Source organism: Eublepharis macularius, chromosome 15 (assembly GCF_028583425.1).
Source record: "Eublepharis macularius isolate TG4126 chromosome 15, MPM_Emac_v1.0, whole genome shotgun sequence".
NCBI lineage: Eukaryota > Metazoa > Chordata > Lepidosauria > Squamata > Eublepharidae > Eublepharis > Eublepharis macularius.
In genome coordinates, this window is record NC_072804.1 from 53,262,915 (window position 1) to 53,368,054 (window position 105,140).

The following is a 105,140-nucleotide window of genomic DNA, read 5'->3' on the forward strand; positions in this document are numbered from 1 at the left end:
CTTACCTCTTGCAGGTTGGGGCAGAGCTTGAGAAGAGTATCTTAACTGACAAAATCAGATTCCTGAAGTGGCCAGCTTACCCGCCCTTGGTAGGGCTACTTTGGGAGAGGGAGCGGTTCATCTTCAGTCATTACTAGATGGAGACGGGAGGGGATGCAATATAAAAATAAAGCCTTTTATACAATTACTTCCAAAAGTTAACATTTAGACAATTTGTCATCGTAATTACAGGAAAGCCTAAGCAAGCCTGATCTCATCAGATCTTGGAAGCTAAGCAGGGTCAGCCTTGGCTAGTAATTGGATGGGAGACCTCCAAGGAAGACCAGGGTTGCAAAGGCAAGCTATGGCAAACCACCTCTGTTAGCCTCTTGCCATGAAAACCCCACCAGGAGTCTCCATAAGTCACCTATGACTTTATGGCATCCCTCCACCAATCATAATTATAATAATGTTATTATAGGGTTTCCAGGTCCCATTACCCTCCCAGCAGGAGTGGGGGAGACCTGGTTCTTACCTCCTTGCATTCTTTATTCCTTACTCTTCCAGTGACATCATGGCACAGCCACAGAGGGTGCACCCGCTTCACAGCAGGCCGATTTGGGCCTCAAACGGGACAATTTGGCCCATTTGGGGGCCAAATTGTCCCACAGCGAAGCGCAGGAGTGCTCTCAGGGCAGCATGGTGACATTAGTGATGTCGTCGCACTGCCCTGGGAGCACACCTCCGAGGCCCATTTTTGTGCCTTCCTGCCCTGCCGGCCAGGTAAGTAGAGGCAGGGGTTGGAGGGTGAAAATGGGGGATCCCTAGTTATTTATAAAGCTATTAACTCACAAAGCAGTGTTCAATCTGACCACTTCTGCCTGCAAGTTTATAGTCTAGAAGGGCAACATCAGAAGAGAGAAAGGAAAGGACAGGAGGAGAGGGAGAAATCACACAAACATGAACAAAGAGGTATGTCCCCCCCCCACACACACACACACAAAGACTGTTTAAACCTGCAAAGAGGGAGAGATTAAATGTGGGGAGGGAGAGTGAGGGCCAAATAAAAGGATCGGCATGAGATAAAAGACAGAGGCAACATATAAGAAATTCAATGCTTCCTAAAGCCAAAAATATCAGCAGGGCAAAAATGAGGCACTAAAGAGAAATAGGAAATTTGGGGGGAAGCATGGAGAGACCTGAAATGAAAACCTGGAGTTTCTGCTGAATTGGCTAAGGAAATGAAAACCAGTAAAGAGCAAGTGATCAAGAGCAAATGAGAGCAAAGCAAAGTACAGAGCCAAAAATCGGGGTGAGGGAGAAGGTGAAGCTTCTTTGGAAAGAGACAGACTAAGGAGAACAGGATTACAACAGTGAAGAAACAGGATTTTTAAAAACAGTTATCGAGTTTGGAAACAGTACGCTTTCGCAGGAAGAGTCGATTCTAATTTGAGGAGAAGGAAGAAGCCAAGCATTTCCTAGAAACAGAGGAAAAGGAAGCAGGAAGATGCAAAAGGCCTCCAGCACCGTTGGCCAGGTCACAAGATTCGTAGCATCTGATAGCACCCATCTGAACTCTCTCACCCAAATCCATTACGCACCCTCCAGGCAGCAGGGCGTTTCAGTAGCTCCCTTCCGCAGCCTGAGCAGCTAAGCATTTTAAGTGTGTTTGCTGCAGTGCCAACTGTTAACACAATGAGGCAAGGAGAGGCCATCAAACTGCAGGCATAAACAAAGAAAATCATAGACTCGCAACTGAACATCATGAAGATCTGCCACGGTTGGAAGTTCCTCAGTTTCTGCTTTAAAGAGAATTTATATCCTGCCCTTCAACACTCCAAGTACCTTCAACGATTTTTAAAAATGGAGATAGGGCTAGACCTCACCCCACGTCTGCATTGCCATCACTACATTATAAAGTCCTGGCCTAAATAAAGCAGTGATCAGACGCAGCTTGAGGGACAGCCTCAACATTTTTTTCTACAGGAGATACCTGGGCACATGTTCTTCAAGTGTAGGGAGACGCAATGTTATCCAGGAAGCGTAATTTAAAAAGACAGCCGGCAGAGATCGCTTCTCAGAGGGTTTGTTAATTTCATCGCCTTCCTGGAAGGCTCTGTCAATTTCACCTCTCCAGTCTAAAACTGTGTGGGATCACACAACCAGAGGGCAGGGAGGAATGGAAACGGGCTGGAGCTGCCTTCCAGAGCTGGGCTTGGACCTGGAGAGGTTATAATGGGCGGAAGTTTCCCTTCCGGCATTTCTCAGCCCCTTCACACAGCTCCCGTGTATAGCAAAGCCTTCGCCCTGCCGCTGCATCTGTCTTTTTAAACTACCCTTCCCAGCTACCATTGCTTCTCCCGATACGTGGTGTTCACGTGTCAGATGTCTCGTGTAGAGAGATTCTTTATGAGAAGCCACTGTTGGACACTGTAGTGAAGAGTGGAGAGTGGGAAGGAAAGGGAGAAGTTAAAGATACAACCTATATAGAAAAGAGTCCAGTAGCACCTTTAAGACTAACCAACTTTAGTGTAGCATAAGCTTTCAAGAACCACAGCTCTCTTTGTCAGATGCAAACCTATATAGGTTTCCTTTACAAGCAACTGGCACAGAAAAAAGGCTGGAGGGAAAGGGATACCCCTCCTCATCCACTCAGCCCCCTTCCTGTTTTCCTCCAGTGGTCAAAATTAAGGGGCGGTTCCCTTGATTTCCATGCAATGTGCAATTTTACCCCGAAACCATTTTGTATGCTCTTGCATCATTCAAGTACCCCCACCTGGGTTACAAGAAAGCATTGTAGACAAGTGCCCCCCCCCAAAAGTTCAGCAGGATTTGAGTTCAGTGGCACCTTTGAGACCCATAAGGTTTTCAGAAGGTAAGCTTTCAAGAGTCATAGCTCTCTTCTTCAGACACCTCTGAGAGCCAAACTACAAGTGACGCCTTACACAGGTTGGACACTTGTCAGCTTCCCTCAAGTTTTGATGGGAAATGTAGGCGTCCTGGTTTTACAGCTTGGCTCTCCATTACAGCTGCAAGACCAGGATGCCTACATTTCCCATCAAAACTTGAGGGAAGCCGACTAGTGTCCGACCTATGTAAGACGTCACTTGTAGTTTGGCTCTGACTCTCAATAGCTTACACTCTGAAAATCTTGTTGGTCTCTAAGGTGCCACTGGACTCAAATCCTGCTGTTCTACTGCAGGCCAACCTGGTGACTCACCAAAAAAACGTCTGTCACCTGCCTGCCCACAACTGCCTTACGTTAAGTCATTTGTGGCATTCAGTGACGACGGGTGGGGCAGGGGGGCACCAGCTTGCAAGATGGTAGGCATCCTAACACACATGCCCCAATCCACAGGCAACCAAGTGGTCCATAGGCTATAGTTGTTTCCTGCCCTGCATGCAAATAATTCATGCCATTTCTTTAACAGTATGGACCATCTCACAGCATGTATAGAAACCTAGCCCCCCCCTCCCCACGCAATATCCTTTAGTTGCTACCCTTCTCATACTTGTTTGGGAGTAAGTTCCCATGAAATTAATGATGGAGCCAGCTAACCCCAATACCCCTCTGGGTTACTTTCTTAATAGAAGTTTAATTTAAATGGATGTTTAGTTTTTAAAAAAACAAAAAACAAAGCCAGGACTTCCTACCATCCCTACCTCCAGCTGCCACCACATCCGCCTCCTACTTTGGGGCATTTTCCTGGTTACCCTGTGAGTCAAAATCTGTGGCTTTCCTGGTTGCCTTCGTTGGACAGTTCTCAAAAGACAGCGAACGTAAGCTGTTAGGCGAGGTCCAGAAGCAGCCTTGTTACTAAATGAGAGTGGGGAAAGAGGAGGCATCTCAAATGGGGAGGCCGACTTTAGGCATGTGCCATCTACTTGTTTCCTTATTAGAACTCTGGGACCCACTTCGCTCATCTGAACAGGGTCTCTCTCCTGCAGGTGCCAACCTGCACATGGGCGAAATCGACAGCAGCCCGTACACGGGCTTTCTCTGTGGTGGCCCCTATTCTGTGGAATGACCTGCCTGAGGAGGTCAGGAGAGCCCCCACTCTCCTGGCTTTCCACAAACGATTCAAAATCGAATTATTCGAAAAGGCTTTTTACTCAGATAGGAGGGCAGTATTGTAGAGAGGGGGGCGGTCTCAGATGCTTCATCAATGAGTTAGGGACCATAGACTTCACCACTATGTTGCCTTGCATATGATCTGTTGCTTTAAATTTGTGTTCCTATATACCACCTATGCTTCATGTTGTCTAATGTCAGTCCTAGAATTGATTATGTTCTGTTTCAGCAATTCTTCAACTCTGTATTGGATCTTTGCTAATGCTATGTCTTTGTAAACTTGTATTTATTTATCCTATGGCATTGTCTACGGAAATGTCCTTGATATTGATTGTACTAATCTCACACTATGTAATCCGCCTTGAGTCTCAGCGAGAAAGGTGGACGATAGATAGATAGATAGATAGATAGATAGATAGCATCTATTAATACTCACACTCTTACTAATTTATCAGGGGCAGATCAGGACATCAGAAACGAACAACCCAGGAGCCAACTAAGCGGGCTTTGTGGTGCCAGCAAAGTGGTTAAGTGGTTGGGTTGTGAATCAGCACTCTGCTGGTTCGAATCCCACTTCTGCCATGAGCTCAGCAGGTGGCCTTGGGCAAGCCACTCCTCTCAGCTCAGCTCCCCAGCTGCATTGTGAGGATAATAATGCCAACTTTGTTCAGCACTCTTGAGTGGGGCACTGATCTGTCCAGAAGGGCTCTATACTATAGCACAGAGGTTAAGGGTTCAGGCTGTAAACCAATACTCTGCTGGTTCGACTCCCACTCCTGCCATGAGCTCAGCGGGTGGCCTTGCGTCAGCCACTCCTCTCAGCCCCAGCTGTATTGTGGGGATAATAATGACACTTTGCTTATTGCTTTGACAAATCTGTCCTGAAGGGTGGTATATAAACACACAGTTGTTGTCATTATTAATTTATTTACTTAAGGCATTTTTGGCTTGCCATACTCCTAAAAAGGGCTTGAGTGGACTATTTAACCAGTGTCCGCTGGTTGCCAGGATGTTCACAAAGCATTCTGGGCCGGAGCTAGGTGAATTGTGGTCTGCCTTAGCGAAGAGCTTGTTGCGCTCAGGAACAGCGCGTCCTCGGGATCACTTAACCCAGATTGGGGGGAGGCAGGATTGGCTCTTTAATTTCACCGGTGACCGGGGTCAAAGTCAGCTGAGCCCCAGGGGAACAAGGCTGTCTCCTGAATGGGATGCTCAGCTTGTTCCTGGGCGATTATTGTGTACGTGTGAAGCTGCCCCGTTCAAGTCAGGCCATCGGTCTAAGCAAGCTCCCGTCAACTCTGCCAGGCAGAAGTTCTCCAGGGTCTTCAGTCAAGGTCTTTCCCTTTATCCACTTCCTGATCATTTTGGCTGGAAATCCTGCCAAGGATCAAACCAGGAACGTTTGGCAAGCCAAGTGGATGTTCTACTACTAAGCCACCCTAAATGTCCCAGTCCACCCCTGCTCCTAATTTCCAAGGAAATGCTCTCGGTTATTTTAAGACTTCTTGCACCTGTGCCCAGCATTAGAGGGGTAGGAGTGTTGTTCTCATTGAGACTGGAAGAAAAAAAGAACGTGAGTTTAGTTAGCTCGAGCCTCTGAATCAGTGAAAGAAATTTCTTCTCCCTGACTCACATGCCAAGAACGGAGGAGGATTTTCTCTGTCTCAAAGTACCTAAACTCTGCCCCTTGCATAGCTTGAATTTCTACTTGACAACAACTAATAATTGTTTTGTTGGTAGCAGGTTGCACTTTTAATGCAACTCTAGATGTTAGTCATAGCGTTCCACCCCCCCTCCAAACTCTTATTCCTCCAAGGTAAATAAGGAGAGTGCACAAGGGATTAAAAGAAAGAGCCTGCACGTGTGCGTCTGACAGGCAACAAGGAGGGTTCCCAGGGCCAGAGAAGACTATACATGAGGACAGAAGACAGAGAACGAGAGCGCCCAAAAAAGAAAACAACAGAAGGGGGGCCAAATGAATCCTGAAGTGGAGGAAGATCTAACGGAGGCAGAGACCAAGGTAGGAATGCAGGCAGCTGGCCCTCTTTTTAGCCTTTATCAGGAGAGATCTCAAACTGTGTGCCGTGAAACGGGTTGCAGCGTGCCGTGAAAAATTAAGCCACCTCAAAGGGGCCACTTGCAGGAAAGCTATGTAGAGTACTGATCTCTTTCTCTGCTGATCCCTTCTGGTCCGTGCGGGAGATGGACAGATGTAACAGGATTCCCTAACGCCGTTGGACTGGGGCTGTGTGTCTTAAGACCATCACTGTTGCCCCCAAAGCATATGCCCCATCTCCGAGTGCTGACTGAGCACAGTGGAGGAAATATTAGGTGGGCAATTCACAGCTTTCTGTTGTTTTGGGAGCTCACCAAGAATGTTAGTCCTAGCTTGATGTGTGTGTGTTATGCGCTGTCAAGTCGCCTCCAACCTACGGCGACCCTATGAATGAAAGACCTCCAAAATGTCCCATCATTAACAGTCTTGCTCAGATCCTGCAAACCGTAGGACGTAGCTTCTTTTATTGAGTCCAGCCATCTCGTTTTCGGTCTTCCTCTTTTCCTCCTTCCACTTTTCCTAGCATTATTGACTTTTCCAGAGAATCTTGTCTTCTCATGATGTGACCAAAGTACGATAGCCTCCGTTTTGTTGTTTTAGCTTCTAGGGACAATTCAAGCTTGATTTGATTGAGATAGCATGATATACATTTACCTTCTTAGCACAGTTTGAAATGTGCTCCCGCAGCTTCAATCCGGGGGAGGGGGGATTGTCCCAAATATCAAACGTTCAAGGAATATTATCTGAAAACCCGACTGAACAAGAGATAAATACCGAGGACTCAATTTAACAATTGGTAATCTTGGGACTTTAGAGTACACTGCATGGGCAACCTGGTGGTATCCAGTACCAGGCATGGAATCTGAAGGGTAATTAATTTTTAATTCCCATCTCTGCCACTGACTCCCTATTGAGCCTCTAACAAGTCCCTTAATGAGCAATTGGTATACTGCCTTAGTTGAGGACCTTTACTTGGAAAGTTCTTCCTATATTCCAAGTCATCATAACCCCCTTAGAACATTGGGAATCACATATTACAGAAACTGAAAGTCTAGGAAGTATTACATAGTATTTCGTGACATAATGAATTCGTGCATTGCTCTCAGCTACAGGATATTGCACATGGCTACAAGGTATTACAGGTGGGAAAGGTGGCATGGTATTGCCTGATCTCATCAGATTTTGGAAACTGAGAGCAGAACTACAAGTGACAAAAGGCACAGGTTGGACACTTGTCAGCTTCCCTCAAGTTTTGATGGGAAATGTAGGCATCCTGGTTTTGCAGCTTGGCTCTCCGACTGCTGTCCAATGGACTTTTCAACTGTCACTTGTCCAACACTCCGCCAAGCTGCCTACATTTCCCATCAAAACTTGAGGGAAGCTGACAAGTGTCCAATCTGTGCCTTTTGTCACTTGTAGTTCCGCTCTAAGTAAGGTTTGTGCTTGGATGGGAGACCACCAAATGAGACTGGGCGCGCTCTGTAGAGGAAGATGCAATGGCAGAGCATCTCTGCTCCTCACTTGCCTTAAAAAAAACCCTTGATGGGATCACCATAAGTCAGTTGCAACTTGGTGGCACACACTTACATACGGGGTATTATAAACGATGCTTTTATGAAAAGTTTGCATAGATGTACCAAAAGCTCACAACCTGAGTTTGATCCTGGCGGAAGCTGGGTTCAGGAAGCCAGCTCAAGGTTGACTCAGCCTTCCATCCTCCCAAGGTCAGTAAAATGAGTACCCAGTTTCCTGGGGGTAAAGTGTAGATGACTGGGGAAGGCAATGGCAAACCACCCCTTAACAAAAAGTCTGCCAAGAAAATGTCGTGATGCGATGTCCCCCGATGGGTCAGTAATGACTCAGTGCTTGCACAGGGGACTACCTTTGCCTACCCAAAGTAACAGAAAAGTCCTGTTTTGTCAGCTATACTGGACACAACTGTGGCTGATTCTGCACACGTTGGATAATGCACTTTCAATGCACATTATCAATCGTTCCAGGTGGATTTTTTGTTCCACACACAAAAAAATCCGTTCCAAATGATCTATAAAGAGGATTGGAAGTGCATTATCCAACGTATGCGGAATCACTCTGTGTTTTCTGGAATGGTGTTGAGGCCACAAAAAGCCAGAGCTACAACAAATTTGTTAGTCTAACGCACCACAGGACTCTTGCTTTTGCTGCCACAGACTAACGCTGCAGCCCCACTCAAACAGATGTACGAAGGAATCCGCCAGGGGCGAATGGCCATAATATGCAAGAATTTGTCCAGATAAGGGAGCTATGCCAATTATGGCCAACTAACTGAGAATCAGTGTCCCGTGGTGATCAACAGCACTGGTGAACAACTGGGAAGACCCCTGGTTCAGATCCGCAATACGTTATGAAACTCACTGTGTGACCTTGAGCCAGGCAACTGCCTTACAGTGTTATTGTGAAAATAAAACAAGTGTGTTTTGCATGATCAGGCGTGACGCTCAAAACTTCTCGGAAGAACAGTGAGATAAAAATCTAATCATATATATCTAAAGCAGATGAGCGACTCCACCAAATGGATTTTAAAAATCTGCAGAGGGAAGTCCACCCGGGGCTGGGATATGTCTTTCTGCAAACCCCCAAAGTTAAATAACTATGTCACGGGGTGTGTGTGGGTGTGTGTTAAACTGTGCCCCCCAACTGAAAAAAATCCAGCAAAATCCACAAAAAGAGTAGAAACCAAAAGTGGGGGTTAGCTAGAGGAAGTGATGGATGGATGGACAGGCAAGGGGAGGCCAAGTTATTAGGCAGGATGGGGAGGGCAGGAAAGGATGGACAAGCCCGAGGGGGTAGAGGGAAGAAACCAAAATAAGAGATCCAGGGCTGTGGGATTTACACACACACACACACACCAGTCCTTGCAGGTCTCCTGCTTGTAAATAAACAGAATAGAATTAACCCTTTGTGTTTAGAGGTGTTTCACCTCTAACTAGGATACTTGGTGGATCTTTGATTTCGTACAGGAAGACTATCCACGTGCCTGCAGCATTTATTTTAATTGATCAATTAAACCTGAATAACATTTGCATAAGAATAAAATGGCAGTTCTGAAGGAAAGAGGCATACTTTCTTTGTTATTAGATGATGCATGTTTGTGTTGCAGCAACACAATGCTTTCTCAGAGGAGGCATTCCCTCCAATGTGTGAGAGAAGGAAGAATGCCTATTATTAGATGTAACGCTTACCTACTGCAGTTATGCCTAAAACAATTAACATTCTGGAAAACTAGGTTGCTGGGTTTCTTGGGGGAGCCTTTTTAGTTGCTCAAAAGTCTTTGCATTAAATTGCTTTTAATACATGAACTTATAAAGTTGCAGGTAGCTTGTACCGTCATAGACTAATTCCCTCCTTTATGGGCCTTTAAGTATGCACAAATTTGCATCTGAACAACGATTCTGCAGAGATAGTTTCAGGTGGGTAGCCATGTTGATCTGCAGTATAAGAACAAGGTTTGGGTCCAGTAGCACCTTAAAGAGCTAAAACATTTCCAGGGTATACAATTTTGAGATTCAAAGCTATCTGACAATGGAATCTTTGGCTTTTGAAAATATACTGTGGAAATCTTGTTGGTCTTTAAATTGCTACTGGATACAAAACTTGCCATTATGGGAGGAAAGGTACACTTTTCTCTTTTATTAGACTATGTATGTGTTGCAGGATAAAGTAGCAATTCTAATATACTTGAGATGTTGTGAGAATGTCGAGTACTTGAGGCAGCTTCCTGTGTACCAGTTTGCATGCTTTAGTACACAACTGATTATGCATAGAATGTGGGAAGGAAGGAGTATTTCCTCTGGGACAACCTGTGTTTACAATGACAGGTCGGCCATAGGGACAACACATTCCTTGCTGTTCCTTATCAGCCACATCAACGTCAAAACCAGAAGTCTCCCCCCTCCCTAGCCATAGTTCTATCTTAACGTGCCCTGCAGGAACAGATAAAGTGAGAAAAAGAATTTCTTACACTGCAAAGCACAGGAAAGCTCCGAAGACCTCCCTGCCCTCCTTGTGGTAGGGATTTTTAAGTTGGAATCTCAGTTCTACTCCAGTGGTGACCCCTGTTGTAATGGTAAAGCTAAAGGTAGTCCCCTGTGCAAGCTCTGAGTCATTACTGACCCACGGGGGACGTTGCATCACGAGGTTTTCTTGGCAGACTTTTGTTACAGGGTGGTTTGCCATTGCCTTCCCCAGTCCTCTACACTTTACCCCCAGGAAACTGGGTACTCATTTTACCGTCCTCGGAAGGAAGGAAGGCTGAGTCAACCTTGAGCCGGCTACCTGAACTCGGCTTCCACCGCGATCGAACTCAGGTCGTGAGCAGAGTTTGGACGGCAGTGCTGCAGCTTACCACTCTGCGCCACGGTGCTCTTGTTATAATGGTAATATAGAGCAAAGTATTTAATGAGGAAATCCCACTACATTATCAGCTACTGCTACATTATATTCCAAATACCTTAGCACCTGCTTAATCTTGGCTGTTTCAAGCTCGTGAAAGGAAGTGGAGTCTATGACAATTCAGGACAATGCTGAGATTTGGAATTTAGCAAGACTCCAGCGGAGAGAGAACCCTTCCTCAAAAGGCTGGAATGAAACATGAGCGAGGTGGCAGTCTGTGCATAATCTCAGAGGAGCTTATACGCTGGAGAAGGCTGGCTCTAGTGTGTGGGGGTACTTGGGCATTTTCACGGCAGCTGTCCAATGGGATGGAGGAACACCAGATTCTGGGAAGAGATGCGTAACTACGGGATCAACCCAAACTCCCCTGGTCCTGTCACAAATGCACTCTCTTGTCTCGTGTCACTTGGCAAAGCCAGAGAACTTGTCTGCTGCTTCCGAACTGCCCAGACCCTGTGCCTGAGTGGCCTTCAGCCCAGACTCACTTTTCCCTGATCCAAGGGGCACGCTTTTACATGGCATCAAGAGAGTAATCAGTGACCGATTTATGGGAAGGTAGAGGGGTGGCTCTTAGTGAATCATGTTCCAAACTCATGACCCGTCCGTAACTTTCTAGGGATCTCCTTCCCATCGATTCTCTGGTAACTTAAAGATTCGGAAGCACACACCTCTACCTCATTGTCCTTACATGGTGCGCCCCATGACAAGCTAGTGTGCACCATGGAGACCCAAAGGTTTCAGACTACGTGCAAGTATTCTTTTAGTTTTTGTCTGGTTATTAGAAGGTGTTAAAAGTAACCACAATAAAGGCTGTTAAGAGTCGCTGGAAGTGTTTGGTTTGATTTAAAATTCAATATTGAATATATCTAATTTATACATAGTGCGAATCTTGCTGTGAAATCTGACCCTTCTTACCACTCTGGAGTTTCTCTGCTGCCTTCCCACAACCAAATCTATAAGGGCATTCATGCTTGGCATGCATGGGGCCAGGCGGGCCAGTATCGACACGCTCGTGCTAAGTGAGAATCACCCACATCCATTCTGTTGTTTGGAGCGTGTTGTATAAATATGTCTAAACTGTACACTTCATGCATTTGATGAAGTGTTGCTAACTCTGGGTCAGGAAATTCCTGGAGATTTGATGGGCAGCACCTAGGGAGGGGTGGGCTTCCAGCAGAGTATAATGCCCTAGAGTCCATCTTCCAAAGCAGCCATTACCTCCAGAGGAAGTGATCTCTACGGCCTAGAAATTAGTTGTAATACCAGATCTCTAGGGCCCAACTTGAGGTTGGCAACTCTGGATGAAGTGAGTTCTGATTCATGGAAACTTGTACCAGAATAAAGATGCCACTGGACTCCTGTTTTATTTTACTGCTATAGCTTACCATGGCTACCCACTTGGAATTACTGGCCCCTTATGTGGTTTCAGTGGGCTTCCTCTAAACACAGCTCCCCTAAGAAAATCTTGGGCCTGCTTGTATAGTCAAGCCAGAACACAACAGCCTTTAGGGTTAAGGAAGGACTTCTTTCATCAATCAAACCTCCAAATTCGCCAGGGAGCAACAAAAGTCTGCCAAGAAAACGTGATGCGACGTCCCACCATGGGTCAGTAATGACTCGATGCTTGCACAGGGGGACTACCTTTACCTCAAGACATGGAATCTGTCTTCTTGTACTTGGTAGAGCATCAGGCACATTAATGGCACTATGTAAACAAGAATTTTCTGAGCAAGCCCCTCCCCAAAATGAATTCATACCTGAGGGACTGTCTCTTCCCATATACTCCCTGGAGGGTGCTGAGATCAGCCGGTAAACATCTACTGGTGGTCCGTGGCCCCAGGGAGGCTCGATTGGCCTCGACCAGGGCCAGGGCCTTTTCGGTCCTGGCCCCCACCTGGTGGAACTCTCTGTCTGAGGACACCCAGGCCCGCCAAGATCTTGTCTCCTTCAGGTGGGCCTGTAAGACAGAGACGTTCCACCAGGCATATGGTTGAGGCCATCAGGGTTTCCACCAAATGAGCCTCTCTCCGGGTCTCCTCTATGTCTGTAGGGGGTATTGACCATCTACCCCCCCATATATGAACGACCACGCATGGTTAAGCCGCACCTCCACCTCCGTCAGATGTTATATGGTTTTTATACGGTACGCAGGTGTTTTATTAGAAAGCTGTGTTAATTTATTGTGATTCTATCTTGTATATTTTATCTTCTGTTGTAACCTGCCTTGAGCCCACTTGTGGGGACGGCGGGATATAAATATAATAATAATAATAATAATAATAATAATAATAATAATAATAATAATAATAATAATAATGTTATTTTTCTTTTGTAAAAAAAACATTAACCAAAAAACCCTCAAACATGAAGACATATAATTTATGCTCATATTTTCCTTTACATTCATTTTTTTTCCTTTTTAGGAAAGTGCATTGTAGCATTTTATATATTTGAGCATCATAATCTTGAGGAATCTGAAATTAAAGAGTCTAATCGTGAGCTGGCTGTTGTTGTGGGTCCCTCCATTTGCATAACAACTGGCAATCCAGAGGACTGATACACATAGAAAGATGCATCCAGTAAGCCCAATCCATTCCAGGAGACTCAGAAGTTCAGTGCGTATGTGGATTGTGTACACTCACATCACATGGCTCACACCCACATTGCTCACCTGCGGCTCTCTCTTGAGAAAAGCATGTCTGTCAAATTTTAGAAAGGCCAGTGAAAACAAAAAATTATGAGAAAAAAGGATAATGCTGAAATTAATTGCAACATTTTGGCAAGGGGCGAGTGTTTTGCCTCTTGGCATCACGGCACTAAGAAACCTTGTGCTTCTTATCTGGCCCAAACAGCAAATTAAATCCGCCCCCACATCATCCCCTGTTCACAACTCAGACCAAGCAAACAGGTTGGGGGAGGTTTTAAAGTTACTGTAACCCTAAGCACCTAGCCTAGGGGTGGAGGCGGTGAAGAAGGAATGTTCCCCAACCGCCAGCCTCCCTGGGAAGAGCAAGAAAAGACGGTGGCAGGAAAAAGCATTATCAGTTCCCTCTCGGAGTTTTAAATTCATCAAGGACAGGCAGAGACCTCGGTTTGCACTGATGCTGTGATGGGTAGATAAGGAACTGAGACGCTGAGAAATCACGGCTCAGGTAGCCCGAGGAGGCCTCATGTGAGACCGCAGGTAAGTCTGTTTACCTTTCTGGCCAGTAAGATGGAGGCTTGGTCGGATCTCAGATGCTCTAGCCAAACATGCCCTTTGAGGGCAGATGGACAGCCCTTTATCACAGGTCAGTTGACCTCTCTGTATGTGTGCGCGTTGAGAGAGAGTATGTGAGTGTTAGAGGGGCTAACTTACAAACCGACTGTCCCTCAGTTCAGAGCTGACCTGGTCATCATGATGTCCACCAATGGCAGATCTGAGGACACTTTAAAAGGGTGGCAAATTGTTAATTATTTGGATTAGTATGGTTTTATGCATGTTGGGGCATCATGAGATGTCAGGCTTGACATCAAAAGGGTCTCGAGCCATCTTTGGATAAATTGTTTGCCTGTATCATCCTAGCGGGCAGAGAGTTTTGTTTTTTTTTTTAAGATCAGAAATGTGAGGAAACAGGGAAGCGGTAAAATTTTCCTCAATCCTTAGCACGTTAATGACAACACTCTAAGCAGCATGGTAAATTACCCCTTTGTCAACCGTCATTTGTAATCCCCCTTATGCAGCTGTTCAGAACGTGGCTAAGGGCAGAATCGCTTTTTGGCATGGCCAAGATGGTGGCATTCGTGACAAGTCGTAGAAGATCCCAGACTGGGTATCCCAACATCTTTAATTTTTCCGGGGCTGCAGTGTTCGGAGCAGGTGAAAGGGTTAACCCCAGATCCCCCTACGCTGTTTTCTGAATCCAAATGGTCCAGGCCCCTCCATAGTGGTGGTTAACTCCAACGGAGAAAAAAGACGGGCTGTCCTTTCCTTCCTCTATGGCAGCTATCAGCCAATCAGCAGGCGGATAATTTCTATCTTGAAAACAGCAGGGGGTTAGAAAGGTTCAATCCCCTCACCCTGGAACAGGGCAGCCCTGAGCACAGTTGGGTGCTCCCTTGCGACTGCTTCCTGAGGAAATCAAAGGTGTAGTGAGACTCATTCAGTTTCTGGCTGTGGTGTTTGGGGCTTGGGACGCAGAGGGCTAGGAAGAGACGAGGCATCAGAGGAATTGGGGATGGGGGAAAATTCCCCTTCCCACTTCGCACCAACTTCTGAACTCCGGGGCCTGAACTTCAGCACTGCAATGTGCTCGCGCTACATCACTGACTGCTGAGGGTCAGGGATGGAGGAGCAGCAAGTTGAATGGATATGCTGCAGTCGAAAAGAGGTCTTTTAAAAACCTTTCCCTCCCTGAACTGTATGGTACAGTGCCGACGTGTGCCTCATAGAATATCCCTCCTGACCCTAATTTCACTCTCCATTCTAGGATTCCACGAATTGCTTCTTCCCTTATCAGCTTAGAGTGCACCCAGGGGAAAGTTGCGTGGAGGAAGCACTTTTCCTTGTGTTACCAAACTCAAGGTGGTGCTTGGAGTTCCCCTGGAATTACAACTGATCTCCACACTTCAGAGATCAGGTCCCCTGGAGAAAATGGCAGCTTTAGAGGGTGGACTCTATGGCATTATACCCCCACTCCCTCCCCAAACTCCATCCTCCCGAATCTCAACACCCAAATCTTTAGGAATTTCTCACTCTGAAATTGGCAACCTTAACTTTTCCTCTGGTCTTAAACAGTCCCCCTGTGATCAAAGCCCTTCAAAGCTTCTCACACCCAAGAAATTGGGTTGGGGGGATATGTGCCTTGAGACACACTTCCCTCAGCCTTAATTCCTACCTTCAATATACTATAAAGGGTTAAGGGCACAAACAGGTCAGTTTTTCCTTCCCCTTTCCCTTTTCTCCCCTTCCAACATTCAATTGCCCTCAACATTTTGTTATAGATCCAGAGGAGTTAACTGTGTTAGTCTGTAGTTGCAAAGTAGTAAAAAGTCCAGTAGCATCTTTAAGACTAACCGACTTGATTGTAGCATAAGCTTTCAAGAACCTCAGCTCTCTTCGTCAGATGCATCTGACGAAGAGAGCTGCGGTTCTTGAAAGCTTATGCTACAATCAAGTTGGTTAGTCTTAGAGGTGCTTCTGGACTCTTTACCATTCCTCAACATTTTGGATCTCATTCAATGAACATGATTGGTATGTGTTGAGTGAGAGGGAGTAATTTTTTTTTCTTTTTTTATGTATAAAATAACATTTTTCCTCATTGGATTCCCAACATGTTAGGTGCCAGGCCAGCTGTAGGAAGTGTGTGACAGCCAGGCTCTAATGGGAAAATGGCATTTTCTAACCCTCTCCTAGCTGGACTTGGTGGATGAGTTTGTGGGACTACAGTGGCGGTGAGGTGGAAATTCATGCTAAAAAATAAAACTTGAATACCCGTCACCCCACTGTGTGGCTCCTCTGGTCCATCCGTATGTCACAGCTACGTACAACAACCTCCACACATTCACACACTATACAGATGTCTGATGCCTGGGTACCTGGGAACAGGTGGCAAGACCAGAAGGAGAGAACTTTTAGAAGGGAAGAAACACTTGGGTTCAAAATGCTGGAGAGAGACTTAGCTTTACTAGACTGGAGATCACTAGAGACCGAATAAATCGGGAAGACCGAGACCAAGCTGAGGAAAAAAGAATTCTGTCCCTGGGCTTGGCTGGTGCATTTCACCAAATGCTAGCTTTCTTTGGGATGGTGGGGAGTAGAAATATTCCTACACCATCTAGCCTTAGGGAGAAGGCCAAGCAAGACCTTTTCTCACTCATTTTCATATGTGGTGTATGGAGGGTAGGGTTGCCAGCCTCCAGGTAGTGGCTGGAGATCTCCTGGAATGACAACTGGTCTCCAGGCCACAGAGATGTTCACCTGGAGAAAATGGCTACTTTTGGGGGTGGACTCTATGGAATTATGCCATGCCAAGGTCCTTTCTCTCCCCAAACCCCACTTTCTCCAGGTTTCACCCCCCAGATCTCCAGGAATTTCCCAACTTGGAGCTGGCAACCCTAGTGGAGGGAGTTTGTGCAGCCATAGAATGATCAAGTGAGACCGGATCAGCAAGGCAAAGAAGCAAAAGCTCAGGCAGAATTTACCACTGTTGTAGCCATGGGGCTGAAGTCACCTGTGGACCAGTGAGCCCCTTCAAGGTGCACTGTTACTGTGAGGGGGCAGGGAGCAATTGCTTGCCACCTCCAGGGCCAACATCCAGGGCAGACAGTTTTCATTTCTCTGTGCTACTGCAGGACTTTTACACGCAACATCCTGTAGAAATTATTCGCGGGTGGGGGGCTGTGGCATTGAAGCAGCAACTTAGGCCTGCCCCCACCAGTGTTTGTCCATTTATCACTTACAAGCATGGCCAGTGTCCCACACACACATACATCTGCAATGTGGTCCCTTCTCCACACAATAGAGAAACCCTGGAAGAGATGTGTTTTGGATCACAGGGAGAGAGTCGAGCAAGGTAATCTTATAAGACCTTTGCATCCTTTCAAGTAAGAACGTGCATGCTATGGACAGAGCTTGCTATCACGATGTAGAAGTGGGATGTTAAAAACATCTCTGGAGAAAGCAGAGCCCAGGCAACGCCGGCAACAGCACAGGGTCCGGTTTGCTTGGATCCAGCCCATGGAGACGATGAAAACTGTCTACCCATTGTCATTGCTGGCACTGTAGCTGCATCCAAGCTGAGCAGATTCTGAACCACTGCCAGCACCGTGGAGGCTGCCTCCTTTAGCTTGTTCCCAGTTGCACCTGCAAGTGGCCCTGGGGGCATTCCTGGTGAGTTAAAGGGACAGCTTCGCCTGCCACAATATCACTCCCCCTCCTTGCCCCACCACACATGCATTCAGCCCCGCAGAACGTTGTGCGGAAGGGGCTTATGATACCTTGATTTAATGAAACCAGGTTTTCGTCCTGCCTCTCTCCAGTGATACGCTCCGTGAGAATGTCCCTTAAATCAAAAAATCCACCCAGAACCACCCTGCCTAGAATCTCACCATGCCTTGCCATCACATTCTCTGCCACTGGCCACAATCAAACATCTCCTGAAAAAGAGCGTTCCCTACCCCGGCCCTCTTCCTGAAGGCTGCTGCTTTGAGAACAATTTAGATTGCAACGCAGCATTAGAAACGGTGCGAAGCAGCACTGGCATCTGATCTCCCTCTGTTATGGAACAATTACTTTTTAAGGTTCCTGATTGCTGGAGATGTGCCTACACCCGCACACTTGAAGGTGTGTAGAATCTTTACACACCTTCAAGTGACGTACATCGGGACTAGAACTTGCTGCCACTCTGCTACTTCCTGGCCCCTTGTAATGTGTTGCGTTGTGGTGTCTCATGAAGTTCAGAAAGCAATTAGCTATCTTTAACTCACTTGATAAACATCATACCTATGAGTAGAATTCATTATCTGGATTCTTGAGTCCTACCGCTATCCCCTTACTTAATAGTGGGGAATGGCTTGAGAGAGGCGGGGTGGCAAGAGGGATAGTTTTGCAATTGGTTTTGATCGAAGAGGGTTCAGTTCTTGGAAAGCCTTACGTCAGATATGAGCAGAAGACTACTGCCTGCAAGACATATACGTGTGCCATCAGGCATGGATAATGTAATCTCATGGAATGATCACAAACATTCTAACTTCGGAAAAGAAAACTGTAAGGAATAAAATGTTCACAAAAAGGGTGGCCACTATAGGGTAAGTGAAAGACTGCTAAGGCTAGGTAGGAGAAAGATAGAGACAACCTAGGGAAATGTGAAGCCGCGTACTGTGGGAAGAGAAGAAACAAGTTGTTGAGCATTTGTTCCATTTCTTTAATAGATGCAGTGGGCAGAGAGTACCTGGCTGTTGTTACTGTCTTGTCTGATATCCAGGAAAGGATTCATACCATTGCAGGCATTTCTTATACTGTAAGAAAACTATTTGGGCCATCTCACACTCCCTTTCAAACTTGATTTCAATAAAAAAAATATCCTGCAGCTGCCCTCCCTCAGAACAAACAAATTAGCACACCTGGAGCCAAGCTGTAGCTACAGACTTTTACTTCTTCTTCACACATGCACACACGCCATGAGCAGGCAGAAATTCTCCTGGTGAATTTTGCCCAGCAGAGAGAGAGTTCATTTTTTTTTTTAATGTAGGCAATTGCCGCCTCTCTGGGCCTGCTCAAGACAGCTCACCTCTAAAACAATACTAGACAAGACAATATAACGAGCCAAGCCAGTAGGATAAATAAATAAGAACAGAGCAATGAAAACATATTAATCCAAATAATCAAAACATGTCAATCACAACGAGCCAAGCCGATTTTCAAAGCCAGGGCGTAAAAGCACGTAAAACCAAGCAGTTTCGAACGAAATGCATTCTGGAGATGGAATGATGGGGGAATAATCTACCCTTTTTTGGTTTCTCTGCCTGCCCACAGAGGAAGGTCTGCCGGATCACATGAAGTCTGATATGCAAAGGATCCAGTACGCTAGCAGTAGTTTGCCATTTGGGACAGGAGGAGTAAATAACAGCAGGAAGTGCCTCCTTAATCAATAACTATAATCTTCAGTAATTAATATTTTGGTCTCTCATGCTGACCCTGAAATGGGGTTAACTGCTAAGCTCTGAGTCATGCCTCGTTCTTCAAGGCTTCCTGCTTTGACGGTAGGAGCTTGCCCTCGGAGCGTGGCTACATGAGTACTACAAGTGTTCAACCACAAGTTGTAGCAATTCCAGCTGGCGTAATTAACATTTTCAGAGCTGGCACCCATTTATATCACAAGAAGCTGCTCAAGCCAGCCCCAAGCACTTGCTTAAAATAGTATTTAAGGCGAGTTCTGCTACCTCCGGTGACTGTTCTTTCTGTTTAAGCTCTTTGTTTCTAGCAAAGGCCATCTAGAGGCCACCAAGGCACAACCAGGGCACAAAGGCAGCAGCCCTGCCTTTTCACACAGGCTCTTTATGCCCCAACGTCCAGGATCCACTGCCTCTGAACATCTAGGGTTGGCAACTCCAGCTTGGGAAACTCCTGGAGATTTGCCAAGGGGGGAGACAGCTTGAGGAAGGGGAAGAGTTTGGCACTAATGTGGTGCCGCACTCGCCAAAGCTGCCATTTCCTCCAGGGGAACGGATCTCTGTAGTCAGAAGATAACTTGTAATTCCAGGAGAATGTGGGGCCCCACCGGGAGACTGGCAGCCCTGTTGGCTCTTGTGACTAAGGGCCAAGCTACAAGTGACAAATTACATTTGAATGGCAAGTGAACAGACTCACGTGTATTCCTCCCTGTTCACTTGCACGCCACTTGCACTCCACTCGATCACTACGGGCCAAGCTACAAGTGACGAATGACACAGGTTGGACACTTGTCAGCTTCCCTCAAGTTTTGATGGGAAATGTAGGCATCCTGGTCTTGCAGCTGGGCTCTCCGACTGCTGTGCAATGGACTTTTCAACTGTCACTTTTCCAACATTCTGCCAAGCTGCCTACATTTCCCATCAAAACTTGAGGGAGGCTGACAAGTGTCCAACCTGTGTCATTCATCACTTGTAGTTTGGCCCTACGTGATCGAGTGGAGTGCAAGTGAACAGGGAGGAATGCACGTAAGCCTGTTCACTTGCCATTCAAGTGTAATTTGTCACTTGTAGCTTGGCCCTAATAGCCACCGATTGATATCCCCACCGCAAGTTTCTCAAATACCTCTTGGAATTCCATGTACATTAGTAGCCTTCATTGCATTTCATGGGTAGATTTGCGACATCAGCACAATCCTAAGCAGAGCCACTCCAGTGTATACCTATTGAAATGAATGGGCTTAGACTGGAGCAACTTTGCTTAGGATTGCGTTGCGTGTCTGCTTAGCCAGACTGAACCAGGCAAAATCCAAAACCAGGAACAACAACTGCTCAATGCCTTTTATCAGGACTGACCAAAATGGCACATAACATTGTGCAAGTTTTCAGCCCCGTCAGAGCTCTTTGGCTAGCGGTTACAAAATTTTAAAAAGAGAGAAGAGTAGAAGGCAGAATTCTCGGGCCGCTATTCTTTTATCTTTTTAAATTTTAAATCCAGCCTGATGAAGAGCTGTCATCAGCTTGAAATCTCGCACAATGTTTCACATCCATTTCATTGGTGCACATAAAAGGTACTATACGGATCTTGGTTTTTTGGGATTTCCCTTTATATTTGCAGATCCAAAGGAGTTAGCCATGTTAGTCCGTAGTAGCAAAACAGTAAAGAGTCCAGTAGCGCCTTTAAGACTAACCAACTTCATTATAGCATAAGCTTTCGAGAGCTGACAATGCATCTGATGAAGATAGCTGTGGCTCTCGAAAGCTGACAATGCATCTGATGAAGAGAGCTGTGGCTCTTGAAAGCTGACGATGCATCTGACAGAGAGCTGATGCTACAATAAAGTTGGTTAGTCTTAAAGGTGCTACTGGACTCTGTTATTTTGCTCCCTTATATTTGCTTTTCCAAACTGTGAAACAGGCAGAAATCTAACAGGAGGAGGAACCAAGACCCATTGGACAGAGAATAGGCCACTGTCCCAAGCTTCCTTGCCAGAGTGGCAAGAAAAACAGCCACTCCCTGATTCTGTAGAAGCCTGTGGGCACCAACACGTTAGCCCTGCGCTTCCAGCATTTTAAAGCCAATAATTTAACAGCTGTGTAATCTGTAGAAATCAGCAGGTGAACTTCTTCACAACATAGAGACAGGAATAATCATTTGTTAATGTCAGAAAATCACAGTTGCTAAAGCTCAGAATTGGTGTCAGGGGGCATAAAAAGCCCCTGCCTATTAAAAACTTTTATTATTCCATATGGCCAACAGTTATTAAAAGGCCCTGTCAATCCAGTGGGGCACAGCACCCTGCTTAGCCCTTTCTGAACTAGTGCAGTTATTAATAGCCTACCCTTCTGATATAAAGTGTATCTTCCAGGGCAGCTCACAATTAAATCCTGAAACAGTCAATGCCAATCAATTCACAATTTAAAAAAAATCACTGAAGGCATCAATGCAACAAAAACTAAAAAGAGATAAAAACAGCAAGACAATTAAAATTACATTAAAAAGTCATAAAAACCACATATATAAGATTGTTTCAGAAATAAAGCCCCCAAACAAAAGATCCAAGAGTAAAATCAAGCTAAACCAGTCACTGGTTTAAAGAGAACAATTCTGAAGTGGCTTCTAACACACAAGGAGGAGGAGGAGACAGAGGGTACATGGCGGTGGAGGGAGTTCTAAAATTATAGTGCCACCACTGAAAATGCCCTGCCATCCAGTGCCTACCCATCAAACTTTGAATAGTGTTGGTGGTGCACAAAGAAGGACTTTTCCAGTTAATTGCAAATGGGATAAAGGTGGTGAGGAACCAAATGGGGGAAAATCCTGATAATCTTTCTATCTGTGATGGCCATGAGCTAAATTTGAGACAAGAAGGGACACACAAAGGGTATTTATCCAGAGGAGTTAGCCGTGTTAGTCTGTAATAGCAAAATAGTCTGTAGTCGAGACGGGCACAAACCGGGGAGAAAAGAACCGTGCAGTTCATGGTTCGTCGCGTTTCACGAACCACGAACTTTCAAGAACCTGCCCTGGTTCATGAACCGGTTCGTGAAAACGTCACTTCCAGGTCAGCAAATCGTCACTTCCGGGTCAGCAGAAAGCCCATCCCCTGTTGCCTAGGAAACTGATTGATTGGCGTCAGGATGTCTGCAGTGACAAACAAAAAAAATGAAACACACAAACCAGCCTAAAGTTTATGGTGGTTCGTCAGATATAGGCTCTGACGAACCGCCGTTTTGTGAACCGTGAACCATGAACCAAAGTTCGGTTTGTGCCGAACTTTGATTCGTATTTTGGTTTGTGCTCATCTCTAGCCTGTAGTAGCATCTGACGAAGAGAGCTGTGGCTCTCAAAAGCTTATGCTACAATAAAGTTGGTTAGTCTTAAAGGTGCTACTGAACTATGGTTGTTGGGGGTTTTCCGGGCTGTATTGCCGTGGTCTTGGCATTGTAGTTCCTGACGTTTCGCCAGCAGCTGTGGCTGGCATCTTCAGAGGTGTAGCACCTCTGAAGATGCCAGCCACAGCTGCTGGCGAAATGTCAGGAACTACAATGCCAAGACCACGGCAATACAGCCCGGAAAACCCCCAACAACCATCGTTCTCCGGCCGTGAAAGCCTTCGACAATACATTGCTACTGAACTCTTTACATAGGTCATTTAGATCTTTTCTCATGGAAACATAAAAGTTTTTTTCTTTTTTTTTTAAACCTGAGGTTAGCTCCTCATGCAGCACTTCATTGACCAAAGCAGGGAAGTTTTTATCCCTATGGAAGACCCATCTGTGCAGTTTCCTATTTGTCCCAGTGGGGTTTGCACAGGAGAGCTTCCCAGGGACAGCGCTCAAATGGGTTACGTCTGTCTGCCTCTCAATCTGCCATTCTTAATGATGCCAATATCTGCCCTGGAGGCTGCTGCCTCACTTGCCTCGGGGCAGGGCTAGCCCAACTCCTTTGCCCCACGTGCTGTGCAAACGAAAACAACATCAGTTGGAAAGGCCTCTCTGCCATTGTCTTCTCAGAGCCTTAACTTATTACTGCATCCTGTCTGTATTTCTCCTCAACATGTATGCATTTGTAAACAAACAGATCTCTGCAAAACTCCGGGGTCTGGGAAGGAAGCCAATCCTTGGAAGAAGAACCTCATTTGGGGAAGAGGGAGCAAGAAATTCCCGCGAGTTCACAGACCTGTTCATAAATAGGCCAGGTTTGGGTGAACTTTGCCAGCCGCTCTTTATGAAGTACATTATCAAATGCTTTCCTGAAGTCCAGGTATATCGCACCTTGTATATCGCACCTTATGAGCCGATCACGTTGTGTGTATATATATTATCCAAGTTGCTGTTGAGGTTGCTGGTATTTTTACCACTTTGGTTGCTGTTCAAGATTTACCTAAGAATCTATGCAGAATGCGGTGAAAAACAAATGGAAGGAATTAATTTTCGCTTGAGAGTTAATGTTTTCATAGCTGGAACTAATATACTAGAGGAATATTTCCTAATCTCTCTAAATGTTTTTTTGGTATAATTATTTCCGTTAGCGCTTCAGGGAAAAGGAGGGAAGCTTTTAAATGTGCTTTCTACATGGCAAATACATTTGGACCCAAGGTATTTGACCCTGAAATCAGAACTATGTTTCAGGGATACCAAAATATAAGAAAATACCATTTGCCACACTCGCTTGTACCCAAAGCGTCCTGCAGTGTCACAATACGGCAGGATTTGAGTCCGGTGGCACCTGAGAGACCAACAAGGTTTTCAGAGGGTAAGCTTTTGTAGTCAAAGCTCCCTCCTTCAGACACGAGTAAGAATGGAGATCCCTGAGTTTTTATATCCCAGCCAAAAGGTGGGTCACCTACCTTTTCCATTTCTACTTGTGTCTGAAGAAGGGAGCTGTGATTCTCGAAAGCTTACACCTTGAAAATCTTGTTGGTCTCTAAGGTGCCACTGGACTCAAATCTTGCTGTTCTACTGCAGACCAACATGGCTACCCACTGAACTAAACTAGCTAGCATTTTCACATCAGGGAAAGAATCCCATTGCAACCTGCTTGATGTTTACAGATCAAACAACAATTTGGAAGTCTTCCTGCTTTGGAAGTCTTCCTGCCATATCTCTAGTGAAACAATCACCACTACTTTGCAACATTGGGGTAGGGGTGCCTCATTAAAACTGTGTGAGTTGCTAGTCTTGTATTCTTGGAAGGTTCTGCTTCTTACGTAAAGTATCTAGAAATTAGAATGGGGAATGGAGTGTCATTCTTTAGCACATAACCCTGCCTGCTCATGAACTCCAAATGCCTGCGCATGAACACCAAAGCATCAAGCCATGTGTGGCCTGCCTGTTTTGCAAACCACAGCATCAGAGGTTTTGAACTCAATAACATATTGCAATACAACATTGTTGTGCTTTTTAAAAAGAAAAAGAAAAAAACAACCTATTTTTCACCAAAGGACCCATCGCTTTCTGGGGTTTTTAATCTACGGGGCTATCACAGAGTATGACACAAAGGAAGTGAAGGAGAGTCTCCGACAACGCTAACAGTGGGGTTTGCAAAGTGGATCCTTGGTATGGGGGATATTACAAGCATGCATCTGTTTTCATTCATGAAATGCTGGAGAAGGGCTCAGTGAAGGAAGGTGTGGGTGGTGTTTAATTGCCGAAAGAGTGATGCAGAGATTCTCCAGCCCATGTGAGAATCCTGCTATTTGACCTGAACCTTAATTTTAATGCAGAACAGGTGCTTCCTGGTGATGGAAAAAGTACAGGTGCCTCCCCTTCCAATCTGATTATTATTTCTCATATCTTGGGGTTTTTTTTGAAAGGGGCACGGCAAAAATGAAATGGATGTGGCTAAAGGAGGGAGCTGAGGGGACTACAAGGCCAAGACCAACAGTATCCACAAGAGGTTTATTGCTTAGTTGTGCCACAGTGCCAAATTCTGCCAGGCTGCGCCCATAACTGGAGAGGTTTCCTGCGGGCTCTGCCCCTGGCCCACTAGGTCCCATTCTGTCACTTATCCTTTGGATTCTTTGCTAGCTGTTCTTTCACCTCCTGCTCAGAGTTTTTTAATGTCAAAGCTGATAGGCCTTGCTGTCACTCTTGAAGGGTTATGGCCCACCAGTTGACATTAAGTCTTGTTGCCACTGCAATCACTTTAATAATAATAATAATATTCAATTTATATACCGCCCTTCAGGACAACTTAATGCCCACTCAGAGTGGTTTCTATTATTCATGACATTATTATCCCCACAACAAAACACCCTGTGAGGTGGGTGGGGCTGAGAGAGCTCCAGAGAACTGTGACTATCCCAAGGTCACCCAGCTGGCTGCCAAGTGGAGGAGTGAGGAATCAAACCTGGCTCTCCATATTAGAGTCCTGCTGCTCTAAGTGACTGACCCAAGGTCACCCAGCTGGCTTCAAGTGGAGGAGTGGGGAATCAAACCTGGCTCCCCAGATTAGAGTCCCGCACTCTTAACCACTACACCAAACTGGCTCTTTGCCACAATTTTCTCCCACTCGTCGGCCAACAAGCTCAGTATGGTTCCCTTTTCTCATATTAGCCTCCCCACTACCCCATGAGATGTGCAACTTCAAGTCCAAGGTCACCCATTGAGTTTCGTGGCATAGCAAGGATTTTAACCCAATTCTTACTGGTCAAAAGGTGGTAACTATGCCACACTGACGCTGCTTTCCTAATCATTTGTCCTCGAGTTTGACATTTTCAATTAAAATAATATCAGTTTACTAATTTCTATCCGTTTCTGGTAACAGAGGGGGATTCTCTGAGCTGGCAACTGGGTGGGCCAGATGTGACTTTTCATGGAGGGGGGGGGATGAGATTTGTTCTTATTTATTTATAAAATTTATACTTCCCCTACCCCTTTCTGCCCAGACTCAGGGCCACAATCACCAGGCCACCGTATGTTCCAGTGCCTGGGTTACATCCTACTGATCTGTTCCTGATACAAGTAAACTTCCTCACATGCAAGCGGTTTGTGCATCAGGGAGCAGCTTAATGCACAGTTGAATAGAACTGGGAGATTCAGCTCACGGGTTTCTACTTTACCTAGACTGGAGTTTTTTGAGCAGAACAGAATTCAGCCGTCAAGAATTCTCCAGGCACTTTTGTCCAGGTTGGGATGAAAAGAGAGAGTGTTAAAGCTCATGAAGGAATCCCTCGATTTGGATTAAACTTGGTGCATATAAAAAAGCTTAAACGGCACACAGATACGGGATGTTTTCTGCCTTTTAACACATCTCTCTGCTGTCCAGAGCTCAGCCTACACCCATTCCGCATGCTGTGGAGTCACTGCTTTTCTTAAGTGACTGACACATTTGCCTTCTTAATTACTTTGGTTGGTATGCAAGGCCAGAGCAAATTAAAATGCATTTGAATCTACCACACCTTCTGGATTTTATCTTCTTTTTTTTTTTTAAACTTCAAGTGGAACTTTGGAACTGTTGAGGAAGTTTTGTGTCACAGACAGAAACAGCGTTAGCAAAAGGCAGCGTTTCTCTTGACTGCTTTTTCTGCTTCTTTGGTAACAAACTTCTAAAACGAAGCGCCGGGAAAACAGTTTCACCTGTGGCAGGATTCTCACCCACAACTTGACATTTTTAAAAAAAATTTCCAAGGGAAGTTTAGCAAACTTGTCCGGTGAGTCCCGTCTTCTCTTTCTCTCTCCCACAGGGTCCTGCCTACCTTGGAACTCTGGTGGGAGAGCCGCCGGCTCAAGTACTCATGAGTTCCAGCGATGAAGAAGTCACCAGGTTACGACACGAGGAACCTCACGAGGGGTCCCACTTCGCAAACGCCGACTGTCTCGCCAAGAAAGGTAGGACTGCGGGCAGACTTACAACAGCCGCATTTGGGTGAATGGGAGGAAGTTATGACAACATTGTTCATCATGACCTCGTTCAGAAAAATTGGATTGAAAAAGAGAGCGATGATTTGAAATGCAGAAATTCAGACGTTACAAATCTGTACTTTAAAACTATGCGTAAATCACATACACACACAAATACGCTTCCAAGCCGTCGATTTTAAAAGAACACTAGAGGTTAGAAAGCTGATGGAGAGTACCAGGAACACCTCTGCTGTTATCAACTTCAGTTTTAGCCGGGAAGTTAATTAATTTTTCCTTTCTAAGCTAATTTGAATGTCATTATGTTATCGACTGTGGAGAATTACAGACACATGGGTATGTCTTTTCAGAAATATTATATTCACTCAGTGAATTTCATGGCAGAGTGGAGGAAAAAGCCCTTCATGCACATATGAAATTATATATATTTGAAAGGCTTTTCTTTCTCCACACTTCCATGAAATTCACTGGGTGGTGTTAGGCCAGTCACGCTCTCTTGGACTAGCCTACCTCCTAGGGCTGTTGTGAAGGTAAAACAGGAGCAAGCCACCATGTCCTTTGCTCTGAACTTCTTGGAGGTATGGCCAGATAACGATCTAATAAGTAATAATATAATTCATAGTTGTAACTAAATGTTAAAACTTGATCGGATCTCTCGTAATTTGAAAACTCCTTTGAACCCCAGAGATCAGATTCTTACATTGCAAATACTGATAGGAAGGTATATCTGAAATCTGTTTTGCGTTAGCTAAAGCTGGAAATGTCTGTCTTTCAGAAAAGCCAACCAATTTTACTGTGGTCAAATCTTACTATGAGTATCTCTACACAAGACATCTTCCACGGGGACGTTTAAGTGTAGGGATACACGACGTTAGTTGGGAAGCATAGAATTGCCAGCTCTCTCTTGGGAAATTCCTGGAGATTGGGGGGCGGGAGGTGGCTGGGTAGGGTAGAATTTGGAGAAGGGAGGGAGCTCAGTGGGCATGTAATGTCCCTCTAGAACTTCCATTTCTCCTACACTCTATTGTAAATCCACCCTCTGAAGTTGCCGTTCCCACCAGGAGAACCAAATCTCAGTAACATGAAAATGAGTTGTAATTTCGGGAGATCTCCGGTCACTACCTGGAGATTGGACTGGAAAAACCACGGGCGGCCCTGGAACAACTGTTGCAAAGAGACCACACAATACCAGGAAACCACTGTAGCAAATGTAAATATATTCCTATCCACATATAAAAGTGTGAAGTGCAAAGTGCGATGTGTTCAAATATACAATACAGGAATACACAGTACAATTATATACAGCACATATATCATTCAACCAAGTCTTTGCAGTCCGTTAACACCACCTTCTTCTCAAGCCCCCAGAGAATGAGTTTGGTTCTTACAATTTTTTTGTATCCAGTCTGAATTTTTTAATGCCCAAGATGAAGTGAGCTTTCTCTCACGAAACGGGTTAATGACAATTGCCTGCACATCCCCGTCAGCGTTGTTGGACAAATCTTGAATTTTGGGACTGGGAATGTTAGAACATCTTCCACGATTCTCTCCATTGGCTTCCGTATAAAAATTTTTTGCATGTTGCACTTTAAATGAAAGCAAGGAACTATATGGACTGTAAAGACTTGGTTGAATGATATATGTGCTGTATATAATTGTACTGTGTATTCCTGTATTGTATATTTGAACACATCGCACTTTGCACTTCGCACTTTTATATGTGGATAGGAATATATTTACATTTGCTACAGTGGTTTCCTGGTATTGTGTGGTCACTACCTGGAGATTGGCAACCTGGAACATGGAAGAAACTTGATGAATAACTTCTGTTCAGAATTTAGTAGAGGATTGTTTAATGCAGGACAATGTGATGGAACTTGCTTGAAATACTTTTGTTATCTCAGACAAAATGGATTAAATCAAAATACATCACACACAAAAAAAAGAACTAGGTTTCAGCCACTCTGTTCACATTTAAAGCTACTAGACGTTTTAGCAACAAAATCCTGTCTCCAAAATGTAGAAACAGAAGGAATTGGAGTTCAATCTATATTGGCCCCAAACTTATAATGTAGACTTGAGTCTATTCTCCCCGCCATTCTTTAAGGGATGCGAATACTAATGGCTTTGAATGGTCAGAGTTAAGGCAACAGAGAAAGGACAGTTTTAAAATTTAAAGTTCATGAATCACGTTTGTTTAAACTCCTTTTCCTGCAAGAGGAGAAAGGTCAAAAAACATGGGGGTAATTCTGTTTTGTCCTCACAACAACCTTGCGAGGTAGGTTAGGATCGAAGATGATGACTAGTTCAAAGTAATTCAGTGAGTTGCGTGGTTGGGAGGAAATCTGAACTTGGGTCTTTCTGTTCTAAGTCCACATCTCCAACCACCGCATTACTCTGGTTCTACAAAATATATTTTTATATAGATTAATATTCGGTACAGGTTTTAAAATTTCATAATTGCTGGGGGGGGGGGGTGTTTCGTTTTAGCATTACCCAGCTACTGTACTGTAATATACAGTGTATATTACTGTTATATACTGTTGCCTAGTCTCAGAATTTGAGGGGAACTGGCAAGAAATCTAAACATTTTATGCTGTGATCATTATTAATTTAAAAATAATGATGGGTGATAGGAAGGGAAGGGCAGGGCCTAGACATAATTGGAAGGCTTTTCTTGGAATGCAAGTTACCTGTCTGCACTGACACACATTTCAACAGCGTGCCCTGTGAGAGGAAGACACACTAGTTCTTAAGGGTGTGGGTAAAGCCAGAAAAAAATAAACGTTCAAAATAAACTGTTGATGCTCTTTTGTGGCTTCTGTTTGCTTCCTTCTGTGCTAGGAAAGGTCAGGAGGATCAGCCTTGAAAAGCCTGGCTTCCTTGTCAAGAGGAAGTCTTTCTTCCTCTAACGTAGTGGAAAAGAGCAAGAGTCCAGGAGCACCTATAAGACTAACAAAATAGTGGTAGGGTATGAGCTTACAGGTATCTGAAGAAGTGAGCTGTGGCTTACCAAAGTTCATACCCTACCACTATTTTGTTAGTCTTATAGGTGCTCCTGGACTCTTCCTCTTTTCCACTGCTGCCGACAGACTAACACAGCTACCAATCTTGATCTACCTCCTCTAATGTCTGTAAATAAATAGATAAGGTGGAGGAAAAACCGCACCAAGGCAGGCACACATCTTTAAAGCAGCACATGTTGTCCCAAACACACTTGGAGCGATTCTGCCATTACCCCATCACCACTGTGAAACCGCATCCTTCTCTTGCCTTCATTGCAAAGTTCCAAACTGTTCTTTTTAGCCTCCACCTTCCAGAGAAGAAAAGGTTCTCTTCTTTCCGCAGCCAGGAGCCACCAGCCATCAAAGGCTTTTCAGTAAACACCTTAGGTTAACAAAGGAGGTATCTGCACATCCAAAGAGGATGCTGACAACCATTTACAGGTGCGTTTTTTGGAACTAGGACTCCCAGAACACTCGGCTACCAAACCAGCCTCAGGCCTCTGTTTACTTACTTGCCGATGCATTTGGAACCCCACCCTTCGTAACCCAACTAATTACCAGGTTATTTGGCAACAGGCTCTTTTCCCCAGAGATGAAATGATGCTGAATCACGAGCCTGTAATGATCCAGGGACTCGTTTCCTCCTTGGAAGCTCTCCTCAGATTCAAACTCACTGCTGGAATTTGTAAACAAAAAGACAGAAAGGTGGATCTCCCTGTCATGACTGTAGACCAAGGCCAGGGTTATTTAGTTACACCCCAATTTTCTCCCCAGCATGAACCCAAAAAGCATTGTTCTTCCCCTCTGATTTATCGTTAACAACTACCCTGTAAGGTAAGTTGGGCTGAGAGTGACAGGTCCCAAAATCACCTGCTGAGCAGCGCAGGGATTTGAACCTGGGTCTAGTCTGAACTGCGAAGGCCCTCCTGAATTATCTAGCAAATGTACAAAGCAACTCCCGGTGGCAACGTATACAGGGCTGCAGTCCAACGTGGTCAGCACTGGAAAGCCACTGCTCCACATTATGACCCTCTTTATTTTTCCGATTTTTTAGATTTTGCCTTTAACCCTCTTCTTATACCCTCTGGGTGGATTGCTGCCACCAAGAATTATATTCCAAAATTTAATTTAAATTTCCCCTTTAATAACGTGCCCAAGCGTCAGGCTCCTTTGTGGGACTATGTCACCCTGAGAAAAGGAATGGGATATAGGAATAACATATACTCTCGGATGAGAAAAAACCAAAACCAAAATAAACGTTTATTTTTGACAAGCAGCATATCGGTTTCACACTAGTATTTAAGCTTGATGGTTTCAAAGATAGTTCTCAGTTCTTAAAGTTTCTTTACATAGGCTCAGTCAAACAGATACACATAAACTTTTTTTCTCTCAGGCACGCACAGAGTTTGCCTGTCTTAAACCAGAATCATTATTTCTCTCTCTCTCTCTCTCTCTCTCACACACACACACACGAAATCATCACACTCCATTACATTTTGACACCCCCCTCATCCCATGAAGTTCAAGGTGGCATAATCGGCCTTCTTCCTCACAACATCCCCGTGAAGTAGGTTAGGTTGAGAGAGAGCAAATCACCCAAAGCCGCCTAGTAAGACTCGTTGTCAGAGGGGGGTTTCAGCCAGGATGCCCCAGCCTTACTCTGGCATGCTAATGACCTCACAGAGGGTCTCGAACGCTTGCCATCTTGTTCCATTTACACCTCAGCAGGGACAGTGGTGCTACAGGGGTGTGTGGAGAGAGCCACTTTGGTGTAGTGGTTAAGAGCGGCAGGACTCAAATCTGGAGAGCCGGGTTTGATTCCCCGCTCCTCCACCTGAAGCCAGCTGGGTGACCTTGGCCAGTCACAGCTTCTAGGAGCTCTCTCAGCCCCACCCACCTCACAGGGTGATTGTTGTTGTGGGGATAATAACAACATGCTTTGTAAAACTGTTTTGACTGTGGCATTAAGATGCCCTGAAGGGCAGTATATAAATCAAATGTCGTTGTAGTTATTGGAGGTGCACATGTTGGATTTCTGGTGCTTCTGATAAAAGATATGGAGATTCTTCCTGGGAGAACGAACATGGCAGGCAGTGCTTCCTGTCTCATGTGCCTTTTCTAACCCAGTGCAGCGTTGGCATCGGCTGCCTGCCAAGGCAACAGTAGAAAACACAATTAATAATGTAATAATAACAATAACATTCCATTTATATACTGCCCTTCAAGACAGTTTAACACCCACTCAGAGCGGTTTACAAAGTAGGTTATTATTATCCCCACAAAATTCACCCTGTGAGGTGGGTGGGGCTGAGAGAGCTCTGAGAGAGCTGTGCTGACCCAAGGTCACCCAGCTGGCTTCAAGTGGAGGAGCGGGGAATCAAACTCGGTTCTCCAGGTAAGAGTCCTGCCGCTCTTAACCACTACACCAAAATGCCTCCAGAGGCTCCTAAGCCAGTTTTTAAAACAAAAACACAAGGAAGATATAGGAGGCTAAACTCTTTGAGGACAACGGCATCAACAAATAAATTCTACCTTAAAAAAAAAAGTCCTGTTATGGGTAACAAAAAGTATTCATTTGCAGGTGGCCAGTTGACATTTTCCCCACCTACATAGGTCAGCACGCTGTGAGTATATGATAGCTGTGAGTTCTGCAAGCTAATTATCCAAGTTATGTTTACATTTTACATTCTCACGTGTCCCTTCCCATCAAAAATATTGGACTTGGAAAATTGGTACAGGTAGGACGGAGTGTACCCAATGTTCCCAGGACAAATATATGTAATCACCGTCCCACATCATTTAGCCAGGAGGCAGAGGACTGCACAAGCCGCTTCGGAGAATTAGATGGCCAAGAAATTAGGGGTGTTCTTTTCCTGGGCAGGAGGCCTGCAACCGACTACCTTCACTCAGGGGCTCTTGCGATGAACATAAAAGTTTGGCCTGTTGGGGAGTTTCCTGCCTGGGTTTTAATACTTACATCCTGCTTCACAGTTTGATTTGGGGTGGTCGGTTTTCTGGAGAACGCTACGTTGTTTATATTTCTTCAACAGTATTTCCTTAACACTGTTATTGGAAATCAAGGTCAGCTTTGCCAGAGTCAAGCTGCCGGATGAAACCGGAGTTCTTTGCTGCAGGTCCATCCTTCGGTTAGTTCACAGAGACTAAGAAATGATGTCCAGAAAGAACTGAGCTATTAAAAGGCAGCTCCTTGCTAGTACGAAGTGTGAACACAAAACAAGATAAGCTACGCTGGAGGTGACCTGCTAGTAATAGCATTTATATATTGCTAGAGGGGGGGGGGGGAATCCATTTATTTGCTTCCATTTATACCCCCATCTTTCTTTCCCTTGGGGATACAAAGCAGCTTACATCATTCTCTTCCGCTCAATTTTATTTTCATAACAACCCTGTGAGATAGGTGAGGCTATGAGTGCATGTGCAAGGACACCCAGCAAGCTTCCGTGGTAGAATGGAGATTCGAACCTGGGTCTCCCCAGTCCAATACACCATTACATCATGCTAGCTACGTTTAATGATGATGATGATGTTTATATAATAAAAATCTCAGTAATCCTTACAATACTACCCTTTGTAGGCAATACCTTTGTGTTTTCAAACACATCTCTAGAATCCTGAGAACGAAAAAGTTCAATCGTTGCTTTAGTTCAATTGTTGGTGTCGCTATCCTATGCAGAGTTACTCCACTTTAATTCCATTTAAACCAGCGGGATTAAAGTAGAGTAACTCAGCACAGGATTGCACTGTAAGTACACAGGATTGTAAATTCTTCACCAACTGTTAGAGACACAAAATAAATGAATGAATACCACGTCCAGGGCTGCAGAAGGCAAGCTGACTTGTCTCCTTTAAGGACAAAGTCTCTCCCTAGCCTGAGAAAGCATTAGATGTCCTTTTGTGCCACCCAACCACAGGCTCACTAACAGCGTCGGCGGAGAAGCCGGGAGAGGCCCAGTGGCTCCACATGAGCTAAGGAGTCGACCGTCCATTCCTGCGATCATTTCACTAAGCTTATGGATGCCGGTGTTATTTTTCTACCCCCAGATCTCCTGACAGAAGATGACATCTACTGCTGCTCCCTCTCCAAGACGCTGTGCCACACCTCCACCCCGGTCACTGTGGGCTTCTACTCGCCCTGCGGAACCCGTCTCCACTCACTCCTGGAAAACATCGCAGGTCAGTCCCAAGGAAAAGAGGAGATCCATACGTGGGGATAGCCAAAAAGGTTATGGCAGATGTGTATTCAATGTGTTTCCAGATTTATGTGCTGGAGCTGCCTCGGTGGCCCGGACGGGGCATGAAGGCAGGGTACGAACAAACTTTGTATATAAATGTATCAGGTTGCACATGCCTCACTTTCTGTGGAAACTATTTAGAACGAAAGCCTATCAGGCCTCCCCCCATAGAAACCAGTCCCCCATTCAACCAAGGTTTCCATCCCCTTCTGTCCTCCTGGCCAGCATCACATTTTGCCCAAAAGCAAATGGGGTGCAGCAGGCCCAGGGCCTCATATTCCAGCTGTCCCAAAATTCCTGCTGCCAAGTCCTGTTGTTACAGATGTTTATCCCATTCTGGCTTCATGGTTGCATCTGGAGTAGCAGACAGCGTCTCTTCATAATCCAACTTTGTCCCACTGGATTCAAGTGGACTCGTGTCCTGGCCTCACACAGACAAGCAGACATTAAGATGAGGCCAGCTACATAAAGCTAACGGTTGTCAACGATCCTTTCCGAGCCATTTCTACAAGTCAAAATCAATGTGATGGAATCTGGAGCAGAGCGGAGATAGGAAAACCTGACTGCTTGCCCCAGATACTGAAGGCCGAGGACAAATTTAGAGCTCTCTCTAGTTATGTTCCCTCCGCCCCCCACCACCTTCACAATGGATGACAGGGGGAAAGACTGTTACACTTGGAGACAGTGTTATGGCCAGGGTATAAGTTGCTTGCTGCGGTGTGTCAAGTGAGACATCATGAAAGAGGCAAGATTCGGGTCCGATAGCACCTTAAAGACCAACAAGATTTCCAGGGTATGGAGCTTTCAACAGTCAAAGATTATTTGACTTCTGAAAGCTCACACCCTGGACGTCTAGTTGGTCTTTAAGGTGCTACTAGACCCTACTCTTGCCTTTCTACTACAGACCAACAATGGCTACCCACCTGAAACTATCTTGACGAAGGGGGAAGTATATCTCTGCAATCACGAGGATGCATCAACTTTCAACCATCCCAGCAAACAGATCTTCTTCCCTGTTCTGCTCAGCCAGGGGGCAAGTGGTTAAGTGGTTGGGCTGTGAATCAGCACTCTGCTGGTTTGCCTCCCACTACTGCTGTGAGCACAGCTGGTGGCCTTGGGTAAGCCACTCAGCCCCAGCGGTATTGTGGGGATAAGAATAACACTGACTTTGTTCGCCGCACTGAGTGGGGCACTGATCTGTCTAGAAAAGCTGTATACAAGTCCAGTTATTATTATGAGAGCTGCTTTAGCAGAGCAGTTAAGTGGTTGGGCTGTGCATCCACACTCTGCTGGTTCAACACCCACTTCTGCCCTGAGCTAAGCAGGTGGGCTTGCATCAGTCACTCTTCTCAGCCTAGCTCCCCAGATGGATTGTGGGGAGAAAGATAATGCTGACTTTGTTCCCCACTCTGAGTGGGCACTAATCTGTCCAGAAGAGCTGTATATAAGCACAGTTATTCTGAGAGTTGCTGTAGCATAGGGATTAAGTGTTTGGGCTGCAAGCCAGCACTCTGCTGGTTCGACGCCTACTTTTGCCATGAGCTCAGCAGGTGGCCTTGGGTCAGCTACTCCTCTCAGCCCAGCTCCCCAGCTGTCTTGAGGGATAATAATGACACTGACTTTGTTCACCGCTAAGAGTGGGGCACTAATGTGTGTAGAAGAGTGGTATATAAGCACTGTTGTTGTTGTTATTTGAACAGTTTATGTACTGTGATGGCTGAAATCATGCAGACAAGGGACGAGTGTATAGGAAGCTGGTCCTAGGCCGCTCTCCTTTGGATTCTGAAAAGTTGACAGGCCTGTTGTTGCTGCTGCTGATGCCATTTATTGTTGTTCCACTGTGGCAGGATGTATGCACAAAGAATCCTGCCGGAGGGAAGAAAATGAATACCGGAGAACGCACCAGAAGCCACGCCGACCAGAAGGATTGAACTACCTCACTCTCCTGTGGTACCTGGTCTTCTATGAGCCGGTCATCACGGAGGTCCACCTCAGAAGGAAGAACATCGACTTCCTTTTCATACGGTTCAGTGCCTGGCAGTACGCTGGAAGCGACAAGCTGTGGGCTGGGCTGGTCACCACCCTCTGTGATCACATCCGTCAGCATTTTGGGCCTCTGCCTCTGAGCTTCTACCATGTTGTGGGGACCAGGCCGCGATTTGCCTCTGGGTTCAGCCAGAATGAGTGGAGGCTTAAAAAGAAAGTCGCCTTGGCCGCTGGAGGACTCGTGGTCATCTTGCTAGCAGGGGCGAGCCTGGCTACAGTTGTCTTATTTGTGCCAGGGATAAGGGATGGGAGCACCCTGAAAGTCATTAGCAGTGTCTTTGCTGCCATTTCTGGCTCGGGGGTCGTCCTGGCTGTTGCCCCAGTCATTAAGCACCTGATTATCACTCAGAAGAAAAAGATAGAGAGCATGACCAACAACCAGAAATTCACCAGTCACCTGGGCTTCATGAGTGCAGTAAAAAGAGAGATCGAACTTCTCACCAGCTTTATCTATTACATGGAGATATTTGAGAGGCAGCGGCTGAGGATTGTCTTTGAGATTACCAGCTTGGACATGTGCTACCCGGAACGGGTGGTCGGGGTGCTGAATGCCATCAACACGTTGCTTTCAGACACTAACGCGCCGTTCATTTTCATTCTGGTGGTAGACCCCTGCATCATCACCTCCTGTTTAGAGCAAGCGGGCAGCATGAAGGGCATGGCTGACAACGGCTACCTGTACCTCAACCGCACCGTGTCGCTACCTTTCTCCATCCCAGAAATTGGCACCAGGTCAAAGATGCGGTTTTTGCACGAGACCTTCCAAAACCGGGAAGACCTGATGTACAGGATCATCACAAGGAACGTGGAACAGGGAGTCCGAAAGTCCAAAGGGAAGGACGCTGCCCTGGCAGACCTGGAAGCCTCTGTGGAAATGGACCAGCACCAGATCGACGCCCAGGCCGTCCAGTACATCCACGAAGCTTTCCACTGCTTGCACGACGAACTCGACTGCCTTTACAGATACATCCCAGACAGCATTATCCAGATGAAGAGGATCGTCAACACCATCCCCATCACGCTCCGGCTCATGACGCAGCAGCACAGTCTCCGGCACAGCATCTGCCCCCGGTCAGTGGCAGGCTGGGTAGTCTTGGCCAACCAGTGGCCATGCCGCTTGAGTTGGGTGCTGCAGTGCATGCAAGACAACCAGCAGTGCCAGCCACCCAGTGACTTTGACCAGCGGCCACTGTGGGAGGTCTTCGTGGACAACTGCAAAGAGCTTTTTTCCATGAACAAGGAACTCAAGAGCATCATGGCCTTGGATGGCGACCCAGAACTCTTTCAGAAGTTCTTGTCCCAGGACTTCCCCTTCACTGTACAGGATGGGGCGAAGTACCTGAAATACACAGTCAACTTGGACCATTCCATGAGACATCAGATGGGGCAGATACGAGCGCTCGCTACACTGGACAAGATCTACAAGAAAAAGGAAGCCAACCCGGACAAAACGGATTAGGGAGGGTGGTTTGCAAACAGCCCCAGGGAACCCTGCAGTTAGGTCAGACTAGCAGAGGTGGACAAATTGCTTGAAAGGCAGTTTTGTCTGCTACTGAATATAACTCTCAGGTGTGGAGACACTTAGGGGTGTCCTCCCGGGTAGGGTTTCCAACTGCCTATAGAAAAATGTCCTGTCCCTTTAACAGAGACTTAAGGGAATGTTATTGACCAGGTGGTGTCATTTACCTCCAGGCCATGCAAGACTTCACCCACCCATTTCCATACATTTTGTCTGCATTAAAGAAACAGGACATCATACTCCAGGTCTGTTGGTAACCCTAATCCTAGTGTGCATGCTTGCTTCTACAAAGGGTGCTGGAGAGGTGCTACTTGTGGGAACTGAGTATGCGCCCTAGAATGTGCCCTAGAATGATCTGGGAAACACAGAAAGGGTTCATTGCAATCAAGTCAATGCTAGGAAGGGTTTCCCTAATGCAAAACCACTCACTAAAGAGGATGAGCCCACAGGCAGCTACATCTTTTCTCCAGGATACAAGATTGGGAAAAGTCAATGGCCGTTCTCATAACCCCCCCAAAACACGCCTGCAACACTTGCACTTTGTGCGGCACTTATTCATGCTGTGAACACGGGAGAAAATTTGGAAGTGAAATCAAATGTGCACTACAGCCCATGTAGGATTTAAGCCTCATATTTGGGGGAAGGGACCTCTCCCCCACTTAATAGGGATTATTTATTAAGGAAGAGAAAGGCAGTATTAGTCACATGTGATAGCTGGGCCAGAGCTGGGAGCACTCTGCAATATTGGAAGTGTGGAAAAAGCACAAAACATACTACTAGGCACATAAAACCAACATTTTGAGAATCAACTTTTTTTTAAAAAAACCACAAAGTTTCTAGCCCGTAAGGCTGCAAAATGAAGTAAACAAACAAAGTGAACCTTGAAAATATATGGCTAGTGAAATCTGAGAAACTGGGATGAGGAAGAGTAAAATTTCAAATTTGGGCTGAGCAGGTAGAGCGGTTAAATATATAATTATGAGCTGACAGTTTATGGGGAATTACTCGCAAGGCTGTGTTGGGGTAATCCAGAAAGGTTCTGCAAACAGCCATGATTGATACTGGAATGAATGTCAGTGAAGAGGAGAAGCAGGCAGGGCTTTTATGACAGCTACCCTAACGCTGAGGGGTGGCCAGGTTAGGCCCCCCCTTCTCCTGCTTTTCAAAAGGAAATGTAAAGTGTACCTTGGCAGATGAGGCTGTGCAAGCATCTGCACCTGCTTAAGACCATTTCCACATGTCCTGTCTGCCCCCAGGTTCAATGCTGTTGGAAAGCAGGTTCCCCCCCCCTGCTTCCCCATAGCACGACGACGCAGTTGTGCATCTCCTGGGGTTTCCCTCGCTTTTCCGTGATCTTTCTCAAAACTGCTTTGACCTGAAGTTTCAGAAAACATTACAGTAAAGCCTGAATCGCTGCTGTGTGGATAGTTCTCCCCAACATTGTCTCTGCAGCAGCCATTCCCCCGCCCCACCTCTGGGGGACTTATTTTGTATGGTACGGGCATTAGAGTATCATTATATCAATACACCATTGTAACAATAGCTGCAACAGGTTCTCTGAATTCTCAGCTTTCACTTTTACAAAGTATGTCCCTAGCCTCTTCTCTTGTGGAGATATAAGGGGAAAGGCATCTCTTTGCAACAGAAGGGGCGAGAGACTTTTTAAAGAAATAAAAGCTGCAAATTCAAGAGTATCTGTTATACCTAATATTGCATACATATGATATTGCAATACAAAGATTTTTTTTTTAAAGGCAAAAGCCTTGGTGGTCCAAGGGAGAGGAATGCTACTGCTGGGGGACTGGGGCAGGGAAACTTGCCATGTGGAAGCCCCAGGGTCGCTGCGTTTTATCAACGGCTGAGCCAGCAAAGGGGGAAAGCGTACAAGCCCTCCCCTGTGTAGAAACCACAGATGTTGTATTGGGAAGAGGGGCAGCTACATCCAGATTACAACTGGCGTACACATTTTTAAAAAACCAGTACCTTGGCCCACTTGCAGGTGGCAGAATTGTGCCAAAGGGATTGTTACAACTTCCCCCTTTGTAGACCCAAGACTCCTCAACCCCCACTTCCCACAATGTACCCAGAAACAGATAAAAGACCTACCAGCACAGTATCACTCTTCTTGCATTTGAAGTAGCGCTCTCTGGTCCACAAAAGCAAACTCTGGAATAAAATTCTGTTAGAAGATGCCTGTTTATTTTTGCTGCTATAAATTAACACAGGGACCCCTCTGGGGGGGGGGGTCTCACCACTCGAGACAAAATACACACGAATTACACAGGTAATTCGAGTGTGTTTTGTCATTCGAGTGTATTTGAGTGTAATTCAGGTGTATTTTGTCTCGTATGGTTCGACCCTGGGACTATTTGCACAAGGGGAGCACATCAGTTGTTTCTACCAGGTAGGTAGCTACTGCCACCTAGTGGAACACTCAGCAGCTGCTTCTCTTTTATGGCTGTGAATCCATTGCAAATCCATGCGCACCCCTACAGCCAAATGGGACGAGCGACAGATCCCATTTCCACCACAGCACCAAGGAGAAACAAGTCCAAAAGAGAATTCCAAAAGCAACCACCAAACCTGCCTTCCGCACCTGATTGTGTACGTCAGCCTTCACTGAGACAGTTCATGTTCAGTGCTCAAGGATTCCCATTCAGTTCTAAGGCGTAAATTATTCTGCTGTTGGAGTCTCTGGCTCAGCTATATTGTGGGGAAAGAAGCAACTCTCTCTTCCTTCTGCCCATCCGACCTGACAACCTTTAGCCAGTATCATTTTGCAAACATCAGTTCCAAGTAAGCAACATTCAGCAGGCTCTCCCACATCAAAGGGGCAGATGAATTTAATTTTTTTAAAGGTGCTGGAACTTATTAGATATAATGAGCAGGGCTGTCACGCAATATAAGAAATCCAGTTTCTCAGTTTAGTTAATTTAACTAATCAGCTATACTAGCTTATGGATATCACCAGGGCTTTTTTTCTGGGAAAAGAGGTGGTGGAACTCATTGGTAGAACTCAGGACTGCACAATGATGTCACTTTGGGTCAGCTGGAAGAAGGGAGGAGTTTTTTAAAGTTTAAATCGCCCTTGGCGAAAATGGTCACATGGCCGGTGGCCCCGCCCCCTGATCTCCAAACAGAGGGGAGTTTAGATTGCCCTCTGCGCCAAGTGGCACGGAGGGCAATCTCAACTCCCCTCTGTCTGGAGATCTGGGGGCGGGGCCACCGGCCATGTGACCATTTTCAAGAGGTGCCGGAACTCCGTTCCATCGCGTTCCAGCTGAAAAAAAGCCCTGGGTATCACTCATTTTGGGATGTAGATGCCCGTATCATAGCAGTATTCCCTTCTGTGCAAGAGGGAAGAAAGAACGGCTCTTCTAAGATAGTGCCTGTCTGCCACTCCAAAAAATGTATGCATTTTTGAAAAGAAAATCTGCTACCAGATTTTTTGGGGAGGGAAGAGTACCTCTTCACTTGATCAAAACTTGTCTCTCGTAGATGAAACTGACTGAATACAGGGGGCCTTGCGTTGTAGGTCTGGGAATAAAGGGGACAACAGACAAGCCCAGATTACGTTAGAAAATGCTTTTATTTCAATCAAGTATATTATAAACAAAACCCGGTAGATGCACTAACACACAATCAATTCCCTACAGTTTTAAATAAAGCAAATTCTGGTCCTTGGATGACCTTTACTAAAGCAACAGAAGGAAAACATAATCAAATTGTTTTTAACCCTCCCTCCTCCCCAAACCCCCCAAAGTGCTAGAATGACAACAACTGCTGACATAAGATCGGGTAACATGAAAAGGAGGACAAAATTCATTACCGGTTTGACACGTTTTGGAATCTGCAACGCCCCACTGGTGCTAGGGCAAAGTCTACCTAGAGAGGCTGGCACCGTTGCAGGCATTTCAGGGACAACGAATGACGAGGCCTCCTGGCTTTTAAGGCCAAGACATTGGGGTCAACACGGAAGTGCAGCTGGGCCCTCTTCCAAATCATTGGCACCACCTAACTACAAAAAGGACAAGATACGACCCCCCCCCTCCCTTGCAGGTTTCTCTGTGCAGGCATCCGCTTTCTTTAATTGGTGCTAAACAGATTCCCTCCTTAGGAATCCTTCATAAAGCCAGTGCATCTACATGCAGGCATCTTGGGTTTCCTTGCCTGACCCAAAGTTTCAGGGGTTTTTCGTCCTTACCCACAGAAGATCAGTATCAGCATGGTTCACCAAAAGCAAGGGGGCACATTAGTTTCTACAAGGACTTTTCACAGCCTTCTACCCCCCACCCCATTTCAAAGTTCATCTGTTTCCTCTCCCTCTAGCCCTGCCCAGAGGTTCTTCCAGTTTCTCTGTAGAAATGAATAATGGTGGCGGATTGCCAATACAGACACAATAAACGCATTCGGAACGCCACCCGGGTCACAGCAGGCATCTTGCACAAAAGGTATATTGCACAAAGCAAATACGTCCCCAGCTTCCATCCCCACGATTATTTGCGCTTCTAGACTCTGTCGCAAAGAAGTGGGGTCTGTGGCCCATGAAAGCCTCTCCAGTGGTGTATTTAAGATCATCAGACTAGGATGATCTGGGTTCAAGTCCCACTCGGCCATTAAGTTCACTGGGTGAACACAAGCCACTCAACTCCCTGCCTAACACACCTCACAGGGTTGTTGTGAGAATAAAAGAACCCAGCATGCTGGCCTGGAGCTCTTTAGAGGAAAAGCAGGATAGCAGCATTGCAGGCAAGATCAATACTACCCACCGTGGGTGGCTTGTGGGAAGGCAGGCACAGCCTCCTCAGGGAAACACACACACCCCACGCAACCCGAAATATCGCTAAGCCACCAAAGCCACACGGAGAAGCCAGCATTGCAAGTGGCTCCAGGAAGATTCTGTGGATCACATAGTGTGCCCCTAAACTCCCCACACTGATTTACGGGTCCTCTTTGACATGGTTGTGTTCTCATTTTGTTTGCTGAAACGTCTTTATCTCTTTTTAAAGTGTCATCAAATCACAACTGACTTTCAGCGACACCGCCCCCCCCCCATGAAGTTTTCACGGCGAGAGGCATTCGGAAGCAGCTTGCCATTGCCTGCCTCTACGTCGCAACCCCAGACGTCCTGTCTCCCAGACAAGTACTGACCATGGCCAACCCTGTTTTGCTTTCGAACTCCGACAAGCTCAGGTTAGTCAGGGGCTTTCGAAACAGAGAGATCAAAAACCCGCCAACATACACTCGGACCAAGCTGAAATCTCCAAGGGCAGCGTTAGGGCCCCCAAATATACCAGATACTCAGGCCAAATAAGAAGGGGCAAGGAGAGGGTTGCAGGGACCCAGAACATCCGACTGGCCACCTGTGGATGCACAATTTCTAGACTAGATGACTTCTTCTTCTAGCCCAACAGGGCTTTGCCCTGCTCAAATGGAAAAGTCATTTAGAAGTACTGCCCACCTGGGACCAGGGTCAGAAAACGCCTCCCCCCCACCATGGCTCTTTAGGAATGTGTCAAGACGTGCACATAAGCAAGATCCCAGCTCTCGAACGGCAGGAGAAAAGCAGTGGATTTGCCAGTTGCTTTAAGATTCTGGCCCCAGCACCAAACCTGACCCCTGCTCCTTTAGGCTGCTGTCCTCTTTCCTCACACCAGAGGGCACCAGTCCAGCAGATTATTGCTTCTTTTTAAAAGGTGTGGCACATTCGACAACCATCCCATCTATCGGTCTCCTGCACGGCTTTCCTGGTATTCTAAGGGGAAGGACCACGTGACGAAAGCAGGGTTCCTTTCCCTTGCATGGAGGAAGGCTGGTTTTCCTTCACGACATCAACCACCATCATTCCCACCCTCTCCTTCATCTCAGACCTGCTTCCTTGCCTAGCATTCGATGCGCCTCGCTCCAAGAGATGAAAAAACGGTTTGTGAATGTGGCCATGTGTGTATGCATAGGGATGACAAATCAGCACGGGTAATGTGTTGACAGACATATTAGTGAAAACAAATTCCTTAGGAAGGCAGAGAGAGTCTCTGTGTTTGCAGGGAAGCCTGCAGATTAATCGCCCCCAACACAAACGAAGCCCAAATGTAATGCGGTTCTCTGCTCTCTTCAGAGAGACACCACCACCACACGTGGGCAAACCCACCATAAATCCTGGCCCATTTTTCAACATACAACCCCACTCCTCCCACCAACACCGTGTTTCACTAGGAAAACATCCTGCCTCTTTACCCGCGCCTCCTCTTTGCGCCAGCAAAAGACAAAACGAGTCACGGATTCTAGGCCCCAAAGAGACTGAGAGAAGCCACTCAATGAACGCAGCTTTTCATTTAATTAGAAGATGGTGTCAACAAAAGAAAACTCCACACACACAACAGAAAAGGAATGACAAACATTAGCAATTTTTTTTTAAAAAAAAGGGAACACGATCCCAGCGTCAGCGTTTTTGTTTTTAAATGTAGTGTGAACGCAGCAAAAAACGTGTATAAATGTGTGTGTGAGAGAGAATCACAGTCAAACACATGAAGGGGCTCACAAAATCCAATTTTGCCTCTCCAGCTTGCAATTCCAGGCAACAAATTGCCCTCTTAAGCTCCCTGATAGATTTTATTGCACTTAAGAAAAAACAAAGTAAAAAGGTTAAAGTCCTAACACCTACCAAACAACCCTCCCTTACACAGTGAGGCTGTTTCCTCTGGTCAGTCTATACAAATAATAATAATAATAATAATAATTTGCTTAAATTATAGGATTAGTACCATAAATCTCTTGCAGAGATTTTGCTTTACGTTAGCGGGGGGGGGGGGGGAGGAAAAGTAGTCCATCACATACAGGGGAAAAAATATATATATACCTATTTATTCTCAATTCCTGCTAGAAGTTTGGGTGAGGGGGACTGGAGGGGGGGGGGGTCAGTGATCACAGTGGGATATCGGAGATCAGATGGGAGGGGAATTTTTGCAGGAACCTTTGAGCGCTAGCTCCTCCTGACACCGAGGTTTGGGGAAAACCAACATAGGACACTTTTCATCACACCGACCAGTCTTCGACTAACACACACTGCCCTATTTTAGAAGGACCGACCATTGTGGATAAAGAGTCTCTCCTTGCTCCTACTACTGAGCAAGCTTCTTTCTGGGGGTGGGGGAGAGGGCAGGGGAGGAGAGACTCCTCTCTTTGGAACTACCCATGAGACCATTTGCACCTGACTTTTCAACTTCCTTGAACAAAATTTCAAGATCTATTCTTTCATTCTTTCCCCCTCTGGCTGATAGGATGGGATAAAGGGGGGAAAAGAGGTGAAAGACTGCGCAGGCTAGCTCGATCAGCTTTTCCCACAATCCTTGAAATTTCTCTCTTGTGAGTAACGGTGCTGCATCCGGGGGGGAGGGGGGGATGTAGCCCAAAAAAAAAAAAGCCCTTTCCCTGAGAAATAGCCAACCCCCACCCAACAAACTCTCTGAAGCAACCCTGTCCCCTCCCTTCCTCTTTTGACACTGAAGATGAAACCATTTTTGATGGTGGGGGGTTTCTGACAGAAGATTCACCCCCCCACACACACACACACAATCTTCCTGAACTGCACACAAGTGTTCACATTTCAGCAACTGATCTCACCCCTCGCCCTCCTTTTTTAAAAGGAAAAGAAACTTTGGTTGGAGGTTTTCAACCTCGTTCTCAAAAAGAATGTACTTTGAAGGTCCTCCAGGTTAGGAGCAGCTACATTTTTATTGGGAAGGATCGGGCTTCCTATGTGACTGTTAACAACAAGATGCTGCAGCGAGGTTCCCAATCCACAGCTTGAGTATGCAGAGGAACCACGGGAAAAGCCTGCAACACGAAGGGGGTGGCCAGGGTTTTGTGTTTTGTTTTTAAATCAAGCAACCCACGTGTCAGCAGCATCCTAAGAGATTTCTCGAGTCCGTTTTGTGCTTGGCGTAAAAGAGGTCACCACCCCTCACCGCACGTATGCCACTTACTGAGTTTTAAGAATAGTCAAGATACCAAAACTGTCGGCTGTGTGCCCGCATCCTTTGCCGTCACTGCCACGGTTGTCACCCCAAAGTCCAGCAGGGTACGGCTTGAAGAGTCTTCCTAGAAGGTGCACCGAGGATGCCTTTTTTCACCACAACTATCAAAGATGAAAAGCAGGAAATCACAGCTGAAACCGTGCCAGCTTCTCTTGTTGGTGGCCAATCGGCACGAGCAGCCTATCAACGCACACGGACCCCCATGGTTACCCAGCCTGGTCTTAGTGCAATTGCTCCCCACGGGAAGAGTGCGCTTTTGCTTGTGCGCAGGAAATCATGCCACTGTCTCTCTTTCTTTTTTGCATCGGTGCAGCGCCAGTTCTAGATTTTTGAGAGGGAAGAAGGGGGGAATTCCCTCTGCAAACTAGGAGGTGGCCAACTGGTTCCGAAATGGTTGCAGGCAAAAGGAAAACTGTTCCCATTCAGTTGTGATAAATAGACAAAACAAAACAAAGAAAGACACGGTTATGAGGAAAAGGGAACCGAGAAAATAAATAATTATCTGTGCTGTAAACAGCAGCTTAAAGAGTCTTTCTTGGTTGACAGAAGTTCCTCAGCGAGGGGACCAACAGCCCCAGTGTCTTTGCCGCCCCAATCCAGGACCACCGCTGCTATCTCCCGGCAATCTCAGAAAATGGGTTCTTCTGGAGCCTGCAGCGCTTGTAATGCACAGGAAGCAATCCATTTCTGGGTTTTGTTTTTTAAAGTTCATTTTAACCTGTGTTCGTCCATTGTTCTTAAGTCTGTGTCCTTGCAGTTTAACTTGGAAGAGAAATTCCTGAAGAAATAAAACTGCAAGTGCCCCTGGGTGGGGGGAAAGGGGGTGTCCAGGTTTCAGAGCTGGACAAAGACAACAAGAGTTTGCTCTGCCCTCAAGTAAGGAAGCTTTTCTTTGGGTCTTCTCGACTCTTCCCCTTGCCTTGTTGGCCCCCCGTCTTTTCTCAGAGGGAAGATGAGTTAAGGAGTGCCTGGGAGGGGAATACAGTGGCTGAGACTGGAAGAGAACACAGCTGTTCTGCAAAAAAAAAAAAAAGGAAGAAAGAAAAAAGAGGGAAGGGGAAAAATCACGTTGCCTCTGTATTGCAAACTCAGCTTTTTTCCAGAATCACATGGAGCGGGAAAGGGAGTAAAACTATACAGGTGCTTCCCGAGACAGAACCCGTTTATGTGGAATGGCCCAGAACTGAAAAAGAGGGAGGAAGGGGGAAGAGAGATGCAGAGGATCAGAGTCGGAAGGTAGAAATTAAAGGACGTTCCATCGATCCCCGGCCCTTGACCAATGGTTACATTCAAAACAACGTGCAGATGACTAAACTGTCAACACAGGTGCCTTCTTAAAAGCATCTTTCCTCACCGCGCTAAATAAACATTTACAAATGTCCCCTTTATAGACAATTTTCTCTATCCCCCTTCAGTTCTCTCCCCCACCTCCGTACAAGACAAAGGCAGCTGCCCCACTCTGAAACGACCCACAGAGCATTCCGTCAACTCCTCCAGAATCCAAACTGCCTTCGCTCTCACAGGCACCCTGTCAGGAATCCAGCCGTCACCCTCTGCAGAGGCTTAATGCAAGCCTGACAGTCCCTCTCAAAGCAAGTGAGCCTGAAACTTGACGGACAGAGCAATTCTATGCAGTTCCTCAATGGGATGTAGATTGGAATAACACTGCGTAGGACCATGCTGTAAGCCAGCCGGTGAAGAAAGAGAAGCTGATGTTCTTAAAAACTTTTCAGCAGTCACAAGCTCTGCTGAACTCTAAGGGCTTTGCCTCTTGACCTGTTTAGGACTTGACTGACAGAAACCCAAACCAGAGTTACAGCAACACACGGCCTCCGGTCTCGAAGGTGATGTGCCCCTTCTGGGATTGCCCCATTTAGACAAAGAGACTGAACACACAAAACTACCCAATACCGACTCTGACTTTTGGTCTACCTAGGACAGTACGGGCAGGCTTCTCGGGCCTTTGGGCAGAGAAAGGTCTTCCCCTAAAACCTTCTTCTCCAAGACCTTTATAAGGCAAGCTCGGCATCCCAACCTAGGCTTGCAAAGCAGGTGCTGTTTGGTCTGTTCTAAAGGGCATCTCCCTTACCTAAAGTGTCACATTGGCTCCTGCCCCATCTCTAGGCTCGCTTCCAAGAGCAATTCCTCCAGTTCCTTCTCGTTCTTGGAACAGCTCAGCTCTGAAAAGCAGAAGGGAAAGAGTTGGAGATGTAGTCAGCCAGGAGCCCACCCGTACAGCGCAGTATAGGGAATTGTCTCTACTTCCCCTGCATCAGTTTCCTTTTTGGAGCCAGCTTTGTGTGGAGGTGGAAAATATTTCACAATATTTTGCAGGGGAAGAGGAGGGGAGGGAGCTAGGCTGGCTACTTGACATGAAATTGCAGAACAAAACTACGCAACTTGTCATTGCAAGTGGCCTTCTTACCAGACGATCAGAAAGGAGGCAACGGAATGCTGAAAATGTATATATTTATTTAAAGAGGGGGTGGGACACAAGAAGTTACAAGCCCGTTAGCTTAATGGCTACTCACCTTACAGGGGGGAAAGCATTATTAAATGGAGAATTAAGCAGCACATGGAGGGAATTTTTTTTTTTAGTTCCGGGATGTGTATTGAGACTGAAGGCATTTATTTTGTTGATGAGCGATCCGTAATTAAAGATAAGCAAAGAAATGGTCGAGTCGGTAGAGGACACCAAGCCGTTCAGGATGGTGAAAACTAAGACTGTGAAGAGCTCTGGGAAAATCTCTCCAAACTGGGTGATTGGGAGACGTTGTGACAAATGAGATCCAGCGTTAAGTGATAAGACACCCCTGAAGTGACTGCTAGGGTAGGGAATTATGGTGCTCTGTTGGTTCAAGTCTGGCAAATGAATCATAGCTGTCTTGGTCATGGATTCCTGGTAGGTTCTGGTTCCCCTCTGCTGCAGTTCAGGCAGTGGCTGTTGTGTTTCCCCCCAACAAAAAAAAAGTAACGGGGAGGGGGAGAACTGGTGTGAGATGAGACCATACCTTCTGCATAGTACCTCCCCACAAGGTTTCCGTCTATGCTCACATCTGTAATGCCACAATATGAAGGAACCAAAAGCACTCATGGTATAACAGAGAATCTCCTCTCATGCAATGCACTGCACGTTTTCTCTCTCTCTCACACACACACACACGCACACACACGCACACACACGCACACACACACACACTCTTTCTCTCTCTCTTACCGTGTTCCACAGAGCAACTGGCCATTTTGCAGTCACGCCCCAAGGATGCGTCCGGTAGTGCATGAACAAACTCTGTCTTTAGTCCATTAGGCAGTGTAGTGTTGTGAATCACATTTGTGCAAAGCCCAGAGTTCACCTTTTTGGCACCTAAGCCAGAGCTCAGCACCGACGCAGGTGTTTCAGAGTCGACTGTTGACTCGGCCGCAGTCTCACCGGCCTGCCTATCCAAGCAATCGGTCTTTGTCAGCTGAGTCTGGGCCAGAGGGCTGGCCTGCTTTGACAGGCCTGCCTGCAGAACGGACCTGCCCTCTTGCCGCACACTCTTCTCCTCTGCCTTCTCTGGCAGGCTCTCCACCCGCGTCACCACAAAGATTTTATGGCCACGTCCAGGACTGGAAACCGCAATCCGCCTCTCATTTCCAGGAGGGCTGGTTTGCGCTGGGGCCCCGCTCATGAGCCCCCCTGAGGAGTCACATTTTATGTCTTCTGCAGTGTTCAATGGGGGGACTCTCATTTCAGAGCCAGGAGCCTCCTTGGTCTTTTCAGGGGAAGAACATGGCTCGGCGGGCTTGTCACCGTTAGACTCACTGCATTTCTGTGGCTGAGCAAGATCCTTCATCGCTAGCTTCTCATCATCCTCTTCGTCTGTGTCCGAATCGGAATCAGAGGACTCATCGTTGCCGTCGATGGTCGTCTTCTCTGGGGCCCCATTCTCTTGGGACGTTAACGCCTCCCCAACTTCCTCTCCTTCTTCCAGGGTGGATGTCGCATCGCCATTCGGCCCACCGTCCTCCACAGGACCCTCTTCAAGGGGCTCGGTGACGGTGATTTCCGGCATTGAGGCAGACTGCCGGAGCTTCTGCTCCTTCTCTTCCTTCTCCTTGGCCAGGACGAAGTTACGCTTGCAGCCATTTTGAATTTCAGTCAGGAGGGCTTTCTGCGTCTCGATAAAGCTCTTCACCTGCAGAAGGAAGGCAGAAGAGCACAGAGCTGAACGACGAGGCGCCCTTACAAGCAGCATTGCTCGAAAGACCCGGAGGCTGCATTATTTGCTTTGAGGAAATTGGAACTGCTGGGGCTGAGAAGGCAGGTGCTGTGACTATTCATTTATTCACTTCATTTATTGATTTCTTTCTCACCAAGGCTCTTGGCGAATTATACAATTTAAACAATACAACAGGAACAGCAAGAGAGCACACGATCAACGGTGGGGGGAAAGGTTACCAAATTAGAGAGCAATGCACTAAAAACAGTTCTCGTACATAAAAAATAGTTTCAAAGAGCTGACCTACAAAACTGGCAAAGAACGCAGTAAACCGTGCAAGATATACAAGGAACTTAGCAATGGAAGCTGATATTAAACAATCCCAATGATAAAAAAAGCCCCCTCCTTGAACGTTCCATTTTACACAACCTATTTGGCCTCGTCTGGCTACTGGATAGCTCGGAAACAACTGGAGAACCATGAAGTTGGAGGGGACCAAGAAGGCCTGTTATACCAATATAGATAAAAGCACATGACAATCATCAATACTGAGTAATACCAGGCCAAGCTCTTGTATTCTCCAGATGAACTTTTAAACTTTGCATGAACTCTCTGTGTGTTTTTTCTGTGTTAGGTAATTCTAACAGGTGTGCTTTCATCCTTTGACAGTTAATTAAAATAGTGGACTCTATCAAAATTAATGTTTCTCTTTCAGAGATTCAACCAATGGTGATCGCTCAACTTAACTTTTCCTGACACTTCTCAGAGATTTGTAGTTTTGTTTTGCAGATCGGAGTATGGCGTAATTTTTTACTAACTGGAAGGTTGTACTATAGAAATTATGAATATTCAGTGAAGCATCAAACCAATCATCATTTGTTTGTGCTATCATGTGAACAGACCTTAAATATTTGCATATGAGGTATAAAATTGCAAACACAGATAGCATGGCAGAGCTCCGATGGAAGAAATCTCTTGAAAGAATTTAGGTGAGAACTTATCTTTACCTATGCATTTCACAGAAACTATGATTATGTTAAACTTGGAATTTATTAAGAAATGTTAGCAAACTTCTTTCTCATTGCCTTTCTGTGTTCTGTTTTTATAGGATTTATATTAATAGCCATTTATATTTTGATTACTTGCTTCATTAAAAAACTAGGGTGTATTTTCAGTAAAGTGAAATAAACTCTAGACAGGTGTGTGTGTGTTTGATAAAGATTTGCAAAGCAATACTGAACCCTATATAAATAAATGTACTGATAAACAGCTGGTTCAAAGAACTTATCTGTTTGACAGGTCTGAGAACTAATTGCTGAAAGCTTCCCAGGAGAGAGAGACATCTTTCTCTTGGCTAGTAGAAGTTTCAGACACGGGCAAAAGCTCGTTACAGGCCAGTGTAGCCCCAGTTCAGAGAGGCAGTGGAAAGAGAAGAGCTTTAGAAACTGGGCTTTTTGCCACTAAGATTCAATTGGGCAGGCAGCCGTGCCAGTCGCAGAGTCAGGCCAGGAGGGATTCTGTGTTGCTTTAGCCCACTGGTAGAAAAGGGACCTTGGAAAAGGAGCTTGGGAGGCCTCTGCAAAGAAAGGCCAACTTAAAACAATAGCCAAAGAGGAAACCAATCAGTTCAGACTCAAACTAGCTCCTTTTTATAATGTCTCCCTCTAGCTCAAATGGAATTTTGTTACCTCTCACACTTAGGGTATCGACAACAGGCTTTAGCTCGGGGGGGGGGGAGTTTAAAGGAAAAAAAGAGTGTGATTACCAGAGATAGCCAAGTCAGTGCCACGCTTGGAAGAAACGACCTTTCGAGAAGGAAACCGGAGCCGATGAGCGTCAGATGACTCCAACACCTTCTCCACCTTGGATGGGATCATATTACTGCCTCATAATGCCAGCAGCTTTTAAAATTTGAAGTTGTAGATGAGCACAACTTCACAATCCCACTCTGTTGCTGAAATCCATGGCTACCCATCTTGAGTCAAGGGACTAGGAACCAAATGGTCCAGCACTGAACAGCCAATCTTGCAGCCAAAACTGGGTGAGATGCCTGCAAAGGGTGCAGGCCAAGCTATCTGGTTTTTCACCCGCAAAATTCTGCTTGGGCTGCTCAGCGCAGCTGTGTTGCCTAGGGAGGAAAAAACTCCTTTCTGCTATCCCTCTCTGTCTGAATGCAAATTAATTGGGGCTATTTTGTGGATGGGAGAAATTCCAATTGACTTGAGCTCTACGGCTAGGCTCTCTCTGCCAGATTCTAAACATCTTCATTCCGCCTGAGAGATAATAGCATGGGATAAAAGATGCTCAGGGCAGACCTCCTCACCCACATGGCCTTACCGACTCCTTTTTGGGCTCCCTGTCGAGGTCCAGTCTGAGCAAGGAGTGGTTGACCTTCAAGGCCAAGGATAACGCCATCAGCCCCCCTGTTTTGATCTCGTTTTCTCGCAGGTCCAGCCGAAGCAAACGGGGACTCTCGGCAATGAATTCGGCCACAGCCACCGCACCTGGGAACGCCAAGAGGTACCTGATGTGAACATGAGGAGCACAACTTCAAACGGTTTCTTTTGCCTCGAGAGGTGGCGAACCGTTTCACCTGGCCGGAAGCACAAGGCCCGACTCACCTTCACATGTCAGCTTAGTTGATGCCAAGCCCAAGCGGAGCACTGAGCGGTTTCCAATGAGCCCGTTCTTCAGGTTGCGGACGCCTTCGTTGCCAATGGGGTTGTGCCCTAGATTCAGAGTCTCCAGGCTCTGCATGTGAGGCTGAGGGTGCAAGCAGGAAAGATAACAGGTTACTGCAGGCTTGAGGGGCTTAGTCAGCAGCTGGCCAGTAGGCACACCACTTGGTGATTCAGGTTTGCCCAGCTGCAAGGTTCGGTGCATAAGCACGGCCATCCCAAACAGCCAGAAACACAACAGGGGGCTTGGCACGGGGCTTTCTTCAGCAGACATCCCTCTCCTACTTTGGGATCCAAAGGCGTAGGGAGGGGGGGAAAGACAGGGCAATTTAAATCCCCCAGCAGCCAGAGTCTAGGGACACCTCTCCAACAATTCAGAACAGGGCAGCTACTTCACTACCCACCTAACCAGCATTTTTTTTAAAGGAGACATGATGGTGGCCTAGAATCAGATTATGCAGCAGCGAATTCCAGAATTTAATTATGCATCGTGTCAATAAGTCATCGACTCCCTCTGCAGTCTGTTCAGAACCCTGCTGCCGATTTTCACTGAGAAAGGGACAACCCTCCCACAGTACCCTATCTCCATTCTCTTCACATCATTTCTCATTTTCATAAACAGATATCCAATCTCACTTTGTGGAGACTGGAAAAAATCTCAAACCGCTTTAGTCTTCCCTGGGAGAGCAGATGCTCACCAGCCTCTTGAGTTAACCCTTTGGGTGCCTTCCCCACCCCCGCCCCCGCACAGCCCAGCCAACCACTTTAGTCTTCCCTGGGAGAGAAGATGCTCACCAGCCTCTTGAGTTAACCCTTTGGGTGCCTTTCCCTGCTCCCCCACCCAGCCCAGCTGATCGCTTTAGTCTTCCCTGGGACAGAAGAGGCTCACCAGCCTCTTGAGTTAACCCTTTGGGTGCCTTCCCCCGCTCAGCCCAGCTGTGATTTTTTTCAAGGTGGGGCATGTTGGCACTATCATTTCACCACATTATACTCTTCAGTCTGTCCACCTGGGAGCTGTAGTTTGCAATGGGCTCTGAAGATTCCCACCTGTGCTGCACCCAGCCCAATGCTCCCAACTTAAACAAAGGGAGGCAACCCCGGCTCTATGAAGTCAGAGCATGGCTTTGCCTGCTGGAGGTCCCCCTAATCAGGTTCCGCTTCCAGCATTTCCTCCTTGAAAGAGGTCACAGCGGCTACAAAAAGCATCTTTCTTGGGCCTGGCTGCAAAGCATCTCAAACTGCTTCTGCAGCAACTGGGAAAAGCAGATGGTGGGAATGAAAAAGCCTGCCTTGGCATAAAGCAGCATCAATGCTTGGTAAGAAGGACCGGGCTTGAGAAAGCAGAGGAGATGAGTGCTGAACTGGGTGGTGTCCTTGAAGAAAAGTGCTAAATTCTGCATAAGAGATCCAGAGTAGGGGGGGGGGTGCCTGCTGAGTGCAACTTGGACTCACCAACGTCACCCCCATATAAGCCATGCCAGTGTGAGTGAGCTGGTTGTTCCACAGCACCAGCGTGACCAGGCCTTTCCGCTGCTCCTTCAGCCCCTCACAAACATAGGCCAATCCTGCAAAGGAAACAGACACACAGCGTCAGGGAAGGTAGGAAATGAGAAAGGCAGAGGGGAGGGGAGGGGCCTTTGGCACAAGCCAAGCCCCCCTTACCACAACATCAGTGCAACCAGACTAAGCTAGTCCTTTGCCTCCGAGTGGACTATTGCTGTGGCAGCCAGGAAATGGTTTATACTTTGCTGGATTTTTTAAAAAGGGTCTAGAAAGGAAGGGAGAAAACATCCCAGGGTGATTCAAGATGCTTTGCACTTTAGAACACACTAAGAGTCTGCTCTACCACCAACACCCCTGCCCAGGGCTCATTTTGAGGGGGAACAAGCAGGAACGCAGTTCCCCAAAGAGGTCACATGACAGGTGGCCCTGCCCACCTGACTCTCAGCCATTTGGGGCCCGTTTCGGCCTGGACTGGGGTCAAAACAGCCCGGATCGGGCCTCTGATGGGTGGTGGATCACTCTCCCGCTCAGCAGTGGCCTGATCCTGACCATTTTGGTCCCTTTTCGGCCATTTTCAGCCCCTTTTTGCCATTTTGGGCCCAATTTCAGCCTTGAATGGCCAGGATTGGGTCCAAAACAGCCAGGATAGGTGATGTCAGGGGATGTGGCATATGCAAATCAGTTATCCTAATGACACACTTCCGGTGATGCCAAGGGATGTGGCATATGCTAATGAGTTCCTCCAGCTCTTTTTCTACGAAATGACCCCTGCCCCTGCCACTCTTATTGGTTGCCATCCAGATATGCAACATCCTTTTTGAGATACGGTGGCCAGAACTGTACATAATATTCCACATAAGGCCACACTGTAGCTTCATAAAAGGACGTAACTTAACAACATGGGCTGTTTTAATTTTCAGTTCCTTTCCTATTAATTCATCGCCTGGAGGTTGCCAACCTTCTCCACAAGTTTTGATTCAGGAAACAGCAGCTAAATTAAGGTCACTTGTTTTGCAGACAGACGTATAGCATTTCTCAATCAACAGTGTGTCAACTCCCTGTGTCCAGATGTTTACATTTACCAGCAAAGGAATGTTTTGATTGCACCCTCCCTCTCCCCCCCTAACTGCATCTTCTCTCTCCTCCCCTCCTCTTCTATATTTGACCAGTTTCTGTACTATGTATCTGACGAAGAGAACTTGATTCTCAAAAGCTTATGCTACAATAAAATTGGTTAGTCTTAAAGGTGCTACTGGACTCTTTTTGATTTAACTCCCTGTGTGAATCTCATCAGTTCCTTTTGAATCGGGATGACAGCTGCTGCAGCACAGCGGTTAAGTGGTTGGCCTGTGAATCGGCGCTCTGCTGGTTCAGATTCCACTCCTGCCATGAGCTCCGCAGGTGGCCTTGGCTAAGCCGCTCCTCTCAGCCCAGCTCCCTGGCTGTGTTGAGGGGATAACAACAACACTGACTTAGCTCACTGCTTTGAGTGGGACATTAATCTGTCTCAAAAAGCAGTATGTAATTTAAAGTGTCAAAAATGGAAGCTTCTATGATGTTTTGTTCTCTTCCGTTATCTCAAAATATTGTCTGTAGTGAGGTTTTATAACATTAAAGTTTGCTCACGTATCAGTCATTCATCAACTAATTGGCTGAAAAGTAGATGATGTGCTTTTTACACTGCATTTCCTGGACTAATTTTGTGCCTAGGAGTGCTCTGTAAATCAGGTGACACACTCCTGTTCTTAAGTGGCAAGCCCCTCTTTCTCAGGTTATTTCGGGCAGCTTAAAAACAATAAATTATACGAAGCTCCAAAGAGCCCTACGGATATATGCACTTGTTATCAATGAAGAGTATCTGAACCACGCGGGTCAGAAAATTCAAATGCCCTTAACGTTGTCGTCATGCAATTCCCTAAAGATATGGAGAAGACAAGAGGGGTTTGGCCCTAACCCATACGCGTGCGTGCAAGCACACACACACACACACCACCTACCTGAATCCAAGATGTGATTGTTCCTCAGGTCAAGGATCTGAATGGAGCAGTTGAACTTCAGGAGGTTGCCAAGCTGAGCCGAGTCCTGAAGGCTGTTCAGCTTGTTATCGGCCAGGTAAAGCTCTCTCAGGTTCACGTTCATTTTCAGAGCAGTCGCTGAGGAAGAAGACAGAGAGAGGAGACGGAGGAGTTCTTATCTGCCTACCTACCGATGGGCATTTTGCTTATCCAACTTGGCCATGCCAACACAGTGCCATCCCCAGAAACACATGCACATCCCCCCCCCTGCAGCTTTTTATCCTCTTGAGTCTAAGCCTGTTACTGAGTATGTTGGACGGGGCAAAAAGGAGAGACCCCACCCCTTCTGGCTCTGTCCTAAATTTCCCCACCTGCCAATCCAGTGATCAACTGCTAGCCTGGTTTTTTTTTTTTACCACTAGCAAGCTAGTTAAAAATAGGCTGCAAGGGGAGAGGATAAATACAACTGAGTACCTAGTATGGGTGGGGGGGGGATTTAATTTATTTGCCTGCTTTGGATGAAACAGACAATGATTCTGTGGGAGGAGGTGGGAAAAGTTCTAAGATGCTTGAAAAGCTGATAAAGGATTTAAAAAATGGTGGCCACAAGTGCAGATGTGAATAATTCCGAGAGGACACTTGCCTATCCTAACCCACCACATTGAAGGGTTGTGTCCCTCCCTACTGCCTAATTTCACGCAAACCCATCGACAAGTTCATGAAGTCTGTCCCCCCGGGAAGTAGAAGAAAGTGAACACACGGGTTGAGAACCAAAATCTTCTCTTTCCCCTCATTCTAAGAAACCTGGAATGAAAACCGAGAACACAAAGGCAAACGGAGCCGGACAATTGTCCTTGGGCTTGTGGGACAGAACGTAACTGAAGGAGACTCTCTTTCAAGCCTCATCCATTATTGGTGCGGGGTTGCATTTTTTAAGTCTTCAGGCTGACTCCAATTCATTATTAAAGACTTTGGCATGATCCGTGCTTCATTTTCTAAGTTTAACATTGCTCGTTCTAGCTGCCCCCCCCCCCCATCCCTCGCAATCCGACCAACTGCTGGGATCAGAATCAGCAGGCTAGACTTGGCTTTTGGATCCAGAAAATTAACCGATACAACCCAGACCCCCACAGCAAGGACTGCTGGCGGAATGAGGCCTCCACACAGCAGACCTGTCACTTATAGCAAAACAGACCACTAAGCAAAGCTCTTTTCGACAGCAACACCTTCACAGGCAACATCACACAGGACTCGGGCAAGCTGTGGAGCCTGGCGAAGGGGCGGGAAGAAAACACAGCCGCGGTTTCCTTGCAGCAAACAGCGGTGCTGCGAAAAGGGCCCTGCCCCAGCCAGGATCAGAAATATCAAAAACGCTGCATGTTTGCAACGCTCCTGGCAGCTGCTTTTGGCACACAACGAGGACCTGCGCAAACCACGCCCCTGATAAGCGGCTTGCGCGGCAAAGAGAACTTGGTGGGCAAGGTGGAACGGCAGTTCTAGCTGCTCACCCAGCAACATGAGGGGGCGCCCAGACAGGCTTGCATTCTCCAGGTGCAGCACGGCTAGGCTGTTGCTGATGCGCAGGGCGCGCGCCACGAACGGAGCTGAGTGATCTAGCAAAGGCGTATTGCGCGCATCCAAGTACTGGAGACAGTTTGTCTGCAAGAGGGAAGGAAAAGGTTAGTGCCAGGCCAGGTGTGTGGAAGGCAAGAAACTGCTGTGCTTGCAGAATACCCGTGGCCAATCCGTCCCTGGCCAGCACTTGCCCGCGCTCCTGAAACCTGGGGCCGGAATGGGTCATACTGTGCAGACGGCTCAGGCCCCTTCCTCCGACACATCACCAAAAGGTTCCGCCCAGCCCACTGAGGACCCACAGCTGGCCTTCTCAGTTGCCAACGCAGAAGAGCCGTTCGAAGGAAGACTGGTAGCCGTGGCAGCTTAATCTTGGCAGCAGGCTGGTTGGCTCAACTGCAGGGAAGGACAGTGGCTCCGGCCTACCACCCTTCACCCCTTCTTTCAAGAAGCCCCCCTCCCCTCCCCCATAAAAATGAGCCACTGATCCAAGATCCTCTCTTTGGAGGGACTGTAGCTCAATGATAAAGCACGTGGCTCCACGGAGAACAATGCACCCAACATCACCAGCTTTAAAGCGTTTCCAGTGGGCAGGGGGAGGCGTGGAGAGCCAACACTGGTCCAGACAGAGAGGAGTGTAGCTGCACTACATATAAAGCAGAATCACAGTGGTAAAGCCTGCTCCCTTCCAACCCCCCAGAGCTCAGATGAATCAAGAGTGACATTTTATTTATCTATTTATCAGAAACCTCTACTACAGAGCCTCTCAAGTTCACCCAGGCTGGTAGTTCAAAGGACCAGGACTTTTGCAGGATCAGCCCCTTCCCAAGATTCCTGTCTGAAAAATTTCAAAGCACACCTGGGACTGGAGGGGGGGGGAGAGAATACTTTTTACTGCTAGAAGCAGCAGAAGCGATTAGCCTGTTCAAGCAGGAGATTACAGCTGAGAGTAGCAATGAGGTTTTATCCTTCCCACATGGCAGCGGGATCCCCGCTGGGGCCCTGAGGTCTGTAACAAGCACCAGACAGAGCGGGTGCAGGGTAGGGGGGGGGAGCTGAAATTCCTTCAAGCAGGGAACTAGGCCGCTGGACCAACAGAACTGCAGAAAACCGGCCAATTCTCACCCTCCAAACAAAGACCTCTTTCTCAAAACTCGGGCAGGAGTTATTACAAACGAGGGACCCGGTTAACCTCTTATGGCATTTCCAGTCACTGGGGTATGCGGCTTGGCAGAAAATCTTGGGCTCTGCACAAAGGACAATGCAGGTTCAACTCCTGTCTGCTCTCTCTCCCCCCCTCTCTCTGCAGTGCAATGAAAAACAATGGGGGGGGGAGCTAGCCAAGTGACGTCACCCACCTTCCTCATCATGTGCGCAGCTGCCTGCCAGCCTCTAGTGCCAATGTGTTTGTTGAAGGAGATGTTGAGATGTGTGGCTGACTCATAGTATTCAATCATATCAAACAGCGCTGAGGCACCCTGACAAAGACAGAAGCGGGGGGGGGGGACGGGGGGCAGAGAGAGAAGGTCAACAACATTACGAGGAGGGTGGTGGGGTGATAAGATACGACTGCTCCGGGGCACAACCCAGACGGCAGCACAAAATGGGCAGAGATCACGTGCTACACTGACACATTGAAGTAACACTGAGTGCAGGTTTTTTGTGAGTTTGAAATAACTGATGTTTTTTCAGGGTGGAAGGTGGAAGGTGGACTAGATAGCCACTGCTCGGAGGCTGACAGCCTAATCCGATAAAATATTTTCTTGGAAATCGCCCAATAGTCTGGCGAGCTTACACCATCAGGCAAGCGTGCGCAGGGCTGAGCCCTGTACTGGGGGCCAGAAGATTGGTAAAGCCCTACCACAAAAGGTGCTGAGCCTGCAGCCTGAGCACACTAAAGCGTGTTCAGTCACTGAAGATGGAGGAGAGAGCCGAAGGCCTGGGACTGTGGCCAGTTGCCTCCGAAGGGACAGAAGCAACCAGCAGGTTTTTATTTGGGGGAGGAGTTGCACAGGGACGTCTGAGCAGGAGCCATAGGTTTGCAGAGAACAGCAAACAGCGGTTTGCTTACCCCAGATTCTACTGACCGACCACCACCGGGGTCAGCACCTGGGGTAACTTGTTTTTTTTTTTTAAACTTTCTTTATATGTAATATCCCAGACAGGCTATTAACGCATGTGATGTGTTTATTTGCTTGCTTTTTAAAGAGGGGTGTGTGTGTCCCCATGCACGTGTGGAGAGAACAAAAGAAATTCATACAGAACTGGAAGTCTAGCCTGGGCCAAGCAGTGACTCAACATGACACCAAGAAGCGTTAACAGTGAAGGAAACCAAAAGGGATGATGACACGGAGCAGCCGGGCTCTGGACTTTCAACCACGGAGAACTTAGTGCTCTAGTTGGGGCCTCCCCATTAACGAGAAGACAGCAGAATTGAATCTTGGTGGGAGGGGAGGGGGGAGGAGAGGGTTTAGAGCTAAGCGTCCATGCAATTGTAAGGATACTTCCCAGGAAGTGAGCCCCAATGCATCAACATGGGGCTTACTTTCAAGCAGACTTGCTTAGGACTGCTACCTACAATAAAGAGGTAAAGTTCTGAGTGGGCCAGTCTCACATTTACCAGGCAAATGGGTTTCTACTGAGGGTTGCGTTGCCCCAAAATCCTGAAGCCAGCACAAACCTCTGTTGACTGTCCACTTCCTGCGGTACGTGGGATACTCTTTCTGCAATCTGAGAATTTAAACCACATACCGTCGTCCAATGGAAGAACACAGGAAGGCTGAGATTCTGGAATCTCCAATTTAAGGGATCTCAGCCAAGCAGGACTGGGGAAGGCTCCTGCTCCAAGACCTGGTGACCTGCTACCAAGCAAGGGAGGGTATCACAGGGCTAGTGTAACCAACGGCCTGTCTTAAGGTGAGACAGCTCTTCACGGGCAGAAGCACAGCAGTGAACTGCTGGTTCTACTGGAAAACAGATGACAGACTTCTGCTCAGTTAGACAAAACAGGAGTTCTTTACGCATTTCCCATAGAACGTACATCTTCATCCAGGTTTGTTTGCTCCAAATCCACTATTTTGAACTGGAGGCGCTTAAAGATCTCTTCCAGGGCCTCACAGGTCTTGTAGTCTAGCTTCTCGCCTAGCAAACAAGAGACAACGTAAGCTCACACAAGTTCCCAGCCTTTGAAAAGATTTCACTGTCAGGCACAGGAACACACACCCACGTGTTGAATGAAGCCAGAAGTGTACGTGCCAGGGAATGGATGTACAGTTGCAGCAATTCTGCACCCCCCACCCCACTCCCAGAAGTCAGCATTAACTGGGAAGACTGAAAAGGTGTGCATGGGAAGTGAGCGGGATGGAAGAGAGGGTGGTCCACTGAGGCAAGAGTAGACCCATGGCCTCAATCTACGTGAGAAGGGGGAAAAGCCCTAATGCAGGGGAAAGTTTCCCAAGCGTCTCTTCACTGAAGCACACTTTGTTTTCTGAATTAAAGTAGGAAGCACCACTTCATTCTGTAGGATGCAAACAAATCCACCCCAGTTTTAGTAGTAAGCAGGAACCCTCAGGACATCTGAGGGTTATATATATAATCATATATAGTATGAGGATTATATATATAATCATATATAGTATGATTATAGACTAAAAAGATTATTGAATTTAATCAATATATATATAGCTTTGATATGCATGATTATTAGTCTAACTCTCTGTACTAGACACGGGGAAAGCTTTGTTTCTAGTTCTAGCCTTACATTTCTAGCTGAGCCGGCTGTAAAACTGAAGGTACATTCCAGAGATAGAAGGAAAGAATGAACAACTGCTAACTGTCCATTTTGCCTGGTCTCTGCTAAGTCACAAGAGATACGTTCAAACCTTGATGACAGTATTAGCTTTAGTTAAACTGTCTTCAATGTCTCCTTGGGAAAGATGAATATGCTACGTATTGGGGTACTTGCTTAGGCTGATGGTAACAGATCAAAGACTAACAATGGAGCCGTTAAGGGATGGGAATAGGCAAACCGCTGGCCTTGGGAATGGCACACAGCTGTAGGATAGTTACTTTATTGATATCACAGATATCAGAGAAGGAATGCTTGTTCTTTGATATAACAGACAATTGCTAAAAGTGTTGATTGTGAAGACGGACAACCCTCTAATTGTAATGAACCAATTGACCAATGCTAGGTCATATGCATACGCAACCTGCTTGACCAAGTATTTGTTGAATGTATAATTTCTGCTAATGAACCAAAGGTGATAAAAGTTCGTGTAATGCCTTTGAAACCCCGAAGAGCACTTGGGCTCTGAGGGGCCTTACACTCTCTACCTACTCTCTTCCGTCTATCCGAATAAATCAGTTAGTTTACCCTCTTCACTGGACTCTACTGTCTGCTTCTTTTCTGAGTCTGGCCTAGCAGTAGTTCAGGACACGTGTGTTTGCGTGTGACAATTCTTTAAAAAGAGACTGGCTTGTAGAATGAGAAAGAGTAAGAGGCCGCACATACTGTTGTGGTTTCACACGAATTAATGTTTTGAGTGTACCCCCCCCCACCCCCCGTGATCGGGAGGAGGCAAACCTGAGGCAGCGACTCAATGCAGAGATACAGCAGGCACCCTTTGAGAATGGGTGCTGTGGGCTCTAAGGGGCTGTTAAAAAACTGCAGCATACACGTTGTTCTTCTGAGCCATGCTAATGTGTCTTGGCGCACTGTTTGGGAATTACCAGTGCAGAAGGAACATGACAGTGAAGGACAAAAAACAGACGCTTGGGAAGCGTTTGTCATGGAGAACTGCTGTAACTGTAACTCCTCTTTCCTCTGGCTCAAGATTTGACACACTGCACATTTTCATTTCTTCCTTACAAAAAGGCGCCTCTCTAGATCCTGCAGTTAAAAAGCTTGCGGTTTTTAAACCAGTTTGCCATGCGCAAATCAAACCCTTTCCAAAATTTTCTCAAACACAAGGGTAAGAAATTTGCTTCCCAGATAGAAAGAGACGTCTGTCATAAAAGGCCCAAACATCTGGGCCGGAATCCAGTCTTGGGCATCAGGCACTGAACACGAAGAGGGCTTGGCAGGCCTGACTTTCGCTCCTGCCACCGCGCCAGATCACAGGAGTGCTGCTTTTCCCCTCCTCCTGCCCAATCACATACCATCTGCTCAGCCATCGTGTGGTGCCCATTACATTTGCACTCCAAACGAAGGCCTTGCCCTCCCAGCCCCCGGGGCCCTGGCAGTTTTCAGCCCTGCCCACTGGGCCAGCCTCTCTGGCCAACATCTTGACAAGCAAACTCGGTACACAAAACACGCCCTGCAGCCAGTAAACCCTTGCCTCTGCAGAATAAGCAGGATGCTGGTCCTTTTTTATTCCCCCTAGAAGCAGAAACTCCTTGGTTATGAAATATACAATCGGGAGGGAGAGGATGACCCCAGGTGACTCCTAGTTCCCGTCACGTGTGCGTCTGGGTCTGGCGTGGAGTAATTAAGTCAAGCTAGGCATGGATTCATCTGCATGTGTTCACTTGGTTACACAATTTGGCCCGTTTCCAAAAGTTCGCATGCTTTTATTATTTATTTTTAAACCAGGGACTGGAACAAGAATGTTGGAACTAAATAAAAAACAGGTGTGTGTGAGAGCGGGGGGGGCAGGGGGGGAGGGAGAGGGGGAGTGGTGCTGGCAGACCTTCAGAGTGACAGATCATGAACCTGTTAGCACCTGCAAATTTACCAATTTGTATACTGCAGTTCCTAACGTGTGCAGTAACAGGAATGACCCCAGCATCTGCAGAACCAAAAGACAAGTTGCAAAAGAAGTGACACCCCCCCTCCCCACCAGCAGCCAGAGGATTGCTTTCCAAACACAGGGAAAACTAAGCAAGTCTCAAGCAAAAAGTTTCAGGGAAATGTGGCCCCTGAGTCAACACGGCAGTTATGATTTGTGCTCTGGGAGCAGGAGGCCTGGACACGTACCTTTCAGATCCAGGCAATCTATCCTGGGAGTCAGGTCCTTAAATTCCTGCAACAGAATAGCCGCATGTTACTATGCCAAGAGGAAAACTGCTTTACGATTAAGAAGGGAAAGTCGAAGCTGAACACAGAAAGCTCTGGGAACTAAAAGCCCTAGGGCTCTCATCAAGCACCTGCCCTTTAAAAAGCACCACACGCACACACACCGCAGTATTCTGGCCTCCCTTCTTGTTGCCCACGTTGCTTCCAATCCCAGGGGGAGGCTCCTCTCCTTCACACTGAGAAGGGACTCTGCTAGGAGGTCTCCTTTCTGTAAGGTCAGGCTGCTGCAGGGTCCAGGGTCTTAAACAAAGCCCCAACATCATTCTGCTTAGGAGGGTCACCTGCACGTAGCAGCTGGCAACCTGCAGCTATGGAGGAGGGGCTTCTGCTGGTGAGTTCCGTTCCAGCTGTAGAAGAAATGGCCCCTTCCCAACTGAAAGCTGCTTACAAGTAGCGAGGAAACTCGGGTTTCTGACTCTGCCACTGGATTTCCCCGCCCCGGGTCTTTATTCTCCCAATAAGCATAAAAGATGTGTTTTATTTACAAAATGTATACCCTATCTTTCTGCCTTCATCAGGGCCACCAAGGAGGGTAACAGATTAAAAACATAATAAAAGTACATCTCAAAACCCCATTAGAACCAAACAAGAATTCCCCACATAACTAAAACAATGGGAACCAAGCTGAAAAAAAAAATACAATGTGGAACAAATGTCCCATGCTTAGCCTTTGCCCTCTTCAGTTTAAAGGGCCTCGGGTGCTAGGAAGAATCCCAGGTGGAAAATGCAGAGGGTCAAGGTAAGTCAAAGCGGGCAACAGCCAGCTAGGGGGACATTTCATTCTGCCTGGCTGTGGATCTGGAGACAGATTCCCCCCAGGGCACAGCGACCGGCACCACTGGACAGGGAACGGACTGAGGTTCCACTGGAGGGGCTACAAGGAACTGGGCACGTTTGCGTGGCTCCTGGGTCCTGGATCACAGCAAAGCCATCTTGGAACTAACAGCGATGCCCACTTCAACTTGGCCTTTTCAGATGGACAATGGACAGCTGGAAAATTAGCTGAATCCAGCACAGATAACCCCATGGGAAAGTACCTGACCCAGCGGCAAGCAGGACAACATTTCTGGCACAGGCAAAGAAAACTAAGGTCTGGTTCTAGCTGCAGCCGGCTTTTCTGGTGTTTATATAAAGCCCGTTTTCCGGGTATGACAGCAAAATTGGATAAATGTTTGTGCTGTACGCTTTCAGGGCAGGCACATACCTGGATCTGCTTCAGTAGTTTGGGAATCTGTTTGCAGTTTAATTTCTGACAGGCTTGCTTGTAGGCGGTGAGAATTTCTTCCACGGTCACATTCTGAGCTGAAAGCCATGGGGGGTGGGGAACAGAGAGAGGTTATCCATTTGATTTAGCCATTCTACATAGGATAAGAGATTCAGAGCCTCTGCGGCACAGCAGGATATAAATAAAAAAAGTAAATCAAGTAAAAAGGGAGGGTGCTTTCAAAAGCCAAACTGCAGCTGCTGGTTGTCTGAGGCAATCGGGAACTGCAGTTTGGTGACCAGGTACGGTCATTCCATCTCCTTCTGCTCTAAGAGACACCTGGTTGTAAAGAAAACCACAGGGGGGGGGGACGAGACCCTGGGCTGGGCCTCCCGATCGCAAAAGACATGCTCAACAACCAGCTCCCCACCATTCCTTTTGAAAGAAAACAACTTCACAGGCTTGGTGTCATTCCATCCAACGTACCACCTCTTTCTAGAAAGGAAGTTCTGGAGAATCGAATGCGAAAAAGCAACATTCGGAGATGAAACGGAGCCCTGCCAGTCCAAGACAGAGGGAGGGCGGCGATGAGGAAAGGCCAGCAGGGAAAAGGGATGGAACAGAGGAAGACAAGCTGCTCGCGGAGGGAACGTAGACTTTCTTCTGGTCAAAGTCTGCCACGGATTCCTGCCCCTGCCTTTCCCCTCTTCTTCCCATTCTAAACATTTACACACAACAGTAAGAGGAGAGCTGCCCATATCCAGTTTCTAGGATTTTTCCGACCCTCTCCGAAAGGATGCAGTTTTTATTGGTAATGGTGTTTAGCAGATGTCACCTAAGGGGATGACTAGACAGAAGTTTGACGGTGGGCTGGATCAGTATAAGACGCTGACAGCAATCCTTCCCGGCTTCTCCTTCCCATCCAACCCTGGGAAAGCTGATTCCCAGGGTCATGGCACCTATGTGGGTTGAGGGCGCTTTTAGTGGAAGAAATGACTCTTCCTGCCTCTTTCATCCCCAAAGCTGGAGATTTTGCCCCCTCTCCCCCTAATGAAGCCCCTTGATCACAGGAATCAACTTTCCCAGAGTCTGATGCGGCTGCCATGGGTAGCGGAACTGAGGAAAGATCCGCAAGCTATACACGCAGGGATCACGGGATCCAACCGCAGTAGCTGCAAAGCATCATTCGTGACAAGAGGGAGGCAGGTACTTCTGGTCAGAAAGTAAAATGAAGCAGAGCTGCAGAATTTATTAAATATAAGTGTAATGATTTTAAGTAAATGGGTACATGTGTCCTGAAACACTTGGTGTGGCATAGATGAAGAGTGGGGGTGAAAGAGAGGGATGGGTGAGTGAGATGATTGGCTGATGACGGAGAGGGTGGGCAGAGTGAAGGCAGTTTTAGACTGAGAGTGGAGAGAAAATATTTAATAACAACAACAACAACATTCGATTTATATACTGCCCTTCAGGACAACTTAATGCCCACTCAGAGTGGTTTACAAAGTATGCCATTATTATCCCCAGAACAGCAAACATCCTGTGAGGTGGGTGGGGCGGAGAGAGCTCTAAGAGAGCTGTGACTGAGCCAAGGTCACCCAGCTGGCTTCAAGTGGAGGAGTGGGGAATCAAACCCGGCTCTCCAGATTAGAGTCCCGCGCTCTTAACCACTACACCAAACTGGCTTTAGTTAGGACAAGAGAGGCAAGCTGGGTGCAGCCTGAGTAATTTTAAGCAGTTCTGAGAGAAATATTGAGTCAGGAGAAAGCAGGCAAGCTGTGTGCAGCCTGAGCTTGTGTACATTGTCTGAGAGAAATATAACCTGTGTGGAAGCCTGAAATGTGTGTTTGTGAAAGAACATTCGGTCAGGGAAAAGCAGGCAAACTGTGTGTGTGCCTGAGAAAAGGTCTTACTTGTAACTGAGAGAGAAATTAATATCAAAAGCAGGCAAGCTGTGAGTGAAGCCTGAGAGAAGATCTGTGTGACTGGGTTTAAGTAAAGTAACTTTAAGAATTGACAACTACTCTTTTGAAACCATCAAGTTTTAGAAATAATATGAAACCAATACGCTTCTTATAAAAATAAAAGTTTACTTTGTTTTTTTTTTTTAATATCCCGGAGGATTTGTCATTCCTATATCCAGGGCTTTTTTTCTGGGAAAAGAGGTGGTGGAACTCAGGACCGCACAATGACGTCACTTTGGGTCAGCTGGAACAAGGGGGGAGTTTTTAAAGTTTAAATTGCCCTTGGCAAAAATGGTCACCTGGCCGGTGGCCCCGCCCCCTGATCTCCAGACAGAGGGGAGTTGAGATTGTCCTCCGCGCCGCTCCAGCTGTTCCAGCTGAAAAAAAGCCCTGCCTATATCCCATTCCTATGCTCAGGGCCACATAGTACAAAGAAGGAGCCTGACCCCTGGGCACGTTACTAAAAGGAGAAATTTAAGTTATTCTGGAATTTAATTCCTGGTGGCAGCAATCTACCAAGAGGGGGCACGAATAAAAGGCTTAAAGACCAAATCTACCCAAGAGAAAGAAAGGGGTTGTAACGGTAGGTTCCCTCATAGATTAAAAACAACAATTTGCTTTATTTTATTTATGTCATTTGTAGTCTGCCTTTCTCATTGAGACTCAAGGCAGATTACATAGTGTGAGCTTACTACAATCAGCATCAAGGACATTTCTATAAACAATTCCATAGGGTAAATAAATACAAGTTTACAAAGACATAGCATTAGCAAGAATCCAATACAGAGATGACGGAATGCTGAAACAGGACTGACATTAGACAACATAGAAGTACCCAGTCAGATCATCCTTGAAGCACAGGTAGCACATAGAAACACATACGTAAAGCAATAGATAGGATGTAAGGCAACATAGTGATGAAGTTTATGGTCCCTAGCGAATCATCTGAGACCCCCACCTACAATACAGCCCTCCCATTTCAGTGCTATACTAGTGCCCAGATTTGTTCCAGATCAGGGCTTTTTTCTGGGAAAAGAGGTGGTGGAACTCAGTGGGTTGCCCTCAGTGAAAATGGTCACATGGCCGGAGGCCCCGCCCCCTGATCGCCACACAGAGGGGAGTTTAGATTGACCTCTGCACCACCGAGCGGCACGGAGGTCAATCTAAACTCCCCTCTGCCTGGAGATCAGGGGGCGGGGCCACCGGCCATGTGACCAATTTCAAGAGGTTCTGGAACTCCGTTCCCCCGTGTTCCCCCTGAAAAAAAGCCCTGTTCCAGATACATTCTTGTAGTAATTTCTTTTAGATTTGAACCCGAGGCTATTTTTTTTTGCAAAGCTTTAAAAAATAATTAAGCCAACATAATAAATCACACAATCAACAACAATAAGAACAGGAAGGAGTGCTTCCTCAGAATTATATTTAGCACACTTCTGTTGTGTTCTATTTTTATCCTGCCCTTCTTCCAAGCGGAATACCTGGTGTATCCCTCCTTTATCCTCACAACAGCCCTATGAGATAGATTAGGCTGAGAGTGTATCACTGAGCAGCTTCATGGTTGAGTGGTGTTGAAGTCTCCGTCTCCCTGCTCTGTCCCCTCATGTTCACTGCAAAGAACGTTCTTTCTGTGCTCCTGCCAGACTATTTCCTAGGCAAGGTGTAGTATTATGTCCTGTTATTAAGGCCAAAGAATCTCGCAGTCCTTAGGAGTATCTTTTTGCACACGCACACATTCTCAAAAACATAGGGTTAAGCAGCAGCCGCTTTGTGGTTAATTATGAAGCCAGGCCCTGGCACGATGACAAATTAAGAGTCATTAAAGCACATACACAAGCAGTCGGAGGCCAGCTAGGAACGCGCCAGGAGATGCCGAACAAACGACCGGCATCACAAAACAGAATCCATTTTGGAGGATCCAATTGCAGGGTTGTAATCCTGCCTGGATTACTGAAGCAGAATGATTTCCACCCCAAACTCAGAATGGAAACAGATCGTTCTACCACTGGCATAATTATCAGGAAAGACTAGAAATTTCCAAGTGGCTGCAGCTGCTGCATGCTTGCATTTTAATTGCTTTTACATGCAAGCCAAGCGTTCAGAAATAAAAGAGTAGAAAGAGCTCTTCATTTTTAAAAGTGCCAAACAAACCCTAAGGTGACCGTTGCGGCAAAGATCCAGCAGGTTTTCTAATAGAGTGGAGATTGAAACTTTTATTATTTATTTCCATAACCATTTTAACATGCAACACATCTTGGATCTGCATCTTGCTCTCATTAATTTCTCAAAAGTAAAGTTGCTAGCCCTCGTAGCGTTAGTAAACATTCTGCAAAACAGAGCAGTGAAGTTGTGAGACATTCAGCCAACAGCAGGATTAGGGGCAAAGGGGAACCCGCCTTCTGAAAATAAGGAACTGGGGACCCCAAGGATGCAAAATATGAGACATGATGTTCTATGAATATGAGAATATGATGTTCTCATTAACAGACTATGTGTTATGCCCAGATATTGGCAGAGGCACAGCCATTGTGGCTGGCGGCTATAAGAACTCGTTTTGGAACTGCGTGGCACATAACTGAACAGGGAGGTGAGGCAGGGCTTTCCAGAATAATGGGACAGAGGGAAAAAAGAGGGAGATCACATGAATGCATGGAGAGAGCAGACCTTTCCAGCTGAGGCAGAGCTGCGCAGCAAGGGACAGGACCCAGTGAGAGGCCATGGCTCAGTGGTAGAATGGCTCAGTGGCAGAACATCTGTTTGGCATGTACAAGGTCCCAGGTTCAATCCCCGGCATCTCCAGTTAAAGTCCAGGTGTAGGTGAAGAGAAAGAGACCCTGGAGAACTGTTGTTGGTCTGAGTAGACGTTACAGACCTTGATGGACCTGTCCAGGGTCTGAGGCTCAGCCCCTAGACTTACCGGGAGGAGGGGACGGGAGGCAGCCGGGAGATGGCTACCCAGCTGCCCTGACAGTCACCCAGGACCCACACAGGCAGGGAGAGTGAGGACAGCTAGGAGAGGACCAGACCAGAGGGAGAAGGCACAGGAGACAAGGACAGCCAGCCAGCCAGCAACCTTACCGGCAAGGGAAGATAGGCAGCACAGGGCCATGCCCCAACCTGCAAGCAAGGTAAAAAGAAATAGCAAGGGCCAGGTGAGGCTGGGAGCAAGGCAGCCTCAGGTGGGACTGCCTGAGGCAATCAGCAAAGAGAGCCCGGCAGCCAGCAAAGGAGGCACAGGTGTGGCTGGCCAGAGCTGCCAGCAGAGCAACACCAGGTGTGGCTGCCTAGGACAGCCTGGGCCGTGGAGCCAGGAATGGGTGAAGGGATATAAAGGAAGTCCACCCAGAGGATGGAGTGGGTTGTGTAGGAGTGTGGTGGAGTTTAGGTGAGTGAGAGAGAGAAGCTGGGAGGAGGAAGAGTAAGGAAGATGAAGGAGAGGAGGAGGAGTGAGTCTGGAGGCTTGGGAAGGCAAGGAGTAAGGGAAGGCAGCCGGGGCTCTGTCACGTTGAGCAAGCCTGCGAGTGGACTGAGAGGGAGCGTGATGTACACCCCCCCTTCTTCCACAGAGTGGGAACCCTTGCAGTCCCTGATAGCCTCCTAGTATCAAGGTCACTCACATAGCGGCACCCCTGGCAGAATCTGACAGGACCATCTGTCATGGTCAATGGCAGAGAGGCAACCATGTTAGTATGTTGTAGCAGAATAAAACAAAAGCCCAAGGGCACCTTAAACACTAACAACATGAGCTTTCATGTGTTCAGAGCTCCCTTCTTCACGTATGTGTGAAAGAAATCATTTTGGGAACACTTTTGGGAATCAGTATAAGGATAGTCTCAGACTCCTGCACTGTTGTCAAGAGGGGGAATTTCAGCAAGGGTCAACTTTGCTCTCCACTGCATTAAAACCAAGACACACATTAAGAACAAAAAGACGGGGGGGGGGGGGGGAGTCTTCAGAACCCTTTCAAAGGGACCCCAAATCTGGCATGCCATACAGTGATAACAGAACACACAACTGGGGACAGGGGGGTGACTAAAGGGGGGGAAATAATGCAGAGTGCCTGCCATCTCACTACTTGGGCTTATAGAATAAAAAGGCATGCATGCAAGAAGATGCTGCCTCAAGTAAGCTGAGGCCAGAATACAAGATTTAAAGACCTGTTAATTTAGCCCAGAAGAATAAAGGCAGCCCGTGGCATTCATACTAGATTGTATTTTCCCTAGTGACTGATGTCGGAAATAGATCAGGCTGCTACACTCTGGCCCAAAATCCACTTCAAGGGCAAGTCCTATGTAACACACATGACAGTAGCCCAGTCAGGAGGTTACCAGGATGTGCACTACTGCTGCTGAAGGATGGATAATACACTTTTGCAAAGTTCTCCAGAGTTTCATACAGTAATCTTTGAAGCAACCCTGCAAAGTGGGCCATAAGTCATCCTCATATTCCGAAGGGAGGGGTGGGGTGGGGGGATGAGACTGATAAAATAATGACCTGCTCAAGACTCCCCTGGGTAGTCAAAGGTACTCAGTGGGCACTCCTTCCAGAAAACTTCCACATCCCAAAACTACAGTGATTCTGGGTTCAAAACAAAAGCCTGTTTACACAAAAACAACTTGCACCAACACTGCTGACGTGTGAATGTATTCTTATCATCGCAGAGGCTTTTTGGTGATGGGTTTATCAACAGTCCTGCTGAAGTTCTTCCCCTCCCACGGCGGTGGTAACAACAGAGGGAAAGATAGCTATATTCGCTCTGTTAGACCAAGAGAGCTTATGTGGGAGGTGGTGATCTTATTTACCGCTGAGTCACTTGGGCTAAACTTAGAGACAGATACTCCGGGGAGTCTCCTGGACCTTTGTTTGTTGCAAAGGGGAAGAAGTTTGCCTGCCGAGAATACCATCGCATGAAGCAGTAATACTCTAAGGAACACATCTTGGGAGATTTCCTGTTTTACCAAACTAAGCTGAGAAATGTGCGTGACAGCAAACAAATCTTTGTTCCAATAAGCTGGGAAACACAGACGTTCTCTCTTCCAGGGAAATGTTTACTCACTCAGGGCTGGCCCAAGACATTTTGGTGCCAGAGGTGGTGGTGTGACGCCTAGCTCCCTCCTGGGTACACACCTGGACCCCACCTACACAAAATGCTACTTCTGTGACTAAGAGCACTTCCAACAGCACTCAATCCTAACCACAGTCCCTTTCCATTGCACCCCAAAACTTTAACTCTGTTTTATGGAACAGAGAACAAAGGCACCTTTAAAAGAACGCTTTAAATCGAAGCTGTGATAGAAAGGACAATAAATTAACTGGCTTGTAACCAGGGCTTTTTTTCTGGGGAAAGAGGTGGTGGAACTCAGTGGGTTGCCCTCGGAGAAAATGGTCACATGGCTGGTGGCCCCGCCCCCTGATCTCCAGGCAGAGGGGAGTTGAGATTGCCCTCCGCGCCACCGAGCAATCTCAACTCCCCTCTGCCTGGAGATCAGGGGGCGGGGACACCAGCCATGTGACCATTTTCAAGAGGTTCCGGAACTCTGTTCCCCCGCGTTCCCGCTGAAAAAAAGCCCTGCTTGTAAGGCACTGCCCTTAATGCCGCTTACAGGGCTGGCGCACCTGTCCTGTGAGGAAAGGCTGGGATGTTTCAGTTTAGAAAAGAGATGGCCAAGGGGAAGAAACATGACAGAGGTTTTATACAAGGATGCAAGAGGCAGAGAGTGGACAGAGTGAACTTTTTCTCTCTTACAAAATACTAGAACTCAAGGGCATCCAGGGAAGCTGGTAGGGAACAGATTCAGGATGGGGGGGAAAGGGCAATGAGTGATTTTTAAAAAGCGGAATTCCTTGCCAGAGGATATAGTGACGGCCCCAAGCACAGACAGCTATAAAAAGGGAACCGACAGATCCATGGAGGTCAGGTCTACTCGTGGGTACGGGCCATAGTGATTAAAGGAAACTTTCACATTCAGAGGCAGTCAACCTCTGTGTCCCAGTCAGTGCCAGGAGCCAACACGAGAGGAAGGCCTCAACCTCTATGCCCTGCTGCTGGCCCTCCAGAGTAAATGCTTGGCCACTGTGCAAGACAGGGTGCTGGACTAGATGGGCCACTCGTCTGATCCAACAAGGCTCTTCTCAGGTTCTCCTCAACCCCCCACCCCACCCCCCAGAGTATCTGAGGAAACTGCTTCACTGAAGACTTCTGGTACAGCGAGGCCTATATTTACAGTGTACTTTTGATAGCAGAAAGGATTTTTAAATTAATGCCAACCACTAAGACAGTTGGTTGTTGTGGGTTTTCCGGGCTGTATTGCCGTGGTCTTGGCATTGTAGTTCCTGACGTTTCGCCAGCAGCTGTGGCTGGCATCTTCAGAGGTGTAGCACCAAAAGACAGAGATCTCTCAGTGTCACAGTGTGGAAAAGATGTTGGCAGGTCATTTGTATCTACTCAGGAGGGGTGGGGTTGAGCTGAGTCATCCTGTAAGAGTTTCCCAGGGTGTGGAATGCTAATGGCGGGAGGCTTCACTGTATCCTGAGGAGGTTCTTTTGCATATGGATTGGTGCTTGATGTGCTAATCTTCTCTGCAGGGCTATTGTCGGGTGTGGAGTGTTTTGTTAGCCTGGTGTTTTTCAGAACTGGAAACCATGCTCTGTTCATTTTGAAAAACACCAGGCTAACAAAACACTCTATACTCGACAATAGCCCTGCAGAGAAGATTAGCACATCAAGCACCAATCCATATGCAAAAGAACCTCCTCAGGATACAGTGAAGCCTCCCGCCATTAGCATTCCACACCCTGGGAAACTCTTACAGGATGACTCAGCTCAACCCCACCCCTCCTGAGTAGATACAAATGACCTGCCAACATCTTTTCCACACTGTGACACTGAGAGATCTCTGTCTTTTGGTGCTATGAAGATGCCAGCCACAGCTGCTGGCGAAACGTCAGGAACTACAATGCCAAGACCATGGCAATACAGCCCGGAAAACCCACAACCATCGTTCTCCGGCCATGAAAGCCTTCGACAATACACTAAGACATTGTTTGCTTACCAAGGCAATGATTCCACCAAGTCAGTTGTCCTCATACCCATTTTACAAACAAAGATGCAACACAGTAGTGTGACAGAGGTCATCTTGCAGAGTCAGCAACCTCTCTTTCAAGGGAAAGAACCACCCTTGAGTGTAATTCTATATCCACCGGGCCATGCTATTCATGCCACATCTACCTATGTGTTTTCTTGCGGACTGAGCTTGTGCGCATGCACAACAACAACAACAACAACAACAACAACAACAACAGCGCTTATATACTGCTCTTCTAGACAAATCAGTGTCTCGCTTGGAGCGGAGAATAAGTTAGTGTTATTATTGTCCTCACAATGCAGCTGGCGAGTGGCTGACCCAAGGCTACCTGCTGAGCTCATGGCAGCAGTGGGATTCAAACAAGTAGAGTGCTGATTCGCAGCCGAACCACTTAACCACTGTGCTACAGCAGCTCTCAGCATCATACACATACACACACCAAGCACGCAGTCTTGCTTTCTAATTCAACTCTGCAAGCAAAAGAGGAGGCTTGGTAGGAAGCAGATGTGGTCATGCCAGCAGCCTCTCTAAGATTCGTTCTGGAGGCTTCGACCACAAGGCAAAGGCTAGAAAGACACATGCTCTGTGCAGACAATTTTATTTTTCAATGGAGACCACTGAATGGAGCAAGGCTGAAAAGCTTCACTTAATCTGATACAGCTAGAGATGTAGAAAGGGACCCTTAACTCTACCATCCCCAAGCACTGGGCACAGCCCCTTCTCTTTTTTATATACTCGAGGAGTTGATTCCAATATACACCTGCCTACCACCTAAGCTTAACACTGGAGGCCTCATTCTGGGTGCTCCTCTTTTCTAAGGCTTGATGGGAGCAAGTCAGGGCCTTCTTGGACGAGGCCCCATTGCTCTGAAACTCCCTTCCTACAGGAGGCTCACCAGTGCCAAGTTTGTATTCCTTTAGGCGCCAGGCAGAGACACTTTTATTCTTGCCGAGGGTTTAACTATCCCCGTCCCTGCTATTTGCAATTTGAGCCTGTGACCTTCCCCTCCCCCCCCCCCAAGAGTTCTTTTAATGCTGCTTTGATGATACTGGTAATCTCACTCTGTTCTATTTTTATGCGTTTTAAGTGCTGCTATTTTAACTGTCCGTTCTATTTTGGGGTTTGATGTATTTGCTGCTTTTTAGCATATTGTTGTTTTCCCTTTTATCCCTCAAAACTGCCCGGCATATAACGAGACAGAGAGAGGCAGGGTTATAAGCATTTCAAAAGAATAAATCAATGTTCCTACAGCTGAAATGCTTTATTTGTATAATTTACTCCAACGGCACAAGTGCTCTTCCTGCGGGAAATCAAAGCAAAGATGACTCTCTCTTTCTAGAAAATAAAACATGAAACAAATAGGGAGGGACAGCCAGGGTAGGGGAGCAATGGCTCGGGGGGGGGCTTCCTACCTGAGCTTCAATGCTAACCCATCTATTGTGTACACCTTAGCCCATCTCCCACAAGAGCCAGCACAACAAGTAAGGGGCATGTTAACCTTTGTTCTCAGCATGACCCACGACAAAGGTTTTGGCAACATCTTCTTGCACATGGTGGCGGCTGCAAGGGACATATTTTTTCACATCTGAGCACACACGACTGCGCAGATGTGCAATTAAGGGCAGACAATGATGGTAACAGTGACTGGTGGCCTCTCGCTTTTCTCTCCGGCTCCAAAATGACTCATTAGCGCTGACCAAAGATACAGAGCTTGGCCTAGCCGGGGCAACCAAAAATTTCTTGAATTGAGATGCCAAACAAATATATTATGTAGGTGACCTTACATGGTGCTTGCTTACAAGTTAGGTCCCACATAGGTCAATAATGCTTAATTCCCTGTACTTGTGCACAGAACTGCAGGTTTACAGTGCAAACTTCTGCACAATACAGCCTTCTAAGTCCACTGGGCTTAAGTGTGTAATTCTGCTTAGAACCGCTCTTAGCAAACCAGTGACCTGCTATTTAGACAGTGTGGTGTGGGGGTGAGGGTGCTGGACTGGGAATCCCCCTCTGCCATGGAACCTCGGTGGGTAACCGTGGACCACTCACACACACTCAGCTTAACCTACCTCACAGAATAGTTATGTGGATAAAATGGAGGGAAACAATGTAAGCTGCTTTGGGTGCCTATTGAAGAGAAAGGCAGGGTATACATGAAGTAAAATTTAAAAAATAAAAATATTTAACAGACCAAGGGAATAAACTTCAATATATATGCACCCTTTTGAATTATTCATACAGTAACTTACAAAAAGTATACTGTTAAAATCAAAGTCCATCTTTATTTTATTTTTTTTACATTTTGTATTACACTTACTAGAATGCAACCTCTCCCCTCAAAAGCAAGTGAGTCCTTAACAGCCCCACTGTTCAAAATTTACCCTCACAAATTAGTTACGTTTCCATCCATTAATCCAGCGGTCCCCAACCTTTTTTGCACCAGGGACCGGTTTCGTGGAAGACAATTTTTCCACGGACTGGGTGGTGGTGGTGGTTTTGGGATGATACAATTGTGCATTTTATTTCTATTCTTACATTATAATATATAATGAAATAATTATACAACTCACCACAATGCAGAATCAGTGGGAGCCCTGAGCTTGTTTCCCTGCAACCCGGCACACAAAGGTGTGAGGGCAGGGCAGCAGCTCCAGCAAGCACAGCCACACCAACCACAGCACGAGGGAGCAACTGCGCATGTGCCATCCGGGAGCGGGAGGAGAGACCCAGAGGCATGATGGGAGTCAGCTGGGGCGCGTGCGCAGTACGCTGCTGCCTCTGCCGGGGAAGGGGGCAGTGCGAGTGTCCAGGGCCAGAAAGCAGCCGGCAAAAGTAAGTGATATTTCTAATGAAATCTCACGGCAAATAATGACGGCAACCGCGTACCTCACCTGCTCCCTGGAGCTGGCTCTGCACTTGCCTGCCAGGGACTGGGACCGGTCTGCGGCCTGGGGGTTGGGGACCCCTGCATTAATCAAGTAAAGCTTTACCTGATTTTTCTGCCAATTAAAGCATACTGTCCTCCTTTTTTAATAGAAAGAATATTGCTGTATGCTTGAGGGGAAAATGGTACAGAGTAATCACAATAATTCTTACCAAAAGTACCAAACTGGAAAAGCCAACCAATAAATGCTAAAAATAAACAAAGCTTAACTTTAAAATGGGACTTCTCAGGATCTACCAGCATGTAACTCATTTGTGATCTTTTATGCTTGGGAAAGCCCAAGGCCTGTGCTTTCGTACAGTAGCAAAAAACGCAGTGGAAGCCCCGGTTCTTTCCCCTCTGTTCCAGAGGCTGCCTTCAGTAGCCAGTGGGACGGATGAGGGGTGGCGGCAGGGAGGGGGAGATCCGCTTACTGTAGCCGTCTGTGCCTGGCAGCCAGCCCAGATCAGCTCAGCAATACAAAGCTTGTATTGGTTTCTCCCTCCCAAGGGCTAAAACGCTCGCAGTATTTCCTTTTATGTCTGAACGGGTTTTCTTTGGCAGGCTGTACTAGAAAGTCTGTTTACAAAGGGGAAAAAATACAGCTAGTTAAGCTCGCTTAGATTTGAAACTTGGGAAGGAATAAAAAGAAGAAAAACAGAGGTTCACGTCTAGGAGACTGCAGCCACAAAGCCCGCAGAGGGCAAAAAGGAGATGACAAACCGTATTTCAGAAAGACTGGAAGAACCTCCACCAGCAACTGCAAACAAGCACATGAGAGGTGAACTTGCCATGTCAGTTCCTGGACATGTCAAGCTGGGGCTACGGAGGAGGTGAAGGGAACATACAAAGGAAATACCCTATCAGTGCCCCCGCCCCACTGCTCAGACAAGAGGCCAAGGTTGAAACTGATGCTTTGGGGGGAGTTTTGAAAACCAGCAAGCATGACATGATCTGCTCTGGTGCATTAGTTCAGGGATGGTTCCTTGCTTGGCCTAACTGGTTTCCCAGTTGTTCCCAAATGAGGAATCTCCACCGCCACACCATCCGTCCACCTTGCCTGGCATACACCGGCTCACAGCCTTGGTGGACGGTACTGCCTGCATCAGCTGCATACTTTCACCCTGGTGCTCCAGACCATTTGCCAACCTCACCGCCGCAGCAAGGAAGGCACTTCTAGCTGCCATTAGCACAGTACATGCAGCCACGACAGATGGTTTCTCCCCATTTTGACTTTTCACAGAATGTTTGCATGCGTTTCATAAAGAAAATACTGTCAGCTTCAGCTAATTTCAAAGCCGAGGTGCTAAATTTGCTGTAGACTGTGAAGAAAAGCAAAACCCCTCGGGCATCAACACAAAGTCTCCAGAAAAAAAAATTAATCTCAACAGATGAATCAGAAAGGAACACAGCGGTCTTGGGCTCCATGCCCCTCAACCACAGGCGCACCTGGTTTATGTTTAGATTAAAGTATGAGATTGATCTAGGAACTGAGGCCACATGCAAATACTCAACTTGGGGTATCAAGAGGGGGTTCAGTTTTCCAGTCTCCACCAAGCCCATTATCAACAAAAGGCCAGCCCAAGTCAAGTCATCTTCTGTAAGAGTCTTTAAAGTTAAACCTCATCTTCTGTGCTCCTCATGACAAACCCTTTGCCCCCCTAAACCTGACGGCAGTTAGACTCCGTTCTCTTTGTGGAAGAGGGAGAAATGTACAATTTGTTTCACAAAAGCGTGAGAGGCACCAAGGCACTCCTGGGCGATGCTGGCAGACATACCCAAGGGTTCACTTTAGATCATGCAAATGTCTCCCAAGTCTTTAGCGGAAACGGCACATGCAGAGAGGAATAATGAGCAACTGTCTATTGCAGAGTGGATAGTTCATTAGGCAGCTCTCTGCTTGAGAGCTAGTGACATCATGATTGTTAAGAAGCGCCAGGCAACAGAGAAAGGATGCAAGCAAAGCCAAACACTGCCTTTGTTTGCAATCCCTCTTGATCTAGATCTAGAGTGCTTTCCGCCTCTCGGCCCCTGGGTCCTTACCCAAAGGCCTGGCTCTTGGCATTTCAGCTCCTACTCAAGCAAAAATATTGTTTGTTCCTGCACAAAGCCAACTGATTTTCCGTTCTGGGATTTTTGCCAAAAGTCGTGACCTAGACATTAACCCATTCTCAGTATCGTCTCCCCCCCCTCCTGCTCTGGTAGTCCTTCCAACATAATCTCTAGCAAGCAAGTAAACAAAGCTATGCCGGGCAAATAAAACCATTGGAGACCCAGCCAGCCCTCAGCTCGGATCCAGAAGCTACAGAGCGGTTTAGGGGGAAGAAAAATACAACACAGTCAATTGAGGATGTGTATCCTCACAAAACACCACTGGGAGAAAGTACGGTGTAGCCTGCCCCCCTTTTCAACTACCCGATCACTGGAGACAGTGTATATAAGAGCAGAAACTCTGAGTTCAGTGGCTGTGCAGATCTGAGAAGTCCGGGTTCAGTTCCTGGCACTGCCATTTAAAAGATTTGGGGGCCTGGGAAGACCTCGTGTCTCAGACTCTGGGGATCTGTTTCTGGTCAGAACTGGGTTAAGAATGTTAAGAGCAGCCAAGCAGGATTGGACCAAACACAGTGCCTAGTACTGCACTCTGTTGCCAAGAGCAGACAGTTACAGCCTTGTCAGGAGAATACAGAATATTTACCCAGAGCACCCAGCATTCAGGGGTAGACAGCCTTTCAGCATGGAGGTTTTATTTACTTAACACAGACCTATTCTCCTCGAAGACTGGTCTCTCCTGCACAGCAGGAATAAACTAAACAAGCCTGTGATCTGATTCCGTATTTTCATGTACCTCAGTAACCCACAGAGCTGTACTGAGAATCTTAGTTATGCCGCACTGGATGTTTCGAGGCTTGATGGTCGGGGTGTGTGCACGCATGTGGGAAGGTAAATCCCTCCCTGTCTAACTTCCTTCACAAAATTGTTATGTTCAATGCCACACTCAGTGAATTCAAACATAATTAACTAATTCTAAGACCCCTGAGACAAGACAGGCTCTAAAAACCACCCTCCCTTTGTTCTCTTTTAAATGAAAGTCACATCCCATACGGAATATACTATCAACTATGTAGGTAGCATGCAACTTATAACTTCCTGTTCTCAATGCAAGCATAACCAGCTTTCCAAAATGCTGCTACTACTACTAATAAAAAATAAGGTTTCAAAATTTCCTCTGCGAGTCTACTGACTCCGCAGGTCCTCCAAGTTGAGCAAGTTGGGAGCCGCTTTGCTTACACAAGGCATCCTAGGGAAAACATTAACCGTCCTGACCAGACATGACTCAGCGGAGGATCTGAAGGCAGCTGGCCCCCACTGGAAAGGCAGCGCTTCAGCTCCCGCCAATACAGTTAACAAAACTGTTAATGGTTCACGCATGCTTCAAAAAGGGGCGGCCTCCAGCCACCAAACAGAGGCAGACCTGAGAGAACAGCTGGGAGAGAATGCTCAGAACAGGCCGGGCTACCCATTAACAAAAATTAGGTGGCTGCCAGCAAACTCCGCAGCTTATCTTGGCTCCTGATTTTGGGGCAGGGTGATGGTGGGAGAGAATCGTTGCCGGTCTTAGCTCCAGGCTTCAAGAGTCAACAGACCAGATCGACATGACCCACCAAGGCAAATGCCGCCCAGGAAAAACATTTGTTGCTGTCGTCTACCTGAGACCACAAAAACAGGAGGGCTGCTCTGTAGGGCAAGCAGGCTGCTGCTCCTTTGTTGGGTGACAGGTGGCACAGCCCTGCCTCTGATCTACTTGTGCACCCTCTGACCACCACCCACCTTTTTACCCTCCCACCTGATGCCCAAACTCCCAGCCCCCCGTTCTGCTTGGTGATGGTACTCCTAGTTCCTCCGGGATATTTTAAAACTCTTGGCACCACTCCCAGCTCACTGATCTTCAACTGAAGGGTCAGGGTGAGATTTACGATGGGTCCCGGGCCATCATTTTTCTTTTGTTTAGAAAAGAGATGAGATGAGATGAGATGAGACAGGTATGTAGAGTATTTCTGCTGAACCACACACAGGAGCACAGAATGAGGTTATCTGAGGCCAGGAGACTTTTGGGGATATCCATAGGGAACGGGGTGTATATAGTCCCTTAACGAACTTGGGCACAAAACAGATATTCAAACGAATGGATCAAAATCTCTCACCTAAGTTGGGTTGCACTAAAAGCGTTATAACAATCCGACTGACTGGCTGAGGTAGCAGCTATATTGTGCAGAGAGTGTCTGTTGTAAAGATGACAGCAAAGCAGTGACGCGATGTGAACGCATGGAACTGCAGTACAAATGCAAAACACAGTGATGATTTAAAGTTGCCAACTGAATATTTAGCCGTTTTTACAACAAGAGTTCAAAGAACTCTGCTATCTTGCCACAATCCTTTCAACCCGTAAAGCAGGGCAGTATTATTACAGGGCCCCCCTCCCCATATTGCAGTGGGAGCAAGCTGCACGGTTCCCGTTCCCATGCCTTTACCCAATACTGCAGCTAGCAGAGCAGCTTGCTTAAAGACACCGGCTGAAGATCAAGGCAGAGGTAAGATTCGAAACAAGAACTTCCTGATCTGCAGCTTAGTCTCTGAGACACTAAGCTGTCGGTTACAGGGGAAATGAAGCAGCCTCGTGGAGGCTAGAAACCTTTTTTTTTTTTTAAGATAAAATTTGGCATTCTTCTGGATCAGATAAAAACTGCAGCGCTGCTATAGGCAGGTAATATAGTGAAATCGCTTTGTAACTCGTTGAACCAGTTCAAACCAAGTTTGTAGGAAGGTCACCTCATCTTCTCTCGCTAAACAGCCATGTAAACTATCTCAGTCCATGGCTGATGGGAAATCGCCGCTTCAGAGTTATCAATTGGCTCTTAATTAAATTCCCCTGTAACCAGAGAGAGCTCTTAGATGACTTGTGGACACAGCTTATTAAAAGGTTTGGGCTCTCGGCTTCCCCTGAAGGCCAATACTGCAGGCAGCGTGGCAGGCGAGAACGGGTCCTGTACAGCACCTTAAGGAGCACGGGCACAACAAGGATATCCAAACGAATGGGTCAAAACCTCTCCCCTAAAATGGGTTGCACCAGAAGCATTATAACCATCTGTTACCCTCCCTCCTTTCCTCCACGGAGCTGAGGGCGGTTTATGTGGCTCTCCCCTCTTCCACTGTGGCTTTGCAACCAACCGTAAGCAGTAAAGAAAGAGTAAATGGCCCAACATCCCCAAGGAAGTTTTAAGACTGTGTCAGGATCAGAGCCCAGTGTTTCCCAAATCCTAGCCCAATGCTGAACACGACACAAAACTGGTTCTTAACTGTTCAAACAAAGTGTGTGCATGTGGGCGCAAGAAAAGACAAAGGGCTTCTGTTGTCAGTCTCATAAATTTAAGATCAGAGGAGAGTGGCGTCCAGACTTTCATTACCCCACCACCACCACCCCAAAAAAACTTGAGTGGCACCTTAAAGGCTATTCGACTGATTGTGGTGTAAATGTTCACGGTTGCATGAACTGGGTACACTCCTCACCTTGCAAGTATACACAAGCATCGAGCAGAGGAAAAGTGACTCAACGGTAGGATGGAAAGACAGTGAGGCAAAATCTGTGACATTTCTATGCAAGGCCCAATTATATACAAAATATTTTTAAAAAATTCTTTCATTGCTGCTTAGCAAACAGGGCGATTACAGAACAGCACAAATCTCTTTCTGCCAGTCCACTGTGTGCATTAAAAAGCCAAGATCGATGATTCTCAAACTGTGGGTCAGGACTCAAGAATGGGTGGAGGCTGTCACAGGTGGGTCACAAGACCAGGAGGGAAGCGGGCAAGATGGGAGTGGTGGTTCTGGGAGGCTCAATGGCAAAGTTCAGTCTGCACCTGCATAATGTGTGAATGGCCATAAATAATAGAGCTTGTGGCTCCGTAACACTACCTTTGTAAACAGTAAACAGTAAAAATAAAATATAAACTTGTCCACTGTTGACCGGTGTGAGATCCCTGGGCTTTATGTTGGGGAGGGAGAAAAGTGGTATGGAGTTACTTTGAAAGGGATTCCAAAAACTACTCTTATGTTTAGAAGAGGGTCCCACTTCAAACAGTTTGATAGCCATTGATCTGAATTACTGCTTTTCCTTCATCTAGATCCACTTGTAGTTTCAAGACTGAGACTGGGAACCTGCAGGCACAGCCTGTCAGTTTTTTGGGGTTTTTAAAAACTTGCCTAAAGCGATTTATTTGCATGTGTTATGTATGTGGGCCAGTGCTGCAAAAGAATTAGTACTGGAAGTGGGTCCCTTTTTTCTGGTTGGTTGTCCCAGTGGCACCATCATTTTCTTCCTTGTTGATTTGGGGTTTAGAGACACAAAGAGAAACCAGACACAAAGAGAATATGCTTCCTCCTGCCTTTTAATCACCAGATAGACAGACAAAGGAAATTTTAGCAAGAGCAGCTTCATCTAAACTCCCTCTTCTATGTAAATATTAAAAGGTGCAGGATTCTGTTCTGCTATGCAGCTGGTTAACCCGGAAAGAGCAGAAGAAAGTTGGACAGGAATCATAAAAACGTTGAGTTCCACGTGGGCCCTGTGCTATCTAGAAAAATCTCAAGGCCACTGACACAGAAAGGCTGTTATATAAATTGGAAGAATCGAGCTGTGTGCTTTCCCGTCCTGGCCTAAGAAGGCCCCCAATTCCACTTTGGTCCAAACAGCAGTTACGCTGCTCCTACAAGTGAGGAGATACCTTTTATTAGATGACACCTGCACAATTTGTCATCCAAACAGAACCCTCCATCCACCTGGGGTTTACAAAGCTTATTGTTTTTTGCTGCCTACTTCGGATGGCAAAGGGGGAAGATATTAAGCCCAAGGAGAACCACAGGATATCGGAAGGGAGAAACGATTCTGGTTTGCTGAGTCACAAGTTGTGGAGACCTACCAATGTTCATAATGTCAGAAAAGAATCCTAGCACACTGGAGAGGCTGTGCAAACCTTAAGAGGAGCATCAACGTTCACTGTTAATCCAGCAGCTGGCATAGAACAGAATGGATTTCGCTCTTTTAAAAAGCTCATACGGCAAGCTGGCATTCAGCTTCAACCTCTCATTCAGTCAGATGTGGTACAACAGCACATTCCTTCAGACAAGCAGCAGAAGCCTGAGGGATGAGGAATGATTAATCTCAGTAACAGGACCCGACCGGGTGTGGAGAAAAACAGGAGCCAAAACAGGGCAGACAAAACACACACCACAGGCGCAAGTGGAAGAGGGAGAGGAAAGGACAGCATTTACAGAGCTGCAGAGAAGCGCCACTTGTCTTGCTGGCATGCCTGGATACAGAAATCAGTCGCAACGAGACAGAGAACGCTTCGAAGAGGCGACTTTTCAAAGCGAAGAAAAGCAGCATCAGCTATTGGGAGAGGATACAATTTGTCTCTGTTACCATTTTTTTCCTGTAGTCTTAGCACTCCAAAGTGAAGAACGGAAGGGGCCACGGGACAGCCACCGCGGCTTGCACGTACCACTGGCACAGGTGGGCCTCTATGAGCCTTGGCTTGCACTCTGTTGCAGCAGCTGACCCAAACTACAGTGTAGAAATGCTGAGCCACGGCAAGTCCAACTAAGGGATTTCTGGACGCACTCTAACTTAGGGACGAAATCATGAAATGCACAATACTTTTATTCAGGGCTTTTTTTCAGGGGGAATGCGGGGGAACAGAGTTTCGGAACCTCCTGAAAATGGTCACATGGCTGGTGGCCCCGCCCCCTGATCTCCAGACAGAGGGGAGTTTAGACTGCTCAGCGGCGCGGAGGGCAATCTCAACTCCCCTCCGTCTGGAGATCAGGGGGCGGGGCCACCAGCCATGTGACCATTTTCTCTGAGGGTAGCCCACGGAGTTCCGCCACCTCTTTTCCCAGAAAAAAGCCCTGCTTTTATTGCTCCGATTGTCCTGTTACAGTTTTTTTCCCGTATGTCAAAAGCTTGTAACCCACCCACCCCAAATTAAAAGCAAATAGAAGGCAATGGAAATACGAGCAGAAGATTCATTTGGCTACCAGGAGGTGGTGTGAACACAGAAGAGAGACAGGCTTGCTCCTTGACAAATTTCTTTCCCATCCCTGCCGCCACTGCTGCATGTCAGAGGATGAACTAGTGCAGCCTGAGTGCCCACCCTACCTCTGAAAGACTCTGATGTAACTCCATGCGGCCAGTGACCGAAGGCTAAGACAGAGAGAGATGTGTTTGCCCAGGGCCACCTTGCAAGTTCATAACTGAGGCAAGATTTGAACTGGGGACTGGTTCAAATAGGGCGAAGCCCCTTTAACGGTGATGGCGAGCCTTTTTGAGCCCGAGTGCCCAAACTGCGACACAAAACCAACTTATTTGTTTCAAAGTGCCAACACTGCAATTAAACCTGAATACTGAGGTTTTAGTTTAGAAACAACAACTCATATAGTTGTCCGAACTAATTAACGTATTTTGTCTTAAAAGAGCTCCCCTCCACCCCCGTCACAAATAAAGTAAAGGAGCAGAGCAGAAGGAATGCAAGCAGCTTACTGTTCCTTTGAAGCCCAGCCCTACTCGGCTTGCATTCGGAGGAAAAGGAATCACGTGGGTGGGGGCAAAACCCACGTGACCTCTCTTCAGCTCTACCAGAACGCCGTTCCTGTGCGTTCCAGCTCCAAATGAGCCCTGGGAAAAGGAATCACGTGGGTGGGGCCAAAACCCACGCCTCCAAATGAGCCCTGGCTCGTGTGCCCACAGAGAGGGCTCTGCGTGCCAGCTGTGGCACGCATGCCATAGGTTCGCCATCGCTGCCCTATAACTAGACTACCTCCTGAAAACACCATAGGACCTTCTGGCTGCTGTTAGGAACAGTGAAAGCAACAGGGAAGGGGAGACCTGGGGGCCTGTCTGCTTGCCCAAGGAAACCATTGCTTGCCCACTGCAAGCAGAGAACTGGAATGCGGCTGTCACTAAAACATTTGCACTGATCAACGCCATCTCCTTCTCTTCTCCCAGACCCCTCTTCAGAGCCTTCTCTCCTAGCTGCCATGGCCTTTGATTAACCCCCCCCCCTTCTGCACCAGCTGTGCTAATCCTTTATTAAGTCCTTGTCCTCCCCCTTTACAAACGCTAACACCCCCTCCCCCAGCCATGTCATTTTATTGCTCCTGATGGTGGTGGATGGAACGCATGAGGCTATAAATGTAAAAAGGCAATAGCCAAAGAGTCCCAGCCATAGCTGTGGGAGATACCTGCACCCTCAAGCAAAAGCGCCTTCTGAGATTTATCTAGACATTGTGCCAATGTGATTTGTGTATCTCTGCACGCCACGTCACCTATGGCAATTAAGGGCTGCTCCCCCTCAACCAACCAGGCAAAGAACCTTCTGCGACCTGCAAGAGAAACAGGGGGAGGGTTCTTTTTCTTTTGGGATATGGATACATTCAACCTGAGCAGGTTTCCTAGCAAGGCAGCATAAAAACGTTCGAAATGAACAAATGACTAAACACAGCTAAGAGTGGGAAAACAGGTTAGTTAGAACTTTGTTAGCAATTTTCATACTGCTATTTGCAAGGTTAGCGACTTCAGCTTGCCAAATCTTGCTGGTTATTTTGACATCCTTCAAAATAATGAAGTCAACCGTGCAGCTATATCAGAAGGTAAAACTAACATGAACTGAAATATTAACAGCAGCAGGGTCCAAGTTACACACAGAGAAAGGGGGGGAAACAAAGGGAAAAGTTTTCAAACAAGAGCTGACCGCGGACACAATGTCCAGCAGCCACTGTAAGCAAAGAAGACTCCTCTGACTTTCAACAAGATGGCGCAAGAATCCTTTGGAAAGCTTGGCCCCAAATGCCTGTGTAAAGAATTTCTAGCAAGGTGCTGTGAAATGCCATCGATGAGAGCAAGAGCTGAAAGAAAACGTTACGTGGCCTGCAGTGTTTCTGTAATCCGACTTAGAAAAATGTTTAATACTGCATGTGAAATGAAGACACCGCACAGCTCCAACTCCCTCCAACCGAATCAATCGCCACTTTTACTTGGTAACTGCTTCTGTAAACTGCACATCTATCCGCAATGAACTACTATTATGCCAAAATGGGTGCTCTCCCTGATTCCATGTTCTGATGCACACAGAGTTCTTGTTCAAATGGGCTTCCCCCATTCACGTCCACCAAGGCAGCAGCTCTATGCATGAAAGAGAAAACACAAAGCAAACTGCTGAAGCGCCCCTATGAGTGCAGGACATTCACGAGCAACACCTACCAATGCAAGGGGTTGCAATGGGACAAGAAGGTGGCCTAGCACAGGATTCCTTGGGAATGGCTACTGAGGCCCCGCTCAGCTCCGAGGGCTTGTGCAGGATGCAGCGGGGCTATGGCTGCATGGGCAGCCAGCTGCTGCATCATTGGCCTCCTCTGAAGCCATAGCTGAAGAACAACTTAAGAGCCATTGGCCTAGCAAAATGAGTGAGCCCTACTCAAGGAGCGACAAAACTTAGTTCATTGCTCCTCCCCAGCCCAAGCCTGGATGCATACCCAGGATTCTGAATGAAAGCATTTACACTCGATACTTCCAGACTGTATTCGTTAGTGCAGGAACAGTACAAACACATTCAAAACTGGGTACACATTCATTTATCAGAGGACAAAAACTTAAACACACACACACACACACCCCTTCAACTCGCTGGTTGAGCACACCAGCCCTATGCCTCTGTTCCACAGGAAAGACCCCGGGCAGCTAACATTTAAATCAAGTAGGCAGAGAATCAATAAGTATCTGCAAGGTATCATCCAGAAATCCTCAAACTTCAGTACTACCTCAGACAAGTTAATAGCTACTCAGACATACAGAGACGTCTCCGATGAAAAGCAAAACATGTTAGTTCAAGACAAATTTGACCCCCCGAAAAAGGACCTCCACAAAAGCAATATACAAAATGCCCTAGCTTTCACAACATTTGCATAGCAGGCCTGCAGCGCACACTTGTAACATCAGTTTTGTAACACCACCCTTGCAAACACACTTGGTACATGTTGTCCTAAATAGGTACATGTTGTCCTAAACAGGTAGGTGGTGGCAACAAGAAATCTTAGGATGAGGTTTTTAAGATCCTGAGGAATGGAAAGAGAAAATGGTCAGTGCAAGAGGCTATGTATCACCCAGGTGAGAAAATCCTTACCATCAGCATAACATTTCTATCAACCAGATACCCAGGACCTTTCTGGTCTGTGCATAAATACTAAACAGAAGATCATTCCTTGTTGCACATTCACTATCAAAGTAGTAGTTAGTTGAGAATTTGCTCTTAACAAAATTCATGATACTGTGGAATTTTCAGGGTCAATCAATAGAGTACAACACCCTATAGATAGCAACAAGAATTTAGCCAAGCTAGAATGGATCGGTGAAGCACTGCATTTGAATTTGGGATGGGTGGGTGCAAAGCTTCCCACCCCTATCCAGAAGTAGAATCACTAAATGGCCTTGGACAAGTAAGTGTCTTCTTGAGCTCTGCTCCTTCACTATAAACAGGAACATTAGCCTTACCTCAGTGCTGTTGCAAGAATGGATGAGAGATACTGTCTGAAAAGCACATGACTTTAGAGCTGTAACAATTAAGGAAATTCCCTAAATTTTTGTCTAAGCATTTGTGCTGTGCAATTTACAGTTCTGGATGTGACCATTTCAATGAGGGAGAAGGACAGGGCAGTACCTAAAAATGTTTTTGGGATCTTCTCTGCACAGAAAGGTGGAATTAAGTTTGAAGCTTGATTCTTTTTCTATGCCTCGCACTGGTGGGAAACGAAGCAACCACCTCCTTGGACTGCAAAGAGTTACACAAACAAGAAGCTTCCTTCCAGGAAGCTTTAAAGTTCTACCCTGGTAAAAGTATTTGGCAAGTTCTTAAGTGCAGATAATTTCTGTTAGTAAGTTTAGTACCGTCAACATTTTTACTGCTCTTGTGTTTTCAACCGTGGTCCACCAGAGGTCAAGCAACCAAACCTTTTCCCCTGGCACGGAGATGACGGATTTACCTGCTACGTGTTCTGTCTGTCCAAGTGCACAGGAGCAGAGCCAGTAAAAAGATGTAAGCAATCTTGTTAAACCTTAAGGTAACACTTTCAACCTGGGCTTTGTGTACTTTAGGGAGCGCATTTTTCAGAAGGCACCTCCCTGTCCTCTTAATTCATATAAAAACCCTTGTTCCATTTATTGAAGTACAGTACAGAAGTCTCTGACTGGCTGGAACCACCAGGTTACCTCCTTATAAAACTTCCTCCGAGTGAAGACTTTCCTGTTTTCAATGGCTTTTTAAAGCTTAAGATCATAACAATGGCCCTGCTGGATTGCACCAAGGGTCCATCTAACCCAGAAACCTGTTTCACACAGCGGCCAACCAAATGCCCCAGAAGGCTTACAAGAAAGGCCTGGTGGCCAATCTCTCCCCAGACTGCTACTTCCTACCACTGATACAGTAACTAATATTGTCTCTGAGAATTTGTTTGTTGGCTTGGCTATTTCAAACATTTTTTTAGTATTTATTTTTCATCATGTTTATATATTAGATTTATTATTCTGGGCTTTTGCTTCATGGCCATGAATGGCTTTGAATGCCTTCAGCAAAAAAAAAAAGTTAAATTCAAATCCAAACAAATAAGGCTGTGTAATAAAAACTAAGTTCCTGGACTGTAAATGATTGAGACCAGAAGGGTCTTTAAAAGAGCTGGCCATTGCTTACCATGCCTCCAAGGATCTTTGGGTTCCACAGCACCTGACACAATATCTTCGTCGGAAGGAAATGTGACATGCTTTGCCCCAGGTTTGAGTTTCCCATCTTCAGCAGACGGAGAGGCCTGGTCTGATGGGTCATCCTGTGGACTTTCTCCACTTGCTGTTGCATCCATACGTAGAATACAGTTCTGAGAAGGGGAGTCCGATTTTTCCTGCAAACAGCTGTTCTGCTGGGGAGATTTTTCAGCGTCCCTAAGGCATTCCTGGCCTGTGGCCAAAGAGGCATCGCCACAGACTACCTCACTAACCAACAAATCTTCCTGAACTGGAAGGCTTGAAGTGTCTTTCCCGGCCGGGTGCAACTGCTCCCCTGCCTCATCACAAGTCTCTTGCAAATCCTCCTTTGTAGCAGAATGGTTTACCATACCTCTGTCAGGCTGGCTCCCTAAAGCGGGAGAGTTATGCAGGGAGTGAAGGCTTTCTGGATTTTGGAGATGAGATGAGAAGTCCAAAGAGTCCTGAAGTTTCATCCTGCCTTGGCTGCTGTCCTCTTGGGAGGAAGCCCAAGCGTCAGAAGCCCTCTGCACAGTGTCGTCTTCCTTCAGCACATCAGGAGGTGGCAGCAGCAGCAGCAGACGGTCCCCCTCAGCAGCTTTCCCTTGCTGCTGCATGGGGGGAACCTGCATGCATTCCATGGCCGGGCAGCTAAAGTGTGTGTTCGTGAAAGGGGGAGCTCCTTCTTCCCTTCTCATGGACCCCCTGGAGGCATTACTGAGGAGTGGAATTCCCCCCCCACCCACCACCACCTACACCAAAGAGGAACAGAAAGGCTCTCAGGCCTTTCACCCCTAGCGGTGATCCAAAGAGAACAGACCAGGCTCTCAGTGGACCAGGCAAGGGCCCTACATGGACCATGAATGAAGAACAGCCTATCAGCTGGGGGCAGGGGAAAGGGAAGGGAAAGCGGAAACAAAGCCCCAGCTGTGGAGAAGAGACCAGAAGGATTCTGGGGACTGCTACATGGATAGGAGATCAGAAATATTTAGGGGGGGGAAGCACAAAACCGTTCCCTGGTCTGAGGCAACCTTTTTTTCCCCTGTTAAATTTTCCCCCATTAAGGAAATAAGATGTTAGTGTCAGGAGGAGGCTCACCTAGCAAGTAGGAAATAAATTAATTTTAAAAGAGAGGAGCGGAGACTTGAGCGTGCACGGGACAGAAAAGGGCTCACAGGCCAAGGAGCGAGGGGGGGGGCTGAGCACCCCAATTTGGGGAGGGAGTAGTGGAGACCCCTGCTGGAGGACGGACCTGAAGGCCCTATTTAAGAGGAGGGCAGAGAGGTGCCCGGGGGGGGGGAGTCGGGGCCTGCCTGGCTCTGGGCTTGGGAAGAGGAGGAGAAGCGCCTCCGGGGCCGGGCTTGGGAAGCGGAGGGAAGGAAGGAGCCGGTTCCTGAGGGGGGGAGAGGGGAACCGCCGCCCTGCGCGTCGGAAAGGCCCGTCCGGCCAGCGCCGCCTCAGCCAGGTGCGGACCCGAGAGAAGCCTCCGCCTCCTCTCCGCCTCTCCCCCCTCCCCTCAGCGGCGAGGGCAACCTGCGGCCCGCCTGCGCGTCCACCGCCGCACTTTCCCCGCGCGCGGAAAACGGACAGCCGCTTCCAAAACGGATCGAAAATTTCTCCTCAGCGCCAGCGGCTCCTCTCCGCGTCCATTTCCCCGCCTCAGGCCGCCCGCCCGCCGGAGGTCACATGACCTCCCCTCAGACGAACGAATCGTCAGATGAGTTTACTCTGTTCGCCGAAACCCGCCCCCTTTCCTTCCTCCCTCTCTCTTTCCGCCTCAGCTTTGCTTTCGGCGGCGCTCTTTCGACACGGAACAGAATGACCGGCGCCAGTTTCAAGCCTCGCGGGGCGAGAGCCAAGCATAAGAAAATTTGAGAGGTTTTTTTTGTCTTCGATCCCGATGAGAAACAGCTTGAAGAGAAGGAAAAGCCGGAGCTCGAATGTGCCGAAGGGAAGCAGGCGGAGCCTCTCAAGAAGCCGCCTGATCGTGACGTCACGCTCACGCGCTTCGCTTTCACGCTTCGGAGGGCGAGTGGGGTGATTTGCGCATGCGGCGTTGCCTCTAGGGCAGTGTTATGAAGTCACAGAGTTTTTAGTCCTCCGGGGACCAGAGTGGATTGAAGAATCGACACGGCCGGAAAGAAGGGAGCAGTTTGGCTTTCCTGTGGAAGGGATATATTTCCGGGTGAAGGAGGGTCTCAACTCTTGGGCGATTTCAGCACGTTTTGAATGTCTCGTTGGAAACCTCAGGTTTTGAGCGTTGCCATGACGACGTGAGCTGCACCGAACGAGGCCTGTGCAAGTTAGTTAACGGTAATTGGAGCGTTACTTTTCAGATGGGGATTCCTTAGTTAGGGTTGCCAACCTCCAGGTGGGGCCTGGCGACCTCCCGGAATTACAACTGATCTCCAGGCAAAGGGATCAGTTCCCCTCAAGAAAATGGCTGCTTTTGGAGGCTAGACTCTGTGGCATTATACCTCGCTGAGTGAGGTCCCTCCCCTCCCCAAAAACTGCCCACCCCATGTTCCACCGCCCAAATCTCCAGGAATTTCTCAACCTGAAGTTGGCAAAGCTGTTTGCTTTGCTTATGAGAGGTGCAGGAGTAAATTCTTGGGTCAGCCAGCTGGGTGACCTTGGGTCAGTCACAGCTTTCTAGTTCTCTCAGCCCCACCCACCTCACAGGGTGATTGTTGTGGGGATAATAATGACATACTTTGTAAACCACTCTGAGTGGGCGTTGTTATTATTATATTAACCCTCCCCTCGTAGCACGAAACTCGCTGGGTGACTTGGATCAGTCACATCATATCAGTTTAAATCTACCTCAGAGGGTTCTTGTGAGGATAAACGAAGGGAGGGGAGAACCACATAAGGCTGCCCTGGATTTGGAAATAAAAATGCACTCAGTGAATGTAGCATTTCATAACAGCCAGTAGATTTTTGCATGAAAGGGCAGAGACAATAAGAAGCTTCAGGTTAGTTTCTTCTAATCAGAGGCTTTGGTTTAGGTTGATATTCAAACTCTAGGCTGACAAATCCCCTAACTTTCTCGTCTTGGTTTTCCCCCGTTTTGCTGTAATCCTTCCCAAATCTGATTTGCTACTATCAGGGCTTTCGGAGTTCCGGAACCTCTTGAAAGTGAGGTGGCGCGGAGGGCAATCTCAACTCCCCTCTGTCTGGAGATCAGGGGGCGGAGCCACCAGCCATCTGATTATTTTCACCAAGGGTGGTTTAAACTTTTAAAAACTCCCCCCTTGTTCCAGCTGATCCAAAGTGACATCATTGGTCCTGGGAGCATGCATGCACTTTGCGTGCACACATGTGGTACCAGGGGCACCACCTCCCACCAGGAGTTGCCCCCTGTGCTGGCAACCCACTGAGTTCCACCACCTCTTTTCCCAGAAAAAAAGCCCTGGCTACTGTCATTTGGAAAAAATGAAGAGTACATCTTTAAGCCGTTTCAGGTGGGTGGCCGTGTTGGTCTGTAGTAGAATAGCAAGATTTGGGTCCAGTAACACCTTAGAGATCAACAAGAGTTCCAGGGTATGAGCTTTCAAGACCTCATACCCTGGAAATCTAGTTGGTCTTTAAGGTGCTACTGCACCCAAATTGTGCTCATCTCTAAGCAGCTGCAGTTTGCCTGCTCCTTACCTCTGATAAATGTATGAAATTGTTTGTGTTTACATTGGAGAACAGAGCAGAAAACTCCGGGATATCTTTAGATAACTTCACTGAACATGGCTATTCTACAGGGAAGAAAGAGCAAATGTATTTTCTGTGCATAAAGAGTGTGGGGAGTAGAGACGGCAAGCCATAAAAGCCGGTGTTAAAGGCTGAAGCTTGGAGAGAGGGATTCATTTGGCTCTCTACTATGAAACTTAATGTGTAATGTTGACCTAGTCACACACTTAGTGTAAGCTACCTTACAGGAGGCATTGTGAGGACAAAGAGGGGAGAGAACCATGTTCACTATCCTAAACTACTTGGAAGAGAGTGAGATTATTTTGTGGCTCCTGCATCTTTTTAAAATTATATCTGTGCTTTTTATATGTAAATATAATAATACATGTTATTTTAGTTTTACTGGTCGTTTATCCCTTTTAACCTCCTGGTAGTTTGATGTTAGTTGTTTAAAAGCCGTGTGCTCTGTAGTCATTCCTAAACAGACAGTGAATGGATGAGGCTAAAAAAGGGGGTGGATAGATACAACTTTTACAATAATATTAAGCGTTGCTTCAAGGCAGTCAACATGACCTAAGGGAAACAATAAGGGACGTGCCAAGTTTCTGTCTAGGCTTCGAGAGGGATGCTCTCTGCGACAGACTTCAGAAGTTTTTATTCATCACTTACGATTTGGCCAGAGGTTATCATATTTTAAAAGAACAAGGTGGCATAAAGAAACCATTAAAATTCACTCTTAGGACTTCATCAGAATGTGAGCTCTGCCAGATGTGGCTTGAAATCCCATCTATTCCACACTGCAGAAATGGGGGCTTTTCCCAACCCCCAGCTATCATGTAGATATACACTGCTTATGTTGATGGAAGTTCTTCTTTAACCATTCTGGGCTAACAGCTGAGCCATCTAAATTAATGGCTCTCTCTACCTGTTGTGGTCCTAATGCCTCTAGGATAATTACATGTTGCAGGGAGAAGAATGTTGGACAACCCTTGTTTATTGCCCATCAGTTTCACGGGGTGACACCCCCACCCCCACCACTTTTGGTAGCTTCTAACGGCACCCACAGCCTTCTACCACCATGTCCTGGTAGGTCTTTAGGACCACCATGTCATATTGATCCAGATAGAGCATAGCGATAGGGCTGAGATCTGTTGGAATGCAACACGCTCTGGGCACTCGGGAATTCATCGAGTTCAACATGGTCTGCACCACAGCGTGACTAGAGGTGTTCATGTGGTCGGCCAGTGGAAATCGGCATTCCCCGGAGCAGTAGAAGGCATGGTAGCCACTGGGGGCCACGATCCAGTCGTTCCACCCAACCTCTTTGAAATCTACAAAAAGGCGGTGCCGCCTGCATCGCACACTGGCTTTAGTCTTTGGCTTCAGGCTCTTGCGCTTGCTCCTGGAGGCTGGAGTTTTCAAGGTTCTCCTGCCTCCTCTTTGGGTTAGTCTGTTAGGCTGGCTTTTGCTTGGCCTTTTTCCATGAGTCAAAGGCTGCCCTTTCCTGTCGTGGCTGTAGGTGACCAGCAAAGGCCTCTCTAGGGCCCACTGTGCTGCCTCCTCTCCAGGAGACCGCCTCGCTCGAAGCGGGGCTTGATGCCAAAGCTCGTGGCTGCTGTTTGAGTGCTCCACCTCCACGAGAATCCCAATGTGGTGGCTCTTCTGTTCCTTTGACCTCTTGAAAGCAGCAGTGACTTCAAAACTCTCCCACTTGGGCTGGGTGAATGCCAAGAATTTGCGGACGAGGAGTCCGCTCCTGTTCTTGGAAACGGATGGGGGATCCATCGCGTGGTAGATGCTTATGTGGAAACCCCCCCTCTCTTTTTGAGAATGGTAGAGACGCAACTCCAGGGCCGTTAGCTCCTCCTCTTCAGGAAGCAATGTAAGGTTGAACAGGAAGTAGAATGAACTTCCTGCTATTTCAGGGACGGGGTCCAAATTCTCTAGATGTGGAACAGAGCAGAAGATAGGAATTTAGGGCTGAGCATTTGCATATAAGCAGAACTAGCAAGGCAGCTTGGCTTCCATTAGCCCTCCACATTCTTGTGTGTCCCCAGTATCTAATAAAAAGAATGCCACCATTGTATATGTGGAGTTTCATATCTGGCTTCATGCAGTGAATGTGACTTGGAAACTGTTACTACCGTATTTACAGACCGAGCCAGGCAAAGTTGTGTGTTTCAAGAGATTCCATGAGCACCATTAAAGGAGACAGCTCAACATTTGCAAACATTAGATCTCCAGCCTAATGGATGGTGGTATAGTGGTTAGAGTGTTCAGTTAGTATCTGGAAGGCCACAGTTTGAATCCCCACTTAGTCATGCTACTCATTGGGTGTTCTTGAGCCAGTCACACACACTCCGCCTAACCTAACTTTGAGGTTTGTTGTGCAGTTAAAAAGTGAGAGGGGAGAACCGTACATCCTCCTTGGAGGAATGGTGGAATTAAAATGTGATTGTTGTTCTTCTAAAATAATTTTTGAACTATAATAATCGTCACACGGAAACCTCTTTCTCTGAAACGATGTGATTATGAGTTAAGGTTTCTGTTGATACCTTCCACCTGCCTTGTATGACAGTTTCTTTTCATGTACTGTAGGTGGCAACAGAGTCCAAGGCAGCTGTTGTATGACTTGTCTGTAACTGTAGCCTGACGGATGTGCATGACTTCAGATCTTGTTTGCAAGAACAAGCACTGGGGCATTCAGTTCCCTGAAGGAGCAAAAGCCCAGACTGGGCACAGAATGGAGGATTTTAGAAGAGGGGAGCCTAGCTTTTTTCTTTGCCAGGATTCAGCCTGTGGATTGTGTAAGCCTGTCTAAGCCTTCAAGTCACATCTGTCCTTCCTCTGTGCCCCGTCTCCTATTCCCCCTTTGCTGCCCCCATTTTTCTGCCACACTCTTCGCCAAAGGGATTTCTAAAAACCTAGACACCCCCCCCCCCCCCAGCTCTGCGAAACACAAGCTTCCACTCAAGGCGTGCCAACAGCAACTCACCGACATGGTGGAATGCACGCACGGTGTTAGCTGTTCTTGCTCGTTCCTCTAGGAAGGGCCGCTCCAAATCCGAGAAAGAGGCGAGAACCTTTCCCAAGCAGAAGTGATACAGATCCAGGAGGTATTGGGGGACTGGAAGTCCTGGCTTGGGCTGGGGCCGCCTTTGTAAGCCCAAGCGTCTTAACAGGATGGCTTGGAGGGACTGAATAGGAACCTGCTTCGGGTCAGCCTTGCCAATCCCTGGAGCTGTGGCCAGCTGGGGGTCTTCAGAGCCCCAGAGGACAAGGGGCATCAGCAGAATTGCCAGAACAGGCAGGTTACCAGAAACCATTGTGGAGCTGAGGGAGTCAGGGTGAGAAAGAGGTGGGTGAATACAGCACATAGGCAAAGCCTGATCCCCCGATTTCCCCCAACACAGTAAAAATACAAAATACAAGAATACTTCTGCTTAGCTTATACTATACACCACGTTTAAAGGCTTTCCTTTAAATATAGTTCTTCCCCCTGTTGGAAGTTGAGAGGATAACTCTGGCATTGCATGTCAATGTGATTCATCGTTGTTCAGCTAACTCTGTTGTACGGGATGTTAAAAAGAAGGGTTTGAAAATAAATATTTTCTGGCAATTGTTTTAATGGGGTATTAAAGGAGGATCAATAATAACAACATTCGATTTATATACCGCCCTTCAGGATGACTTAACACCCACTCAGAGCGCTTTACGAAGTATGTCATTATTATCCCCACAACAAAACACCCTGTGAGGTAAGTGGGGCTGAGAGAGCTAGAAGCTGTGACTGACCCAAGGTTACCCCACTGACTTCAAGCAGAGGAGTGGGGAATCAAACCCAGTTCTACAGATTAGAGTCTTGCCCTCTTAACCACTTCACCAAACTGGCTGTCTATGCAGGTTTGTATAACTGGGAGTGGGGAACCAGAGGCAAGCAGATAAGATTATTGGTTTCACCTATTTTTATTGTGCTGTCCTTACCTTGTAATCCATTCTCTATATTGTTTATAGCATACCTTGCCTTAGAGAGTTTGTTGTTTGCATTGCTCTATAATTCTAATCCTAGTCTTATTGCATTGTTCCGTTTTATATCCCACAATCCACCTTGAGTCTCACCAATAAATACATTTTTTTACATGGTGTTCAAAAAGAGGATGGTACAGTCAGCTACAGATATTGCCTTAAGTTCTCTCTCATATTGCTGGGTGTTCTTTTAACCAGTTTATTTTTCTGGCGTTGGAACTTGAATCTTCTAGGGATTATTTTTTTAAAATAAAGAATGGCAGGACGCAAAATAATGTCCCCTTTTTTTCATTGCAGGGCTTTTGGTCTTCATCTGCCTAGACGTGTAACCCCTTCTCTTCCTAGGCAGAGCCGGTTCTCTGGGCAAACCACCCAAGTGACTGGGATAAACCACCATATTAGAACAAGGTATAAAAGATTCCTGCCACCCCACCTCTCTCAGATGGTCTCAGAGTGTTTCTTACTTGCTCGACACTCTGTCCCCTTATTTCATGAAATAAAAACTTTTCCTTTCCAAAGTTCCCCCAAGTCTTGGTGTAATTATTGGGCAAAGGCACCAGGTCAAAACAAACCAAGGCATTTTTGCAACAAGTGCTTGGGTTGGCGCATCAAGGAAGGCAGCCACGGGCCAGGTCCAAGCTCAGTCCTTGTGTTGCTGCTGTAGGGTCTCCGTTCCAACCCAGCTGGCAATAGCACTGGGAGTCTACTGAACAAGCCCCCCCCCTCCCCGAGCTTGATGTACGCAGTCAACGTGGGGATCTCATTCATCCATCCCAACAGCTTTTCTGCATATGGACCAAAGCCCTGTTCCTCCTGGGAGATCGGGAGGAACAGTGGAGCTGATCGAATATGGGGTTTTATGAATGATACAACATAATTTCATTATGTTATGAATCATTTCATGGGACTGGTTGTTTGTTTGGGCTTTTTTTGGGGGGGTGCAGCTAATCTTGACAATAAACCTCCTTTCTTTCCCCCATCCTTGAGATAGCAGAAATGCCTGTTTGCAGGGAGAGACCGTAACAAAATCGAGAGGGGGGGAAGAGTACATTTCAGCGCAGCATTTCTGAGCTCATGTCTTACTAGCCAAGCACAGATTGTGCAGAAGTGCGATGGGCAGGCCAGAGATTGTGCTGCAAGTTGGGGCCATCCTTGAGCCGTGTCTTCCTCCAACCCATTGGTCAGGAGACCCCATGACAGGCTCACTCATCCAAAGGCAGAAGCCACCTTGCTGCCACTTGTAAGTTGCAGAGTAGTTGCTGAGAATGCAGCTGATTCCCCCCCACACACACACACCACCAAGTACTTACTCGCAAGACTGGAGGCTGTTGGCGAGAATCCATGTTCTCCCCTCCCCTTCCTGGCGAACCCCCGTGTCCTTTTCTTGCAGAGTCTGCTTCAGGTCTCTCCCTGGGCTGCTTGGTCTTGGCCAGCCATGCCAGGAAATGGCCCTCGCTGCCTTCAGCACAGCCTGGTTCTCTTTGCCACCTCTGCTCGTCCTCGTGGTGAATGAGAGGGGCCACCTCCCGACTCTTCTCTAGAACATTGGGATCAGCCCTCCCTGTCGGCTGCGCTGCCTTCAGGATATGATGTCAGCCAGACAAGCGGCCCCAGCCAGAACAAACAAACTGTTGTGAGTTGTTGCCTCTTGGCGCTCGGTGGCCTTCTTAGACTTACCGTGTCCTTTTCCATCGTGCTAGGAAACGGGAGCCGTGTGGACCCTGAGCCAAGCTGGAGAAGAGAACCGACTTCTGCCTCCAGTTCCTTCCCCAGTGAGCCGCCAGCCCAAGGATAACAGGTGTCGGAGTTTGGCCTCCTCCCACAAGCCTTCTTGGCCAGTACAGTGCCTGCGGAGTACCCAGAAGGCAGCGCTGCCGTAGGATACCTGCATGTGGTTGTATTTTGGGATGATCTTGCCAGGATTTGTACTTCGGCTGCATTCCAACTGGTGTTGATTGAAACACTATCAATCAGATGGAAATACTGTCTCCACCCAAGTCTTCTAATGGGCACATGGTGAATGCATTGCTAGAAATGTTTTGTAAGCACTGGGTGCTGGCTTGGTGCTTTCACTCCCCCACTTGCCTCCAGAGTAACTTGCTTGACCCTCCCCAGATCACACCAGAAGAGAAACCCCTGGGCCTACGGTAGAGGTGACTCATATTGGAAATCAGATTCTCTGGCCTGGCGCCCAGAACTGCAGTAGGCATGGGCCAAGTTCTTATCAGGCCAGCTGGAGAAAGGGCTTCCAGGGGCCGTCGCTTCCTTTGCCGCCAGACAGCACGTGTCGGGAACGAGCTGTCGGTGGAAAGAGCCGTAAACAGGGCAGCAGAGGAAATTCTGTGGTCATCACCTAGGGCAGACGGTAGGAACAAACAACACCGCAGGAATGTGGCCTAATCAGCTGGGGTTTCCATTAAGGCTGAGGCCAGTAGCATTTCCTTGCGGGATTCCAGCTGGACACTGAAGCAGAGGCTGAGAAACCGTTTGCCTAAGTCAACCCAGGTGCACGCAAAACCCAGTCGCACGAGCTGCAGTTCCAGGGCAAAGGAGTGCTGCAAACACCTTGTTGATTTGACTACGGAGAGTTTGGTGTAGTGGTCAGAGTGTCAGATTAGGATCTGGGAGACCCGGGCTCAAATCCTCCCTCTGCCACGGGAGCTCCCAGGGTGACCTTGGGCCAGTCACACAAGCCCAACCAAATCTGTTTGAGGATAGAATGGAGAAGGGGGGGGATGCTGTAAGCCATTCCAGGTCCCCGTTGGAGGGGAAAAAATGGGTATAAATGTTGGGATCCGAGCATAAAGAAAGTTCTGTCCGCTCAGCTTCCTAGCAAAAGACCGTGCTCAGGCTTTTCCTCCCCTCTCCAAATCCAGGTGGTGTTTAGAGGACACAAACAGTGCCAGAAAATCCTCTAGGAGTTGGAAGCTGGAGGTTGCGCGCACACGATGGATGCCCCATTTTCTGTTTAACTTTTGTACCACAGAGAGGCTTCTGCGATATGCCCGGTTGAAAAATGAGCACACAGGAGTTTTTCTTCACTCCTCCTGCCTATGTTAGAAGCATTGCTGATGGATAGCTTCACTTGAGGCATCAGCTTCATTCTCCTGACGCAGCCTTCCCCAAACTTCTACGGACAGAGACTCTTCTAAATTAAAAGTGGAAATGCCACTGGTTCTTACACTTGTGCCCTCTAAGAACCAATGTTTTTGAGAGTAATTACCTGTTTGCCTTCAGAAGAGCTCCCCTGCCTGTTTCGGTTATTGTCGGAAGGAGGCAAGCCCAGACTAGGGACTCAGGCTGAGATGTAACAGGCAGCCTCCTTTGCAGGTAGGCAGTTCTGCCATGTCTCCACATCAGGTGTGCTCAGATCTTCAATCCCACCATGTGGGGACATGGCAGAATTACTCCTCCTCTGTGGAGATGAGGAGGTAAGGCCAGAGTAGTAACTCATAGAGAAATGGAGCAGCCAACATCCCTGTAGCTCACCTCTGTGAGAAACTAGCACCTTCTCAAAACTACAAATCCCATCCTGCTGTGGGGAAGAAGCTGGCAGTTTGGTGAGCTGAGAGCATGTCGAAGAGCCCAGTGAAGGCAAGGCCTGCTAGCATTCAGTGTCCATTTCTGGTATCCACCAACCCGGTAGCTCTTTTTTTTTTTGTGCTGGAGTTTTCCTTGGCTGTTGCCAGCTCTTTCTCCAAGCTTGCTGTGGAAAACATCCTCTTTGCCGCTGACCCAGGGCCTGGCCGCCAGCCAGAGGGGAAGTTGGCACAGCAAGGGAGCGTCAAGTTGGTGCCGCCACTGTGCAAAGGGGGAAAGCATGCTGACCTTGTGCGGCAGCCTTTCCTGTTTATTGGCCTGCAGGCACAACTTTAACCCTCTCCCTCCAAAAGATCCACACACACACAGGTAGGGAAGCAGCCAGCGATCCTGGCTAGCCAGTGACAGCTTGACAAGGCCAGTGGCCGCAGCCCAAGTCAGAATTCATCTCTGCTTCCACCCCCAAGTTGGATCCTCCAACCTCAAACCAAAAGGGCATTGTGCTTACTTAGCAGACAGTGTGTGACATGTGTGAACCCATGTGGTTTAGTTCCAAGTATAACAGCAAATCTTTGTGTGCCTAAGTTTGCAGGATCTTGTCTGTTCTGTGCTGCCTGAGTTTTTCAGCTGAAAATCTAGGTATACAAAGCACGTTGCTAGCCCTCACGGTTGTTGAAAAGAACAAAATCCAATAGACTTTAAAACAGAAGTTTAGGAAGTAGAAAGAGAATTGGATTGTATATTCACATAGGGAGAAACAGTCCTAAATACCATAAGAAGCTTATCCTGAGTCACTGCTAGAAGAGTGTCTCATGCTGTTGAAAAAGGTAGGAGACGTAACACACATACTTTCTCCTTCCTTGTCCGCAGGCTTGTGCAATGAAGGTGCCAGTTGCTGTTGTTCGCCTGCCCCGAGGGCCAGATGGGACAAGCCGTGGCTTCGATCCCAACTCTCCTCGCTTCCAGGCCTTGGGGCCCAGCAGCCTTTCCTCCTTGGTCACCCCAAATACAGCCGAGCTGGAGGAAGAGCAGCAAGGGCGGGTGCTGCTGCGAGAACGCTACCTGCGCAGCCTACTGGCCATGGCCAGGCAGCCTGTCAGCTTCGCTATGTATGAGAAGGTCAACGTCACGGCGTTGTTCGGAGCATCCGACATTGACATCCTGAATTTCCAAGTATCTGAACTGCAGACTCCATTGGGGGTACAGAGAGAAGCCCTTCTCCGCTGTTCAGATATCATTGCCTATTCCTTTGAACTTTAAAGGTCTGCAGGATCCTCCCTTATTTTGAATAAAGAATCTACAATAGACTGGCATTCAGCCCTTTCCTGGAGAAAGCCCCTCCCTAAACCATCAGCATGTCAAGAAGTGAAATAGGCAGAGCCGGCTGTCTAGTACGCTTCTGCATGACTGCTCGAGCATCACCTCGTTCTTTCCAAGGAGCGGAGGAATAATAAGCTATTGGCTCCGGGGTAAGGACAACCAAAAAGGGGAGAAAACCCAACCCTGTGGAAAAAGGGTAACACAAGTTGCAACAGAAACAAGTGAATTAAATAACACCAAGCGTGATACAAATGAATAAAACATTGGTAATGTAATTTAAATCCAACAAAAGTTCCATTTCTTGAATTTAATTATGTACCAGCATTTTATTCATTTGTATCACATTCGGAGCTATTTTGTTTTTTTCCCCAACTTCTTTGGTTACCCTCCCTTTTTAGAGGCCCCTGCAGGAATCAGGCTGTTATCCCTACTCTAGGTAAAATGTACACTCAGAGCCAAGCTACAAGTGATGTGTTACACAGGTTGGACACTTGTCAGCTTCCCTCAAGTTTTGATGGGAAATGTAGGCGTCCTGGTTTTACAGCTTGGCTCTCCATTACAGCTGCAAGACCAGGACGCCTACATTTCCCATCAAAACTTGAGGGAAGCTGACAAGTGTCCAACCTGTGTCAGGCGTCACTTGTAGTTTGACTCTCAGAGCAGTAGCTGCCAGACATGGAAGAGACCAATCCCCAGTAGGTCTGCTCTGAATCCTACTCAGATCTTTTCAGAGGAACTTCGCCCCAGAAAAGCATTCTTAGGATTGCCTTGTAATTCTTATTACACGTATATAAATGTTGATTTATGGAAATGATGATGGGAGACTGTCTAGCCCCGGGGGGGGGGGGGGGACCAGTGTCACTGCCATTCTGTTGAGGGGATCAGCAGCAGAAATTGTTGTGAATGTTACTTCTCAGAATCCAAGAGCAGAAGGTACCTTCCGAGCCTTCCAGAAAGGGAGAAGGCGTCTGCTATGCTGCCTACAATAAAGTTGTACAGACAGAATTCTTGTACAGGCAAAATTCCCAAGCCCTACATCAACTATGCAGTCTCCAGAGGTTTAGGGAAACAAGGATGAGAGCAGAGGGGGGACAGCCGCTGAACTCCCGTTCTCTCGATCACTGAAGGCTACTTGGGGAAAGGTAAAACTGCAAATTGCCCCCCCCCTCAACTAGGAGACATACTCCGTCCCGCCACCAAGAAGTCAGAAAGGATGGGGGGATTACAAGTGGGGGGTGGGGGTGGGGTTCCCCCTCTGGCCCAATTATACTTAAATTCATAATTATGAAAATTCACGTCCTCTTCCTTGTCTTAGGCCCCCAGCTCCTTCATTGACACGAGCTACAGTGACGGTCCTAGAGCTGCATGACTAATAGCTGCAGCAGGGGTCCCCCAGTATTCTTGAGCCTGCAGGCACCTTCGGAATAATGGCACAGCCTGGTGGGCACAGCCGTACAATGGCTGCTGCAGCTTACCCTCGGTTACACAGAGAACATCCTTGCACTACAGTGGCAGCTGACACCAAAGCCACGTTTTTTTAAAATACGCACAGCCAATCAAATGGCCAGGGCCACTCGCGTGCTTTGCTGGGCAAAAGTCCCCCCTGGCCCTGCCCACTTTCTTAAAACATTTGGTAGGCACCAGGAGAGGTGTCGGAGTGCAACGGCACCCACAGGCACCATTTTGGAGATGTCTGGGCTACACGCTGTCAACCGCCCACTGACCTCCCGCTCCCTTAGCGAAGTGGGACAGAGACGCAGTTGCTGCATCTTTTATAATCGCAAAGCAACAACACTTGGTGAAATCCGAGGGAACAGCAGTTATTTTCTACAGAGCACCAGCGTTCACAGCTGTTTGGGAGCCACAACTGACCAGTTAGCCGCCTCATTCAAACATGCTCTGACTAGGCCATGATAGGGGGGCGGGGGGAATAAAAGATCAGGCTGTACCATGAAACCAAACAAGCAGCCACTTCTGCAACATCGTCGTCATCATAACGGTGTACTTATATACCAGCCTTCTGGATAGATTAGTGCCCCACTCAGGGCAGTGAACAAAGTAGGGTTGTTGTTATCCCCACAATACCGCTGGGGAGCAGAGGCTGAGAGGAGTGGCTTACCCAAGGCCACCTGCTGAGCTCACGGCAGTCGTGGGAGTCAAACCAGCAGAGTGCTGACTTGCAACCCAACCACTTAACCGCTATGCTACAGAAGCTTGCATAATAACTGCGCTTATCTACCACTCTTCTAGACAGATCAGTGCCCCATTCAGAGCAGTGAACAAAGCCAGTGTTGTTATCCCCACAAGACAGCTGGGGAGCTGGGCTGAGAGAAGGGGCTTACCCAGGGCCACCTGCTGAGCTTCATAGCGGTACTGGGAGTCAAATCAGCAGAGCGCTGACTGGCAACCCAACCAATTAACCACTGTGCTACAGAAGCTTTCTTCACCTGCAATACCAAACCATGACCTGGTAGCATTACACAAACATGTTCATCCCACCCTTTCTCCAGCCCCTGCTGTTGGAGTCATTCATGTGTGTGTTGGGGGGGGGGGATCCTCCCACTTTAGCACACATCACAGCTTTGCCAGTTCAGATGCAACGTCAAA

General features: G+C 47.2%; 4 protein-coding genes across 8 annotated transcripts; 2 read left to right on the forward strand and 2 right to left on the reverse strand.

Moving 5' to 3' along the window:
• Positions 1-678: 678 nt before the first annotated feature.
• NKPD1 (NTPase KAP family P-loop domain containing 1) lies at positions 679-37,816 on the forward strand. The gene is made up of 4 exons (XM_054998949.1): positions 679-762; positions 26,879-27,023; positions 34,121-34,252; positions 36,159-37,816. The coding sequence occupies exons 1-4, from the start codon at positions 679-681 to the stop codon at positions 37,814-37,816; spliced, it is 2,019 nt and encodes a 672-aa protein (XP_054854924.1).
• A 3,531-nt stretch (positions 37,817-41,347) lies between these two features.
• PPP1R37 (protein phosphatase 1 regulatory subunit 37) lies at positions 41,348-91,615 on the reverse strand. Of its 2 annotated transcripts, XR_008598281.1 has the most exons (14): positions 89,920-91,615; positions 65,160-65,257; positions 63,857-63,902; positions 60,920-61,020; positions 59,238-59,357; positions 57,816-57,966; positions 56,290-56,445; positions 54,242-54,354; positions 52,733-52,874; positions 52,449-52,615; positions 49,127-50,087; positions 47,999-48,089; positions 45,859-47,092; positions 41,348-41,413 (listed from the first exon to the last, which is right to left on the reverse strand). XR_008598281.1 is itself a non-coding variant. In XM_054999270.1 (13 exons), exons 1-12 carry the CDS (start codon positions 90,662-90,664, stop codon positions 48,007-48,009), a joined length of 2,883 nt encoding a protein of 960 aa, XP_054855245.1. In that variant the 5' UTR covers positions 90,665-91,615; the 3' UTR covers positions 44,188-47,092; positions 47,999-48,006. The 2 variants fall into 2 exon arrangements, 1 of the variants encoding a protein (XP_054855245.1); XM_054999270.1 differs by lacking the exon at positions 41,348-41,413 and having other exon boundaries at positions 44,188-47,092.
• Positions 91,616-92,077: 462 nt separating this feature from the next.
• On the forward strand, positions 92,078-102,526 carry GEMIN7 (gem nuclear organelle associated protein 7). Of its 4 annotated transcripts, none has more exons than XM_055000031.1 (4): positions 92,078-92,279; positions 97,971-98,081; positions 99,374-99,689; positions 102,084-102,526. In XM_055000031.1, the coding sequence occupies exons 3-4, from the start codon at positions 99,648-99,650 to the stop codon at positions 102,471-102,473; spliced, it is 432 nt and encodes a 143-aa protein (XP_054856006.1). In that variant the 5' UTR covers positions 92,078-92,279; positions 97,971-98,081; positions 99,374-99,647; the 3' UTR covers positions 102,474-102,526. The 4 variants fall into 4 exon arrangements, with proteins under 4 accessions (XP_054856006.1, XP_054856007.1, XP_054856009.1 ...); XM_055000034.1 differs by having other exon boundaries at positions 92,081-92,279; positions 99,374-99,471; XM_055000032.1 differs by lacking the exon at positions 97,971-98,081.
• Positions 94,329-99,157, reverse strand: LOC129343674 (bone morphogenetic protein 4-like). Its single transcript, XM_055000030.1, has 3 exons — positions 98,984-99,157; positions 96,643-96,980; positions 94,329-95,590 (listed from the first exon to the last, which is right to left on the reverse strand). The coding sequence occupies exons 2-3, from the start codon at positions 96,971-96,973 to the stop codon at positions 94,698-94,700; spliced, it is 1,224 nt and encodes a 407-aa protein (XP_054856005.1). The 5' UTR covers positions 96,974-96,980; positions 98,984-99,157; the 3' UTR covers positions 94,329-94,697.
• Positions 102,527-105,140: the final 2,614 nt, after the last annotated feature.

What these genes read in the sequence shown, in the direction of transcription:
- PPP1R37 (XM_054999270.1), bottom strand. Translation starts at nt 90,664, where the DNA reads ATGAGAAGGGAAGAAGGAGCTCCCCCTTTCACGAACACACACTTTAGC. An exon ending in AAACAAACCTGGATGAAGAT is followed by an intron (nt 59,358 to 60,919) that starts GTACGTTCTATG and finishes TGTCTTTGTCAG; the next exon opens with GGTGCCTCAGCGCTGTTTGA. An exon ending in CTGCGCACATGATGAGGAAG is followed by an intron (nt 57,967 to 59,237) that starts GTGGGTGACGTC and finishes TCCCTCTTGCAG; the next exon opens with ACAAACTGTCTCCAGTACTT.
- GEMIN7 (XM_055000031.1), top strand. Translation starts at nt 99,648, where the DNA reads ATGGAAATACTGTCTCCACCCAAGTCTTCTAATGGGCACATG. An exon ending in AGTCTTCTAATGGGCACATG is followed by an intron (nt 99,690 to 102,083) that starts GTGAATGCATTG and finishes CCTTGTCCGCAG; the next exon opens with GCTTGTGCAATGAAGGTGCC.
- LOC129343674 (XM_055000030.1), bottom strand. Translation starts at nt 96,973, where the DNA reads ATGGTTTCTGGTAACCTGCCTGTTCTGGCAATTCTGCTGATGCCCCTT. An exon ending in GCGTGCATTCCACCATGTCG is followed by an intron (nt 95,591 to 96,642) that starts GTGAGTTGCTGT and finishes TTCCACATCTAG; the next exon opens with AGAATTTGGACCCCGTCCCT.
- NKPD1 (XM_054998949.1), top strand. Translation starts at nt 679, where the DNA reads ATGGTGACATTAGTGATGTCGTCGCACTGCCCTGGGAGCACACCTCCG. An exon ending in CTTCCTGCCCTGCCGGCCAG is followed by an intron (nt 763 to 26,878) that starts GTAAGTAGAGGC and finishes TCTCTCCCACAG; the next exon opens with GGTCCTGCCTACCTTGGAAC. An exon ending in ACTCCTGGAAAACATCGCAG is followed by an intron (nt 34,253 to 36,158) that starts GTCAGTCCCAAG and finishes CCACTGTGGCAG; the next exon opens with GATGTATGCACAAAGAATCC.